We start from the raw sequence: 138,257 nt of genomic DNA, 5'->3' as shown, positions 1-138,257 counted from the left end.
GCGCTTCTCGTACAAACAACGAGTGTTTGTCGAACACTTTATCGTCCTGGACCTGGACGATAAGTTCGACGTGGTAATGGGCATACCGTGGCTTGCACGGCATGATCCGGTGATAGACTGGGAGAAGCGCACGCTCGTGCGCTTCGGCCGCGACAGCGGAACAGAGAGCAATGGCCCTGTTACCGCAGCGCACGCACCAGCAGGTGCGCGCGGCTCACCAGCAGGTGCGCGCGGCTCACCAGTCGAGACAGCGCTTAATGCTGCTGTCCCGGAGTGCCCAAGAAGTGCGCGAGGGCGCGCACAAGTGAGACCACCGTCGGCAATACTGCCGACGTCAGAAGAAAAAGATGTACTGGTTCCGGGAACCAATATCCACGTTCAAGCGTGTAAGGGACAGTCCCTGACCCGAAGAGGTCAGGTCGACAACGACGCGTCGACTCCGGGAGCCGACGCACCCTCGGTCATGAGGGGCTCCGCCAATGAATGGCGTCGAGGTGACGAAGGCGTGTCAACTCCGGGAGTTGACGCTGCAAACAGTACGGACGGTTGCAAACGTACCGCACTGACGCAATTTGCATGCTGCCGTGCAGCCGGGCTGCACGACGAAGCGCCATGCGATCAAACCGGGCTTGATATCGCGCGCCCGCAGACAGGGTCTGCCGGCGAAGGAACACATTTCCGTGCAGCCGGGCTGCACGAAGGAAAATGCGATCAAGCCGGGCTTGATACCGCGCGCCCGCGGACAGGGTCCGCCGGCGAACAACTGTCCACGGTCGGGCCTGGACCAGAAGAACAGCTGTGCGGAGCCGGGCTCCGCACAACAAGAAGACGGTGCATGCGGAGAACGCTGCGCAAGTCTCGGTCCGGGACCGAGACGCCACAAACAGTCTGCTCAGCAGACGTAGGCGGTGACGCCGGATGTCGAGACGCTAAGCGTCTTGACGCGCACCGATACTGGATTCCAGTATCGTGAAATGGAACTCGCTAATCCTCCGACGACGGCGTCGGAGTTGACTTCGCTTCCAGCCATGAGTTGGAAGCGCTTCACGCGCGACTTGCACGATGGACGCATCGAGCAGGTCCGCGTTCTTTCGAACAGCGAAAGAACGGAGAGCGAGAGCGAAGAGCTGAGACGGCTCTTCATGGGAAGTACCACTGAGAGTGAAGACACTCTCAGTGCGAAGACGAAGCGAGAGCGCTTCGAGGAAGAAGGCTGGGACTCGCTGAAGTCGAGTCCCTATTACGAATTACTGAGGGAGTACAAAAACGTACTCCCGGAAGAGATTCCTGCGGAGCTTCCGCAGGATAAGGGCATTCCGCACGAGATTGATCTCGTGCAGGGCACGAAGTATTGCGTTACGCGGCAGTGGCCACTACCGCGAGAGCAAGTAAAAGTAATCGACGACTTCTTTGAAAATAGTCGCAAAGCATGACAGGTGCGGAAATCAAAGTCCCCGCACAGTGCTCCGACGTTCTGTGTCAAAAAGCCACAGGGCGGATGGTCCATCGTTCATGCCTACAACAAGCTGAACGATGCGACGGTACCGGCGCAGACGCCGATACCACGAAAAGATGTCATCATCGATTCGATGGCCGGGAGCACCGTTTACAGTGCTCTCGACTTGCGAGATGGATTCTATCAGATCTTAATGCGTGAGAGCGATATCTCTCTCACGGCAGTGAGCACGCCAAGCGGCATGCTCTGAGAGTGGCTAGTAATGCCGCAGGGGCTTAAGAACGCCCTTGCGACCTTCAACAGGTGCGTGACGCACTTGTTGCGCTCGGTGCGCGACTTCGCGCCGAGCTATTTCTATGATGTATTCGTCCACAACCGAGCTGTGGACGGGAAAACTGACGTAGAGATGCACAGGGTGCATCTCTGGAAGCTACTTGAGCTTATGCGAGAACATAAGCTCTACGCGAACCTAAAGACGTGTATCTTCGGGGCAAGCGAGATATCCGTCCTCGGGTGTCTCGTAGGGAACAATGGTGTTTGCCCTGACCCGGAAAAGGTCAGAGTGATCAATAAATGGCCAACGCCTTCAAGTGTCAAGGAACTGAGGCAGTTCCTTGGCTTGGCCAAGTACTTGTGCAAGTACGTGGAGGATTACCCGGGCAAGATCCGCCCGCTGTCACAGCTTCTTAAGAAGAAACCTGTGTGGAAGTGGACAACCGATTGCCAAAAGGCATTCGATGCAGTCAAGCAGGGCTTGACTGAGGCGCCGATCTTGCCAGTGGCTGACCAAGATCGCCCATTTCACGTAGTGTGCGACGCATCCGACTTCGCGGTCGGATGCGCGTTGATGCAGCACGAACACGAGGGCCGTGAACGTGTCGTCTACTACCAATCGCGTCAGCTGAAGCCAGCTGAGCGCAACTATCGGTGCATGACAAGGAACTCCTTGCCATGAAACACGCACTCGCAAAGTTCTGAGTGTATTTGCTTGGAAGTAGACCGTTTGTGGTCTACACCGACCATGCATCACTGCGCACTGCAGTGAAGTCACCACACATATCACAAAGAATGGCGAGATGGCTCTCATTCTTTGCGGAGTATAACTTCCGGGTCGAATACAAACCCGGAAGATTGAATGTAGTGGCCGACGCGTTATCACGTCGGCCAGACTACGCAGAAGCTGCTGACGTCAATCCCATTGACGTCACGCGATCGAGCAAACCCACATCGTCTCTGTTGGACGATGTGAAGGCCGCGTACGCGCACGACGCGGACACGAAGCTCTTGCTGGCCTATGGCACAGCGCCTTCTGACACGTCTCGTCAGAAGCTGCCCAAGCACCTTCGAGCGCATGCACACCGATTTCGAGTGCACGACGGATTACTGCTTTATAATGCAGTCGACGACAACGCGGATCGCGTTGTCGTGCCGAATGACCATGACGTGCGACTCAGGATCATGTACGAATACCATGATGCCCCGACTGCGGGACATCTCGGACGTGAGAAGACATACGTTCTTCTCACGCGTGACTTCCACTGGCACCACCAGTATAAGTGGGTGCGCAAGTACATCCGTGCTTGCGAGGTATGCCAACGCGTAAAGCCTGCACCATTCGCGCAGGCTCCTTTACAATCACTACCGACTCCGTTGGAGTGTTTGAAGTCCATGTCTTTGGACTTCATCTTTGGTCTTCCCCCGGACAACAGAGGGAACACCGGTGTTGTGGTCTTCGTCGACCGCTTCAGCAAGATGTACCATCTTGCTGCGGTGCCGGCAGAGGTGACCGCGAAACAGATGGCCCGTCTGTTCGTCGACATGGTGTTCAAACACCATGGCATGCCGACCGACATCGTGTCGGACAGAGACCCGCGCTTCACAGCGCACCTGCGGCAAGAAGTGTTTACACTTCTTGGGAGCCAACTTTCAATGTCGACTGCGAACCATCCGCAGACGGACGGCAAAACCGAGCGCGTGAACCGCGTGCTCGTCGACATTTTGAAGAGCTACGCTCACTCGTTCCAATACTGGAGCGAGTGCTTATCGATGGCAGAGTTTGCCATCAACAACTCGGTGCATGCCTCGACCGGGCATACACCGTTCTACGTGAATGCCATGCAGCATCCACGTCTACCGAGTTTACTCGGAGTGATGGCTCCCACTTTAAGTGGGGGAGGATCTACGACTGCAATACAGCAGCCGCAGAAAACCGCTGACACTTGCACAGTGTCAGCTGCAACAACGAACAAACCACATGAGTTTGCGCAGGGTGCAGACTCCTCCAACAACAAGGACAAAGACCACGGGTCTGCGCAGGGCGCACACACGCAAAGAACCACGCAGAGCCCGGGCCTCTAGCGGAGAGCGAGCTGAATGACTTCAGCTCGGATGCAATCAACTTCCTTGCCAAAAGACAAGCCGTGATTCGGTTTGTCCAAGATGCAATAGCAGCTTCTGTTGATCAACAGAAGCTGAACGCAGACAATGTGGGCAGAAGCAACACAAATGAATTCAAAGTTAGTTCATTGGTTTTGTTAGCTACTCAAAACCTGCCTAAACATGCTGTTTCGGATTTCGGAGCAAGCAAGCTTGCTCCGTGCTTCATCGGTCCGTTCACTGTGTTGGCACGGAACGGCAACGCATACGCGCTAGACATACCGTCTAGCATGCGCCTCCATCCGACCTTTTACGTCGGACGGCTGAAGCCATACCTGCAGCACGAGCCATCTAGCTCGGCTGACCCGAAGCCTCGGCGACGATCACCTCTCCTCCAGCGCGTCCGCGCGCAGGAGCAACCCCTTCATCTAGGTCCCCAACTCGACCTGGATATTCGAGGCGGTCTGCGAGCCCGCCGCAACTTGGGGCTTCTGGTTCGCCAGCTCCTGCTTCAGGGCGGCGAACTCAGCGCCCTGCAGACGCTCCACGGCGGTCACCCGGTCGTGGAGAGACGTGTACTGATCAGCCCGGGGCTGATCATACCTGGGGCGTGTTCCCACCCCCGCCACCGCCGATCCGTGACGCCCGCGGCTCAACCCGCTGGATTGTTGAGCGGATTGTTGACCATAGTATCCCGAAAAGGAACCCTCAAGGGGCTCGTTTTCGTATTCGTTGGAGAGGATTTCCTCCCCATCAAGATACATGGGGGCCGCGGAACGTCTTGCTGGAGGATGTTTCAGAAATGGTGAGGGCGTACGAAGAGCGGTACGCGCTGGCGCAGCGGAAGTAGTGCGAGCGCTGCGGTCATCGCTAGCGCCCGAACCCTCACGTGCTAAGAACTTGGCACGGAGCTCTTTGAGACTTTCGGGCACACGGAATGACGTGTACCCGTTCAGGTCGCGGTCGCTCAAGCGGACCGCGCCTGGAAAGCACTTCACGCACTGAAAGCCCTCGGGCACAGCGCACGGCACGTTAGCCTCCTCCGCAGCAACGTGGAGTTGCCCCAACTTTCCACGCTTCGAGTACGTCTCGAAGGCTTCACGCGCTTGCTTAATCGATCACGGTAAACATTCGGCTTCTTGTTGAAGTTTTCAACAAAGCATTCCAACTTTGACAAAGTGCCTGCCATTCGGGCACTTTGCTGCGAGAAGATGTCTTCTTGCTTTGAAACCATCGGAGCTCATGGGAGAGTCCGGTGGAGTAATCGCGCGTTTGATTCGTCTCCGGATCAAAGTGCAGCTCGCAGCCACGGCGTCATCTTTGATGGTGCTGCATACGTATAACGGCACCTCATTCGGAGGTACCGAGTTCCCATACCGGTCCGCGATCTCGGACGCGGACGGCATCCATGGATCGCGCGCTGCGCCTGCAGCGCGCGGAGAGCCTTGAGCTTTGACATCACGCGCTGCAGCAGCAGCGCGCGGAGTACTGAGAGCCCCAGCAGAAGCGAGTAGGGTATCACTCCCAGTTCGCGAACGCTTCGAACTCGAAGCGTCCGATTCGTCCCCTTCACGCGTGCGAATGATCCTAGCGTGGGGGTCGAGCGAATCGCTCGACACTGAGTCTTTGCGCTTTGAGGACGAGTCCTTCTCGTCCTCCATGTCTTCATCATCGTCGTCGAAGTCGACGACGTCGCCATACTTCGCCTTCTGGCGCTCGAAGTAGTCATCGATGGAGAGATGACTCTCCACCGCCTTGGGGTTGTTCTTCTGGGGCGCGCTCATCGTTGAATGAGCGCGGGTTTCTTCTCCAAACGCGGAGAATTGATGAATGGTCAATTCAGAAGATTGACGTGCGGAGACCCCGCGCGTCTAACCTTAAGGGGGGATGGTGTAACGGGATTACACGCACAAGTGACTACAAGCCACTTGTGATTTTAACAGATAAGATATCTGTTAAAAGTTTTAGATACTTCCTCACCTTGTTGTAAGTCACACCAATGGATACATTGAAGTGGGCCACCACAATGAGTGGTCCACACCTACCCAAAGATCATATTGGTAGAAAGCAGCATCTTTCTACCAATTAGAGACGTGCATATTAGCGGGGCTCTGACAGCCAGCCGCTGTCAATCCCTTTCATAGATGATAAACAGTTTTAGCATTTTTAGAAGGAACATCAATTTACAAACAATACAGTTCTCATTTTACCTAATCTAATTCACTTGGAGTCTTATCTGATTTATTGTGAAAAGCACTCAGAATGTCTAATCGGATAGTAAATCGGCTGATTTAGTGCCTTATTTACATACGGGAACCCTTATTTATTTCGACCCGTCCCTTATTTAGAATTTGGTACCCCTAATTATAATCGGTCTTATGCAGCATCTCGTCAAAGCTATTTTAGAGTCAGAATCGATTTGGTCTCTAAATAGGCTGAAATGTCAGCTCCAACCTCGGCATTCCGAGCAAGTTCGCACAAATAAATTCACCGAGCAAGCGGCTATGCAAACACTAGCCAATATATCAGTCAAAATAGGAGGAATCAACAGAACGAGCAGAACCAGCGTCCGTGTCGAGGACGCGGAGTTTCGCTTCGACCCAGAGGGCAGCTTTGATGACCTCTACGCGAGAGCGGAAGAGTGCATCGTAGCCACGCTAGCTGCTTTCGATATTAGAACGCTGCGCCCTGATACTAATCTCTACGCTAAGCCAAGTCAAGGCGCCACTCAGCAGGGCTGGATGGCTTCAACTGAGTCAAATTGGACTGCCGTTGTGGCCACCTTCCAGCGGCGTCGCAAGGACACAGGGCCACTCTGCTTGGAGCTATTCTCATTTGCTGTCTGGGAAAATCAGGCAGGCGATACAACGCGGCGACGAGCAACACGTAATCGTATTCAACAAGCTGCGGAAGATATCGACAAGTTCCTTGCAGAGCGACCCGACGTTCAGGTTGGTGTGATCGCTCGTACGCACTGGGAGATGACCCAAGCGCGTCAGCCAGCAGGGACTACCGTTGCTGTTCCCGAGACTGCAACGTTTCGGCAGATGCAACACCTGGATGCCGTGGGAGCTGCCAACCCTCCCGCGGACCGTGACGAGGCCGTGTTCCAAACCATGCCTGTCCGCATCAACGGCTCGACCGAGCTACAACTTACGTTTAACGTTCAGGGCCTACGCACCATATTCGGCCTGCCAAGCCACAACGCAATGGGCAGCGGAATCTTCTCAGCGTTTGTCCCGCCACCGGAACCCGAGGCAGACATAGAAGGCGTAGACCACCAGGAGGACTAGGAAAACAAGACACACTAACTTTTTCTAATGTTTTTACTCGGTTTTACAGCTTTGCTCCCTCGCTCGGCTCGGGGATGCACGAGCCCTGCGCTCCAGTACTTTCCTGGAGAGCCCCAAATCGAACTTGAGTACACACAACAAAGCTGACGCGCTGAAGCCGCTGATACCAGCTCCAAACCTCTGACGAAGCGCAGTCTGCAACTCTTCCATGTAAAAGCATGGGTGGACCTTCACATAGTCTGCAACGAATCGCTGGACGTGAGGGGGCTGTCTCGTCTTCTTTAATCGCTTACATGCCATCACGTGGCCGTTACGTTTGAACTGCTGATACCATCGAAGTACCGTTCGCGAGCTGATGCCGAATATGTGGCCGACACGCTTGCATGACACACCATACGCGTAATGCAGCACCACAGCTCTCCATCGAAATTCTGCGGCATGCATCGTATCTCCGCTGTCTCTCTCCCTCACCACTCTGTTCTGACAAGATGGCTTTAGAGCTCAGTTCCCAACTCCTGTTTAAGCCGACTTACTCAGATTAGCACCCACATTAACTCCATATTCAGCACAAATTACCACGTATCGTATTTGCTCACAGCCCTGATTTACATAGCTATACGGAGTGACAAAATCACCGGTTTTCACAATACTTGTGGATTCAAGTATAATTATAGACCTAACGCCTCCTCATGGACGTGGCGCAACGTGTATGTTATAGTAGTGAGCCAAAGTAGGCCCACTACAGTCCTTCATACCTGGTATGTCGTTGCGATGCTTGTACTTGTCAAATAATTCTTTATGACGTATTGCGCGCTTTGATGTATATTGCAAAGTGAGTTCATATAGTAGTTAGACAGAACTTCCTAACGTCACTTGGTCACAGAGGGACACACCCTGTGGCAGCGCATTCCAGCTCCTCATCACCAACCGCTCGTGCCGGATTATGTAGTACCGAAGTTGACGCGGCGTAGATTACAGTCGTGCAACTCTAATTCGGCAGGATGTACCGTATCAAAGCTGCGAAGCCACCAATTACAAAAGAAGACCAGAAACAGACGCTTCAGTGGAGCCACTGGAATTTATTACATTAACTCAGTAGAATTCCATGTCGATCTTTGACACAATACATGTACCTGTGTGGCTCCGGATTGCCTTCGTACACAGATCACCCTACCGATAGCCTTCAGACAGCCAGTTCATACATGTAGCAGAGAAGATTCCACTGGTGTGTGTGCAATTCCGCTGTGGAACATGTCGACCTCGGCGTCTTCCTTCTTGTAGTGGTACAGGTCTTCAGGCTCTTTGAACGAGGGTCAACGAGACGTAGGAGGATGGCTGACGTGTCGTGGCTTTGCGGTGAATCTAAAATGAGTTTTTGTATTGATGGCCCTCGCACCACGAATTGAAACGAGATCCAAGAGGCGTGTCATCATCCCTTGGGTTGAATTAGAGGTGCACGACTGTATGCACATGTAGGATGACGCGGTCACCTGGGATGTCGGTCGTCGCTATAGGTTGGCGGCGATGCCGGCGCGTCGTGCTCGGCAGCGGCGAGCTAGCGTAGCGGTTGTCTGGAAAATCCTCCACACGTGATTAACGTGATACCAAGGTCCAATTGTGCAAAAACAGGTGAGCACCACGGGTGCACAACTTTCCCCTCCTTGTGTTCAAGCGACAATACTTTGCCTCCGCACAAAAGTGTACAGGTGTCCTCGCTGAATCTGCAAAGGTGGGACAAAAAAAAACTGCGAGGTTACAATATCTGCACAGGTTGCGCATAGACGCTAATGTACTGCTTTTAATGAAGAATGTTACGGATCGACATAGCTGAGTTTGCGCTAGATACGATGCCAGAATGCATCCAGCAGTTCCTGATAGTGGACGGAGTTACAGCATTCCAAGCCTGTGACGCCCAACTTAAGGCTGTGTGGATTGAGATCTTCTCCTGCGGCAACCCTACTATATACCGGTCAATGCTCTCCTCGACCTTAATGCGCGTGAAGAGACTCTTGATGCACGCAATGATGCCCTGATCTAAGATATAATGTTTATTGTGGGCCTATCATTTTCTACCGTGATCTAGCAACTCGATGTTTCCCGCAGAGAGACATTTTCCCGCAATGATCTTACTAATTCCGTACATCTCACCAAACAGCTGTGGCAAATCTTGTGCACTGGCAGACTCCCGCACACTCTGTGTTCGCGGTAGATACTGTAGCCGATGGCAGTTGCAGATTCAGCGGGGACACCTGTAGCAGAGCGCCGCCGCTACCCGAAGATTCATACGATTCCTTCGAATATGATCCCACATTTTAGAGGATTGTTCCCGATCCGCAAACCTCAGTTCCTATTCCTGCATGTACCGAATGAATTGCTCGATTGCAGCCTACGGTTGCGTCACTGACCGAAGGTAGTAGTAAGCAGCTTCTCCATTTCGTTGATGAAGCATCGTTCCGGTTTAGCGCGCAAACCTGCCAGAGCCGTACTTCAATGCCATCGCATGGCATCTTGATGTTTACTTGTTGGTACAGTACAGCACACTAGGCGTGCAGTAATCGTGATAAAACATCGTGGATTGGCGAACATGCGCCAGTCCAAACAATGGTCGACAACGTACTGTAAGCGATTATTAATACTATGATAGTACCAGCAGTCACTTTTGTACAGAATGGCATAAACAACATAATTTATCAAACGGATGCCAATAGAGTACATGCATGTACGTGTATTCCAATCCTACTACTAGTATACATGTATCATGTAGTGTAACATTAAAAGAGTTGGGGGTGTCGGATATCGCGCTCGAGCAAGACTGACTTGGCTGCGGAGCTCTGCCGAAATGGAACTTACTAGGCCAGATAACGTTTTGCGAGACTGACAACTGGCAGGAAACGTTTCCCGTAGTTTCAGTTTATGCTCAAACTTACAACAAACGAGCCCTAAACTAACACCGTTTGGCCTGTTCCTATCCCTTCCTGTGAAAGAAGATGACATTCACGTATCATCTTAGCAGAGATTTTCCTGGTTTCCTGTAAAATCAGATAATGGTTGCGATCGTCTTAACCAAGTTTTGTGCACTTTGGGTGTACTAACTACTTCGAAGTCGTATTTCGTTAGGGTCAAGTGACGGTGCTCCGCGACGAGCGGGCCAAGAGGCTCTGCTGCTGGGCGGTCCAAGCAGCTCTGGCGATGGTTCTCCGCTGTGAGCGCCAATTCTGGTGCCGGTACTACGAACCCGTAAAACAGGCGAGAGCGCTAGTCAAATCGCGCATCGCAGAAATATATGGGATAAAGTATCGAGATAGTTTACGGTCAGTTTGGCACAGTTTTGGCCGAGCACAAACAGAACTAAGAACGTTTCTGTTTCAGTCAGTTTGCGACAGTTTAGCAAAACGTATACAGGTTTCCCCGCTGAATCTGCAACTGCCATCAGCTATCTACCGCGAACACAGAGTGTGCGGGAGTCTGCAGTGCACAAAATTTGCCACAGCTGTTTGGTGAGATGTACTGAATTAGTAATATCATTACTGGAAAATGTCTCTCTTCGTCTGTAGCGCAAACTCAGCTATGTCGATCCGTAACATTCTTTATTAACAAGCAGTACATTAGCGTCTATGCGCAACCTGTGCAGATATTGTAACATCGCAGTCTTTTTTGGTCCCACCTTTGCAGATACAGCGGGGAAACCTGTACAGGCCTAAAGCTTACCAAGGTCCCATCCTAAAAACGATCCTTCCCGTAACTTACCAACTGGCAAGGTGTCGTGGGTGTACAGTACAACCGACTCTCTTCTGCTCGTGACTGCCTCTAGCCAGCCAGCACAGCCACCGGAGACCCTTTCAGTTTCAATCCTCCTCCAAACTGCACACCATGAACGTGCATTCGCTGTTTTTCATCACCATTACCGCCGCCACGCTCAGTGTTGTCGTTGGCGACTCAATCAGCCACGATAAAGTGCAGCCGTTTGCACAGCCTGAACCCACCACCATATCCGAGAAGGCCGCCGTCAAGTTCAAACCGAGTCTCCAAATCGTCGACGGGTGCCATCCATACCCTGCTGTCAATGCTGCGGGGGAGACGAGTGGGGGTCTGAAGAAAACCGGAGAACCCGATGGAGACTGCAAGGGATCACCTCTAGGCTCGCAAGTGTACGGTCGATCTGTTTGGTTCAAGGATCTTTGGGCCATCATGTATGCCTGGTACTTCCCCAAGGATATGTACTCCTCCGGGGTCTTGATCACTACCACGAAGGGTCACCGACACAAGTGGGTAAGCGCCGTTGTTTGGCTTGACAACCCTGCTGTCGAGACGCCGAAGATTCTCGCCGTGTCGACTTCAGACCCGAATGGCGGATATCGTATTTTGAAGAACGCACCACCAGCGTGTGGTCGCCGGTCGTGCAATCCACCCTTCACTGACTACATCAACGGCAGCAGTGCCATGCTCGCATACGGAGAGGACTACAACTACGATGGTAGCTCGGTAACTACGACTACAGCGAGGAGCAAAGGCGAGCTTCAGGATCTCATCATGTGGGAACAAATGACCGGCGAGGCACGCAACGCTTTGAGCGGAACAAATTTCGGGGATAAGGCCAAGGTTCCTTTCATTGACGCGAACTTCAACGCAAGCCTCGAGGCGGCTCGTCCTTTCCTTTAAGTTTGACCACAGCAAAAGGGAAAATAGCTACAAGTGTTTCTACGTAGCTAGCCCAACATCGCACGACGCCGAAAGTAACCACAAGAGCGAAACATCAGACAAACCGTCAGAGTATCGCGCCAATACATGGTGCCTCGTTACTTTACAGAATACTTCACTGTAACGCGATGCAAGTCACTGACAGAGTACCGTAGAGAGCTTCTGCGATCAAACCAGCTGTAATCATTTCTTTTGATTTTGCTTTGGTGAGTGTTCATGCTTTAATTTGGGAGACTTTCAAAGAGGCTGGATAAATACTTCATGCCTGAAGATATCGTTTACCGTGACTCGTCCCTCATCAATATGAGTTGGTCTGACTTTAAGCAATGACGTAATGCTATCATAGGTGATGATCCAGATTATCAAGTGATATCCAACGTACTGTGACAGGCTACTGACACACGGGTGCCACCGCGAGTGCGCGATTGCCAATCACAGCCTCTATAGGTTTAATGGTTGGGACGGTCGCGACACTCGATACCGTCCCAACACTCAATCAGAGTCTTATATCCTACGCGCCTGTGCAAGCCGGTAGCGGCCTCAAGCCCGTTACACGGTACCTGCAAATGTCTTGTGACTTCATCGCACAATAGCGCTATATGTTCTGTTGTACGCCCACATGATCAAAACTTGAGACAGCGACACAGAAATCTGACAGACACAACGAATCCGGCAGACAAAGTCGTGCGATGTACAGTAAGGCCAATCGAACCAATCGAATCTGATCAGTAAATTTGGTATTTTGTATACCATCAGCTTTTAAGTACTTTGTATGAACTTCCGTGTGGTTTATGACACATTCTGTGTTTTTATGTGGTGTTAAAGTGCTTTTTCAATGGTGACACACGAATCATGTTAGAGCAACCGAAAATGCACAGTTGATACACAGAAAATCAACTAATTTCGGAAGAAAACGTGTCAAATCCAGCCAAATTGGCGACTTCATATCTGTAGATGTGTTTGCTACTCGCGCTTCCTGGTCCACCAGCCCTCTATGATGCACAACGTCTCACAGCTTTTGCCGACGGACCAGGAGTGGAACGTACGCTGGCGAGTTCCGCATGAATAACTACCTATTTGGCGAGACCAAGCTCATTATCGACAACGATAGCGGCACATACGCACCACCAAAAGAGGATCTCCCGCAGCTGAAGGCGCTTATCGAGAACAACGTCCCTGGAATCGTAGTGGAGGAGCTCGATCGTGAACATGAAGACTTGCAGCGAACACGCACGGAAATCCTGGATTCGTGGACGTCAGAAGCTGCGCATTCAGGGGAATTATTATTGGAGCAATTCCACCAGCGTTGATATGGGTACGCTCAGTCATCCGAGTTGTTTCGCAGTTCAAGGCTAATTGTTTACTGCATACTGTCTTGCAGCTTGACGAATAGTTGCCTCAGCTGCGTCGATATCCTTGGAATTACCGCGTCAATTACATATGAGCCAGTCACGCTACTGAAATGACGACCAGCCCATCGGGTGGACGTCTCGGTATCAACTCCTGAGTGTTCTGCCGTGCGCGTTCGAAACGAAGGATCGCCTGGTGGCCGCATTCACCCACCCGCACGTCGTCGTTGCTAGTCTTCTCTCGCTGCGTAACCCCAAAGTTCATGCAGGTTGAGGTAACGTGCTTGCGTTCCAGGCGCATTGGTCTATTCAGACAGACCCTGGAGACTGCTATGGTGACAAGCGCGCGTTGGCTGCTGGGCGGCTGCAACACCGTGGTGGAGGTGAAGTGCCCGCCGGTCCGCTGGGGGTGCTGTTGACCTGGGCTTGAGGGCTTCGCGGCCGTGTCGCCGTCGCGACCGCAGTGGCCGCGTGTTAGTCAGTAGGCAGCACTTGAAATTTCCCGGGCCGATTGATAGAATCGACCGAGCCCAATCGCCCGGCAAATCGACCGAGTTCATACAAATTTCTATATTACGCATTTCAGAACGATTTTATGGCGTTGCGCGCTGTAGAGTAGAATCCGAAGTGAGTTCATTAGCATTTAAGACAAAGCTCCTAGCGCTACTTGCCTTACAAGGAGGGCGCTGCTACATAGCTACATAGGAGTCCAGCATCACCCATTGGTGGTGATTATGCAGTGCCGCGATTGACGCGGCGTCGATTATGTAGATGTAGTGTTGACGCGGTCCTCGTGTGCTGTTGGTCCGGCAGCAGCATTGAGGTCTGGTGTGTCGCCGTCGTCTGCCCCCCAAGACGGCGCGCAACACTCAGTCCACCTTCGGGTCACATCTCTTTGTGCTGTAGCCATGTCCTGGTCGTGCACCCAACTTCAACGGCAACAGGGTCAAGTTGTATCCATCCCATGGAATTGACCATAATTTTGCCGCCAGTCACCGTAGGACCCCCAGTTTTATTTACTGCAACAAGGCAACAACATGCTCTTCAGCATACTTGGTCACGAGAACCGGAACGTCAAGCTGGATTGAGCAAGCGCGTTCCCAGGAATTCTCAATGACTTGCAGCCCGCGCCAAGCCACCAACAACTCGAGCTCACCAGTCGTGGCATTCATTCTGTGGTCAACAATCTGTCCAACCTCCAGCACAATGCCCTGCGGTGACACGTGCTCACGGACCTCTGCGGTCTCATCGAGATCGGGATCGTGGTAGAACTTCCGGCGAGAGCCATGCTCATCATACTCGGTAGGTGGCGGATGAGAATTGAGTAGGGAAGGGCCTTAACCACCTGGAAGGGCCCGACCCAGCGCTCGAGCAACTTGCTGCCCTGCAGACGCTGGTCGACGCGTGACCAGAGAACATAGTCTCCCTCGGTAAAGTTGCACACAGTGCCCTTCGAGCGGGCTATTGCTGCCAAGCGCTGGCGTTCACGGCGGTCTTGGACCACACGGTGCATCCCATGGAGGATGTGCCGAAGTTTGGCAACCGCCTCGCGCAGCTCCGCCTTTTCCATCGGCAAGTTCCTGAGCACCCGTTCCCTAGGGGCCGCCAGGGTATACCAGTGCGGACTGGGCAGGGAGTCCCATAAACTGTAATGGGTCCTCCATTTACATAAGTAGCTAGACATCCTTCTGATATTGCATAAGTAGGCATGGTCGACACACGACCAGTGTGTGCTGACTCGTCATCCTCTGATTGGCTGAAAGGTGGGGAAGCCAGACCCCACTGTCAGCCAATCAGCTGTCGACCTTTATTTGAGTGGTTCACATTAGTCCTAAGGACTCGCGCCTCGGTCTAATAATAAATCATAGTTGAATTTACATCGGACTTAATACTTAGTTCTCAGTCTTACTGAGAACAAGACGCTTCCTCAACAGCTAGGTGTAAGCCAGTGACGAGCATACACCAGGTCCGTAACACCTGGTAGCACTTTGTAGTCCTTCCCATGACTCAGTTCGAGATGAGTGAGAACCAGCCCGCCGGACCTCCAGCCATGACGCTGGAGCATGCAGCCTTCCCGCCATCCCACGTCGATCGAGTGGTAGGCGCTCCACCGTCTTGCGGCGGTGTCAGCAGAAGTGGTCGTCACGTCCCTGCTGAGCTCAGCGACCCCCGACCAGCATCGCCAAGCCATCCAAACGTTCATGGTCCGCGAGCTCGCCGAAGCAAAGCGGCGAGTACCAACTCCCTCGCAACCCTCACGGAACGACGCCGTGAAGATGGAGACCTCTTCATATTCTGGGACGGGCCCAGATCGTCTTGCTCGGAACCGCTGGTTCAGAGAGATTGATATCGCGATCGTCTCGAGGTTAATCGAGGCACCGTCGGTCAAGGTGAACTTCCTACTATCCCGCCACTCCGGCAAGACCAAGTTATGGGCCATCGGCAAGCTCGTCGTCGACCGACACGCACTCCCGACTCTGGAGACACTCCAAAGTTACCTTCGTCTCGCATTTGAACCACCACAAGACGAGTCACGTGTTCGGACGACGTTCTCCGCCCTCAAGCAAGGCAATATTTCCATGCGCGACTATGTCCAGAAGACACGCCACCTCGCTTCGTGCATCGTCACGAAGCCTATCGACATGGCGTCCCAAGTCCATGTCTTCGTATCTGGTATGCGCGAAGGCATGACGCGATACTGACTTACGCAGGCTGAACCCGCGACCCCGGAAGAAGCTTTCGCCATCGCATTACGCGAGGACTACGTGGTGCAATCGTCGTATGCAAGGCCAACCCCAACAGAGACTCGTCAGCCGGGTCCTGAACCCATGGAGATCGACGCCGTTGAGGCGTCGCAGCGTCAGCAATGGCCGTCCTCGAGGCGAGGACTGTAACGGGGTTACACGCACAAGTGGCTACAAGCCACTTGTCATTTTAGCAGATAAAATATCTGTTAAAAGTTTTAGATACTTCCTCACCTTGGTGTAAGTCACACCAATGGATACATTGAAGTGGGCCACCACAATGAGTGGTCCACACCTACCCAAAGATCCTATTGGTAGAAAGCAGCATCTTTCTGCCAATTTAGAGACGTGCATATTAGCGGGGCTCTGCCAGCCAGCCGCTTGCAACCCCTTTCATAGATGATAAACAGTTTTAGCAGATTTAGGAGGAAGATCAATTTACAAACAATACAGTTCTAAATTTACGTAATCTAAGTCACTTGGAGTCTTTATTTTATTTATATTATACTTGTGTACTCAAGTGTAATCAACTCAACTTATTACTTTGTACTTACACTTCCTCATACACGTAGCGCAACGTGTAAGCTAAAGTAGTGAGTCAAGTTAGACTCACGACATCTGGTAGCACTTTGTAGTCCGTCTAACGACCGACTGCTTGACGTTCGTAAGAGGTGTACGAACGCGGAGCCGAGAACCACATGAGCACGGAGGTGCCCATGGAGAGCTCCAACACGCCTGCAACGCATGTTGCACGCGCCGACTGCCCCCACCTGTCTGACCCAGAGTGGGGAGCCCTCCAACGACTGTCAACAGTCATTGGAGAAGCGGCGATAGCTACGATGCTGCGTACGATATCGTCGACGGAGCAACATGGTGTTGCTCTACGATTCATCACGAAGGAGCAGCGTGATGCTGCTTCCTCAGTGACGGCGTCGTCAGGGACGACACCGCGTGCTCAATCATTGAAATTGAGCGTAAGCAATTACGTGAGAAGAGAGGGCGAGCCTCTCCTCCGGTGGTTGTCGAGCACGACACAGCCATAGCGGCTCGACGCATCGTCGACCCGCTGTCGAAGGTCGCGTTCGCCATGTACTGTCTTGGCGGACGCGTAAGGAGTTGGGCGTATGGGCGCCGACTCTCCGATCCTACGTGCTTTAGCATGTATGGGACATTCAATGAAGAACTCAGGCAGGCGTTTGAGCCCCCGTACTTGGTCTCGAATATCGTGTCCAATCCGATAGACGACGTGGCCAAGGACGTCGCGTTCATGAAGGGATTAAGAGATGGCACTGTGAAGACCTACCTCTTTCGAGAGTACATGAGTACTCGCAACCACTCTTACACTGCAGGAACCGTTTAGCCTACGACAGGCTAAACTGCATGCGAACCTACCGAGGCCGCAACCACACCCGGTAGTGAAGACGGGAGGTCCGAACCGATGGACCTCTCGAATGCAACGGCTGCTGACTACCAACAGCAAGGGGGCAATGGGCGATGCTTCCGTTGTGGAATGATTTGTCGCTTTGCCAGGGAGTGCACGGCTCCCGTGCACTACAATGGTGGCTGTCGTGGCGATGCCAGGCATCGCCGCGGACCAAAAAAAAAAAACGTGAGCATCCAGTTGGCGCGGGGCGCCGTACTGGTAATGCAGTCACGCGTGCCGCCATTGCACACGAGACACGGAGGAGCTCATCCCCCAGTGAGAATAGCTCTCGCTGCAAGAAACAAGATGACAGGCCGAACCTAGTCATCCTGAAGGTTTACTCGAAGGAAGCGAGTGACTCTCTTCGAGCTTTGGTAGATTCAGGCGCGTCGAACAATTTTGTTCGACTACAGAGCCTGCCGAGACCTAACTTCGAGGAGGTAAATGTACCTCGAAGTCTTCTGGAAGTGCGACTGGCAACAGGTGCCCCGAGAAGCGCGTCGTGAACGTGCGCTTCTCGTACAAACAACGAGTGTTTCTCGAACCCTTTATCGTCCTGGACCTGGACGATAAGTTCGACATTGTTATGGGCAAACCACGGCATGATTCGGTAATAGACTGGACGAAGCGTACGCTCGTGCGCTTCGGTCGCGGGACAGAGAGCGATGGCCCTGTTACCGCAGCGCACGCACCAGCAGGTGCGCACGACTCGCCAGTCGAGACAGCGCTTAACGTCCGGGCCCGAGATGCTACAAGAACATTCTGCCGAGCAGACAGAAGCGGTGACGCCGGGCATCGAGGCACGGAACGTCCTGACGCGGCCCTATACTGGGTTCCAGTATCGGGAGATGGAACTCGCTAATCCTCCGACGACGGCGTCGGAGTTGACTTCGCTTCCAGCCATGAGCTGGAAGCGCTTCACACGCGACTTGCACGATGGACGCATCGAGCAGGTCTGCGTTCGTTCGAACAGCGAAAGAACGAAGAGCGAGAGCGAAGAGCTGAGACAGCTCTTCATGGGAAGTACCACTGAGAGTGAAGACACTCTCAGTGCGAAGACGAAGCGAGAGCGCTTCGAGGAAGAAGGCTGGGACTCGCTGAAGTCGAGTCCCTATTACGAATTACTGAGGGAGTACAAAGACGTACTCCCGGAAGAGATTCCTGCGAAGCTTCCGCAGGATAAGGGCATTCCGCACGAGATTGATCTCGTGCAGGGCACGAAGTATTGCGTTACGCGGCAGTGGCCACTACCGCGAGAGCAAGTAAAAGTAATCGACGACTTCTTTGAAAATAGTCGCAAAGCACGACAGGTGCGGAAATCAAAGTCCCCGCACAGTGCTCCGACGTTCTGTGTCAAAAAGCCACAGGGCGGATGGTCCATCGTTCATGCCTACAACAAGCTGAACGATGCGACGGTACCGGCGCAGACGCCGATACCACGAAAAGATGTTATCATCGATTCGATGGCCGGGAACTCTGCTTACAGCGCTCTCAATCTACACGACGGATTCTATCAGATCCTAATGCGTGAGAGTTATATTCCTCTAACAGCGGTGCGCACCCGGCGGCATCCTTTGGGAGTGCCTGGAGAAGCCACAGGGGCTTAAGAACGCTCGTGCGACCTCGAAAAGGTGCGCGACGCGCTTGTTGGGCTCGGTCCACGACTTCGTGCAGAGCTACGTCGATGAAGTAATCATCTACAGCCGGGTTGTGGACGGGAAGTCCGACGTTGAGATGCACAGAGTGCATCTCCGGAAACTAATTGCGCTTATGCGAAAGCATAACCTCTACGCGAACCTGAAGAAGTGTATCTTCGGGGCGAGCGAGATACCCGTCCTCAGGTGTCTCGTAGGGAAAAATGGTGTTCACCCTGACCCGGAAAAGGCCAGAGTGACTAATGAATGGCCAACGCCTTCAAGTGTCAAGGAACTGAGGCAGTTCCTTGGCTTGGCCACGTACCTGTGCAAGTACGTGGAGGATTACGCTGGCAAGATCCGCCCGCTGTCACAGCTTCTTAAGAAGGAAGCTGTGTGGGATTGGACAACCGATTGCCAAAAGGCATTCGATGCAGTCAAGCGGGGCTTGACTGAGGCGCCGATCTTGGCAGTGGCTGACCAAGTTAGACCATTTCACGTCGTGTGTTTTGCATCCGACTTCGCGGTCGGATGTGCGTTGATGCAGCACGATCACGAGGGCCGTGATCGTGTGGTCTACTACCAATCGCGTCAGCTGAAGCCAGCTGAGCGCAACTATCCGGTGCATGACAAGGAACTCCTTGCCATGAAGTACGCACTCGCAAAGTTCCGAGTGTATTTGCTTGGGAGTAGACCGTTTGTGGTCTACACCGACCATGCATCACTGCGCACCGCAGTGAAGTCACCACACATATCACAAAGAATGGCGAGATGGCTCTCATTCTTTGCGGAGTATAACCTCCGGGTCGAATACAAACCCGGAAGATTGAATGTAGTGGCCGACGCGTTATCACGTCGGCCAGACTACGCAGAAGCTGCTGACGTCAATGCCATTGACGTCACGCGATCGAGCAAACCCACATCGTCTCTGTTGGACGATGTGAAGGCCGCGTACGCGCACGACGCGGACACGAAACTCTTGCTGGCCTATGGCACAGCGCCTTCTGACAAGTCCCGTCAGAAGCTGCCCAAGCACCTTCGTGCGCGTGCACACCGCTATCGGGGCACGACGGACTGCTTCTTTATAATGCAGTCGACGACAACGCGGATCGCGTTGTCGTGCCAAATGACCATGACGTGCGACTCAGGATCATGTACGAATACCATGATGCCCCGACTGCGGGACATCTCGGACGTGAGAAGACATACGTTCTTCTCACGCGTGACTTCTACTGGCACCACCAGTATAAGTGGGTGCGCAAGTACATCCGTGCTTGCGAGGTATGCCAACGCGTAAAGCCTACGCCATTCGCGCAGGCTCCTTTACAATCACTACCGACTCCGTCGGAGTGTTGGAAGTCCATGTCTTTGGACTTCATCTTTGGTCTTCCCCCCGGACAGCGGAGGGAACACCGGTGTTGTGGTCTTCGTCGACCGCTTCAGCAAGATGTACCATCTTGCTGCGGTGCCGGCAGAAGTGACCGCGAAGCAGACGGCCCGTCTGTTCGTCAACATGGTGTTTAAACACCATGGCATGCCATCCGACATCGTGTCGGACAGAGACCCGCGCTTCACAGCGCACCTGTGGCAAGAAGTGTTTACACTTCTTGGGAGCCAGCTTTCAATGTCGACTGCGGATCATCCGCAGACGGACGGTCAAACCGAGCGCGTAAATCGCGTGCTCGTCGACATTTTGAAGAGCTACGCTTACTTGTTCCAATATTGGAGCGAATTCTTATTGATGGCAGAGTTTGCCATCAACAATTTAGTACATGCCTCGACCGGGCATACACCGTTCTACGTGAATGCCATGCGGCGTCCACGTCTATCGAGTTTACTCGGAGTGATGGCTCCCACTTTAAGTGGGGGGGGATCTACGACTGCAATACAGCAGCCGCAGAAAACTGCTGACACTTGCACAGTGTCAGCTGCAACAACGAACAAAACGCATGAGTCTGCGCAGGGCGCAGACTCCTCCAACAACAAGGACAAAGACCACGGGTCTGCGCAGGGCGCAGGCACAGCGAAGAACCACGCAGAGGCCGGGCCTCTAGCAGAGAGCGAGCTGAATGACTTCAGCTCGGATGCAATCAATTTCATCACCAAAAGACAAGCCGTAATCCGGTTTGTCCAGGATGCAATAGCAGCTTCTGTTGATCAACAGAAGCTGAACGCAGACAATGTGGGCAGAGGCAACACAAATGAATTCAAAGTTAGTTCATTGGTTTTGTTAGCTACGCAAAACCTGCCTAAACATGCAGTTTCGGACTTCGGAGCAAGCAAGCGTGCTCCGCGCTTCATCGGGCCGTTCACTGGGTTGGCACGGCACGCCAACGCTTACACGCTAGACATACCGTCTAGCATGCGCCTCCATCCGACCTTTAACGTCGGACGGCTGAAGCCATACCTGCAGCACGAGCCATCTAGCTCGGCTGACCCGAAGCCTCGGCAGGAGCCGAGGCAGAAGCGGAAGCCTTGGCCTCGGCGACGAGCAGCCTCTCCTCCAGCGCGTCCGCGCGCAGGAGCAACCCCTTCATCTAGGTCCCCAACTCGACCTGGATATTCGAGGCGGTCTGCGAGCCCGCCGCAACTTGGGGCTTCTGGTTCGCCAGCTCCTGCTTCAGGGCGGCGAACTCAGCGCCCTGCAGACGCTCCACGGCGGTCACCCGGTCGTGGAGAGACGTGTACTGATCAGCCCGGGGCTGATCATACCTGGGGCGTGTTCCCACCCCCGCCACCGCCGATCCGTGACGCCCGCGGCTCAACCCGCTGGATTGTTGAGCGGATTGTTGACCATAGTATCCCGAAAAGGAACCCTCAAGGGGCTCGTTTTCGTATTCGTTGGAGAGGATTTCCTCCCCATCCAGATACATGGAAGCCGCGGTACGTCTTGCTGGAGGACGTTCCGGAAATGGTGAGGGCGTACGAGGAGCAGTACGCGCTGGCGCAGCGGAAGTAACACGAGCGCTGCGATCATCGCTAGCGCCCGAACCCTCACATGCTAAGAACTTAGCACGGAGCTATTTGAGACTCTCGGGCACACGAAACGACGTGTACCCGTTCAGGTCACGGTCGCTCAAGCGGACCGCGCCTGGGAAGTACTTCGTGCACTGACAGCCCTCGGGCACAGCGCACGGCACATTCGCCTCCTCCGCAGCAACGTGGAGTTGCTCCAACTTTCCACGCTTCGAGTTCGTCTCGAAGCGATCACGCGCTGCTTAATCCGATCACGGTAAGCACTCGGTTTCTTGTAAGCACTCGGTTTCTTGTTGAAGTTTTCAACAAAAGCGTTCCAACTTTGACAAAGTGCCTGCCACTCGGGCACTTTGATGCGAGAAGATGTCTTCTTGCTTTGAAACCATCGGAGCTCACGGAAGAGTCCGGTGTAGTAATCACGCCTTTGATGCGTTTCCGCATCAAAGTGCAGCTCAGCTACCACGGCGTCATCTTTGATGGTGCTGCATACGTACAGCGGCACCTCATTCGGAGGTACCGAGTTCCCATACCGGTCCGCGATCTCGGACGCGGACGGCATGCATGGATCGTGCGCTGCAGGCGCAGCGCGCGGAGAGCCTTGAGCTTTGGAATCACGCGCTGCAGCTGCAGCGCGCGGAGTACTAAGAGCCCCAGCGGAAGCGAGTGGGGTATCACTCTCAGTTCGTGAACGCTTCGAACTCGAAGCGTCCGATTCGTCCCCTTCACGTGGGCGAATGTTCTTGGCATGAGGGTCGAGCGATTCGCTCGACACTGAGTCTTTACGCTTTGAGGGCGAGTCCTCCTCGCCCTCCATGTCTTCATCGTCGTCGTCGAAGTCGACGACGTCGCCATACTTCGCCTTCTGACGCTCGAAGTAGTCATCGATGGAGAGATGACTCCCCACCGACTTCGAGGTCTTCTTTTGAGGCGCGCTCATCGTTGAATGAGCGCGGGTTTCTTATCCAAACGCGGAGAATTGACGAACGGTCAATTCAGAAGATTGACGTGCGGAGACCCCGCGCGTCTAACCTTAAGGGGGGATGGTGTAACGGCGTTACACGTACAAGTGGCAACAAGCCACTTGTGAATTTAACAGATAGGATATCTGTTAAAAGTTTTAGATACTTCCTCACCTTGGTGTAAGTCACACCAATGGATACATTGAAGTGGGCCACCACAGTGAGTGGGCCACACCTACCCAAAGATCCTATTGGTAGAAAGCAGCATCTTTCTGCCAATTTAGAGACGTGCATATTAGCGGGTCTCTGCCAGCCAGCCGCTTGCAACTCCTTTCATAGATGATAAACAGTTTTAGCAGATTTAGGAGGAAGATCAATTTACAAACAATACAGTTCTCATTTTACCTTAAACTAGCTACTTGGAGTCTTATCTAAAGTTAAATTATATTTGTGTATTCAAATATAATTAACCTAAGTAATTACTAAGTACTTACGCTTCCTCATACACGTAGCGCGACGTGTAAGCTAAAGTAGTGAGTCAAGTTAGACCCACTACAGAAGCGGTCCATCACGATCAGCCCCATCCCCCGCTTGTTCGACTCAAAAAAATCCAGCAAATTCCTCACTACAGCAGCTGGACCAGACTGCATAACGGCCTTGTGTACATCGCTTTTATGTTGCTTCTTGCCGCAGTAGACTTCAAAGCTGTCGATATTCAGTTTAAATAAGACATAATTGTAAGTTTAAACTCCATAGTGCAATATTAAAAACTCACAAAACCAAAAACAATCTTACCATATGCAGTACGCGGTGACCGCACTACACAGAATGAAGAGCTTCGTGCCCCACTTGTGGGGCTTGTCCTTCAAGTACACCCGCATTTTGTCGAACGAAGATCGACTCGGCAACACTGCTTCATCTGACGATGGAGCGACGTAGCCTCTGGCAAAGGTGCGCTGAAGTACTTCTACGACCTTGCTGAGCTTCCAAGCGTGATCTGTGTGAGCCCAGGGGTCGATATTTGGGATGAAATGGAGATTTCGAGATATATCGATAAACCGATCACTCACCAGCACCGAACCGAAAGACCCACGGGAGATAGCGCCTGAATCGGTGGTCTCTCAATGGTTAGAAAGCTTCTCGCGGTTTGGCGCAATCGCTCTTGCAATCAGCAACCCAATGAACTGACTCAGCTCGTGCGGCATGATGGGTGCCATGGCTTCCTTTTCCTTTTGTATGTCGCGCCGTGACTTCTTTGGCAATTTGTAGTTGAGCCGTCGCTTAGCTCGATAGCGGCGGTAGGCTTCGTCCACCCGAAGAGGGAGCATCTCGCGATGATTCTCGTTGGAGCAGGCTGTAATGTGCTACCACAGCACTACCGGCATGAAGTAGAAGAATAAAGCCACTGGCAAGTCGCCCCTTCGCAGTACTTCAGCGGTAACCCCGAGAAAGCTTGACGAAGGCCGGGGCAGCTTCCGGTATCATAGACAGGCTCATACGGCGTCATGAGATAGTCGTATGTGTCAGGCTCGACGACATCGTCCCACCCCATCGCAGCCATGTCTCGCAAGACGTCGTTTTTCAGATTGCCCGCTAACACTTCGTCCTCCCCGCCAATTCGAGACAGAAAGTCCTCCGCAAAGTGAATGTCTGCTGCAACGTCTTGCTCGGTCTGCTCTGGGTCGTCGACGACGTCATCAGGAACGCAAACATCATCGGCATCTTCGCCCGGTCCATACTCCGCATCATCTTTTTCTGTTTTATCGCCAGATTCCATCGAACCAAACTGGGACGCGGTCTCCCCGTCAGCCACAACATTTAACGCGTCACCGCTGTCAGCCAGTACCACCGTACCGAGTGAACTGGCTTCCGCTTCGTCGTCATCGCCATAATCTACAACAGGAAAATAATAAAATCAGCATGCAGCGTAATATTCATCGTAATATGCAGCATAACATTCATCATACAATGCAGATCTAGCGACAGCATAAAATGAAGCTTTTAAGACAGCTTACCACGTTCGCGATCACTGGATTCGTACGCAGCGTCGACCGACTCGTTGCCGGGTTCACTGTGTCGTCGGACGACACGTTGTCAGAAACAGATACTTACGAATCTTGGACGTAAAGCGGCGCAGGTAGAAGATACGCTGCGCGTAGAGGTCGTGGTGGCGTACCGACCAGCCTTTGTTATCAAATACACTTTAGTGTACCAACGTAGACCAGATATTTTATGTCCTGTCTATCGGAACCGAACGATTGAATGCAGGGAGGAATCAAATACAGAGTCTACAGTATTGGATGTTAGCCTCTGCTACAGCCCGGAACATATCGTCAAAATCATCGTCCAGGCTGAAAGCACCTACCGCCTTACCGGTATCTAGACATCCTCCACTGAGAACTTCGTCCAATTTAGCCGCTGGCAGCTCAGGACAGAAGGCTTGGTAGTCTTCTCGATATCATTGTAGGCAACAAAATGGTCGAAGACCTCTATGACGCGGGGAAGGATGAAACAGTGTGCGTCTTCGCCTTACGATGGCGTCCTTTTGAACGTCGGCGCTCAGCGCCGCGCTGCGTGTGAGCCATCGGATGGCAAAAATGAGCTCCGAAACATACCGTTCGAGGCCTGTATGTGATAACAAAGGGTGCACCGAGGTCCTTCCCGTGCGGGCTCTGATTGGCTATATCACTGCTGAATGCCATAACAAGTAGAAGGTGATAACAAAGGTTAGGCGGTAGTCGCCATCGGACAAGAACTCCGAGCAGGCGAGCGCAGCGCAGGTCGCTTTTCTCTCGCCCGACCTGAGCTTTCACTTGGTTGAGTTGTCGGAGCAATCGCAGTGCGATCTGGATCAGCTAGCGGTACGCCAACTTTGGTAGCAGAGGTTTGTGTTGCAGTTACCTGACTTGTGGCTGATCGGATTGCAGCAGCTTACGTTGAAGCAGGAACTTGAGTTCCTGCTGGAACTTGAGCTTCAGCATCCGGGGCGAGTCGTTCTCGAGCTTCGACTCTTGCAATATCGGCGGCGTAGTTCAGACGCACGATTTCAGCCGCGGCAGCAAGCGGCACGTCGCTAGGAGCATTACGGCGCGTAGCACCTTAAGCGAGACTTGAGGCAGGAGCTCGAGAACCATTCCAAATCACTACGCAAGCGCACAACATAGACTAGAATAATAACAATAACAATATATACCCATTGAAACATGCCGTTTGCGTAGTATTCCAGAACAGTCTCCTCGCCCCGCAAGAATTTAATGCCCTCCGTCCCGCTTGAGCTATCGCCAGGCCGGATATAGATGTACAGGTTGTCGAGACTGCGCCGCAGCGGTCACTTGCGTGTCCATCCCTTGCTCTTGATCTCACGCCACACCGACTTGAACGGGGGATCGCGGCCTCTGACTTCATAGTCGCGAACAACCTTCCCGATTGCCTTCACCATTTCCAGCACCGACGACTTGATCTCCGACCACGGAAATTCTCGAATGAGGGAGATTTTGAAAAGGCGGGAGAGTCGTCGATCTGTGATCCACGCATTCGGTAGAGCCGCTGAAAAGTAATACAGATCAGTTGCAGTTTCCGAGAAGCCTGTCACAGTTAATATTAACCCTTTCGCGAGCATAAGGGATAAACTATAGTATACAAACTTAAGACTGAACGAGCCAGCCAGTCGATCTGGGGCTGATACCGGGCCAACCATGGGATACCTAGGATGCAGTCAAACGCGTAATTCATCTCGATCACGAGAAAGTCATCATTGCTGTGAAAACCGTCGAACGTGTACGTCAACGAGACCTCGCGCCGCGCGACGCGGCGAGCCTTGCCGTCAGCAAGCTTGATTTCCACCTCGCCCGGACCATTCCGGACGCGAACACAATCGGGGAGTACCGACAGGCACGACGCGCGGAAGAAGTTGTTCGTCGCACCTGAATCCAGGTGCGCGCGGAGAGATCGCCGGGGGCGCCGGCGACAAGCTGACTGACGGTGACAAGTCTCGAGTCGCCGCTGGCAGTGGTGGCATTGAAGTGTGCATGGAGCACGGGGGGGGGGGGGGGGGGGGGAGGCTAGGAGGTCGGTCTGCCACCGGTGGACCCGGACCTCCGTTCCAACGAGTAGGGCACCCCGCCCCTACTGATCCCGGCCGTTTTTTGGTTGCGCGGCCGGGGTTGCCTCGCCGGACGTGGAATGCTCCACGTAAGTAATGTCCAGGCCACCGGCACCGGAAGCAAACCATCGGACGGTCGTCTCGGCTGCTTCGTCCTTGTAGTGGGTCTAACTTGACCCACTACTTTTGCTTACACGTCGCGCTACGTGTATGAGGAAGCGTAAGTACTTAGTAATAACTTGAGTTAATTATACTTGAGTACACAAGTATAATATAAATAAAATAAAGACTCCAAGTGACTTAGATTACGTAAAATGAGAACTGTATTGTCTGTAAATTGATGTTCCTCCTAAATCTGCTAAAACTGTTTATCATCTATGAAAGGAGTTGCAAGCGGCTGGCTGGCAGAGACCCGCTAATATGCACGTCTCTAAATTGGCAGAAAGATGCTGCTTTCTACCAATAGGATCTTTGGGTAGGTGTGGCCCACTCACTGTGGTGGCCCACTTCAATGTATCCATTGGTGTGACTTACACCAAGGTGAGGAAGTATCTAAAACTTTTAACAGATATCCTATCTGTTAAATTCACAAGTGGCTTGTTGCCACTTGTACGTGTAACGCCGTTACACCATCCCCCCTTAAGGTTAGACGCGCGGGGTCTCCGCACGTCAATCTTCTGAATTGACCGTTCGTCAATTCTCCGCGTTTGGATAAGAAACCCGCGCTCATTCAACGATGAGCGCGCCTCAAAAGAAGACCTCGAAGTCGGTGGGGAGTCATCTCTCCATCGATGACTACTTCGAGCGTCAGAAGGCGAAGTATGGCGACGTCGTCGACTTCGACGACGACGATGAAGATATGGAGGGCGAGAAGGACTCGTCCTCAAAGCGCAAAGACTTAGTGTCGAGCGAATCGCTCGACCCTCATGCCAAGAACATTCGCCCACGTGAAGGGGACGAATCGGACGCTTCGAGTTCGAAGCGTTCACGAACTGAGAGTGATACCCCACTCGCTTCCGCTGGGGCTCTTAGTACTCCGCGCGCTGCAGCTGCAGCGCGTGATTCCAAAGCTCAAGGCTCTCCGCGCGCTGCGCCTGCAGCGCACGATCCATGCATGCCGTCCGCGTCCGAGATCGCGGACCGGTATGGGAACTCGGTACCTCCGAATGAGGTGCCGCTGTACGTATGCAGCACCATCAAAGATGACGCCGTGGTAGCTGAGCTGCACTTTGATGCGGAAACGCATCAAAGGCGTGATTACTACACCGGACTCTTCCGTGAGTTCCGATGGTTTCAAAGCAAGAAGACATCTTCTCGCATCAAAGTGCCCGAGTGGCAGGCACTTTGTCAAAGTTGGAACGCTTTTGTTGAAAACTTCAACAAGAAACCGAGTGCTTACAAGAAACCGAGTGCTTACCGTGATCGGATTAAGCAAGCGCGTGATCGCTTCGAGACGAACTCGAAGCGTGGAAAGTTGGAGCAACTCCACGTTGCTGCGGAGGAGGCGAATGTGCCGTGCGCTGTGCCCGAGGGCTGTCAGTGCACGAAGTACTTCCCAGGCGCGGTCCGCTTGAGCGACCGTGACCTGAACGGGTACACGTCGTTTCGTGTGCCCGAGAGTCTCAAATAGCTCCGTGCTAAGTTCTTAGCATGTGAGGGTTCGGGCGCTAGCGATGATCGCAGCGCTCGTGTTACTTCCGCTGCGCCAGCGCGTACTGCTCCTCGTACGCCCTCACCATTTCCGGAACGTCCTCCAGCAAGACGTACCGCGGCTTCCATGTATCTGGATGGGGAGGAAATCCTCTCCAACGAATACGAAAACGAGCCCCTTGAGGGTTCGTTTTCGGGATACTATGGTCAACAATCCGCTCAACAATCCAGCGGGTTGAGCCGCGGGCGTCACGGGTCGGCGGTGGTGGGGGTGGGAACACGCCCCGGGTATGACCAACCCCGGGCTGATCAGTTCGCGCCTCTCCACGACCGGGTGACCGCCGTGGGGTGTCTGCAGGGCGCTGAGTTCGCCGCCCTGAAGCAGGAGCTGGCGAACCAGAAGGCTCAAGTCGCGGCGGTCTCGCAGACCGCCTCGAATATCCAGGTCGAGTTGGGGACCCAGATGAAGGGGTTGCTCCAGCGCGTCCGCGTGCTGGAGGAGAGGCTGCTCGTCGCCGAGGCCAAGGCTTCCGCTTCTGCCTCGGCTCCTGCCGAGGCTTCGGGTCAGCCGAGCTAGATGGCTCGTGCTGCAGGTATGGCTTCAGCCGTCCGACGTTAAAGGTCGGATGGAGGCGCATGCTAGACGGTATGTCTAGCGTGTAAGCGTTGGCGTGCCGTGCCAACCCAGTGAACGGCCCGATGAAGCGCGGAGCACGCTTGCTTGCTCCGAAGTCCGAAACTGCATGTTTAGGCAGGTTTTGCGTAGCTAACAAAACCAATGAACTAACTTTGAATTCATTTGTGTTGCCTCTGCCCACATTGTCTGCGTTCAGCTTCTGTTGATCAACAGAAGCTGCTATTGCATCCTGGACAAACCGGATTACGGCTTGTCTTTTGGTGATGAAATTGATTGCATCCGAGCTGAAGTCATTCAGCTCGCTCTCTGCTAGAGGCCCGGCCTCTGCGTGGTTCTTCGCTGTGCCTGCGCCCTGCGCAGACCCGTGGTCTTTGTCCTTGTTGTTGGAGGAGTCTGCGCCCTGCGCAGACTCATGCGTTTTGTTCGTTGTTGCAGCTGACACTGTGCAAGTGTCAGCAGTTTTCTGCGGCTGCTGTATTGCAGTCGTAGATCCCCCCCACTTAAAGTGGGAGCCATCACTCCGAGTAAACTCGATAGACGTGGACGCCGCATGGCATTCACGTAGAACGGTGTATGCCCGGTCGAGGCATGTACTAAATTGTTGATGGCAAACTCTGCCATCAATAAGAATTCGCTCCAATATTGGAACAAGTAAGCGTAGCTCTTCAAAATGTCGACGAGCACGCGATTTACGCGCTCGGTTTGACCGTCCGTCTGCGGATGATCCGCAGTCGACATTGAAAGCTGGCTCCCAAGAAGTGTAAACACTTCTTGCCACAGGTGCGCTGTGAAGCGCGGGTCTCTGTCCGACACGATGTCGGATGGCATGCCATGGTGTTTAAACACCATGTTGACGAACAGACGGGCCGTCTGCTTCGCGGTCACTTCTGCCGGCACCGCAGCAAGATGGTACATCTTGCTGAAGCGGTCGACGAAGACCACAACACCGGTGTTCCCTCCGCTGTCCGGGGGAAGACCAAAGATGAAGTCCAAAGACATGGACTTCCAACACTCCGACGGAGTCGGTAGTGATTGTAAAGGAGCCTGCGCGAATGGCGTAGGCTTTACGCGTTGGCATACCTCGCAAGCACGGATGTACTTGCGCACCCACTTATACTGGTGGTGCCAGTAGAAGTCACGCGTGAGAAGAACGTATGTCTTCTCACGTCCGAGATGTCCCGCAGTCGGGGCATCATGGTATTCGTACATGATCCTGAGTCGCACGTCATGGTCATTTGGCACGACAACGCGATCCGCGTTGTCGTCGACTGCATTATAAAGAAGCAGTCCGTCGTGCCCCGATAGCGGTGTGCACGCGCACGAAGGTGCTTGGGCAGCTTCTGACGGGACTTGTCAGAAGGCGCTGTGCCATAGGCCAGCAAGAGTTTCGTGTCCGCGTCGTGCGCGTACGCGGCCTTCACATCGTCCAACAGAGACGATGTGGGTTTGCTCGATCGCGTGACGTCAATGGCATTGATATCTGCAGCTTCTGCGTAGTCCGGCCGACGTGATAACGCGTCGGCCACTACATTCAATCTTCCGGGTTTGTATTCGACCCGGAAGTTATACTCCGCAAAGAATGAGAGCCATCTCGCCATTCTTTGTGATATGTGTGGCGACTTCACTGCGGTGCGCAGTGATGCATGGTCGGTGTAGACCACAAACGGTCTACTCCCAAGCAAATACACTCGGAATTTTGCGAGTGCATACTTCATGGCAAGGAGTTCCTTGTCATGCACCGGATAGTTGCGCTCAGCTGGCTTCAGCTGACGCGATTGGTAGTAGACCACACGATCACGGCCCTCGTGATCGTGCTGCATCAACGCACATCCGACCGCGAAGTCGGATGCAAAACACACGACGTGAAATGGTCTAACTTGGTCAGCCACTGCCAAGATCGGCGCCTCAGTCAAGCCCCGCTTGACTGCATCGAATGCCTTTTGGCAATCGGTTGTCCAATCCCACACAGCTTCCTTCTTAAGAAGCTGTGACAGCGGGCGGATCTTGCCAGCGTAATCCTCCACGTACTTGCACAGGTACGTGGCTGGCTTCAAGGAACTGCCTCAGTTCCTTGACACTTGAAGGCGTTGGCCATTCATTAGTCACTCTGGCCTTTTCCGGGTCAGGGTGAACACCATTTTTCCCTACGAGACACCTGAGGACGGGTATCTCGCTCGCCCCGAAGATACACTTCTTCAGGTTCGCGTAGAGGTTATGCTTTCGCATAAGCGCAATTAGTTTCCGGAGATGCACTCTGTGCATCTCAACGTCGGACTTCCCGTCCACAACCCGGCTGTAGATGATTACTTCATCGACGTAGCTCTGCACGAAGTCGTGGACCGAGCCCAACAAGCGCGTCGCGCACCTTTTCGAGGTCGCACGAGCGTTCTTAAGCCCCTGTGGCTTCTCCAGGCACTCCCAAAGGATGCCGCCGGGTGCGCACCGCTGTTAGAGGAATATAACTCTCACGCATTAGGATCTGATAGAATCCGTCGTGTAGATTGAGAGCGCTGTAAGCAGAGTTCCCGGCCATCGAATCGATGATAACATCTTTTCGTGGTATCGGCGTCTGCGCCGGTACCGTCGCATCGTTCAGCTTGTTGTAGGCATGAACGATGGACCATCCGCCCTGTGGCTTTTTGACACAGAACGTCGGAGCACTGTGCGGGGACTTTGATTTCCGCACCTGTCATGCTTTGCGACTATTTTCAAAGAAGTCGTCGATTACTTTTACTTGCTCTCGCGGTAGTGGCCACTGCCGCGTAACGCAATACTTCGTGCCCTGCACGAGATGAATCTCGTGCGGAATGCCCTTATCCTGCGGAAGCTCCGCAGGAATCTCTTCCGGGAGTACGTCTTTGTACTCCCTCAGTAATTCGTAATAGGGACTCGACTTCAGCGAGTCCCAGCCTTCTTCCTCGAAGCGCTCTCGCTTCGTCTTCGCACTGAGAGTGTCTTCACTCTCAGTGGTACTTCCCATGAAGAGCTGTCTCAGCTCTTCGCTCTCGCTCGCCGTTCTTTCGCTGTCCGAAAGAACGCAGACTTGCTCGATGCGTCCATCGTGTAAGTCGCGCGTGAAGCGCTTCCAGCTCATGGCCGGAAGCGAAGTCAACTCCGACGCCGTCGTCGGAGTACTAGCGAGTTCCATGTCACGATACTGGAATCCAGTATCGGTGCGCGTCAAGACGCTTAGCGTCTTGACATTCGGCGTCACCGCCGCAGTCTGCCCAGCAGACTGCTCTTGTTGAGTCTCGGTCCCGGACCGAGACTTGTGCAACGTTCTCCGCTTGCGTCGTCTTCTTGTTGTGCGGAGCCCGGCTCCGCACAGTTGTCCTTCTGGTCCAGGCCCGGTCGTGGACAGTTATTCGCCGGCGGACCCTGTCCGCGGGCGCGCGGTATCAAGCCCGGCTTGACCGCATTTTCCTTCGTGCAGCACGGCTGCACGGTAATGTGTCCTTTCGCCGGCAGACTCTGTCTGCGGGCGCGCGATATCAAGCCCGGCTTGATCGCATATGGCGCTTCGTCGTGCAGCCCGGCTGCACGACAGCATGCAAATTGCGTCAGTGCGGTACGTTTGCAACCGTCCGCACTGTTTGCAGCGTCAACTCCCGGAGTTGACACGCCTTCGTCACCTCGACGCCATTCATTGGCGGAGCCCCTCATGACCGAGGGTGCGTCAGCTCCCGGAGCCGACGCGTCGTCGTCGACCTGACCTCTTCGGGACAGGGACTGTCCCTTACACACTTGAATGTGAGTGCTGGCTCCCGGAACCAGCACATCTTTTTCTTCCGACGTCGGCAGCCTTGCCGACGTTGGTCTCACTTGTGCGCGCCATCGCGCACTTCCTGGGCACTCCGGGACAGCAGCATTAAGCGCTGTCTCGACTGGTGAGCCGCGTGCACCTGCTGGTGCGTGCGCTACGGTAACAGGGCCATCGCGCTCTGTTCCGCAGTCGCGGCCGAAGCGCACGAGCGTGCGCTTCTTCCAGTCTATCACCGGATCATGCCGTGCAAGCCACGGCATGCCCATTACCACGTCGAACTTATCGTCCAGGTCCAGGACGATAAAGTGTTCGACAAACACTCGTTGTCAGTACGAGAAGCGCACGTTCACGACGCGCTTCTCAGTCTTCACGATGGCACCTGTTGCCAGTCGTACCTCCAGAAGACTTCGAGGTACATTTACCTCCTCGAAGTCAAGTCTCGGTAGGCTTCGTAGTCGAACAAAGTTGCTCGACGCGCCTGAATCTACCAAAGCTCGAAGAGAGTTACTCGCTCTCTTCGAGTAAACCTTCAAGATGACTAGGTTCGGCCTGTCATCTTGTTTCTTGCAGCGAGGGTTAGTCTTATTGGGGGCTGCAGTCCTCAGTGTCGCGTGCCCGATGTCGGCACGCGTGACTGCATTACCAGTAGGGCGCCCCGCGCCTACTGGATGTTCGCGTTTTTTGTTGGTTCGTGGCGATGCTAGGCATCGCCACGACGGACACATCCATTTGGCATGGGAGCTGTACACTCCCGTGCAAAGTGACCGATTCTTCCGCAACGGAAGCATCGCACGTTACCTCCCTGCTACTGGTAACCAGCAGTTGTTGCGTTCGAGAGGTCCATTGGTTCCGGACCTCCCCTCCTCATTACCGGGCGCGGTTGCGGCCTCGGCACGTTTGCATGGAGTTTAGCCTGCCGCAGGCTAAATTCTTCTTGCATGGCACGGTGATTGCAACTTCGAGAGTACTCGGGTACTCTCGGAAGAGATAGGTCTTCACGGGCCCATCTCCAAGTCCTTTCATGAACGTGACGACCTTGATCGCCTCGTCAATTGGATTAGTCACGATATTTGATACCAAGTATCGTGTGCGCTGCGCGTCAGCATGAACGTCATGCTTACCCTGTTGAAGGTCGAGGAATTCCGCCCTCGACCGGAACTCATTTTGCGGGGGCTCAAACGCTTGTCTGAGCTCCTCTTTGAACACTTCGTACGTGCTGAAGCACGTAGGATCGGAGAGTCGGCGTCCATACGCCCAACTCCTTGCGCGTCCGCCAAGGCAGGACATGGCGAACGCGACCTTCAACAGCGGGTCGACGATGCGTCGAGCCGCTATGGCTGTGTCGAGCTCGACAAGCCATCGGAGGAGAGGCTCGCCCTCTCTTCCCACGTAATTGCTTACGCTCAACTTTAATGGTTGAGCACGCGGTGTCGTCCCTGACGACGCCGTCACTGAGGAAGCAGCATCACGCTGCTCCTTCATGATGAACCCCAGAGCAACACCATGTTGCTCCGTCGGCGATAGCGTACGCAGCATCGTAGCTATCGCCGCTTCTCCAATGACTGTTGACAGTCGTTGGAGTGCTTCCCACTCTGGGTCAGACAGGTGGGGGCAGTCAACGCGTGCAACATGCGTTGCAGGCGTGTTGGAGCTCTCCACGGGCACCTCCGTGCTCATGTGGTTCTCGGCTCCGCGTTCGTACACCTCTTACGAACGTCAAGCAGTCAGTCGTTAGACGGACTACAAAGTGCTACCAGGTGTAGTGGGTCTAACTTGACTCACTACTTTAGCTTACACGTCGCGCTACGTGTATGAGGAAGCGTAAGTACTTAGTAATTACTTGAGTTACTTATATTTGAATACACAAATATAATTTAAATCAGATAAGACTCCAAGTAGCTAGTTTAAGGTAAAATGAGAACTGTATTGTTTGTAAATTGATCTTCCTCCTAAATCTGCTAAAACTGTTTATCATCTATGAAAGGGGTTGGCAGCGGCTGGCTGTCAGAGCCCCGCTAATGTGCATGTCTCTGATTGGTAGAAAGATGCTGCTTTCTACCAATAGGATCTTTGGGTAGGTGTGGACCACTCATTGTGGTGGCCCACTTCAATGTATCCATTGGTGTGACTCACACCAAGGTGAGGAAGTATCTAAAACTTTTAACAGATAGGATATCTGTTAAATTCACAAGTGGCTTGTAGCCACTTGTACGTGTAACCCCGTTACAGCTTCTATACATCAGTGGCCTTAGTCATTCAGCTGTTTCTCATGTGACTACCACACCTTCATAGGGAGGGGGGGGGGGCGTCCACGACCAGTTGCGCATACAGCGCTGCTCCCTCCAGCACCCACTCCGCTTCAAGAGGTACTACAAGTCGCTTGTTCTCGGCCTTATCGATCTGGCTATTGTGAACGACTACATAGTCCACAAGGCCTACCCCAAGAACAAGTCGTCCCGCCCGCTCACGAATGTGAAGTATATGAAGAAGCTGCACCTGCAACTGTGCAAGCTCGACGCTACAGACATGCACGAGGACAACACGTTCGGCACCCAGCGTCGCCCCGAGACCCCCTCGTACGAACCCATTTCGGCGAGAGGAAGCCAGACGACGCCCCACACAGCTCGCCAAGTTGATGAATGGCGCAACGCTGATACACAAGCAGAAAACGACAGGGTGCTTGTAAGGTGTGTTCTATTCTGCGCGCGTGTACACAGCGATCTTCGATGACTACGTACTTCTGCAGCGACTACAATGACGCAGGTCTGATAGACCTCTGCATGTGAGCCCGCCGTAAAGTGCGTGAAGTGGCTACGACTTGTTGTGATATTTGATGCAAGGAATGCTCGAATGGAAAGCTGATCCCTGTTGAGAATGCGAATCATTCGGGTGAGACGGAAGCCAAGATCCCCTACACCAGGCACTCCGTCGTCTCCTGGCGCGCCAAGCACACTTCGGACAACACGCTGCAATGCGATGCGTCGCATCACAGCCATCATTCTTCGGTGCTCCTGCTGCATTTCTGTTCTCAGCCGAAGGACCTCATTCATGGTGTTTAAGAGCTGGCGCTGCACTCCAAATAACTGTGAGTGTAATGCTGTGAACTCCGTTCGAGCATTGTCTGCGCTCATCCTGGTGGGAATGTTTCTGTGTTCTACATGTGTGCTGCTATCAGAATATGGGCCGTCTTCTGTGAGCTCAATAAGCTGGAGTTGTGCACCCTCCCCCACGACCTGAATGGGAACCCGTTTGACGAGATTTACCGTAGGGTTTCCGCCAGCATCCACATACCCTGTAATCACGCGTTGTTTCAGAGCCGTAGGGACTAATGCATAGTCAAACGAGCCGTCGGGCACCAGCGACGCCCACAACAAGACTATACTCAGTTCGTGTGCTACGCATTCTCCCATTTTCTGCTTGATGACGCTGCCGATTCGGTTGACGAGCAAGTTATCGGTGACAAATCTCATGCCATCTTCGATAACGTAAAAGCACGGGTCCAGTGGACCTGTTAGCACGCTGGCCGTTGCGGCGACCGGATAAGGCTGCGTGTTATCAATATAAACGTCGACGACACTCTTCTGGGCACGCCACCTCCCGCGACGATTTATAAAATCTGAGGCATAAAGCACGAGATAGCTTTTTTGGCGAATACGAGAGTGGAAGATCTGATAAACACTGGCTTAGCGTCCTCGCCAGGGTATGACTCACCAAACGCACGAAAATTCATCCACCGGCTAACATCTTCAGGAGTGATGGTTAGCAGCGTCTCTGTCGTAAACACGGTCTCCGCAGTGTAGGCACGAGCATCGTTAAAGCTCATGAACTCCGTCAAAATCGCTCTGTAGCGCTTCGGTCTCATTTTTCTCCGTCTTGCACTCCACACCGCAAAGCCAGTTTTGCAACAAGGGGAAAAATGACCACGTCTTTTTTGTATGGAGCTGGTAGCATATCCATGCGACAATACAAACGCCTAGAGCAACAGAAATTGCAAACGATACCTCAAAGTTAGCAGGGGTTCCACCATCTTTGAGGGCGATACCACAGCCTAGAGCCGTTATCCACCAATAGGATCGCTCGCTCAGCGGAAATACTACCTTGGTTGCAAAAGGCCAATTACATTCGAGTATTTGCGGCGACCAGCACAGTACAACCATGGGCAAGTGGATGACCATAGACAACACGCGAGAGCTTATTCGTAAGCATGCAGCCACACCAGCCATGACGCAGGCCCAGCTAGCCAAGTGGGCTAAAAAGGAGTTCCGTCTGCGTGATCCTCCTGCTCAAAACACAATTTCTGACATACTTCGAAACGCAGGCACCATCATGAAGGAGGCGTACGGCCAAGGCAAGCGCCGCAAACCCCTCAAGGTGAAGGCGCCTGCGCTCGAAAGAAGGCTAGAAGGCTGGATCGAGAAAGCCGAGCAGCGTGGTATGTGTATAAATCGAAAGGTCATCACTCGGAAAGCTAAAAAGCTGCGCTTTGCGGTGTGTGTGTGGGGGGGCGCGACAGGCCTAGCAGTCCCCCTTCGCGGTATTGCAGCACCCGATGCTGAGGACGAAGTCGTACAAACCGAGGACTGCGACGAAGATGTAGTTGATGTCATGCTGCGTAGCATCGATTCAATTGTAGGTCGCTAACCTCACAACAATTTATATAGTGCACAAAACGTACTGAACAGATGGTGTCGGAAGTGGCGGTATATTCTGTACGGGTCTTCAGGCTCTTTGAACGAGGGTCAACGAGACGTAGGAGGATGGCTGACGTGTCATGGCTTTGCGGTGAATCTAAAATGAGCTTTTGTATTGATGGCTCTCGCACCACGATTTGAAACGAGATCCAAGAGGCGTGTCATCATCCCTTGGGTTGAATTAGAGGTGCACGACTGTATGCACGTGTAGGATGACGCGGTCACCTGGGATGCCGGTCGTCGCTACAGGTTGGTGGCGATGCCGGCGCGTCGTGCTCGGCAGCGGCGAGCCAGCGTAGCGGTTGTCTGGAAAATCCTCCACACGTGATTAACGTGATACCAAGGTCCAATTGTGCACAAACAGGTGAGCACCACGGGTGCACAACTTTCCCCTCCTTGTATTCAAGCGACAATACTTTGCCTCCGCACAAAAGTGTACAGGTGTCCCCGCTGAATCTGCAAAGGTGGGACAAAAAAAAACTGGGAGGTTACAATATCTGCACAGGTTGCGCATAGACGCTAATGTACTGCTTTTTAATGAAGAATGTTACGGATCGACATAGCTGAGTTTGCGCTAGATATGATGCCAGAATGCATCCAGCAGTTCCTGATAGTGGCCGGAGTTACAGCATTCCAAGCCTGTGACGCCCAACTTAAGACTGTGTAGATTGAGATCTTCTCCTGCGGCAACCCTACTATATACCGATCAATGCTATCCTCGACCTTAATGCGCGTGAAGTGACTCTTGATGCACGCAATGATGTCCTGATCTAAGATATACTAGTAATGTTCATTGTGGGCCTTTCATTTTCTACCGTGATCTAGCAACTCGATGTTTCCCGCAGAGAGACATTTTCCCGCCATGATCTTACTAATTCAGTACATCTCACCAGACAGCTGTGGCAAATCTTGTGCACTGGCAGACTCCCGCACACTCTGTAGCAGAGCGCCGCCGCTACCCGAAGATTCATGCGATTCCTTCGAATATGATCCCACGTTTTAGAGGATTGTTCCCGATCCGCAAACCTCAGTTCCTATTCCTGCATGTACCAAATGAATTGCTCGATTGCAGCTTACGGTTGCGTCACTGACCGAAGGCTGTAGTAAGCAGCTTCTCCATTTCGTTGATGAAGCATCGTTCTGGTTTAGCGCGCAAACCTGCCAGAGCCGTACTTCAATGCCATCGCATGGCATCTTGATGTTTACTTGTTGGTACAGTACAGCACACTAGGCGTGCAGCAATCGTGATAAAACATCGTGGATTGGCGAACATGCGCCAGTCCAAACAATCGTCGACAACGTACTGTAAGCGATTATTAATACTATGATAGTACCAGTAGTCACTTTTATACAGAATGACATAAATAACATAATTTATCAAACGGATGCCAATAGAGTACATGCATGTACATGTATTCCAATCCTACTACTAGTATACATGTATCATGTAGTGTAACATTAAAAGAGTTGGGGGTGTCGGATACCGCGCTCGAGCAAGACTGACTTGGCTGCGGAGCTCGGCCGAAATGGAGCTTACTAGGCCAGATAACGTTTTGCGAGACTGACAACTGGCAGGAAACGTTTCCCGTAGTTTCAGTTTATGCTCAAACTTACCACTCCGTCTCAAAATTGATGTCCCATCCCACTCTTATTTTAGTCTCAAATGATGTCCTCAAACTGTATTTGATTTAACTATGGTGAGTAGTCTGCTCCCTGTAAGCTGCGACACAATTACGGCTGTTTTGGGGGAGCACTGAAGGCTCAGAGCCAGTCTTCCCTCCCGCTGAAGCTTCGTTTTGGCCATGTGAGGAGGCTTGAACGTGTTGCCTCCTGTATCCTGAATGCACAAGTCCATCGACCCCTGCAGGCTTAAGAACGCGGCATTAATTGTCGATGGCGGCAGCATGCTGTAACGGCAGCAATGAGCTCATCAAAGCTGCGAGGTGCTCGCAGACGTTGGCGGGCTTGTATGGCTGTGAATCAACCTAGTAGGAGAATTGGCGGAGCTGGACGCTTGGTTTGAGGAGGAAGGGCGACATCTGCGATCTGCCGCCCTGTCCCAGCTCTTAAATCACCTCCGTGGCCATTCATTTCGTCACTATGCTGTCAAAACTAACCGTGCTGAGTAAATAAGCGCACGGTTCATACCGTGAGAACGCGCCGCGTCGTATTTGCCAAACCGCGCTGCAAAAGACGAAATATTGACAAAACGCGCATGTGTTCTACAACAAGGGGACATCAATTTTGAGACGGGGGTAGTACAACAAACAAGCCCTAAACTAACACCGTTTGGCCTGTTCTCATCCCTTCCTGTGAAAAAAGATGAAATTCACGAATCATCTTAGCAGAGATTTCTCCTGGTTTCCCGTAAAATCAGATAATGGTTGCGATCGTCTTAGCCAAGTTTTGTGCACTTTGGGTGTACTAACTACATCGAAGTAGTATTTCGTTAGGGTCAAGTGACGGTGCTCCGCGACGAGCGGGCCAAAAGGCTCTGGTGCTGGGCGGTCCAAGCAGCTCTGGCGACGGTTCTCCGCTGTGAGCGCCAGTTCTGGTGCCGGTACTACGAACACGTAAAACAGGCGAGAGCGCTAGTCAAATCGCGCATCGCAGAAATATATGGGATAAAGTATCGAGATAGTTTACGGTGAGTTTGGCACAGTTTTGGCCGAGCACAAACAGAACTAAGAACGTTTCTGTTTCAGTCAGTTTGCGACAGTTTAGCAAAACGTATACAGGTTTCCCCGCTGAATCTGAAACTGCCATCAGCTATCTACCGCGAACACAGAGTGTGCGGGAGTCTGCAGTGCACAAAATTTGCCACAGCTGTTTGGTGAGATGTACTGAATTAGTAATATCATTGCTGGAAAATGTCTCTCTTCGTCTGTAGCGCAAACTCAGCTATGTTGATCAGTAACATTCTATATTAACAAGCAGTACATTAGCGTCTATGCGCAACCTGTGCAGATATTGTAACATCGCAGTCTTTTTTGGTCCCATCTTTGCAGATACAGCGGGGAAACCTGTACAGGCCTAAAGCTTACCAAGGTCCCATCCTAAAAACGATCCTTCCCGTAACTTACCAACTGGCAAGGTGTCGTGGGTGTACAGTACAACCGACTCTCTTCTGCTCGTGACTGCCTCTAGCCAGCCAGCACAGCCACCGGAGACCCTTTCAGTTTCAATCCTCCTCCAAACTGCACACCATGAACGTGCATTCGCTGTTTTTCATCACCATTACCGCCGCCACGCTCAGTGTTGTCGTTGGCGACCCTATCGACCACGATAAGGTGCAGCCGTTTGCACAGCCTGAACCCACCACCATATCCGAGAAGGCCGCCGTCAAGTTCAAACCGAGTCTTCAAATCGTCGTCGGGTGCCATCCATACCCTGCTGTCAATGCTGCGGGGGAGACGAGTGGGGGTCTGAAGGGAACAGGAAAACTCGATGGAGACTGCAAGGGGTCGCCTCTAGGCTCGCAAGTGTACGGTCGAGCTGTTTGGTTCAAGGATCTTTGGGCCATCATGTATGTCTGGTACTTTCCCAAGGACATATACGACGACGGGTCCTGGTTCACGAAGGGTCATCGACACAAGTGGGCAAGTACCGTTGTGTGGCTTGACAACCCTGCTGTCGAGACGCCGAAAATTCTCGCCGTGTCGACTTCAGACCGGAATGGGGGATATCGTATTTTGAAGAACGCTCCTCCAGCGTGCGGTCGCTGGTCGTGCGATCCACCCTTCACTGACTACATCAACAGCAGCAGTGCCATGCTCGCATACGGAGATGACTACTACTACGGTGGTAGCTCGGTAACTACGACTACAGTGAGGAGCAAAGGCGAGCTTCAGGATCTCATTATGTGGGAACAAATGACCGGCGAGGCACGCAACGCTTTGAGCGGAACAGATTTCGGGGATAAGGCCAAGGTTCCTTTCATTGACGCGAACTTCAACGCAAGCCTCGAGGCGGCTCGTCCTTTCCTTTAAGTTTGACCACAGCAAAAGGGAAAATAGCTACAAGTGTTTCTACGTAGCTAGCCCAACATCGCACGACGCCGAAAATAACCGCAAGAGCGAAACATCAGACAAACCGTCAGAGTATCGCGCCAATACATGGTACCTCGTTACTTTACAGAATACTTCACTGTAACGCGATGCAAGTCACTAACAGAGTACCGTAGAAAGCTTCTGCGGTCAAACCAGCTGTAATCATTTCTTTTGATTTTGCTTTAGTGAGTGTTCATGCTTTAATTTGGGAGACTTTCAAAGAGGCTGGATAAATACTTCATGCCTGAAGATATCGTTTACCGTGACTCGTCCCTCATCAATATGAGTTGGTCTGACTTTAAGCAATGATGTAATGCTATCTTAGGTGATGATCCAGATTATCAAGTGATATCCAACGTACTGTGACGTGGTGCATTTGTTGGTGGTGCCGCCACCGCCAGCGCGATTATGGGCACGTGGAACTACATGCTTAAGATTAAGCTGGTAGATCTACACCCAGTATTTCGTGAGCTTGACTTGATGGCTAACCCTCAAATTCGCCTACGATTCCGTGTGAATCACGGTGCTGCTGCGATTGCTGTTGATGGCTATAAGAATATGTCGCTAACGTCGACTACCCTATCGAGAGGTGATAGCTGTCCTATCATGATTGCTAGTGCTGCTACTGGTAATCCGATGGCTGGTGTGCTTGCCTCTTTTGCCGGCTTCAGCGTTGCTTGGGGTGCGGTCGTTAATACTCTCGAACCTACGATCGATGGAACTTACATGCCATTCACTACGGCTCGTATGTATGTACCTTTCGTCCATCTCGAGAATTCTCAATCTATTATCTCTAAGCCGGCAAATAAAGTTCGATACAACGACTGTTACGCTAAGCTATTCTACGAGCGAGCCGGTATTGGCAAGTCTGCTACTCAACTAAACGCTTCTTTTGATCTACAACTATCGGCAAGTGTTAAGAACGCTGAATATGTTGTCCTTCTACCTTTCGCTGAACAGACTAACAACTTCGCTACAACCACCGTTTAACAGTTTCAGAGTCCGTTCGATACAGCTCCATGGACACTGCACCCTGGTTCGAGTATTATAAACTTTAACGTTCGTATCGGTTCGACTCAGGCTTTTGATGTTAGCCATGACTTATTTCCACACTTTACCAACGAGATTGCTAGGATTTCAGCGATTAACGGTAATTTAACCCCTGGGTTGATAAATGGTCTGCTTGACTATCAGACGTGGTCGATCACTAACCGCATGCTTATCGCTGATATAAATATTCGTACCGTTTAACCATCGTTGATAATTTGATATACGTAGCTTCCAACGTTTAATTAGTGTTTGTGTGGTACTACCCACATACACAATCGATTCGTCCTGGTTGGTGATCTTATAGATATATCCTTTTTTTATTATACTATAAGACTTTATAAATTAGGATCACTCGAAATTATCGCATCGAACAAAAACAAAAAACTTTTTTTTCTTAGATCAGTTCCTTGAGTAGCTTGGGACACTTCTCAATTACATATTGATTCTTTCGTAGCCAATCGAGATATCCTGGATCCATTCGACTAATCTGTTTTAGACTAACGGAAATTCCCGATTAATACCCTCTACCCAAATAGTACCCTCTCAGAGTAACCCGGTAGTAACCCTACAGTAACTCACGTACCCTACCCTGCTCTGATGACCAGACATCTTGTTACACCTCACTTCACTGACAGCAACACTGTCATTAACTCAGTCTCTGCTGCTGGGTTTGCAGACAGCTACCAGGACTGGCACGTTGCGAAGCACGACGTGTATGGTGAGCAATTCTGTACAAGCTGGGAAGCCGCTGACGAGGACCACGAGGATATGGACGACTTTAACCTGGACGAGCTGCACGACGCTCTTGATGATGCTGCACTGATCGACGAGTAAGCTAAGGTAGCGATGCAACCTTTTGGTAATACAGAGTAACCTTTCGAGATTTTGTGAGGGGTATTAAATAGTGCCCGGGGTATTATTCCGTAATTTCCGTTATTTCCTTTGTGCTTCCCCCAAGTCATCATATACGAGTTATCGTCTTTTTGGAATCTTGAATGAAGGAATACCTTCATATCCTCACTGACGTTGAGACTGGGTTGGTTGTGAATCCAACGACAGTATCCAGGATCAGTCTTGGATACATCCTCAATGGCCTCGCCTCTGTATTTTCCGAAAGTTAGTTTGATCGACATGTTATATGTATGGGTATCTATATACACAGACTCTTCTTTTTTGAAAAAAAAACATTAAGTCAGAAATTCAGAATTTAGCAACCCATCGAATTAACCCTTTCACTACCAGGCTTTTCCTTGTAGGTCCGATGGGTATCTACAACTCAGCCAATGATTTGGTTTCTGTCCCAATAAATCCACCTATCAACAGACGGCATGTGTCCACGTCAAATCTCACATTTGGTCGTGGCACCATTCACGGTACTCCGCCAAATACAATTTTTAAACGGAGCATGATGGTCGGAAGCGAGCAAGAGCAACCAAACAATACCTTCTTTGAGAACCCTCGCAGCAACCACTGGTAGCACACCAACTTTCCCGTCGAGTTCTTCCTTGAATTGGGTGTAATAGCATGCATACTATCGTCTGCTCCGACGATCTCTTGTATGGGTTTATTAGGTGCTGTTTAACGACGACGCTCCTTCTCAAGCCGTGCACGCTGTACAGCCGTCAACTGCTCGGCCACGCGCCGCTCGAAGTCGCGTAGTCTCACCCGTGTTGTTGATGCACCTGCAACCTTTTGGAACAGAGAGAATGGATTGGTCAGTGCTAGATCCAAAGCCCATGTCAATATACTCATCGAGAGCCTCTTCTCCTTGCCTCGAATCGGATTGGTGCTCCTCAGCTGGTCGACTCTGTCGACGCCATTCATGAATATATTGTAAGCAACTATCATGGCGGGCACTTGAAAAGTATTGCGGTGCATTATTTGTACTCCGGTCCAGCGCCGAAGTGGTGCAAGCCCTCGACACAGCTGTATTGCCTCCGGTGAATCGCCCCAAAGTACCCGCTGCGATGGCGTTCCAGCTAAATCGTTCGTATAGAATATCACAGTCAGCTTATCGCGAAAGACGATGTAGCCAGCGTTGGCTGCTATCGTCATCGGGGCAATGTACGGGGTATGCAGGTGCTCAGGTAGATTTTTTTGCGCGCGATTGTGCTTCTCTTGAAGCTTCTCCCAGCCCACCGACACGTCAAAGGCTGTAACCAGCTCCACGACCCCCGTTCTGCAACATCAATTCTGGCCTTTGCGGCTTCTAATTCTATTGCATTCCACTTGCCCTGCAATGATATGCGCACTGTGCTCAACATGCCCATTTCTCCGTCCGTAAATACCATGAGGGTTTTGGCCAAATTATGGCGCGTGTAAACATTATGACAAACTAGCAGCCGATGCCGCTTTGAGGCTGCAAATGGCTTCGTCAGGTGACCACACATCGCCACCCACAAAGCACTCGCGTCTTAGCGTTTGATCGGAATATCCGCCCGCTCAATCGTCCTAAATAGTGGCGTTCTTAGTGCAGGAAACACAGCCACATACCGTTCAGCAGGCGTCGTCCTCGTCCGATTTCCGGAACCATTATCCCACACAGAGTAGGCATAGAGGCTTTCCCACCCCACCACCGCGTAAAACCGCAATCCGTACTAGTCGGGCTTCGACGGCATGTACGTCTTCGCCGCCGAGCGTGCATTCGTGCGCACGGTGTTCTCGTCCAGACTCTCGGCGCCCACTGGCACTGCGATCGCTGCCAACTTAGCCTGGATTAGGGCCATCAGACGACGGCTGTGCCATAAGGGGTCCTCCTCACGCCGCTCCACAGACACGCTGCCTGGCGCGTGCACCTGGAACCGTGCCCGAATACTCTCAAAGCGGTTCCTCCCCACAGTCGCCGCGAAGTCCTTGATTTCTGTAAACGGGTTGAAGCTCATAGCAATCTCTAAACCAATGTATGCATCCAGCTCGTACACAGTGGCCTCAGCCTTCCCCTTCATTTTGAGCATTTTGTTAGTCCATGTGAGCAAAGAGTCTCGAAACTCACACGTAAAAAAGAGAGAGAGAAAGGGCCGAGTTCATGGCGCCCCTTGTAGGCAGCTTTTACTTCCTTGTCTCGGATGATGTGCAGGCCGCTCTCCTGAATGATGCCATCGACGTAGGCATTGCCTGTTCTGCGTTTTGTTGGCGGCGTCAGGCCAGCCCCTGGTGCTGCTTCGTTGTCTGGCTCCGTCGCCACATCCTTCTCGTCGACTGTAGTGGGGGAGCCAGTGTCGCCATCCAACTCCTCCCCATCGGAAGCCTTGAAATCCCAGTCCGCAGCGTCGTCGTCGACGTTTTGCAGGTCGGCGATGTCCATCTTGGCTGCTGGAAGAATGCAAAAATAGCAGTAAGACTGAAAATGAATGGCTAGTGACCCGAGACTGGAACTTTGCGAAACTCAAACTATTGTGGCGTTTACGGTACTACGGTAAAGATGTGCAATTAGAGATCCGCTGCGGACCTACTAGTCGTGGTGATCTCCAACCCCAATCCCTACCAGCGGTATTTTATCCAATTGACGCTGCATGGGGCCTCTGATAGCGGTCCGCTGCGGACATATAAGCGGTCGGGGCTACGCTGGTAGTGAAAGTGTTAAAGAAGTCTTCGATATCATCGAAACTTTGAATCTGCCTCATCATTCGAGATGGATGTAGAGCGAAAGCAATGAGTTCTTCAGCTATTATCGATTTGAATAACTTCTTATGAGTAAATTTAGAAACTTGTTCAATAAGCAGTTCGCGATTCATTTGTACGAAGTGTGGCTTCTCGTCGAATCTTGGAAGTGCCGCATAGAAAATTTCCTCGAATAATTCATCATTATCATCATCTATGATCTCATCAATACCGAATTGTGCAACGTATGCATTTCGCCAAGCATCAACACACGAAGCGATGTGACATTCATCCGTCGCTGCGCTTCTGATATGCGTCTTTCACCCTCAAAATATAAGATTTCTTGCGCAATTTCATCGAAGGTATCATGATCTAATATTTCGAAGAGGTCTTCATTTCCGTGGATGATGGAATCAGCAATTAAGTAAATTATATTTTCATCCTGGAGATACTTTAAAAAGTTAATAACAAACTCAGTATCATAAACGTCTTCACCAACTTCCATTTCTTGTATCACATAGTTGGTAAGGAAATCGATAGAGTCGTCGATGAAATCAATGAAATTGTAGTAGCAAAAGCTGTAGTTGGATTGAACCGCGTATGCGTTCATTGTTATGGTCGGTTGGTTGGACGGGTGATCGTATATATGTGGTTATTATACTTTATATATTCTTCTATTAGGATCAATCGACTTTCTATTGTAAATTTCATCTTCGCATCAGAGTGCTTAGATCCTACTTTTAGTTGTTATTAATGTGGTGAATGTTCCTTTGCACGAAAGCGTATCGAGATGTGGTTTAGTTAAAATCATTCCTTTCGTTATTTATGGGGAGATGGGGCTTTTGGGTAATTGAGTTTTTTTTTTACCTAAAACCTACCAATGTATCACTACTGTACTCATATCAACTCTGGTGGAATCGCTCCAATAGTAATTCCCCCGAATGCGCGGCTTCTTACGCCCACGAATCCAGGATTTCCACAGCGTGTTCGCTGCAAGTCTTAATTTTGGCGATCGAGCACCTCCACAGCGATTCCAGGGAAATTATTCTCGATAAGCGCCTTAGCTACGGGAGATCCTCCTTAGTGGTGCGTATATGCCGCTATCGTTGTCAATAATGAGCTTGGGCTCGCCGAATAGGTAGTTATTGACGCGGAACCCGCAATTGTAAGTTCCACTCCTGGTCCATCGCCAAAACCTGTGAGCCGTTGTGCATCTGAATAAGGATTTGATCTTCCATCCCGAAAGTAAAATAGAGACAATTCCCCGTCTGTCAGCGGAGAAAGCTAGAGCAACCGAAAATGAAACGGTATCTAGGGGATGGATGTCACGGACCTCAAATCCCCAAGGGGAAGAAATTTGCCAGCTGAGGCAATACGGTGGCTGCGAAGATTTAGCCTTATAGAATAGCTGTGAGAAGGGAGATCTATCCAATGGATCTGGAAGCGCGAGCAGCAAGCGCATCTACAGATATGAAGCCGCCAAATTGGCTGGAGCTGGTGGATTTGCTTTCACCCTCCCTGTAAGAATCTATCCTCCTACCGATGAACTCCTAAACAGTATTGTGGTTTGCAGATATTTTGTCGCTCGGATTTAGGGCTTAGATCGATCTCTGAGATAAAATAATTCGAAGACATAAACATGCGACATGGTAGTAAATCGACCTCCAGGTGTACTGTAGGTAAGTCGCACCACCTCTTCCTACTAAGGCCCTGGTTTCTCCGTCTGTGTCTGGGTCTCGGAATAAATTAAACGATTCTGATTGGCTGGCTGTTTATCCCCAGACAAGCCATTAATTCCCACCTCCAAGGGGGTGGGAATTGTTTGAGGATTTTATTCCGAGATAGGCATCAATTCGGAGAGGCAGACTATCGTGTGGTTGCCATGGAAGACAAGGCAACGACGCTACAGCGCTTGTGGCGCGTACTCGGGGCCCCGGGAGGAGCGCGCTTCGTCTCAGCCGGAGCTTCTTCGCGGGCGGGATCTTCTCCGCCGCTAGCAGCACTCACGGTGGCGGGTTGCGCAGGGGGTGGGGAAGTCATCAGGCGGAGCGTCGCATCCGGGGCGGGCGACAACAGCATCTCCATGACGCTTGTTTGCGTGCCGGCGCGACGCAAATTTCCAACTTTCCAACTGCGAGGAGGCATCCTCCCTGGGGTTGTGTACTAGTGCGAGGAGACTCAAGCTAGAAAAACGATTTTGACAGGGTATTTGTAGCAGCAACATAATCCCCAGCACCAGCAATCTGGGGACAGCGTCTGGGAATTGCATCTTCATTTATCCCCAGACCCAGACCCAGACGGAGAAACCAGGGCCTAAATATAACGGGCGCATCGTTGGTTCTCAGGACACCGAGGTAACGTCGCCGGCCACTGCTACTCCGATACGGCTCTGTTGGACGTGTTTAACGGCTCGTTAGCTTCGTCTGTGAGTGCACTAGCGGCTCCTGTATCGCTGGGCTTTCCGCTTTTCTGTCGCGCAAGCTGCAATCCGCCATGTAAGACCGCATGTCGATACTACGCTACCATACTGAAACCTAGTGTTTCGCCGGTCTAATACTAATCGGTTGAACGTGTTTGATAGCTCGTTAGCTTCGTCTGTGAGTGCACTAGCGGCTCCTGCTTCTTACAATGAGCCCACCACGTGGTGGTGATTTGCCATTCGACAAGCAACTTCGAGGCTCGGTGACGGTCAGGACTGGCCAGCGCTCGTCAGGCCCGCGTAAAGGAATCGTGAAGTCGTTCAAGTTTGTGGCCGATGCAGGCTACACAGTGGCCCGGGCTCAAATGTTTCGCTTCCGCTCAGGTCAGGAGTTTGATGCTGAAGTTGACGTGATCGAAGACAGGAAGGTATTCATGAAAGCCACTAAGAACGCCCGCCAGCAAGATTTCAAGGAGGTCTCCGTATCCAACTTCTGGGAGCTGCTAAAGCATCGTTGGGCCTACATCTCCGAAGCTAATATTCTAACGATGTCATCGAGTGAACTTCCAACTTATGAGCAGTTCACTTTCGATTTTTTGTTTATCTTGCCCCAGCTCGACGAGTGGCGGAAGGCATTCGGCGAGCGACAGCGTGAGTGCACGAGCGGCTCCTGCAACACTGGGCTTTCCGCTTCTCTGTGGCGCGAGCAGCTCCCCGCCATGTAAGACCACATGTTGATACTACGCTACCATTTTACTTTAGGAAAAGCGTTTCGTATGAACTGCTGTAGCTCCTCTAAATAAAATGTAGGGTGGGCTTTCACGTACTTTCGAACACGGGTTACCACGTCGTTCGGCCAACGCGACGAGCGGTTAGTTCGATCTCCTTCATCAACCACACCATCGGTAAAAAAAAACTTGTACCAACGTTGCAGTGTTCGCACGTTAGGCCCAAATATATCGCTAACATACTGCATACATATTCCATACACATGCATAAGAAAAACGGCTCGCCAACGGTAGTCGAGAGAGTACATGCTGCACTTGTGCAAGGTGAAGGTTTTTGGAAACTGCGGTGCTTCGACAGATCAGCAGCGCGGTCTGCCGACCACTCGTCAAGTGTCCAGATGTAAGTGTCCAATTGCATATTTTGTATATATAAAGCGCGGCATTATAATCCGTACACAGCCATCGCGATTTAAATTAAATCGGCCCGAATTTCGTTTTTGGATCGGCAATTCGACCACAGATAGCGTAAATCGAGATCGATATCGAGGCTGGCGATTATAACTTGGAGGATTTAATGGCCATCTGTTTTTATATCGGGCGCCAGATATTATAACTCGGGCAAAACACTAAATGAAAACGACAAACGCATTGCAGAGCATAATACTTTTTATCATTTAATCCTGAGACTTGGCAACAGATGTACCGTAAACTGCATACATTGCAGTTCGCTTTGGACAGGGGCGATGCGGTATAGTGCCCCATCCCTGTACTAGTACCCCCTTTCAATAATACCCTCACCTTAGCAGGGGGTACTGACGGAGTGCCCCATGGGGCACTATAATTGAAAAATTTACTGCTATTTAATTCAGTATCTTTGGGTAGCGGCGCTCTGCTACACTTTTGTGCGGAGGCAAAGTATTGTCGCTTGAACACAAGAAGAGAGCTGGTTGATTACGGTGGAAAGTTGTACACCCGTGATACACGCCTGTTTTTGCACAATTGGACCTCATAATCGCTATGATTCCGTTTACAATGTGTGGAGTATTTTCCAGACAACCGCTACGCTAGCTCGCCGCCAACCTACAGCGACGACCGACATCCCAGGCGACTGTGTCATCCTACATATGCATACAGTCGTGCACCTCTAATTCGGCCAAACGGATGGCGCCTCTTGGATCTCGTTTCAAATCGTGGTGCGAAGGCCATCAATACAAACGCTCACTTTAATTTCACCGCAAAGCCATGGCACGTCCTCCTACGTCTCGTTGACCCTCGTTCAACGAACCTAAAGACCAGTATCGCGACAAGAAGGAAGACGCCGAGGTCGACATGTTCTACAGCGGAATTGCATACACACCTGTGGAATCTTCTGTGCTACACGTATGAACTGGCTGTCTGAAGGCTGGGGTGATGTGTCTACGAAAGTACAGGTGTCCCCGCTGAATCTGCAACTGCCATCGGCTATCTACCGCGAACACAGAGTGTGCGGAAGTCTGCCAGTGCACAAGAATTGCCACAGCTGAATGGTGAGATGTACTGAATTAGTAAGATCATGGCGGGAAAATGTCTCTCTGCGGGAAACATCGAGTTGCTAGATCACGGTAGAAAATGAAAGGCCCACAATGAACATTATACCTTAGATCAGGGCATCATTGCGTGCATCAAGAGTCTCTTCACGCGCATTAAGGTCGAGGATAGCATTGATCGGTATATAGTAGGGTTGCCGCAGTAGAAGATCCCAATCTACACAGCCTTAAGTTGGGCGTCACAGGCTTGGAATGCTGTAGCTCCGGCCACTATCAGGAACTGCTGGATGCATTCTGGCATCGTATCTAGCGCAAACTCAGCCGTAACATTCTTCATTAAAAAGCAGTACATTAGCGTCTATGCGCAACCTGTGCAGATATTGTAACCTTGCAGTTTTTTTTGGTCCCACCTTTGCAGATTCAGCGGGGACACCTGTACATGTATTGTGTCAAATACCGACATTGGTTTCTACTGAGTTAATGTAATAAATTCCAGTGGTTCCACTGATGCGGCTGTTGCTGTAATTGGTGGCTTCGCAGCTTTGATATGGTCCACACTGCCGAATTAGAGGTGCATGACTGTAATCCACGCCGCGTCTACATCGGTACAACATAATCCAGCACGAGCGGTTGGTGCTGAGGAGCTGGAATACGCCGCTACAGGGTATGCCACTCTGTGAGCAAGTGCTGTTCTCCGTATTTTATCCTGAGTCCTTAGGCGGTTGCCACTCAGGTGCCATTATTCTCCAATCGAAATACCTGCTGAATATGATTCAAACGATTCGGTTCAACAGGCGCTTGGGAGAACTGTGATGTTGAATTCCCTGTGCTCTAATCAAATTATGCTGGTGTGTTGACCCATCCAGTTTTTGTTAAGTAAAAAAAACCAATTATTTCAAATAGCTTGTACTCGAGTACATGCCTGTGACAGGTAATTTATCTGATCACTCGAGCCACGGCCGCGGATTTTTTCCGTGATCAAGCAACATGCAGTCCTCTTGGAGGTGAGCGGTGGTCGCCTCCGTTCACTATTCGAGCAGCTAGCGGATTCCGAGGAAAGAGGTGCAGGTGGGCCAGCTCATCGGTCCGAGAACTTCGGCCAAGTGTTCTCGGGCTCCTTCAGGGGCGACAAGGTGGCGGTGAAGAAGTTGCTGCCCGAGACCCACGAGAACGGCGACCACGTCGACAGCTTCGTGGCCGAAATCAAGATCACCGTGACGCTCAACCACCCGCACCTTGTGCGCTTCGTGGGTGTCACGTGGACATCCGCGTCGGACCTGTGCGTGGTGCAGGAGTTCATGAAAGGCGGCGACCTGCGCTTGCAGCTGGACAGGTACGAAGCGGGGCGTCACGCCGTCGACTTCAACCGGCAGAAGACACAGATCGTAATGCACATTTGCAGTGTGCTGGCCGGCATGCACTCGCTGTCACCGCCGGTGATCCACAGCAACCTCAAGTCGAGGGACGTGCCACTGAATGGAACGATGGAGGCCAAGGTGACCAACTTCGGCACGTCACACAAGCGGACGTACAGGACGCCCACAGAGAGCAAGAACGCGACTCTGTGGATGGTCCCCGAAGTCATTCGCGGTGAACCGACGCCGACATGTTCTCGTTCAGTGTGGTGCTGCTAGATATGGTCTCGACCCCGTACACCCAGGCGCGGCAACAAATCTGCGACCCGAGCTGGTGCTCGCTGCAGGAGGCCGCCATCCTGCAGAAAGTGACCAAGGGAAGTCTCCGCGTCTTCTCTGAATCGGGCCCCATGGCGCTGGCAGAGCTCGGGCGCACGTGCGTATTTGTAATTCCCGTCAAGCACCCAACCGCGTCTGAAGCGCTGTACAGGCTCCAGACCATTCTGGCGCAGGAGCTGGCGTAAGTGCAAGCTCGTGGCTTGAGCCGCGATCTTTTTCGTGTCTTCCTCGACAGACTTGCGTGTATATTTGAATCCCCCATTTCGTTCGAGGAGGAACGAGCAAGGCACTAACTATCAACTGGTTGTCAATGACTTGTGTCGAGATTCCGTAACCAAACCGTCATACAGTGAAGTAGCACGTTGTGATTGGATAAAACTAGGTATTTTCAAAGATCACTTGCACACAGGCGCCAACAAGCTCAACAACGGTAAGTGGAACTTCATCAACGCCATTATGATCATCTAGCACTTACTACCTCCGTTCGGAAATAGATAACCATTTCCAATCATATTTCAGCCTACTCAACATAATACCCCTTCTAAACCGCTCGGGTTTGAATTCTGAATCTCCCGCGCTTTTCCCCCGCTCACTGGCCCCCGCACATTGGCTTCTGGATTCAATTCGAAAGGTGGCGGATGAGGGAGATTACGGATAGTGAACGGCAGGCCGTCTGGGTAACCCTACTGCTTCCCAGCGTAGGAGGCGTGCTTACACGTGGGGCGATCGTCCGGGTTGCAATGTACTTCCATATGGGCCGCGAAGTTGTCGAGCGCATTGGAAGCGTGGAATCAACTCGATGGGAGGTCGAGTAGTAGCTGTGGTCAAGTCAAGAAAGAGTGTAAGATGGACCGCCGCCTCGCTGCCCCTGCCAACCGCCCGGACGACTCTCGTCCCCCCACCTCGCCGACGCCACGCGCTGACGCTGCTGCGCCGACGCCTGGAACGCCTGATTTGACGGATCCGACGGAGACGATGGAGCTGATCCTGAGGCTGCCGCTGGAGTTCTCCTGGGTGGACGAGGAGCGCCCGCCTTTCGTGCCCGGACCGATTTCCCCCGTGTCTCGCATGTACATGCGCTACGTGCCCCACGCTCGACTTGGCGCGCGTCGTGTGCTGGAAGCGATGCGGGATACGACGATGATGGAGGGCTCGGTTGCTGACGATGAGCGTGAGGCGAAGGCTGAGATCGACGCTTGGACGGAGGACTCGCGCTTCCCGCTGCCAGCGCCCATGGAACATATCATGAAGGTTAATGGTGGAAATGATGACCGGCTCGGACATTTGCACAAGGACAAACTGATGCGAACGGACAGTCTTCCAACGTCATTGCCATGCGATGCAACATCTCTCGCCAATGCGAGCGCCTCCCTGCTATCCATCGCAGCAAGTGGGATCCTCGTAGCACCCGAAGCCAAATCAAGTGCCCCTCAAGTATGTAGTGAAACCTTAGATCCATTTTTGTGTATGTAGTGCGGCGGAACAAGAACGCCTGCGCTGTGCCTTGCTTAGTGTCAACTCTTGATCTCCAGTCCTCCCACAATTTAAACGCCTGCGCCTCTCTGGACTGTGCATGCTTAGTGTCAACTCTAGATCTTCAGCCCTCCCACAATTTTATAATCAGGAAAATGAACGAGGCGGAGCGCTGCGCAAAAAAAAAAAAATGGTTATCTATTTCCGAACGGACGTAGAATCTATCAGCTACACTGTTGCTTCTTGCGTTTTATGTGACGAAAGGGGACTGAACGTGCATCTGGATTGGCGTCGTGAATAGCCTCCTGGATACGACGCAGTGTGGTAACATCACGTTCGAGACTCTGTGTTTCGGGTGGGCAGATGGTTTCAGCGCCATGTTTGCCATCCCTAGGTGATAGAGGTGATCTACCTCCTCCTGGTTTGGAGGACGATGCATTGCTACCGCCTCCGGTTTTCACGCCATTGTTGATGTAGCGCACGAGCACCGATCGCTCCGAATACATTTTCTGGTCCGAGGCGGCAGAATCGGAGGCATGCAGCGTTCGAAACGGAGGAAAATCGGCAGCTGAATTACCTAGCCACCACAATCGCCACACGCCCAGCGGAAACTTGAAGCCGTTGGGCATACGGTGGAATCAGCCGTCAGAAGGCCAGTAATAGGTAGTGCTGCTTGAGTGTTGGGGCGAAGCCTCTTCATGGCCAGAGGCTTGAGAGCGCACAATCCAGCTTCCTCCTGTAGTGTACAAATTGTAGAATGAAGCGTGTCACGAGTACTACTTTCATGACCGACACGTCGGTCTTTCAGTAGCTTACCAAACGCATCTAACAGCACATCAAGCAGCTGATGTAGAACGGCGCAAATTTTGACATGCTACTGAAAGCGCCCGATGTGAGGAGAAATGCTGGTCTGCCGCATCCATGAACTACCCTCAGTAAGAAGATAACCTCGTAGCCTTGCCAATACCTCCTGATACGTAAGACGACCACAGGCATAAAAACAGAAAGGTTAATGCTGTCGTCCGCCTCCACGAAATTGTTAGGGGGCCCTGTGTCTCGTGAATCTAAGCAAGGATCACTCTGATGTAGATGCGGTATGCTTCCATTGTATTGGGAGCGGTGCAAGCGCTACGCACTTGTTCTGCGTTCAGCGCACCAGGCAACGGGGTGGTAAAGCGTGCCAAGGCTACGCGCTCGCCTCGGGTGCGCTCGGGGAGCGAAAGGCTCGCGTTGGGGCTTGACATGCGTGCAGGTTGAGCTGGAGCGAGGCAGGCTTCTTGGGGTCCGGGGAAATGTTGGAGTGAAAACACACCCTCCTGGGGAATTTTTAAACCAATCAAATGCACCCAAAGCTGTAACAAATTCAGGTTACCAGTTCCGCAACAAAAGCGTTGGCAGGAACGCGACCTGTCTCGTGAATAGAAAGTAGTGGCCGTCAAAATCGCATTGATGGAAATAGTAAGGCATTTTGGTTACGCTGACACAGATTCTGCTATAGTGGTGTTACTAGAGTTGGAGAATGTCTGGTGTTAGGGGCTGACTCACCCGGCGGAGGGAGTCAGACCATAGTGGATGCAAGACGAAGAGATGGGTCCCCGAACAAGTCACCGCGGCTTCAACTTGTCCCCCGAAGCCGTCGACGTGGCTGCCGCGGGCGTACGTTGGTGGCGTTGCCGGCGACGACGGTCGACGTCGCTGGTTTGTTGTTGTCTCTGCTGCTGCTGGGCGGGTGGAATTCCTGATTGATCCCTTCCTACTTCTGAGCTGGCACTCTCCGCTGCGACTGAGCGGGTCCCAGCCAAAGATAAAGAGTGGAAAGAGAGACCGCTGTCGTAGCGCTGGGCTCGCATGCCTATCGAGGTGCTTAGGCGCTGCGGTGCACGAGATGGAGTAGCAGCGGTGAGCACGACAGCGAGCAGCGGCGGCGGAACGTAGAGCATTTCGTGGATGCGGGCGGCACTCATTTGATGCTCGGCAGCGTCACAGTGACTAATCCAGCCAGGCTGTGACTACTTCACTGCGCGTGCTGCGGATCGGTCTACCATTCCTCGGAGCACAATGGCATACATGTAGTACTCATTTGGGGACGATATCGTCCACATCGAGGTGCCCGCATAGTCAGCCCTTGTCGGCGGTGGTGCCATTCATTTCAACATATACGCAAGCTAGACTCAATCGGATAGAATCGCCGTGTTTGGGTCGTTCGACTACAGCTCCAGATTCGTCGCAACCAGTATCAGCACTGAACCGCAGGAGGTTTGAAAAGGAAGACCACCGAGAAGGGTCGACAGCGTCGGAGACTTGAGTCCTCTGAACGAGGTATATTTGAGAATGAGAAGTTTCTTGGCGCAGGGGCTTCGTACTACATGCACTGGGGCATCCCCGTTGGAAGCGTGAGGCTACGGTTGATGTTTAAGCTAGCTACAACTTTTCCCTGTCTTTCTACTAGACAGATATTGTAGCATTCGCACTAACGCATATCATCCCATAGTGCGTTCATCTTTCCAAACTAGGCAATCACCGGGGTCACGCAATTTCCCCTTCCTCAGCCATCTCCTCCTGGGCATCGTCATCATCACCAGCAGTCGTGGCACCAAAAAAAAATCTGGGGGTCGTACGGTGGCTGGCGGCAAAATTATGATCAATTCCATAAGATGGGTACAACTTGAGTTGAAGTTGGGTGCACGACCAGGACATGGCTACAGCACAAAGAGATGTGACCCGAAGGTGGACTGAGTGTTGCGCGCCGTCTTGGGGGGCAGACGACGGCGACACACCAGACCTCAATGCTGCTGCCGGACCAACAGCACACGAGGACCGCGTCAACACTACATCCACATAATCGACGCCGCGTCAATCGCGACACTGCATAATCACCACCAATGGGTGATGCTGGACTCCTATGTAGCTATGTAGCAGCGCCCTCCTCGTAAGGCAAGTAGCGCTAGGAGCTTTGTCTTAAATGCTAATGAACTCACTTCGGATTCTACTCTACAGCGCGCAACGCCATAAAATCGTTCAAAAATGCGTAATATAGAAATTTGTATGCACTCGGTCGATTTGCCGGGCGATTGGGCTCGGTCGATTCTATCAATCGGCCCGGGAAATTTCAAGTGCTGCCTACTGACTAACACGCGGCCACTGCGGTCGCGACGGCGACACGGCCGCGAAGCCCTCAAGCCCAGGTCAACAGCACCCCCAGCGGACCGGCGGGCACTTCACCTCCACCACGGTGTTGCAGCCGCACAGCAGCCAACGCGCGCTTGTCACCATATCAGTCTCCAGGGTCTGTCTGAATAGACCAATGCGCCTGGAACGCAAGCGCGTTACCTCAACGTGCATGAACTTTGGGGTTACGCAGCGAGAGAAGACTAGCAACGACGACGTGCGGGTGGGTGAATGCGGCCACCAGGCGATCCTTCGTTTCGAACGCGCACGGCAGAACACTCAGGAGTTAATACCGAGATGTCCACCCGATGGGCTGGTCGTCATTTCAGTAGCGTGACTGGCTCATATGTAACTGACGCGGTAATTCCAAGGATATCGACGCAGCTGAGGCAACGATTCGTCAAGCTGCAAGACAGTATGCAGTAAACAATTAGCCGTGAACTGCGAAACAACTCGGATGACTGAGCGTACCCATATGGAATCGCTCCAATAATAATTCTCCTGAATGCGCAGCTTCTTACGTCCACGAATCCAGGATTTCCGTGCATGTTCGCTGCAAGTCTTCATGTTCACGATCGAGCTCCTCCACTACGATTCCAGGGACGTTGTTCTCGATAAGCGCCTTCAGCAGCGGGAGATCCTCCTTTGGTGGTGCGTATGTGCCGCTATCGTTGTCGATAATGAGCTTGGTCTCGCCAAATACAAATAGGTAGTTATTCATGCGGAACTCGCCAGTGTACGTTCCACTCCTGGTCCGTCGGCAAAAGCTGTGAGACGTTGTGCATCATAGAGGGCTGGTGGACCAGGAAGCGCGAGTAGCAAACACATCTACAGATATGAAGCCGCCAATTTGGCTGGATTTGACAAGTTTTCTTCCGAAATTAGTTGATTTTCTGTGTATCAACTGTGCATTTTCGGATGATTCGTTTGTCACCACTGAAAAAGCACTTTAACACCACATAAAAAACACAGAATGTGTCATAAACCACACGGAAGTTCATACAAAGTACCTAAAAGCTGATGGTATACAAAATACCAAATTTACTGATCAGATTCGATTGGTTCGATTGGCCTTACTGTACATCGCACGACTTTGTCTGCAGGATTCGTTGTGTCTGTCAGATCTCTGTGTCGCTGTCTCAAGTTTTGATCCTGTGGGCGTACAACAGAACATATAGCGCTATTGTGCGATGAAGTCACAAGACATTTGCAGGTACCGTGTAACGGGCTTGAGACCGCTACCGGCTTGCACAGGCGCGTAGGAAATAAGACTCTGATTGGGTGTTGGGACGGTCGCGACACTCGCGACCGTCCCAACCATTAAAATCTTTTGGGGCTGTGATTGACCACCGCGCACACGTGGTGGCACCCGTGTGACAGTAGCCTGAGAGGTCTGGTTTGAAATCGTTGTAGAAGCTGCTGCGGCTCCTACAGAAGGCCAAGTAGAAGAGCAATCAATATTAGCAGAGGGAGGATTTGATAGCAGTCGTCTCACAAAGCCATCGTTAGGGGTCGTTGCACCACCTCGAGGTGCTGAGGCTGCGAAGGAAGAGGAGAATGCAACATTGTTAGAATATCCATCACCACCGGCCGAAGCGGTTGCAGAACTGTACAACACCGATTGAGCAGCATCAGGATACAAGAATGATTCAGCTCCATGTTTCTCGACGTACTGAGGAGAGTATCCAGTTTGAGCACGTACATTGTTCCAGAAGAGTGTGTAGTCAGCCATAGGGACTATGGTCTTACCGTTGAATTCCAGACTGAGGCTGTCGATAACGTTCCAGTTGCCGCATATCAGTGTAGTACAGACACGATTCGCAGCAGTCGTTTGAGTCGTGGCACCATTCTTCATCGAGACCTTGTATGGAAGCATAATATAAGCATCACGTAGACTCGCAAAGCCCTCGGAACCATTAAGCTGAGCCGTGGCATCAATCGTGATGACACCATTCTGGTACGAACCCTGATTCAAGTCGTTAACGAAAGGCTCACGCTTGCTCGAAGATACCTTGATCTCCGGATCGCTCTTGAGCAAGCTCTGGTACAGGTACTGATCGGGTAGATGAGTTTCACTCATCGTTGAATCTATATGGATCCTAATATCGTTTCGGAAAAATTAAATATTATGTCGCACCTTGTCAAGCCGATCACCTCAGACCATGATCTCATCGAACTCGCTGAGAAAATAAACGTTCAACTCGAAAATATATTTGAATCAAGTGAGATAAAGACCCGTCTTCCAAATAAAGGTTCATTTCTCATTCTGCTTCGACCACCTAAGTTTGAGGTAGGCCACTGGACAGCCGTCCATAATGGTGAATATTTTGATAGTATGGGAGAGGGTTCACCAAAGAAGCACGGCATCGATCGATACAATACCAAGCAATACCAAGAAACCTATGGTGATTACTGTGGTCCATTCTGCATCCTATGCTTATATTCGAAGCAATATCGTAAGCCAGATGTATTCAAAAAGATGAAAGATCTGAATTTGACAATTCTGGAATAATTTAATTCGACGTATATAGCAATCACGTATCGTGAATTAACAATCTTCAGTGATATTCCTGTGCGGAAACTAACCAGAGCTTTCAAGACTGGTAAGCTCAGTCTGACATCAAGTGAACTAAAGGGGAGTGGCTCACTTATCCATCTCCACCCTGCTTCGTACGAAAAGGCACTCAATGCTCGTAAGACGGGACGCGGTTAGACTTGACGTCACTAAGCATGACATTAACAAGGGGTATAAGAAGGCTCAAGGTGGTTCAATTTGGTCCAAGGTGTGGGGAGGGATTAAATCAGCTTCCAAGTTTACGAAGGACTCCGGTCTATTAACCAAGGCTGTTGATGCAGCGGTTCCTGCTTTAGCAACGTATGCTGGTCAGCCAACGGGCTGCTATTGCAGCCAGAGCTGCAATCAAGTCTCTAACCGATATCGGTATTTACGACTCTGATAGTGATAAGGAAGGAGGACGTGTATCGATGGCAGATGTGAAGAAGGCGGCTACATGCTCTCGCATAGACTAAGCGCAAGGGAATCATCACCGACACGGTCGATGCTGGAGAGAAGTTGTTATAATCGAAGGCAACGAAGCTTGAACATGAGGATCTAATCAGGTCTGTCCGAAAAGTGGTTCGCCGTCGTTATGGTGTTGGAGTTGCAAAGGAATGGCTGGTCAAGGGCTCCCCGGAAACGAAGGAAGGAATGGCAAAGCTGCCCGCTATGCGTAAGAAGGGTAAGTCTGGGGGTTCATTTACATTGTAAAAATACTATTAATGACTTTTATTTTTTTGGTCGAATAAGAAGCATGATCGATACTGAAGTATCCCTGAAGATGATTTTCTTATCATTTTGATTGTAAATGATCATGGTAATACGGCTCGAGGACCATTATGGCAGTTCATCCAGGCATACTGACTCGGATTGTACGAAATAACCTTACCAATGGCAGCATCATCTCAATCAAAAGTGCTGACAATATCGCCAGAGGCCACATACTCGTTTTTGACCAAGTCGCAACGCACGATGTAGGAACTGGTTGGGTGAATCTGTGGAATGATGTTCGACAACTGAGCACTTGCAACAGTAGCAGGTGCAGATTGGTAGATACCTACATTAAAACCAACTACTTTTCCGAACTCCGCATTATCGATGATAAGTCGAGGAACACGGGTCGTAGTAGGCAAGCAAGTACCGCCAGAAGAGTATAAACCATAGGTAGGTCTGGTCCATGTCCCTCCCGTAGAAGGCAAAGTTGTAGGTGTTGGAGAGAAATCAAGCTGACAGGCGTAATACACACTGTTGGCACTCATTTGATATATAATATATTGTTTCCGGACAGATCGATGAGATACGCTCCAGCATTGACAAGAGCAGTCTGGATACTTCGGTTGATGTCATGATAGGAGTAGATACCGCCAGGGAGGGATACACTGATTGTCGATGTAGTTGCGGCGGTAGGTACTTCTACTTTGAACGACGTGTTCTGAAACTGCATTGAATCAATGTTGTACTGGCCGTTGTACATCGAAATGGACTTAACGGCACAGACTCCATCACGGAAGTTAGCGGCTGATCCAGGAAATGGGTATTTCCATGTTGAGTTGGTTCCATCCTAAACCAGGTTGGTACTATCAAGTTTGATAAAGCTCGACATATTATATGTTTGTGATCATATTTTGTGTGATAAATTGGAATTACTGTTTGATTTGAATAGGTCTATCGAGTTATACCTGATCTGACCCTTAACCAAATCAATGAAAAGCATTTGACCCTTCCGCTCCGTAGCTTTGTTGTAGTAATAGACGATCAAGCGATCATCTACTCCCTTGATATTGAAGTCCTTAACAGCCATCTGTAAATCCTGCTTCAAATTAGCCTTTAGGATCGCTACGAACGCTGAATTCAGGAGAATCATCTTATCAGTAGCAAAATAGCTGTGGCTTAGAAAGATGATACTCAATTTGAAGTGGCGTCCTCTTGTGAAGTAATGGCTGAACAAATTCTTTTGTAGTAGCTTATCATTGCTGTTGTCATCAATGATGATCAGCTCAGGCTTATTAGAACATAGTGGAGTGTGGTGTACTTGATCAACACTCGGAGGGGAATCAGGATCAGCAAATGTGATATAGCCATCCAGCTTGTCACGAAGACACTCATAGAGCTCCTGATGGGGATTACGTGAAATAATCGTTAGGTGAGCAAATACATGAGGAGAATTCTTGAGAATGAACATATATAGATTGTTCTTCCCACTGCACGATGGCCCCAGAACCACTATTCGAAACAGCGCCTTGATGCCAAGAGCTGTAATATCGCCCATCGAGTCGGTCTTGATTTTTTTTTGGGATTGAAGCACCGAAACCTGGTATACTGCTCATGATTATCGTTTAATTTACATAGCTTTAGATAAAATGAGTTCTGTTTTTTCTTATCCTAATCCGATCTTCTCGTCTCCAATTTATAACCCTGCATTCTATCTCCAATTGGATGCAAGCGGTTATCTAACATATGATTAGGCTCAGACGCTTTACCTGAATAAGTATGACTATCGACTAACCTACATCACCGGCATCACCCAGAGAGTTGCATCACCTGGTATAGCACTGGTTCCAGGTCCAGGTGGTGATATTAGCGGGATAGGTACTCTGAGTTGTAGTAACCTGACCGTAAATGGTTCAACAATGTCAACTCCTCCAACTTATGTGTTGGGAATCAGCGAGGGGTCAGCGGCTGGTTCGAAAGCTCTCGTACTGAACTCAACCAAGGACATATCGGGCATTAACTCCCTATCGGCATCGTCGCTCACTGGTACGCTTCAAACTGGGGCTCAGCCAAATATCACGAGTCTTGGTACGCTAACAGGCTTTAGTTGCTCTGGAACCATTTCAGGAACACTATCTCGGCAGCACAGCCAAATAGCACGAGTCTTGGCACTCTAACAGGCTTTAGTTGCTCTGGAACGGTTTCAGGGGGCTTTAAGCACGGCATCTCAACCAAATATCCCGAGTCTGGGCACTCTGACATCTCTGTCATTGGCTGAATCGATATCTGGAGCTACTACTATCAGTGCTTCTGGAATAGTATCTCTCACAAACACAACGTATAGCTCATCAGCTACTTCGGGAGCTCTAGTTGTTTCAGGAGGGGTGGGTATATCTAAAAATCTCACGATCGGCTCGATTTCGATGAGCGCTCCTGCCTGGCAGAGCCAGGGTAACCAATTCTGTAGTTTGGCCAGTACGTTTACGGATAGCTCATCAACAGCTAATTCGATTGTACCATATGCTGTTATCAACTCTCATGCCGCATGCACTATTGCCGCTACGAGTACTAAGGCATCACATACGTTCGGGGTCACTCTATATATCGCTGGAGCTCCTACTGCCAAAACGAATGCTACGATACTGAATCCTTATGCGCTAATGATATCCGGCGGCCGATGCTTGACAGGAGATTGGACGTTTGCTACAGCTTCGACCGCAGCTCTAATCGTGTCAGGAGGGATGCTTGTGATTCGCAACACAGTGATCGCATCATCGGGACTATCACTTAACTCATGGCTAACAACAGGACCACAGCTGTATATCGCTTCAGCTACATATACTAATAATTCGACAGCTGCTAGTGGAACAGCAGCATCAGCGTGTCTGAACAGCTTGTCTGCTTGTACTATCGGAACCATTAATAGCGCAGTGACAACGACAAGAGCGGCTACATTGTATCGCTGGTCCTCCAAGAGCTGGAACAAACATGCCTCTGACCAATTCTCATGCTCTCTGGATCCCCAGTGGTTCAAGTTATATGAGTGGAGCTATCACCGCTACATCACAAGCCACGGGAACCCTTATCGTTGGTGGAGGAATTGGTTGTGGCGGAGATTGCTGGGGGAACCTCTTTCAGGCTGTTAGGGGAGTTTAGTGAATACACCCGCGGCAAGTCAGTCAGCTTGGCAAACCATTACAGGAGACGACGTTAATTGGCTCGAAGGTACTTATTCTATCTGTTCAGATTATTATGGGTCGAATGCAACGCCAGTAAGAGGCTATATCCAAATGTCGAATGGAAGTAGTGGACCATCAACAAATGCTATGTTTATCAGAACGATGAGCAACTGCGATTTGCGATTTGGAACGTCTGATAGCACACGAATGACCATTTTAGGAGGAACAAACGCTGGAAGGGTACACTACGACGCCTCAATACGGGCTCTACGTTGGAATGGCAGTTTCAACAACCCTCGATACTGGAGCGATTGGGGTAGCCTATTTCAAGCAATCCGGAGGTCTAGTCTTTACAGTAGGAACTATAAGCAGTGTCCCGATAGCTATCGTTTGTACTGGTTCGATGCTTAGCTCAACGGCGTCTTATACTTACTCTGATAGACGTTTAAAGCATTGTTTTGAACCCGTAGAGGATGAAGTGTGTGATGCTCTACTCCAAATCGAGCCATGCCTGTTCAAATACAAATCGGATCCTGAGGACAGTCCTATGTACCTCGGATATTGTGCCCAAGATATGCTGAAGGCAGGTCTCTCACATTGTATCAACTACGTCTCGAATCCAGATCTACCTGTCGAGGATGATACGGTTGATCTTGAAGGTCTGCAAAGGTGTGTAGACTACTCCAAAATGAGTTGTCTTCTTCTTAAATTGTTATTAAAACAGCAAGCTGAAATCGACGAACTCAAACAAAAGATCTCTGAACTACTATAACAATGGACTGCGGACCGAGCAAGGATTTACAAACAAATCTCACGAATGATGAACCGAGTCAGATTGTTGGTTCTACCCTTCTACAAGCCGGCAAAATCGTTTATTCTTGGTTGTAGTGTGTTCCACCCTACCAAGAGCCCTGGTGGTGAGTCTGCCATCCTTGAAGTTAGTATCAGCTACAACAAAATCAGCGTTTATCACGGATATCGAAACAAGCTCGTTAGAAATGGGATTGCTTAAATCGCAAATGTTTTACAGCTTTCTTTTTTTTGTCGCGGCTGGTAAGGCCAGACTCGATCACCTTCCGTTCGGGTAGATGCATCCACCTTCTAGGTTGACTTGTCGAGGTCAGTAGCCCACACAGCGGCTTGGGTCTTCTGGGGTCGATCATGAATGATGAGGTTCTTCATGATAGCTTTCAGCTCAGCGACGTTGAGATCGTGGTTGTCGCCATAGCCACCTCTAGAACTGGAGATGATGCGGGGGTTGAAAAAGAACATAATTATAATAGACGAGTGGTAATTTTACATTTTGGACCGCATTTACGTCTATTGGGCTGCACAATCACGAGGGTCGTATTATCCAGATCAGGGATTCGAATGTGCTTGCTACCAAGCTGCTTGTAGGTATATGCTGACGGTGTCGCTAATCCTTGGATCTCAATGAGAGTGTAGGTACGTCCTCGGCGTACAACACCTTCCAATGGTGCTACTCCAGCACCCTTTAGACCACGTCCCTTTAGTTTTCCTTTGATACCACTGCCAGTCGCTTTCTCCGCTTCAGTCTATTGCTTAGCGTTCATGGGATAAACGCTTCGTGTTGCCTTCAAAGCAGCAGTAGCTGCCTTCAACGCCGACCTCACTGCTTTTGAGTTATTCCCTTTAACAGTCTCTTTAGCATCTTTGTATCGTTTTTGTGCCTCTCCATATGCCTGGAAAGCGACCTCAGAATCATCGTGGAGGCTTTGCAATGTATCATTATAATCGTATTCGTCAATACTTTGTGTCCTGATATCGTGGGCAGACTTCAAAGTCGCATCATTTAATATTTTTTTAGGTTGGTGTCGTAGTTTTTGTGCTCTCGCTTGTCGAGCTCCTTTTCGTTAACCTGTTTCGCCGCTTCATTGTCATTGGTTGGAAACGGATACTCTTTTTCCTTAAAATATCGATCTAAGTCTTCAAATACTTGGAGAAGCGCGGTAAATGTATCCATCCACATAATTATTTTTATTACTCCCTTTTGGGCTACCCCTGATACCAATTTATCCTTGTTATGGCCATTCCGGATACTTATAGGATGGTTAATAGAAGTGGGCAAACCAAAGTATTAATCTGGATGGCGTATAACTTCGTTTTTTCTGCTAACAAACGGAGCGAGGCGGAATGGAATCGTGATGCGCTGATTGGATGTTAAACCCTCCTCAGCTTGACTTTCCTTCTTTGCAGCCAGCTGTGTGTAGTAGTCCATTAGGATCACTTGGCATCATTGTTCGCATTCGTTAGGTTTGGATTCATGTCTTCATCGATATCACTCATCACACCATGCTGGGCTTCACCATCGCCAGATGCGAAGTCATCTTTTGACTCGATCTCTTTATCAATTTTACCTACTAAAGTCAGATGTAGTCCCATGTCCTTCATCGTATTAATAAAACTCTGGAATGTGATTACCCAATTAACGTTCCGAGTAGAGGCAGGCATAAGTCGATCACTCTTTTTGCTAAAAACAGCAATTAAATTATCCTTGACCCACACACATCCATATTATCTTTACGTAATGTTTTATTGGCTCTAAAGTGAATTGGAATAATTTCCGTATGAAATCGATGTGATTCAAGCAAATCTTTGTTTCTAAGAATGGTCCGAGACATGTTGAGTATGCTATCGGTCTGATCGACATTCGAAGATATCAATGTACCAAAAGCGAAACTATCATCCAGTCGTTGCCTGACGTTTTCAAACTCATCACTTTTTAAAGGATCATATCTTTTGCGCTTTAATCCAATTTGTTGCCACATCTGATATGGAGATGGTTTATCCTCCTCCTCCTCACTCTTTTCTTTACGATTCCTTCTCTCGTTTATATTAGTTAAAAACCGAACATCGTTAGTTATAACAACTCCAATGTGATCGTAAGTCTCACTCCAACTGACGCTTGGTACTAAGACTGTTCGCTTGGTTTTAGCAGTATAAATTTTTGCCTCATTACCGATCCAATACTTTAATAGCTGACGCCCTTCGAAGCAAGAGGATGGATACCTAAATCAGCTAAAATGGGATACACTTTAAAGATAGCTGCGACTACTTGCTTAGTATTCATTTGATCTTCGTTGCCGTCTTCTTCACTAAAAACGTCTTTGCTAGAGAGATTTTCAGTAATAGGACTATCTGGTCCAGACCGTCTTTCTATCGTTCTTACACTATTGTCAATTCCTACATTAGAGGTAGTAGGTTTAACACTGACGCCAGTATCATTCACTTCCGGCTTAACAGTGGTCCCAATATTTGTCATAGAAGGTTTAGCACAGCTGCTGCATCAGTCGTATCGGGCTCAACAGTAATTCCAGCATCAACCATAACAGGCTTAACATTAACTTCCAACGGATCAGTATTGGCTCCTGTTGTTGATACCTAAGAGTTTGGTTGAGAGTTTTCATCATTCCACACCTACCCAAAGATCCTATTGGTAGAAAGCAGCATCTTTCTACCAATTAGAGACGTGCATATTAGCGGGGCTCTAGCCGCTGTCAATCCCTTTCATAGATGATAAACAGTTTTAGCAGATTTAGGAGGAAGATCAATTTACAAGCAAATTCTCATTTTACATTCAACTAGCTACTTGGAGTCTTGTCTAAGTTAACTTATATTTGTGTACTCAAATATAATTAACTCAAGTAATTACTAAGTACTTACGCTTCCTCATACACGTAGCGCGACGTGTAAGCTAAAGTAGTGAGTCAAGTTAGACCCACTACACCTGGTAGCACTTTGTAGTCCGTCTAACGACTGACTGCTTGACGTTCGTAAGAGGTGTACGAACGCGGAGCCGAGAACCACATGAGCACGGAGGTGCCCATGGAGAGCTCCAACACGCCTGCAACGCATGTTGCACGCGCTGACTGCCCCCACCTGTCTGACCCAGAGTGGGAAGCCCTCCAACGACTGTCAACAGTCATTGGAGAAGCGGCGATAGCTACAATGCTGCGTACGTTATCGCCGACGGAGCAACATGGTGTTGCTCTGGGGTTCATCATGAAGGAGCAGCGTGACGGTGCTTCCTCAGTGACGGCGTCGTCAGGGACGACACCGCGTGCTCAACCATTAAAGTTGAGCGTAAGCAATTACGTGGGAAGAGAGGGCGAGCCTCTCCTCCGATGGCTTGTCGAGCTCGACACAGCCATAGCGGCTCGACGCATCGTCGACCCGCTGTTGAAGGTCGCGTTCGCCATGTCCTGCCTTGGCGGACGCGCAAGGAGTTGGGCGTATGGACGCCGACTCTCCGATCCTACGTGCTTCAGCACGTACGAAGTGTTCAAAGAGGAGCTCAGACAAGCGTTTGAGCCCCCGCAAAATGAGTTCCGGTCGAGGGCGGAATTCCTCGACCTTCAACAGGGTAAGCATGACGTTCATGCTGACGCGCAGCGCACACGATACTTGGTATCAAATATCGTGACTAATCCAATTGACGAGGCGATCAAGGTCGTCACGTTCATGAAAGGACTTGGAGATGGGCCCGTGAAGACCTATCTCTTCCGAGAGTACCCGAGTACTCTCGAAGTTGCAATCACCGTGCCATGCAAGAAGAATTTAGCCTGCGGCAGGCTAAACTCCATGCAAACGTGCCGAGGCCGCAACCGCGCCCGGTAATGAGGAGGGGAGGTCCGGAACCAATGGACCTCTCGAACGCAACAACTGCTGGTTACCAGTAGCAGGGAGGTAACGTGCGATGCTTCCGTTGCGGAAGGATCGGTCACTTTGCACGGGAGTGTACAGCTCCCATGCCCCCTGGAGGTGGCCGTCGTGGCGATGCTAGGCATCGCCGCGGACCAACAAAAAACGCGAACATCCAGTAGGCGCGGAGCGCCCTACTGGTAATGCAGTCGCGCGTGCCGACATCGGGCACGCGACACGGACGACTGCAGCCCCCAGTGAGACTACCTCTCACTACAAGAAACAAGATGACAGGCCGAACCTAGTCATCTTGAAGGTTTACTCGAAGAGAGCGAGTGACTCTATTCGAGCTTTGGTAGATTCAGGCGCGTCGAACAACTTTGTTCGACTACGAAGCCTGTCGAGACTTGACTTCGAGGAGGTAAATGTACCTCGAAGTCTTCTGGAGGCACGACTGGCAACAGGTGCCATCGTGACGACCGAGAAGCGCGTCGTGAACGTGCGCTTCTCGTACAAACAACGAGTGTTTGTCGAACGCTTTATCGTCCTGGACCTGGACGATAAGTTCGACGTAGTCATGGGCATGCCGTGGCTTGCACGGCATGATCCGGTAATAGACTGGAAGAAGCGCACGCTCGTGCGCTTCGGCCGCGACAGCGGAACAGAGAGCGATGGCCCTGTTATCGCAGCGCACGCACCAGCAGGTGCGCGCGGCTCACCAGTCGAGACAGCGCTTTATGCTGCTGTCCCGGAGTGCCCAAGGAGTGCGCGAGGGCGCGCACAAGTGAAACCCGCGTCGGCAATGCTGCCGACGTCGGAAGAAAAAGATGTGCTGGTTCCGGGAACCAACACCCACGTTCAAGCGTGTAAGGGACAGTCCCTGACCCGAAGAGGTCAGGTCGACAACGGCGCGTCGGCTCCGGGAGCCGACGCACCCTTGGTCATGAGGGGCTCCGCCAATGAATGGCGTCGAGGTGACGAAGGCGTGTCAACTCCGGGAGTTGACGCTGCAAACAGTGCGGACGGTTGCAAACGTACCGCACTGACGCAATTTGCATGCTGTCGTGCAGCCGGGCTGCACGACGAAGCGCCATGCGATCAAGCCGGGCTTGATATCGCGCGCCCGCAGACAGGGTCCGCCAGCGAACGACTGTCCACGGCCGGGCCTGGACAAGGAGAACGACTGTGCGGAGCCGAGCTCCGCACAACAAGAAGACGGCGCAAGCGGAGAACGCTGCGCAAGTCTCGGTCCGGGACCGAGACGCAACAAGAACAGTCTGCTGGGCAGACTGGGGCGGTGACGCCGAACGTCGAGACGCTAAACGTCTTGACGCGCACCGATACTGGATTCCAGTATCGTGACATGGAACTCGCTAGTCCTCCGACGACGGCGTCGGAGTTGACTTCGCTTCCTGCCATGAACTGGAAGCACTTCACGCGCGACTTGCATGATGGACGCATCGAGCAAGTCTGCGTTCGTTCGGACAGCGAAAGAACGGAGAGCGAGAACGAAGAGCTGAGGCAGCTCTTCATGGGAAGTACCACTGAGAGTGGAGACACTCTCAGTGCGAAGACGAAGCGAGAACGCTTCGAGGAACAAGGCTGGGACTCGCTGAAGTCGAGTCCCTATTACGAATTGTTGAGGGAGTACAAAGACGTACTCCCGGAAGAGATTCCTGCGGAGCTCCCGCAGGATAAAGGTATTCAGCACGAGATTGATCTCGTGCCGGGCACGAAGTACTGTATCACGCGGCAGTGGCCACTGCCGCGAGAGCAAGTAAAAGTAATCGACGACTTCTTTGAAAGTCGTCGCAAAGCAGGACAAGTGCGGGAATCAAAGTCCCCGCACAGTGCTCCGACGTTCTGTGTCAAAAAGCCACAGGGCGAATGGCGCATCGCTCATATGCCTACAACAAGCTGAACGATGCGACGATACCGGCGCAGACGCTGATACCGCGAAAAGATGTTGTCATCGATCCGATGGCCGGGAGCACCGTTTACAGTGCTCTCGACTTACGAGACGGATTCTATCAGATCCTAATGCGTGAGAGCGACATCTCTCTCACGGCGGTGAGCACGCCAAGCGGCATGCTCTGGGAATGGCTAGTAATGCCACAGGGGCTTAAGAATGCCCCTGCGACTTTCAACAGGTGCGTGACGCACTTGTTGCGCTCGGTGCGCGACTTCGCACCGAGCTACTTCGATGATGTATTCATCCACAGCCGGGCTGTGGACGGGAAGACCGACGTAGAGATGCACAGCGTGCATACCCGGGAGCTACTTGAACTTATGCGAAAGCATAAGCTCTACGCGAACCTGAAGAAGTGTACCTTCGGGGCGAGCGAGATACCCGTCCTCGGGTGTCTCGTAGGAAAGAATGGCGTTCGCCCTGACCCAGAAAAGGTCAGAGTGATAAATGAATGGCCAACGCCTTCAAGTGTCAAGGAACTGAGGCAGTTCCTTGGCGTGGCCATACTTGTGCAAGTACGTGGAGGATTATGCGGGCAAGATCCGCCCGCTGTCACAACTTCTTAAGAAAGAAGCTGTGTGGAATTGGACACCCGATTGCCAAAAGGCATTCGATGCAGTCAAGCGGGGCTTGACTTAGGCGCCGATCTTGGCAGTGGCTGACCAAGATCGCCCATTTCACGTAGTGTGTGACGCATCCGATTTCGCGATCGGATGCGCGTTGATGCAGCACGATCACGAGGGCCGTGATCGTGTCGTCTACTACCAATCGCGTCAGCTGAAGCCAGCTGAGCGCAACTATCCGGTGCATGACAAGGAACGCCTTGCCATGAAGTATGCACTCGCAAAGTTCCGAGTGTATTTGCTTGGGAGTAGACCATTTGTGGTCTACACCGACCATGCTTCACTGCGTACCGCAGTGAAGTCGCCACACATTTAATAAAGAATGGCGAGATGGCTCTCATTCTTTGCGGAGTATAACTTCCGGGTCGAATACAAACCCGGAAGATTGAACGTGGTGGCCGACGCTTTATCACGTAGGCCGGACTATGCAGAAGCTGTTGACGTCAATGCCATTGACGCCATGCGATCGAGCAAACCCACATCGTCTCTGTTGGATGATGTGAAGGCCCCGTTCGCGCACGACGCGGACGCGAAGGTCTTGCTGGCCTATGGCACAGCGCCTTCTGACTAGTCCCGTCAGAAGCTGCCCAAGCACCTTCGAGCGCGTGCACACCGCTTTCGTGTGCACGACGGACTACTGCTTTACAATGCAGTCGGCGACAACGCGGATTGCGTTGTCGTGCCGAATGACCATGACCTGCGACTCAGGATCATGTACGAATATCATGATGCCCCGACTGCGGGATATCTCGGACGTGAGAAGACATACGTCCTTCTCACGCGCGACTTCTACTGGCACCACCAGTATAAGTGGGTGCGCAAGTACATCCGTGCTTGCGAGGTATGCCAACGCGTAAAGCCTGCGCCATTCGCACAGGCTCCGTTACAATCACTACCGACTCCGTCGGAGTGTTGGAAGTCCATGTCTTTGGACTTCATCTTTGGTCTTCCCCCGGATAGCGGAGGGAACGCCGGTGTTGTGGTCTTCGTCGACCGCTTCAGCAAGATGGTACATCTTGCTGCGGTGCCGGCAGAAGTGACCGCGAAGCAGACGGCCCGTCGGTTCGTCGATATGGTGTTCAAACACCATGGCATGCTGACCGACATCGTGTCGGACAGAGACCCGCGCTTCACAGCGCACCTGTGGCAAGAAGTGTTTACACTTCTTGGGAGCCAGCTTTCAATGTCGACAGCGGATCATCTGCAGACGGACGGTCAAACCGAGCGCGTGAATCGCGTGCTCGTCGATATATTGAAGAACTACGCTCGCTCGTTCCAATACTGGAGCGAGTGCTTATCGATGGCAGAGTTTGCCATCAACAACTCAATGCATGCCTCGACAGGGCATACACCGTTCTACGTGAATGCCATGCGACATCCACGTCTACCGAGTTTACTCGGAGTGATGGCTCCGGGGGAGGATCTACGACGGCAATACAGCAGCCGCAGAAAACCGCTGACACTTGCACAATGTCAGCTGCAACAATGGACAAACCACATGAGTCTGAGCAGGGCGCAGACTCCCCCAACAATATGGCCAACGACCACGGGTCTGCGCAGGGCGCAGACACCGCAAAGAACCACGCAGAGACCGGGCCTCTAGCGGAGAGCGAGCTGAATGGCTTCAGCTCGGATGCAATCAGTTTCATCACCAAAAGACAAGCCGTGATTCGGTTTGTCCAAGACACAATAGCAGCTTCTGTTGATCAACAGAAGCTGAACGCAGACAATGCGGGCAGAGGCAACACAAATGAATTTAAAGTTGGTTCATTAGTTTTGTTAGCTACACAAAACCTGCCTAGACGTGCAGTTTCGGATTTCGGAGCAAGCAAGTTTGCTCCGCGCTTCATCGGGCCGTTCACTGTGTTGGCACGGCACAGCAACGCATACACGCTAGACATACCGTCTAGCATGCGCCTCCATCCGACCTTTTACGTCGGACGGCTGAAGCCATACCTGCAGCACGAGCCATCTAGCTCGGCTGACCCGAAGCCTCGGCAGGAGCCGAGGCAGAAGCGGAAGCCTTGGCCTCGGCGACGAGCAGCCTCTCCTCCAGCGCGCGGACGCGCTAGAGTAACCCCTTCATCTGGGTCCCCAGCTCGACCTGGATATTCGAGGCGGTCTGCGAGACCGCCGCGACTTGGGCCTCCTGGTTCGCCAGCTCCTGCTTCAGGGCGGCGAACTCAGCGCCCTGCAGACGCTCCACGGCGGTCACCCGGTCGTGGAGAGGCACATACGGATCAGTCCGGGGTTGATCATACCCGGGGCGTGTTCCCACCCCCGCCGCCGCCGATCCGTGACGCCCGCGGCTCAACCCGCTGGATTGTTGAGCGGATTGTCGATCATAGTATCCCGAAAACGAACCCTCAAGGGGATCGTTTTCGTATTCGTTGGAGAGGATTTCCTCCCCATCAAGATACATGGGAGCCGCGGAACGTCTTGCTGGAGGACGTTCCGGAAATGGTAAGGGCGTAAGAGGAGCAGTACGCGCTGGCGCAGCGGAAGTAGTGCGAGCGCTGCGATCATCGCCAGCGCCCGAACCCTCACGTGCTAAGAACTTAGCACGGAGCTCTTTGAGACTCTCGGGCACACGGAACGACGTGTACCCGTTCAGGTCGCGGTCGCTCCAGCGGACCGCGCCTGGAAAGCACTTCGTGCACTGAAAGCCCTCGGGCACAGCGCACGGCACATTTGCCTCCTCAGCAGCAACATGAAGTTGCTCCAGCTTTCCACGCTTCGAGTACGTCTCGAAGCGATCACGCGCTTGCTTAATCGATCACGGTAAACATTCGGCTTCTTGTTGAAGTTTTCAACAAAGCATTCCAACTTTGACAAAGTGCCTGCCATTCGGGCACTTTGCTGCGAGAAGATGTCTTCTTGCTTTGGAACCATCGGAGCTCATGGAAGAGTCCGGTGGAGTAATCGCGCCTTTGATGCGTCTCCGCATCAAAGTGCAGCTCGCAGCCACGGCGTCATCTTTGATGGTGCTGCATACGTATAACGGCACCTCATTCGGAGGTACCGAGTTCCCATACCGGTCCGTGATCTCGGACGCGGGCGGCATCCACGGATCGCGCGCTGCAGGCGCAGCGCGCGGAGAGCCTTGAGCTTTGGAATCACGCGCTGCAGCAGCAGCGCGCGGAGTACTGAGAGCACCAGCAGAAGCGAGTGGGGTATCGCTCTCAGTTCGCGAACGCTTCGAGCTCGAAGCGTCCGATTCGTCCCCTTCACGCGGGCGAACGATCTTGGCGTGAGGGTCGAGCGATTCGCTCGACACTGAGTCTTTACGCTTTGAGGGCGAGTCCTCCTCGCCCTCGATGTCTTCATCGTCGTCGTCGAAGTCGACGACGTCGCCGTACTTCGCCTTCTGGCGTTCGAAGTTTTCGTCGATGGAGAGATGACTCCCCACCGACTTTGCGGACTTCTTCTGAGGCGCGCTCATCGTTGAATGAGCGCGGATTTCTTCTCCAAACGTGGAGAATTGACGAATGGTCAATTCCAAAAGATTGACGTGCGGGGACCCCGCGCGTCTAACCTTAAGGGGGGGATGGTGTAACGGGGTTACACGCACAAGTGGCCGCAAGCCACTTGTGAATTTAACAGATAGGTTATCTGTTAAAAGTTTTGGATACTTCCTCACCTTTGTGTAAGCTACACCAATGGATACATTGAAGTGGACCACCACAATCAGTGGTCCACACATACCCAAAGATCCTATTGGTAGAAAGCAGCATCTTTCTACCAATCAGAGTCATGCATATTAGCGGGGCTCTGACAGCCAGCCGCTGTCAACCCTTTCATAGATGATAAACAGTTTTTAGCAGATTTTAGAGGAAGATCAATTTACAAGCAATACAGTTCTCATTTTACCTAATCTAAGTCACTTGGAATCCCTTCTTATTTAAGTTATATTTGTGTATTCAAATATAAGTAATCTAAATAATTACTAAGTACTTACGCTTCCTCATACACGCTACGCAACGTGTAGGCTAAAGTAGTGAGTCAAGTTAGACCCACTACAGGAACAGTGGTGATACCATTCGTGATATCAGTAGCCCATGATGCGCCTTCGTACATCAGACGCTTGGCCTTTGTTTGTCTGACTCGGCGCAAAGCTTGTTCGAGCAACTCCTGCCGGTTTTGCTCTCGTTAAGCAAGGGATAAAAACGAAGGGAACATCGTCTTACTATATCATGTTCGTCATAAAAAATATTAGCATCGATAAATACTCAGCTCACCAATACCTTGACATAACTGTGTCATGCCTGAATGGTTGATACGTTTGGCAGATACGGTTCCGCTCATTGAGGAGATTGAAGTATCGATCCTTGATGCAATGAAACGACACGCTAAATATCGTTTGCAACTGGTTGCGGTACTGCCGATTCGAAACTATCTTTCGGAAATTGGCTACTGTATTCAAATCGCTGAGTTCATTCTTGATTCGACTAACCTCTTGGATTATCCACAGCTTTCTTCGGAGCTGCACAAGCTCACGTTGGTTCTCTAAACAATTGGGACACATCCTATATAACTTCCTTTCTATATATCAAGTCATAAATTTCAGGAATCGTTTGAAAAATAGAACTAATAATATACATGAGTCAGTGCTTACAGAGGATATCTCTATTAATTAATATTTCAAGCTCAACTTGACTCAGGTTTTTGATTTCTAGTAGTACTCTTCGAGTGCTGACCGCTTTCCCTTATTCGCTAAGCGAAGATTATCCTGGATTACCCATGATGGCTCATCGTATCCGACCCACTTGATCAGGTACTTGAATTCACCTGTTTTGAGCTTTTTGTGATCAAGTAGCTTCTCTACCTCATACACCTGATTCTTACCTGGTGATGTATTTGTAGCCTTTGATTGGAATACTTTGATATCATTGGGTGACTTATACAGGGTATGCCCATTTTTGGAGTGAATTTGCACGCGATAACCGCCAATACCGATGATTTCATAAATGGTCTTACTCCAGCGAGCCTTCGAGCGAATCAATCACACTTGTGCTCCTTATAGTGATCGAGTAGCTCGGCCTTGATCAAATCAGGGAAAGGATTCTCAGCACTGAAAGCAATGTATCCAGAGTCAGTATCCATCTCCTGGTATTGCAAGTCAGAGCGATCAAAGTAGAAATCAATACAATCACAGTAGAATGGGCGCATACGCAGTATAGCGAGCTGATACATAGGAATTGATAAATGGATGGGGTTTCTGAGTTTAATGCGTCGCTTGGACTTGGTCATCTCAACGGTACCATCATTTAGCTCAGCGTTAGAGTTGAAAGTGAAGTGTTCAGTTGCGTTGTAGATGGACTTCTCGTCTGATAAGAACTCAACTTCCTTATGCTTGCCCATATACATTCCACTACGACCAAATGCTGCATTTCCAACCAGTTTAATCATATCAGCAATCATAGCCTTAGAGCTATCCACATCACATTCTCTTCGTGCATTGGATACCGCTTTCATGAATGGTTCAAATGCTTTGTGAGAATTAACCTTGATGAAACTGTATGCCTTAGTTATCGTCATCCCATGGTCGAAATACCATTTCAGCAGAGGCGTATAGATGAGGATTTGCGTACCAAAGTAGCTCCCAATCTGCGTTCGACTCTTTTTAGCCATAACCTTACCACGAGACTGGTTGTAGTCAAACATATGCTTACCGATAATTTCCTCGGTAGGCTCAATCTCAACATTCTTGAAAGTTGGAGTCATATCACTAAAGTAGTCTTTGAGGTATTCTGGAGTTTCGATATCACATTCGAGAAAATCAAGCACCTTGTTTGATCTATTATCGTCGATAATACCATCATACGCTTCAGTAGTAGTAGTCAAGCGTCCGCATGACATCTCATTACCAAGACACCAAAGGTAGAGGGCATTAGCGTCGTATCCAATAACTTCTTACAGATCTTACCTCCACGGATCATTGTCTCGTTGCGCTTAGCAAATCGATTGGAGACAAAGGATGGACCGCCTGCGATGTTAGCTCTCCCTCTCGAGTATATCTCTCATTCTGCTTCATCGATCGAAAATACCAGACGATCAGCATTAAAATCAAGCAACTTCTTGTGTCGGAACGCCTTGATGTTCATATCCTTGCGAGCACAGTTGCATGAAACGCAACTCATGATGATATTACCATCTGCATGACCAACCTTATTGTTTATGCGATCAGCTGACACATTCTCCTCGTTAAGCGATATGTAGCATTATGCACAGATGTACTTCTGCTTCTTGAGTAGCTCATCACGATGTTGCATAGTCATCGAGTATTCACGCCCAGCCTCCTCCTCTTGCTTAATATATGCTAAGTATCTCTTTTCAGAGCAATTGAATGGCTTGCCTGGTTTGTTATCGGGGAAAACCAACTCCTGGGCCGTGTACATGACCTTCTCACTCAATCCGGGTAGATATACTCCATCACAGAACATGTTGAGATCATATCCCTTGAATAGTTCTCGTTGCTTCTGGATAGCCTTGATGAACGGGACGACATCGAGGTTGTTGTACCCGACCAGGTAATCCTTGATGGCTTTCATTCCATAATGTTTCCAAACGAATTGAGCGCGCCTGTACTCATCATCACTGATGTGCGAGCATCAAAGACTACTATAAAATCCTTCTTTTGGTGGGAGCTTAGCATCGCTTCGGGCTTGATAGCTTGTCATGTATTCATATGTGAATACACCCTTCGTTAGCTCACAGGTGCATCTGAACTTATATTCACACTTGCAACCATAGCTTGTTCCTGCCGGGACATAGTTAATCATATCAAGCATCTTGAAACTGTTGGTGGATATAGCCATGTACCCTCCGTTCTTGATAAATGTTTGATATTATCGGTTCCAATGACTCCGAACAGCCCGTTTCTAATTAAGGTTGGTATCATGACTTCCGGTATTGTATCCAACAACTGGTGTCTGATCAAGAATTTGGTTTAGTTTTTCAAGATCTCTTTCGTTCTTCTCCTTCAGATACGTATTGAGTTCTGGGTCTTCCTTTCGTTTCTTTTTTACATTCTCGTAAGTAATATCTTCCATGACACCAGGGTATGCCTCGTCAAGTACCTTCATCCGTATGACAATGCCATTGTAGATAGACGCATATTTCTTCTTGTGATATCAACTACTCTGGCGTTGATGTAGATAATCACTTATTCAACAAGATCCTCATTGATGAAGCATCGCACCTCATGAGTTAAGCTATCTGAGATACTAACCGAGACTGGATTATACTTGGTTGTGAATTCAGTATTAGTTCCATGTTGTTGCTGCATCGGTTCCAGCAGAGCCTCAAAATCATAAACAATAAAGTAATCGAGATAGTGGTCCTTGCTTTTGATTGAGTACTTCGATAGAAGCTTTTTAATTCTGTTCTCAGGTGGACTGTATATAGTTGGAACTTTAACAAATGACTCGAGATTGACCTGATCACATTTATTCTTGGTGTAAGCTAGCATACGATCAGAAGTATCAAACACCATCGAACACTTGGAGCAATTATATCTTGATTGAACTCTGTCAACGCTAGTAATGTCGAAGGCGCGTTTGTCGTGCGAAAGGATGTTAACCGTATTTTCATACTTACCATCGGTGCGTCGGGCGCATTCAACAGCATTAGCATTCACACCAAGACCATAGACGTTGATATTTAGCTTGAAACATTCCTCAAGCTGATCAAATTCATGTATATCAATCGGTTTAAAGCTCTTGTAGAGACTTGGTGAGAATTTGAGCTTTTCGTAGCTGCAATAACGCTGGAATGTTTCCTTTACATCAGATACGACCTTCCGCCGATTTTACTCCTATTGAAGATGGTAAGCGATGCAGAAGAATACGCACTTGTTGTTAGTCCTCGAAAAGTTGATAGTATATCTATTCTTCTTGTTGAACTCAGGAACGAGAGCGTCGCTATCTCCAAGAGCATGATCACGACAGTCGATGAAAATCTCGAAAGCTGTAATCTCCTTGAGCTTGACTCCTGACTTAGGATAATTGAGCGTATCAACTAACACCTTCATTCTGATATCGGATATCACCTTTCTGGCGTCGGCTCTACTATTCACAGTGAAGGGTTTGTCATAAACAGCGGTGTTAGAGATGTTCGGGTAGAAGTAGAACTCAACATCATTAACCGGGTCGTATAGTTTATATCCCGATGCGAGATTCACCTTGTTAGCCTTCTTTGAGTCTTTAACACGTTTTCGAGCTTATCATAAAATTCCCCTGCGGGAATGTTCTCATATAGATGAGTCACCGAGTAAGTTCCTTGGTAGAAGTTGTACTTGGGGTCGTGGTGGTACTCCGGTGAGAAGTACTTAGTGATGCGCTCCATTTTGAGCTTATAGGGCTTGCCAATAGGTCGCTGGTTCTTTGGCTCGGAAACATCCAAGATGAAAACCATTTTACCAGTCCGCCCTCCTACCTTCCGTCGGTAGCTCGTACCCCATTCGATTGGCTTAAGTCCAAGTCGCTTCAGTTCCTTGAGGTCGTATTCCAACATATTCTCTATATATCCCTCGCTATATTATCTCCGTGTAAAACCCTTTCTATATTTGGAAGCCTTGTATCAGGATGACTTTATGTCATAGTTGTCAAACTCAATTTAAAAAAAAACATTATTATATAATTTGCTTTTTTTTTGGCTTGAGCCTTCGCTTTCCGCTATCGCTAACAGATTTGCTGCCGATACTCATCATCGTATTCCATCTGGTGAGCTAATCTCTTTTCACGATTCCTGAGGTAATACTTGCGCTGCGCGCGCGATCGCCTCCATATTACATTGGTACTGTTCGGGTGAGTATGCCATGGTATCTATATACTATAGAAGCCTTGCTATCAGAATCAAAAAATATATACTCAGTTATCGTTTTGATTGCCACTCACAATGCTTTGGGACTCGTTTTTTTTTTTAAATAGATTTCGCGTTATAAGTGATAACGGAACCACATTCACAAGTAAGTGTGTCCTTACCTTCTTCTTCGCATATTCTCCGTTTCGCGTTTTCATCTCGTCTTTATGTTCCTTGGTTTCGTATGGGTATCTTCGATACTTTTCGTGTATTTCAAACCACACTTACAATCTAATTGCTTGTTAAAGAACTCTTCAGGATTTTTCTCCCAAGCTAAGTGTCGGCTAGTCTTCTCATGCTTGTCAGAGCTTCTACGTTGGATAACCATTCCACATTCACACTTGATTTCTTCTGTCATGAATGGACTGTTCATATAATTGTAAAAATCGGCTCCTTCTCCAAAATACTTCATTATGGTTGGTTGGTTGGATCGGTTGATCTTATATATATGGTTATTATACTTAATATATTCTTCTATCAGGATCAATCGCCTTTCTATTGTAAATTTCATGCCTCGCATCGGAGTGCTTATCTCCCACTTTTAGTTGTTATTAAATGTCGTGAATGTTCCTTTGGACGAAAGGGTATCGAGAGGTGGTTTAATTAAAATCATTCCTTTCGTTATTTATGAGGAGATGGGGCGTTTGGGTACGTTTTTGGATAATTGATTTTTTTTTACCTAAAACCTACCAATGTGTCACTACTGAGTACGCTCAGTCATCCGAGTTGGTTCGCAGTTTGAGACTAATAGTTTATCACATAGTATCTTGCAGCTGGACGAATAGCTGCCTCAGCCACGCCGATATCACTGGAATTACCTCGCTGGCTACACATGAGCCAGTCACGCCGCTGAATTGACGACCAAACCATCGGGTGGACGTCTCAGTATGCGGCGGAGTTAGTCCGTTTCGCAACGTAAACAAGGTCCATCGCGAAGAGTCTCCGCCGAGAACAGGCAAGAGGTCTCACTTCGAGAAAACCCCACTAACAAGTAAGCCAAACAAATATTACCTTTGCTACCATCTATCCGGCTTGTCGCCTATCGAAGTCCTTCAAGCCGTCCTACCATCGCTTCATCCTGCTACATTGTGTCACAGCACATTGGGTGCTTATTCTACAGCGTCGCTTGTTCTGGAGAAGAGGTCACCATATTTGCAACATTGTAGCCTTCATCGAAGAAAAGTATGATGGAAGAAGTAGACGTCGATGACTACGCTAATGCTGGCGAAGAGGAGCAGCTCCAAGCCGGCGAGATCGTGCAAGTGCGAGCGGTCCTGGGAAGTCTAGGAAGTCTCGAGAAGGCAAGCAACGATCTACAACGAGACTAAGGTCTCATGCTGGAATCCGTGACGAGGTTCGCCAACCGCACTGAGCGTCGGCAGCAAGATAACTTCAAGGAGATCCGAGTGCGTCAGGAGCTGCTACAGCAAGTGATCGAGCAGCTTCAAGATTATGCACACCAAAACGAAACTCGCGAAAGTACACAAGAGGCAGTTACCACGCAGCTTCAGTCGGAAGTGGCGGCCTTGCAAAAACAGGTGCAACGACAAGTGTCTAAAACACCCAGTGCTGAGGAGCCTGCTTGTTGTCCTGGCGTCGCAAGCATGGACGAGAACCCCGGTGCAGACTGGGATGTGTTTGGGCCTATGCCTTCAATCACGCCAGTCTTTGACAGCAAAGAGCTGGATGCGCGGGTGACAAAATGCCACAAACAAAGTGAAACTCCAATTTACGGTGGTGAAACCAGTCATGCTATATCTATGTCCTTGATATGATCAAGTGGTACGTGGCGTACGGCTTGTATTTTAGTCAGGACCAGGTCGATTTCAGCGTAGGAGAACTCATGATGGGCCGTGCTAAAGGAAACACAAAGTCATGGCTTCGCCAGTTATATCAAGGCGATCAGCGCTGGAGCCACATAATCTGCAAGATAAAACAACGGTTTGTGACCAAATCTCGTCAGGAAGACTTGATCGCTCAGTTCTTTGACTGTGTACAAGGTAACCGTCCACTGGACACGCACAATGATGAATTTCGCTGTCTAGCACGAATAACAGGCGTATCTGAGTACATAAAAATACTTCAGTAAAGCAAAGGTCTGTCGTCGGCACAGCTACTGCATCTCCTCAAGACAAAGTCTTTCGGGACTCTCGACGATCTAATTGAACCATCTCGTACGCTAAACCAGCGCGACAGCGCTCGATCGAACGAAAACAACAGCAAGAGTAGCAAACCCTTCGTGTCAAAGCAGAATAAGATGATAGAAGTTGCTAAGTGCACGTCGTCACGCTGGACTGATAAGGGTCCAGAAAGTCGGTGACGAGTCGGTACTGCACCAAGGTGGGCGATTATTCCAGCAGTACTGCGTAGATCAACGAGCCAAGTGCGAGCAAGAGCAACTGCGTTGGGTGGCGTCCCATCAAGCTGAACTTCGCGCCGATCAGTACAGCGGGGTTTACGACGCGCTTCTAAGTGAAAACACAGCGGTTCTGCGCCAGGGCGAAGCCCTTTTGACGGAGTACAACCGCGAAACTGGGGCATTACAGCACCCAGCTGAACGACAGCGTCGCTCGGAGCACTTCCTGGACCAAATCGGCAAGCGCATCGTTCTACCGGTTACGCATTCAGGGAGTCCGCGGGCCATGTACAAGTCTTACCAATATTCCATGGCTATCGTGCGAGAGTACGTGAAACCGGACGTCTCCGTTACTATGACGTGCAATCCTACGTGGGAGGAGATTCAAGAAAAGATACCGGAGCCAAACCAAAGCGCACAAGACCGCCCGGACATTGTAGCCCGCGTTTGGCAGCAGCAACTCGCGGCTATGCTGAAAGCCTTGGATGAAGGCGTTTTGGGACGTGTTCTGGCGAGGATCCATGTAGTGGAGTTCCAGAAACGGAGCCTCCCACACGCACATATTCTTATCATTCTCGCAGACGAAGACAAACCGCGTACACGACAAATCATCGACAAGTTGTGCTCTTCGGAGCTCCCGGACGCCGAGATCAATCCCCAGCTATACGAGACAATCCTCACATGCATGATGCATGGTCCATGTGGCGTGGCGAACCCCTCCATCCCCTGCATGATGGACGGAAAGTACACGAAGGTGTGGTGAAGTGGTATTCGAAGAATTTAGAAATGTGATAATTAGAGATCCGGACCACATCACAAAACCGGAAGACTGACATAGCTGGATCCAGATCCAAGGGGCGACAGCAGATTATTACAAGGCGTGGATCTGGGCTATGGAGCACGCAAAGAAGTACATGAAGTGTGTGGATATGATATTCAAGGGCTCCTGAAGGCAGAGCGGGACATGGGAAGGCTAGATCCAAGGGTTGGATGAATTTGGGTCCAGGCCCAGTCTGGATGCAGAATCAGGTGGATCTAGTCTGATTCCTGGATCCAACCTGAATCTGGGGTTATGCGGTGGATCTACAGTTGGGGCCTGGCGGAAGTAATCCAGGGACATGCAAGGAAGGTAGACATGCCATGTAGAGTCGGTAGACAGTGATGGGAGGATAGGATCCATAGGGATGATAGGACTTTGGGATTGGACCGAACTTAACGGTAATCAGACATGAAATTGCCTTGGACATCGCAAGACCTCCCTCCCTCGCCTGGATCCGGGAACTACATTGGCCCGACACGGCGTAGAGAGGTTAGCGGTAGGCGAACTAGTGTTGGTAAATGATTCTGGATAATGTGTTGGCCAGATCCAACCTCCTAGAGATCCATCCTAAGCCTAGATCCAAGATCCACCGGATTTATCTACATGGCCGTCGGATCCACACAGCTCTCACAACCCAAGATCCCGTCATAGGAGACGGCATGTACGACAACGGAAGACCTGCGAAGTCAAGAAAAGCCGCCACAAGCACACCCAAGGCAACCCTTCGGCCAGATTCAGGCCGCTAGATCCAAGTACACGGGTATTGGATCTGGAGCATATACTGTGAGCAGAGTGAGGATTTCCGCACTGCTCCACCCGGATCCCCGCGTCTCGCCCAGACATTCCTTCTCCACCGCTTGGACTCTTCGGAAGACACCAGAGGAGCAAGATCCAGCCCCACCGACGGGTACACAAGGTGGGAAGTTCAGCACAGATCACGGATCATCGGGGGACTCCCTCCGTTAGTCGGTGTCCGGCGCTGTTGGGAATTTGGATCTAGCGATCTCCCAGATTTCGCGGATCCCGCTACACCACAATGGTGCGCGTGCCCGGATCTTCTGGTGACTGGGGATTTCACCGTGAGTCTCAAGAAGATGTTCAAGTGAAGAAGGAACAAGGGGACCGGGCGGCATCGGAGTTTGGATCTACGACAACACCGCTGAATGAAGCTAGATTCACGGATCGACAGAGGGCTGGGAGGACCTCTGTCGACGGAAACGAGGAAGTTCCAGATCTGGACTTGGAAGATAAACCTCAATTTCCTCCCCAGGTCGCTTCGGGGACCCAGGTGGATCTAGACCCATGTCTAGATCCACCAACACAAAACAAAAAAATCAAGGCAAGTATGGATCGGTATATATTTGCTGATTCACCGATTAAATCCAGCCATACCCCTACAAGTCGCCGCTCTCCGCGCCGGTAGACCAAGAACAGATGAAGAAGTCGGCGGCGCGATCGAAGATGCGAACCCCGGATCTGGACGATGAGGATCCAATTGATCCTGGGTCCAGGTACGGTCAAGATCCAAAAGGCACTGAATCCAGGTACGGTCAAGATCCAAAAGGCACTGGATCCTGGTACGGTCAAGATCCAAAGAGCCCTGAATCAGGGTGGTCTGAACTCACACTCGAGTATGCGTTCCACGAGGCCGAGCTACGCGACCTCATCGTCCAAGATCCAGGCATGCGGATCCTGGATCTGAAGCAGATAGGGGATCCACTTGGCCCGGTTACTGTTCCCGCGGCAACAGGCAACAAGTTGGCTGCGGTGAAGGATCTTATGCATCTAGTGCGGGAGGCCAGACTCAGATCTAGCCAGTTCAACCCCCAGGATATCTTCGAGCTGGATCTGGAGGTGATACAGTCCTCGGTCCAAGGGATCTTCAACAAGCTGAAGGTCTGGTTGGGCGAGATCCCGGCGATCCCGGCTCCGACGGCTTTGGATCCAGTATCACCCTTACATGAGCCGGGATCCACAGGATGCCGGACTGCGTCACCTTATGTTCCGTAGCCGAAGATGGATCCGACAGTTCGTCCGAGCCGCAACGCATGTCGCTTGGACTATCATGTGCCTCGTTGATACAAGCCAGAGCCCAGATCCAACGTGAAGGAAGCCCACAGCTTAGATCCAAGAGACAGCCAGCAGCTTCTGGATCTGGATCTGGATCCGGACTTGGATCTGGATCCGACTAGGCAACTGGCAAGCTGGAGTCTTTCTTCCAAGCCGCCATGAGCCGCTTCTTGAAGGAACAGCAAACTCAGTCGCAGATCCATACGCCGGCGGAGATCCAAAATCCTGGATCCCAAGATGTCAGATGTCGAGATGGAGTCGACCAAGTCGCAGGATCCCGACCACTCGGAGTGTGAGTGGACGAACTGGAATTCCCGACACCGACGTGCGCCGCAGTGGCCACAACCACCGCTGGATCCACGGGATCCACCTTGATCCAGCGAGTCAGGATCTCAGTGATCTCGGATCTGAAGGAATTCTCCGGTAAGGATCCAGACGAGGATCGAGCAAGGGCCTGGGTGGGCAAAGTGAAGTCATCGTTTCTCCGCGAGCAAGCATCCGATGAAGAGAAATGCCTGACCTTCGCGAATCTGCTGTCTGGAACCGCCAGGAACAGGTACTGCCAATCACCCAGATCCACTCGTAAGAAGTGGTCGGTTCTGCTGCGTTGCTTTCAGATCCAATACTGTGGCTTTAGGATCTCCGTCGCGCGCCAGTATTACCATGCGCGCAGACGGTCAGATGAGTCCCCGCTGGAGTATTTGCACCGACTCAATGTCGCTTGATTGCGACACAGATTCCACCGTCGCACCGGCAAAAACTCGTACACCCTCCGAATTCGACTTCGATATCAAAGATATTATGCCACATTACTACAACCACGTCTTCGCCTTGATGATCACGCGAAACCGAACTTACCCACCGCTACCCAAGGCTGTGAGCTCACCTCATATTCTCAGTACCGCCATCAGCAGCGGCTGGTTGTAAAATTGAGAGATGACAGTTGGTTGACGTTGAAGTTGAAGATGTTAAGAAGCAAGGAGACCACAAGGACATACTAGGAGACCCACGAAGTACAAGACATTCTAATCAACGGCAACATACACTCCGTTAACAACTTCCCTGCTACAACAACAACTACCACGTGACACTGTGATCCAAATATCAAGCGAGTGTTACTTCTTTGCTGCCTCCTTCCAGAGCTCCTACGATTTGCCTGAACTTGGTTTGCCCATTGCGCGCGTCCTAGCGATCGTTGGGGGGGGGGGGCACAGGCTTGTTTAAAAGAAGGATTTCGTGCCTTTTCGGCAGATGCGCTTAGATTAAAGCAGGGCCATTGGGCTATTACTGAGGTAGTTACGACAAGCGCGAAATGGAGCCTCTTAGACCTTACTGATTTCATTGTTTTTATGTGAGGTAGCTGTTCTGAAATATATCCGGCACGGATACCAGCACTTACTCGACGATGGATACTCGTTGGCAAGCATGAGCCAGAAAGCAAACAATATACCCCCAAACTGATACTTAATATGACGAGGATAAAATCCTTCGCTGAGAGCAGTTCCACTGGTAGAAGTAGACGTGGACTAAAAGCTATATTTCACATCAGAATACAACAACATCCTGGCACTATCCTGAGAAAACGGGGGGGGGGTATATATGCGAACGGGGTAAAATTTTGGGAACCCGGAGTCAAATATGGCTGCGGGATCGCCTTGCAGCGTAGGACAATGATATAAGGATAGCCCATGAGGGCTCAGAGTAACGTAGTGAACATCGATGTGGCATACGACGATTTTGTAGTGCCGAGGCCGGTATGACGCCCTTGGCCTTCCTAAATGCTCGGTAATCGATGGGTGAAGAATACATGCTGAGCACGTTCCAGTTAATGTCCTCTGGAAACCAATTTCACTCAGGATATAGCGTACTACTGAGGAATTCGCGTGCTTGGAGTTTGTTTTGCCCTTCGCTTCTCCCCTCCCGTTGCGAAATCAGGGAGAGCATATTTACAACCACTCATTGTCGCACGTGAAAATCAGCAGTTTTGCATCACTTTAAACTCTACCGGTGGAAGTGAAACGGCAGACTCTCTTTAGGGTCTGATCGGGTGTTTGGGTCGTTCGATTTTGCCGACCACAACGCCAGACCCGACCAGGATATTCGTCATACGAATTGACGTGTTACAATGTAGTTTTGTGCCTGTAATGAGTTAAAGACAAGGGTATATGCAATGTCACAGAGTCCCTAGTTCGTAGCATTATATAACATTGTTTCAGGCGACCGCGACGCCAGCGGCGATGGTGATGGCGCCGACGACACTGACTGACACCGACAGCTCGACCGACACAGCAACCGCGACATAAGGACCACGTCAATGTTGCCACTCCATAAACTACTGCGTGGGTGCCGCCACAGCGGCGACACTGCATAATCAAGCGCCATTGGTTGGTACTGCGGAGCTGGGGGGGGGGGGGGGGGGGGGGGTGCCATACAGGTCACGCCCTCCTCCCAAGGCAGGCAAGAGGTGGAGAGAATCGATAAATGACTTCGTAAATGAACTCACTTCGCAATCCAGTTTGCACAGCGCAAACGTAATAAGCATCCTGAACGTTCACCACCTCTAGCCCCTACCACAAATCTCTGAACAATAAGCTTTTGGTAACTAGTGTAAGCCATGTACACTACTGCCCCTTGGCTCTCGTCATCACAATATTCACCCTGTTCAAATGAAAAGTCAGGAGCTGATTCCGTGTCGCTCCCTCTGTCTACTACTACTTCACGATCTGAATCCGATGGGTTTGAAAGAAACTAAGCCTCTTGCCATCGATAATCGACAATAGTGGCACCTCAGTGGGATCCAAAATAAATTATCCATAGTGCTTCTGACGAACTCGGCAGACTCGACATTTAGTTGCTCTTCTGATAGTCCTTTGTGAATCACATCGCCATCTAAGTAACGTTAGAACTTAGATCTCACTTGCTGCCGCACTTCGTAGGTAGGAGCAATAAGATTGCCGGCGGATTGACTCACTATCAAAACGATTTTCCTCGCAACCGTGCAGTCAACGACTTCAGCACACACAGCAGAAGTCTGCACACGAATGGGAGTATTCACAAGGTTATAGCCGCTGACAATGGGTCGAATCTCCAAGCCAGCCTTACGTCCTGTGCTGTGGTACACACGGCACCTCATTACAATATTTCGAGTTGAAGGATTGGTTCGTAGCCTCCGTGAAGAGCTACACTGAAGGCTCGCACTTCTATTAAGCTCACAAACATTCAAGCCTTTAGTGTAGGTGGGCAAAGGCTGACTTTACTGTACGCGTTAGCTTTGCTCTGTTCGGCGAAATGCAGAATGATCTCGTCTGGGCAGGGCAGGGGCGGAGCCCACTGGGCTGTGGATTCGATTGGTCCTATTGTACGCAGCTAGTGTGACAGGTCGCACCATATTTCTCATAGATCGGCGCGAAGACCGACGTGAATTATTGTCGTCTAACCTCCCTGTCGTTTCTGACATAACGGCTCTGAGGCCACGCACACGCATCAAGTCTACAACTCGTGTAAGTCGTTGATGTTGAACTGGCTGTTGGTGTCTGAGTCAATTAGTGGGTGCTAAGCGAAACACTACTTGTCTTGGTATGCATGCAGGTTGTCCGTCGCAAGCCACTCGTTGATGTCGTTGCTGCGGTTCCCCTACCAGCTCGAAGTGTGTGGTTACGTATGCTCTACTAGGTCTACACGAAATATAGTGCGCCATCAGGCGCGACGCCGAGTTGTTGCCTTGGTTGCGCGATAAAATGGAATTGCCGTCACTGGACTTCTCTTGACGACCAGAACCATGATCTCTAAAAACGACGACCCGTTAGTGTGTACGACCTCCAACACGATCCGACCCGTATCTACTACAACTAACAGAGTATCCTGTGTGTTTTTCCGTCAGTCCGTCCGTTCTCTGTCTTCGGGCCTTAGCCTACCGTAGAGCATCGTCCTACCGCCCTGCATTAACGCATTAGTAACCTGCCCTATGGCATCCCATCATCTTCTGGACTGGCTTATTTTTGCGTTATATTTATAACGCACTCTGATTTGCCTCAGCATTCACATTTCCTTTTTTGAATTGCGCGCGCGGCGGAGTGAGGAAGCGCTCGGACGTCGGGCACCGCTGCGAGCCCCACAGGACGCGAGCGCCGCACAGGGACTGAGGTACGCTGAGCTACATAGTTTCCTAACTGTAATAGAAGTGTCGGTTTCGGGAGTTCCGCCAGTTGGGATAACTGGTACCTTCAGGGCAGTCGAGGTATTATAGTGTGGGATTAAGGGCGGCTTGGTGCCTACTTCGGTGGGGCCACGGGGGAGTTGCAGTGGGTTCCACGACACGGCCATGTAGTGGAGACTCCCCCGTTGGTGCACAGATGCCAGGCAGGCCGTCCCGAATCTGCAACACTGTTCTCTAGCTTGCATCCCGGGTTTAATTACCTTGGAGAATGGCATTTGGGTACTGCAGTTCTCCACTATACTGACCGTTACCTTCTCTAAAGTGGGTAGCAATACCCATTTTAAGATGATAAGAAAGACCGCAGCTGGCACCCGCCGCCGACGTAGGATTGCGCGTGCCCTTGCAGCAGCGACCGCGCTTGGGAGCCGCGACCCTGAGGTGCCCACGTCCGCCCACCAGCGGCGTGGGAAATCTCATACCAATCCGGGGTAAATGGGGAAGATCTCGGCGAAGCTGGGTGACCTGCCTCATCTCCGGGCCAGTGGTCGTGTATGGGACCAGCGCTTTAGGTGGACGCACCTATTTGCGCTTCTGTGTCCGCGGCGGGGCGCGTGTATAGGACCCAGGAAATGGCGACGGTGTTCTTAGACTTTATGTCTAACGCGTCATGTGACTCTGTTGCGTGTACGCAGGCCAAAATGGCTCGAACGAAAAGGAAATGGACGCGCGAGGAGATCGAGCAGGCCTTGCGGGACAACGAGCGTATCAAAGCAACCCCGGCTGCCCCAGAGGAGCCTGCCGCTAAAACGCGCCGCCAAGCGCGTCGGAGGGCTAAACGATACAACTTGAACAAGGAATTTCAAGCGCTTGACGTGACAGCCACAGCCACAGCGATCACGACAGTCGAGAGTCACGTTGCGGCCGGAAACGCGTCTGCTGTGCCTCCGCCAGTCCGCAGAGAACAGCCTCCGGTCCCGGCAGCGGTGCCTGTTGTTCCTACACTTGCAGCGGAGGATGTCACCACAATGGGTCCAGCGCCTCCCCTTACCTCGGCGCAGGCAGCGCGTAGGCGGTGTGCAGCAATGTCGGCTTCTCGAAAAGAACGCACTCGAGCACGCGACAGAGAGAGAGCTCGGCTTCGAAGTGCTAACATGACGGGATCCCAGCGCGAGCGTCAACGAAGCAGAGATGCAGAACGCCAACAGGCACATCGAGCGTCAGTCCCCGAAGCTGAACGGATCACAGCACGTGAACAAAATCGTTTACTACAGGCCGATAGAAGAGCTAATCAAACCGAGCAACAACGGGAGATCGCGCAGGAGACCAACCGTATTCAACATGCACAACGCCGTCAGCAAGAAGCTCCTGATGAACGTGGGGAATGGCAGGAACGTGAACGTGTTCGTCAGGAAGAACGCCGAGCTGCGCTAAGTCAGGAAATGGTCGAAGCGGAGCGGGTCGCCCGTCGGGAGCATCAAGCCACGGTTCGCGATGCTCTGGGCGAAGATGAGAGAGCGGAACGGCGTCAGCAAGAGCGTATACGACGCAGTACGCTTCGCAGAGGTCATGCACTCGCAAACCAAGAGGATTTCAGAGTCTCCATGCTTAGCGGCGATAACGTCGTCGATGGGCGCCACAGACTGCCTCCGACTACGGTCTGCCCTCATTGCAACGCGTGGAAATGGCCTGCGGAGTCCAAGAAAGGCTGCTGTTTAGAGAGAGCGGTGTAACTACCCCCACTACCTGCTGCACCCACCGCGACTGCACCAGTTGTACACAGACCCCGAGTTTCGGCGCCGCATCCGTGCCTACAACCACGTGTTTGCCTTCACATCGATTGGGGTTTCCTGTAGCAACCGGTACAAATTCAGGGACGTGAACCAAGACGAGAGCGTTGCGGGACAACGAGGCGTATACACGTATCGCATTCAGGGAGCCATGGGGCACTACTTGGGCTCTCTGCTTCCGCGTATCGATACGTTCACAAACGTGTGCATGCCTCCCAAGTTTGCCCAGATCTACATCGTCGATCCAGACATGCAACAGCGAGCGGAGCGTCGCCGAGGCATCTTCGCTGACCTCGATTCTGGAACGCTGCTGGAGATCGAGCAGATGATGGAGGAGTGCAATGCGTTCGCGCAACAATATCTCAACTTCGCGGAGAAGCTGCGCGCCGCCACCAGGCGGCGGGAAAGGAGGAGGTTGATATGGTGTTCCGGCTACACGAAAAGAGGTCGAACCCGCGAACCCACAACCTACCAACGGTCTCGGAAGTTCGGGCGACCCTTATCGAGGATGGCGACTTGGACAGTCCGCGCGACATCCTTCTGTGTGCAAAAGATCACTCTCTGTTGCGCCTTTTCGAGACACACTCTGTGTATGACCCGTTACAGTACCCACTACTTCTTCCGCATGGAGAACTGGGTTGGACCTACACAGACGTGTATGCGAACAACGTGGTGCGCAGAAAGAAGCGTGAAATGTCCCTCCGCGAGCACGTAGCCTACCGGTTATTCCAGAAAGTCGGTGACGAGTCGGTACTGCACCAAGGTGGGCGATTATTCCAGCAGTACTGCGTAGATCAACAATCCAAGTGCGATCAAGAGCAACTGCGTTGGGTGGCGTCCCATCAAGCTGATCTACGGGCTGATCAGTACAGCGGGGTTCGATACGCGCTTCTAAGTGAAAACACGGCGGTCCTGCGCGAGGGAGAAGCTCTGCTGACGGAGTACAACCGAAAAACGGGGGCATTACAGCACCCAGCTGAACGACAGCGTCGCTCGGGACACTTCCTGGAACAAATCGGTAAGCGCATCGTTCTACCAGTTACGCATTCAGGGAGTCCGCGGGCCATGTACAAGTCTTACCAATATTCCATGGATATAGTGCGAGAGTACGTGAAACCGGACGTCTTCGTCACTATGACGTGGAACCCTACGTAGGAGGAGATCCAGGAAAAGATACCGGAGCCAAACCAAAGCGCTCAAGACCGCCCGGACATCGTAGCTCGCTTTTGGCAGCAGAAACTCGCGGCAATGCTGAAAGACTGGGATGAAGGGGTATTGGGACGTGTTTTGGCGCGGATATACGTAGTGGAGTTCCAGAAGCGGGGCCTCCCACACGCACACATTCTTATCATTCTCACAGACGAAGACAAACCGTGTACAAGACAAATCATCGACAAGTTGTGTTTCGCGGAGCTTCCGGACGCCGAGATCAATCCCCAGCTATACGAGGCCATCCTCACATGCATGATGCATGGTCCATGTGGCGCGGCAAACCCCTCCACCCCCTGCATGAAGGACGGAAGTGCACGAAGGGATACCCGAAGCCGTTGGTAGAGGTTATCCAAGGAAACGTGAACGGGTTTCCTGTCTGCAGACGTCGCCGCCGGCCACCAGGAGTACTCAAGTTCAAGGGAAGGGAGTACGACAACGCCACCATTAACCAGTGGGTGGTCCCGTACAACCCCTACCTTTCGCAGAAGTACAACTGCCATATCAACGTGGAGGTCGGTACAGCCCTCACGGCGGTCAAATACCTGTACAAGTACGTCTACGAGGGGTCCGACAAGACTGTAATCACTGTGGAAACGGTGGGGGGAGAGTCGCGCGGAGTAAGGATGGATCCCGACGAGATTCTTCGGTACCTGAACGTAAGGTATATATTTCCGATAGAGACATGTATGCGGCTTCTCGGCTTCTCCGTTCAAGGCAAGACGCACTCCATCGTACAGCTGACGATCCACCTGGAGAACGAGCAATTTGTGACCTCCCGTTCGAGCGACAACCCGGATCGAGTTCTCACGCGTGGTTGCCGTACGATGTTGACCCGCTTCGTCGAACTGTGCACGAGTGAGGCCCCGGAGAACCAAGTTGCAAAGACCATGGTGTACCAAGACATTCCGAAGCTATTCCGATGGGATGACAAGGCAAAGAAATGGGTTCGTCGCAAACAATACCAAGCGGCGCTTGGGCGGATGGTTCATGTGACCCCTCGGGACATGGAGAAGTTCTACATGCGTGTACTGCTATGTCACAGCAAGGGACCACAGTCTTTTGCCAAGCTTCGGACAGTGGATGGTGTTACATATGCGTCGTACCGCCAGGCCGCACTCAAACTGGGCTACCTTGAAGACGACGCAGAGTGGATTGCCTGTATGGAAGAAGCCGCTGCCTTCAAGATGCCGTACCAACTCCGCCAGCTCTTCGCGACGAGCATTGTTTATTCTCAAGTTTCGGAGGTTCGCGTACTGTGGAATCGATTCTACGAGGTTCTTTCTGAAGACTTTGCGTACACATACCGGGGCTTGGAAGGACAGGAGAAGGAAGACATGATCAGGTTCCACACGCTCAAGGACCTTAACGATCTTCTCCAGATCAGTGGCTAGGTAGTGGCGGACTTTGGCCTCCCTCAGCTGGATGAATACCCGCGGCTGGTGCTGGATTCGCTGCTGCGGAACAACCTCATTCGACGGGAACTGGAGGGGTACCAGCACTCTACCCTTCAAGCCATTGTGGACCAAGAAAACCAGCTGAACGACGGCCAACGAGCTATTTACGACGAAATCATCCAGGCGGCCGAATCACCCGTTTAAGGCAACAAGCTGTTCTTTATTGACGGTCCGGGAGGTACATGAAAGTCAACTCTGCTGCGGCATATCCTGGCGAAGGTGCGACTGCCCGTAAAGATCACGATTGCAGTGCCATCGAGTGGAATTGCTTCGCTGTTGCTCATGGGTGGGCGCACAGCGCATTCAACGTTCAAGATACCCCTCAAGCTAAACGACAAGTCGACGTGTCCGATTTATAAACAATCGCGCCTCAAGATGTTGATCGAAAGGGCCAGTTTGGTTATCTGGGACGAAGCTTCGATGACTCACAGGCACGCCTTCGAAGCCGTCGACAGGTCTTTGCGTGACATCATGGGTAGCGACCAAAAGCCTTTTGGAGGAAAAGTATTTGTACTTTCCGGTGACTTCTGCCATATTTCGCCGGTGGTAGTGCGCGGCACACCAGCGGAGCCCATCGACGCGTGTCTGAAGTCATCTACGCTCTGGCGACACTTCAGGCAGCTGCATCTCACGGAAAACATGCGTGTACAATCGGCAAGTAACGACAGTACCGCCGCAGAGCTCGCGGCTTTTTCGGAGTTTCTCCTACAAGTCGGAGAGGGTAGGCACGAGATCAACAGATCCCTGGGCAGGGACTTTGTGAAAATTCCGGGCGATATGCTGATCGACAACATCTACGAAGAATGAGACGACATTGAAGACGAAGAAATCACACCTGGAGCTGTTCCACGGGGTTTGAAGAACATTAATTATAAGATGTACGCCGACATCAACGATTTCGAGGTTGCGACGGATGAGTACTTCGCCAACAGGACCATCTTGACGACTACCAACGCCGTGGTGCACCGCATCAACCAAGCCGTCTCGGAACGACTCTCCGGGGAGGCACACGAGTATCTCTCGGTGGATTCAGTGGATGACGACAACGAAGGAAACTTCTTCGAGCCGGAGGTGTTGCATTCGGTGACTATCAACGATATTCCTCCGCACAAGCTTACATTGACGGAGGACGCCCCAGTTATGATGATGAGAAACCTGAACCCCGACTTGGGCCTCTGCAACGGAACGCGACTACGGGTTGTCCAGCTCAAGCCCCACGTTATTCATGCTACCATCATGACTGGCGAACGGATTGGTCAAAACGTTCTAATTCCAAGGATCGTCTTCGTCAGCGATGGGGACGCGCGCGAGTTCCCCTTCCGCTTGCGACGTAAGCAGTTTCCAGTTGTACCAGCTTTCGCCATGACCATCAGCAAAACCCAAGGCCAAACTGTCCAGAACCTGGGTTTGTATCTGGCGACACCCTGCTTCTCCCACGGACAGCTCTAGGTGGCGCTGTCGCGGGTTACATCCAGGTCCAAGTTCAAGGCTTTGATCGAGTATCCAGAGCTGGAGGAGGACGACGGTACATACACTGACAACATTGTGTACAGGCAGATATTCGAAGATGCTTAGGCGGAGTAGTCCTTCAGCAGTACACACTTCATAATTACATAAATCTATGTCTTTTTTCAAGTGCGTTTCAGTTTAGCAGTATATCCCTTTGACGAAACCATCGCCCGCCGGAGCGAAGCGGAGGCGGGCATACCCATACCCCAACGTCAAGCGTTTTCTAAGCAAACCAACCAGCCCACACTACTGTGACCAAACCGACACCCACCGCCGCTTCGCGGCGGTGCTAGGCCATTACGACCCCAAATAGAATCTAACCGGTAAACTTCATCACAGAAGGGAAAGGATATGCATTAATGTGGACAGGCGCTAAAACGATAGCATCAGTGCCGACGAAAGGCGGGCTGTGCATTCATTTGGCGCCAAGTCTGAAATCCATGCAATCGGCGTTGCAAACGCCCCGGTCACTGCGTTTAACCGGCAGTAAACCACACATGGAGTCAGGTTGAGCGACGTCGGGGGTGCTCCCACGTTTCCACAGTTGGTAAACCTATGCACCCGATGTATTACGGCGAGGGCGAGTCCGTGCTTGGGATTTCGGCACATTGACTAAAGGACGATTCTGTAGGATGTTAATTAAGACTGGTTGTCGAAGCTCAAATGCTTGTTCTCAACTTTCTGATGGCTTTTCCCCCGCCACGAAAACTCACTTACGCATTTAGTATCTGAAATGAACCATAGATCGGGACTGCAACTCGGAACCGGCCTCTGGAGATGGTTGCTTCTTCTCGGGATTGGCAGCTCGACGACCTCACCTCAGATTTCGCACTGACCAAGCAACGACTACGCATCAACCTGCCCGACAGCAACGGTGAAGACCATTTCGGCATTGAGTATCGCGAGGTGCGCGACGTGTCTCTGTCGCCAGCAACACCAAGTCCGATGATACGGATCACCGTTTCCAGAAGGTGACGTCGCTGCAGGCCCGAGTTCAGAGCGACATGCCCCAATGGAACGCCGACAAGCAGCGCTTCGTGTCGAAATACTACACCACGTTCGACCAGAAGTACCGCCCCGTGCTCGACACCGTCAACATGGCCGCAGTTGAAGGTGCACTCAAGTACGTGGAGGCCGAGTGCATCAACAAGCCCGTGATCACGGACTGCAAGCGCAAGAACAACATCAAGTACGTCGTGTTCTACCAGACGACGGTGGTGCAACCCGCCGCGGCCATGACCTACTACACCAACGCCACGAACCAGTACAATTTCGCGATCGAGCACTGTCCGTTCATGCCCATGGACGGCGGCCAGTGCGACCCCAACGCCGACGGCAGCTTCCCGGATGTGTGCATCCAGTACATCGGCGCCAACGGTCAACCGGACCTGGGCTTCTGCGTCGGTGGCACGCTGCAGGACAACGAAACGATTGAGCCGTACCCGCACAACAACTGGTTCTCCTTCCCCAATAGCAGCCCGCATAGCCGCTCGAGCGGTAAAACCGACGCTTGTCGTGTTCAATACCCCGGCGGAATGTGTACTCTCGGCGTTGAACCTGATGCAGAGACTTGCACGTTTGCGTACGAGGTGCCTACATCCCGCTGGATGACGTCGTGGGTATCACGTCGATGGTCAACGCGAATACGGGGAAGACTTACGCTGACTACGCGGAGTTCTGCAAGGCCAGGTGCGTCGAATTCAACGTCGGGGTGTCTGGCAGTGAAGTCAAGAGGATCGACGGCCTCAAGTTCTGGGCCAACCCGGGCGACAGCAACGCCAACGCCAAGCGTACGGAGAAGCTCGTGACCGCTTGCAGCCAGTTGCTTACGGCAAACTTAACTACAACCGATGGCGGTGTGATGAAGCCCCTGCCGACAGTGGAGTAGCTCACGGCCAGCAACCCTCCGTGCTACGAAAACAGCAAGGTCTGCGCCGAAGCGAAGTTCGGTTGCAGGCGGTCGTACACCGCGCAGATCTGTGAGGTCTGCGCGTCAGGCAATTTGGCTGATGTGCCAGGCAAGGCGGGCTGCGTGAACCGCTGAGCGTTAAATGAAATCCAGACCGATGATCGAGTGGGGTCTATTCACCAGCGCTAAAGTGCTGTGAACTAGCAGAAAATGAGTCTGGAAAATAATATACGTCTGCTTTAGTTGTGAGCCAGGGTAATTTGTTCCTGGGATTCCCACAGGCGTGGCGTACAACAGAACATGTAGCGCTGTTGTGCGATGAAGCCACAAAACATTTGCAGGTACATTGGCTCAGTCTTGATAATGTAGATCATCAACTATGATAACATTACGTTATTGTTTAAAATCAGACCAACTCATATTGATGAGAGAGGTGTCACGGTAAGCGATAACTTCAGGCATTAGGCTACCTATCCAGCATCTTTGAAAGTGTCCCAATGAACACTAGCTAAAGCAATATCAAAGACATGGTTACAGGGTACAAGAGGCTGGTTTGATCGCAGAAGCTTTCTACAGTACTCTGTCAGTGACTTGCATCGCGTTACAGTGAAGTATTCTGTAAGGTGACGAGACTACATGCATTGACGCGATCCTTTGGCGGTTTGTCTGATGTTTCGCTTTAATTTTGCGGTTACTTTCGGCGTCGGGCTAGCTACGTAGACACACTTCTAGTTATTCTTCTTTTTGTTGTGGTCAAAGTTAAAGGAACGGACGAGCCGCCTCAAGGCTTGCGTTGAAATTCGAGTCGATGAAAGGGACCTTGGCCTTTTCCCCGAAATCTGTTCCACTCAAAGCGTTGCGTGCCTCGTCAGTCATTTGTTCCCACATGATGAGATCCTGAAGCTCGCCTTTGCTCCTCACTGTAGTCGTAGTTACCGAGCTACCATCGTAGTAGTAGTCCAATCCATATGCGAGCATGACACTGCTGCTATTGATGTAGTCAGTGAAGGGTGGATCGCACGACCGGCGACCGCACGCTGGTGGAGCGTTCTTCAGAATACGATATCCCCCATCTGGGTCTGAAGTCGACACGGCGAGAATCTTCGGCGTCTCGAGCGCAGGGTTGTCAAGCCACACAACAGCGCTTACCCACTTGTGTCGATGACCCTTCATGGACCAGAACCCGTAGTACATGTCCTTGGGGAAGTACCAGGCATACATGATGGCCCAAAGATCCTTGAACCAAACAGCTCGACCGTACACTTGCGAGCCTAGAGGCGACCCCTTGCAGTCTCCATCGAGTTTTCCTGTTTCCTTCAGACCCCCACTCGTCTCCCCCGCGGCATTGACAGCAGGGTATGGATGGCACCCGTCGACGATTTGGAGACTCGGTTTGAACTTGACGGCGGCCTTCTCGGATATGGTGGTGGGCTCAGGCTGAGCAAATGGCTGCACTTTATCGTGGCCGATCGAGTCGGCTACGACAACGCTGAGCGTAGCGGCGGTAATGGTGATGAAAAGCAGCGACTGCAGGTTCATGGTGTGCAGTTCGCAGGAGGATTGAAACTGAATGGTCTCCGATGGCACGGTCGCCAGCACAGCCGCCACGAGCAGAAGAGAGTCGGTTGTACTGTACATCCGCGACAGTTTGCCAGTTGGTAAGATACGGGAAGGATGGGACCTTGGTAAGTTCCATTTCGGGCAAGCTCCATAGCGAAGTCATCCGACACCGCCAACGAAGCATCCTAGAAGCCCGGGGAGGGGGGTTCCCGGGCTCTTGGAGGGAGCCCAAACGTCAGGAGCCCAGACTCCTTCGTTAAATGGGTTAAGTGAAAGGGGCCCGTCAAAACTGTGAGAACGTGGCGTTAAGGACTCCCCTCCTCAGGTGTTACCATATATTTCCTGATTGGCTACAATGAAGGCTCTTCAAGCTCAAGCCCAAAGGACATAGACACGAATGCCATGCCATTAAAGACAGGGGGGGAGGAATTAACAGCACTGGGGTGGTCTCGATGCGATGGCAGTTGCCTGACCACATGCTTGAGGCTTTGGGATCTTCAGAATGGCGATCTTCGAGCGCAATCAAGCGAAATTCTAAAGAGAAAGTCATTACAATTAACCAATCACTGGAGGATGCGAAGAGCCCGTCCAGCTGTTGGTCCTCGTATTCGTACTTAGTCGACGGGAGCCGGTTCGGGCAACGTTTGGGCTCAGCTAGGAATATTGTGAAAACCGGTGATTTTGTCACTCCGTATAGCTCTGTAAATCAGGGCTGTGAGCAAAAACGATACGTAGTAATTTGTACTCGATAGGAAGTTAATGTGGGTACTAATCTGAGTAAGTCGGCTTAAATAGGAGTTGGGAACTGGGCTCTAAAGCCATCTTGTCGGAACAGAGTGGTGAGGGAGAGAGACAGCGGAGACACGATGTATGCTGCAGAATTTCGATGGAGAGCTGTGGTGCTGCACTACGCGTATGGTGTGCCATGTAAGCGTGTCGGCCATATATTTGGCATCAGCTCGCGACGGTACTTCGATGGTATCAGCAGTTCAAACGTGACGGCTAGGTCATCAAAGCTGCCCTCTCCGTCGAAGCGAAACTCCGCGTCCTCGACACGGACGTTGGTTCTGCTCGTCCTGTTGATTCCTCCTATTTTGACTGATATCTTGGCTAGTGTTTGCATAGCCGCTTGCTCGGTGGATTTATTTGTGCGGACTTCCTCGGAATGCCGAGGTTGGAGCTGACATTTCAGCCTATTTAGAGACCAAATCGGTTCCGACTCTAAAATAGCTTTGACGCGATGCAGCATAAGACCGATTATAATTAGGGGTACACAATTCTAAATAAGGGATGGGTCGAAATAAATAAGGGTTCCCGTCTCTAAATAAGGCACTAAATCAGCCGATTTACTATCCGATTAGACATTCTGAGTGCTTTTCACAATAAGTATTGTGCTTTTCATTTAATTTGCCGTCCGATTTTGATGCAAAATCGGACTTCGGTACTCCGATTTTCGATTGTAAAATCTCACCCTCTGCCAGTTAAAAGTGCCCTTGGTTAGGGGTCCAGTGTTGTGTGTGGCCTACACCAAGTACCAGTGGAGGCAAGCACCCGGACACCAGTACCGTACTGGCAGTACGTCATGGCCAAGGCCGAGGTCAAGGCGCTCGACCGCAACTGGGGAGACCACGGCGAGACACGCTCGTCGCGCAACGCGCACCGCCTGCCGCACCGCCAGGCGTTGCTGCCGTTGGTCAAGCTGCAGGCGGCGGCTGCCTGGGCGTGGGCTCGCTGGCCATCCCTTCCGCCTTCTACCGCGCGGGGCTCGTCATGGGCTTTGCCATGATCGTGCTGGACATGCTGCTATCCTACATGACGGTCATGTGTGTCTGCGAGACCGTGGCGCGTGAGAGAGAGGCCTAGCTCCTGCTGGACGAGACGTCGGCGCTCAAGTCCTTCTCCTACTCGTTCTCGTCAGCCAACTTCACGCCGGTGCCATCCACTTCCGCCTCCAGACGCAGCGCCGCCGTCGAGTACGATTACTTCCCCGAGGTCACGCAGCTCTGCGACAGGCTCCTCCCCCCGTGGGCTCCAAGATGTACCAGGTTTCGCTGCTCGGCCTCATGTACTTGAAATCTCATGGAAAGCATCGCGCGTGAAAGTCCCCTCGGTGATTCCCCAGCCAAAAAAACCGTTGGCGTCTACAGCCGCCAACAACGATACACGATTTCCACGGCTAAAGGGAAGCACAGCGTGAGCTGGTGTGTTCCGAGCAGACAACCCTTACCGCCGTAGCATTGAACTAACAAACCGAATAAACGACGATCAGATTGAATGCGCTTTGACCAAACCATGATACAATTTGCCATCTTGGACGTCTCAACAAAACTCTGATACACCTCGTACAGTAGAGATGGTAGGAATGTCGATGTTGTAGACATAATACATAAGGACCACACCTCTCCACTTGATGTCGGTTGAATACATGGGGTCCTGTGCGCGAGACCGATTCTAGGCTGGTTTCTCTTTCGTTTTTGAAATGAACTCATGAATGGCAGAGAAATCCCCGCCAATCCGGACTTCAGCTGTGAAAAATGCATAGGTTTTCAGCCCAAGTATGCTCTCGTTTCAAAACGAAGTCTGCTTTTTGCATGCGATTTGAGAGGCGAGTTTTACGGAACCGAGCTCTTATCCTCTGTCTACATACAACTATTCCAAATCCTTAGCTGCAGCCACCTAACCCTTCAAATTACAGATAGCACTTTTGCTCCGTTTAGCCAAAAGAAGTGCAAGGCACAATACGATCCTATGAAAAGGAGTTGGCTACAGTTTTGACTCCAACATTTATTTTTTGGGGTCCCGGCATCGTAAGGGTAATCGGAACCAACTTGCCGAGGTACCCAACTCGCCACCTGTATAGAATGTGAGCCAAAACAGTTTCAACAAGCGAATTTCTTCAACAATCGAGTTATTTTTGCGTTTTGTGAACTGCTTTCGGCGTCTATCCGCGCGTAAGCTGTGAATCTGCTCCTGTCTCCTCGAAGCAGCTCCTACCCGCACATAGTACTGCTCAACCTGAAGTCATTCTCAAATCTACCAGATAGATGGCATGGCAGTTACTCGGCTAAGCAAGACCAAGATTGGCAAGGTCCAGCGCAAGCAAGAGCCGTTGATGAGGAACTACAAGCAGTGGACGGATGTGGATCTGAAGAGATCTGTGTGTGCTGTCAGAAACGGCTAAAAAAAAGCAGCGAAACGGGTGTATGGAGTTGCTGTTCGTACACTGACTCGCTATTAGATGGAGCTGAAGTTGGTATCATGCCTGGACGCAAGTCCGCATTGTCAGACGGCGAAGAAGCAGGCATAGTCGACGGACTGATCGACCTCGATAGGCGCGGATTTCCTGCTACACGCCTACGCCTCAAAGGAATTATCCTTGATATGATCAGCGATGGTCGCGAGCACCAATTCAGTGCGGCAGGTCCCTCTGACAAATGGTTTGCCGGTTTTCTCAAGCGGCACTAAGATCGAATTTCTGTTCGAAAGGGTCGAATTCTAGACACAGCACTGGGAGAAGGCCAACGAAGCAAACGCAGAAGAGCCCATTAGCGGAGACATTACCCGACGTTATTCCGAGCTGGTCGTTGCCAACGTCATTGTCTACGCTGAGCGTTACCGAGCAAGTAGAACAGGCATCTAGATCCACACCAGAGTCCTCCGACCTCAGCTTTTGAATACAATGTGTATAGATTTTGATCGAAAATCCATATGGTAATGGGGTGGCAAGAAGGCTCCCAAACCATTTGGGGCCTCTGAAAATATGTGAACATTTGAAGTCGCTGAATTCGCGTGTAGTCTCAGCTCGGAGCTATCTGGGAGATAGCTGAAGCGCACAGCTTTCGATCGGTATGCTCACCATATTTTTTGAGTCAATATTTGTTGAAATGTGAATCATTTAGAAAAAAAGTCGGCCAAGTTGGTTCCGATTACCCTTATATGCATGCGTCGATGTGTTTCAATATAAAGTGTAAATATCTGCGGCTAAAAATCATCAAGTAGCCAAGAGCCGACGAACTACCGTCGCGAGCAGGTTCGCAACCTCGTCATCCCACTGGCGAGTAAGACGGCCGAGGATTTGGGCGGCAGTGGTCGGCATCTTTCTGCTGCAATGTTTAGAAATGAGGCCCAATCAGGCTCGTCTTGTGCCATGAGTGTTTCATCAGCAACTGGCTGGTATTTTGCGAAAGCTATGTGCTTTTCAGATAAGGCTTTCTAGTAACAGATATTTACAGGAAATATGGATTAACCACCACCGTATTATACCTTTCTGTGTTTTGCCTATGCAAGTCACCTGCACACAAAATGAACGAGTTAGATGTTTTAATTGCCGCATCTTATAATATTGATGGCAATTTATCCACAAACGGGAGCTGTTTGCGCCCTGCAGTGTTGTCTGGTAAAATAACACCAGTATCCACGATACACTCCAATAATTTACGTATACCCCATTTTTTTACCCTGCGGTCTAATATGATTGGTCCGGTGCGACTCAACAGGCGTTTGGTGGTGTTGAATAACCTGTCCTCTTATTCTGGGAGGTCAGCTTTAACTGGCTCAACAGCCTAACCAATATTCTGTCATTTGCCCCGCAGGGATTTAATTCGAGAAAATGTCGCTTGAGCTCACAGGTCACAAATTATAGCTAAAGCAACACAAACGTACGTGTAGACGTGGTGGCTGATGGTTTCCTGAATGGTACCCGTCGTCACACTTCGAAATTGTCAACCAACTGCTCGGAGCTAAACTCTCAAGGCACCACTCCTAATTGCTTTCGAAGAGGGCCACGCAACGCCTTGCCGCACGCCTCGTGATCATGCAACCTGTTCTGGGTGGTACCAGTCCAGCGGTACACTCCCTTATTTGTTATGATCGACACCACTGGCAGCCACGAGCGTCGTGTCACGTGCTCTCATTGAAGGACAGAAAGACCTATTGAGTCAACCCTGAAATACGTTAGTACCAGAAGTAGACCCTAGGCGTAGAAGCCCATTGTGGAATCGGAAGCTCACTGATGAGGCCCCGTGGCGGGGGCCGAAATCGATATGAGCAGCCTCTTACGAAACAATAAAACTGCATTTCCCACCTGTCGACGCCGGGGCTCAGAACACGACCCTCCAACATCCAGGTGTTCTCTTACTAATCACACTGTTTGAGATGCAATGTATGATGTGTAGAACACGCGTTGAAGAATTGGGTAGGAGAGGATGGTGGACCGCTTGGGACCGTCCGATCATGTGGCTTCAGTGTATGCACAAATGCGCTTTCTGCTCTCACTTGGTGAAGGTCAGACACGATTGCTCTTGCTACGCTTCGAGGTACTCTTTGTGCTCTAATTTCGTTTCATTTAAACTTGAGATACATTACACTCACTTAGCTTGCCTGACGATCTGAAAATACCCGACTTCCGGGTGCTTACAAGTCATCTGGGGGTGTGCTGGCTACGTCGAATTGTGCCAGCAAAAGTGTACCAACTATAGTGCGCTGTTGATGCCAGAGGTCCGGCGGTCGTCCTCCTGATCCGCGTATGTGTCCATCCAGTGATCAAAGTCCGCTTGGAGGGACGCGATCACTGTCGTCCAATGCGAAGCCAGTCGTGCCATGTTGTCTGCCGTTACTTGGGTGCTCTTCTTGGAGTTCATATCACGGTTTGCTGGTTTGTCCGCTGTCTTGTTAAAGCGGCGTAAATGATGCGACCAGGAGGTAACCGTTAGGCGGTCCTCAATCGCTGCTCTAGCTTACTTCTGTTGCTACTCTTTAAGTCCAGACAAGTCACAGGAGGGCGCGTTAAACTATACCGTCGACAGGCGCGCTCGATAACGCGCTGCCCAGAACAAAGGACCGCACCGGCCCGAGAACCGCCGTGTACACGACCGAGTAGACCCGATAACACCAAGCAAGCCCGGGGAACGCCGGACCGACAATACCGCACGCCCAACGGATACGTCCGAGCAGGGTGTCACCCCTACAACGCAGGTGTTTGCCGATACGATCTATAAGTTCCTTCTCCGAAGATGCGCTACTCAAAGGACCTAGAAATAGCCCGACATAACCCCGGATTGAACGTGACGGGTTTGTGCGAGAACAAACTTACAGTTTCTGTGAGGGCGCTACTCCATAATTTCACATCAGATATTTAGGAATCATCACCAGCAAAACAGGATTTATGTAACGGGGTTACACGCACAAGTGGCTGCAAGCCACTTGTGAATTTAACAGATAGGTTATCTGTTAAAAGTTTTGGATACTTCCTCACCTTGGTGTAAGACACACCAATGGATACATTGAAGTGGACCACCACAAAGATGGTCCACACATACAAAGATCCTATTGGTAGAAAGCATCTTTCTACCAATCAGAGACATGCATATGAGCGGGGCTCTGACAGCCAGCCGCTGTCAACCCTTTCATAGATGATAAACAGTTTTAGCATATTTTAGAGGAAGATCAATTTACAAGCAATACAGTTCTCGTTTCCTAATCTAAGTCACTTGGAATCCTATCTTACTTAACTTTGTGTATTCAAATATAATTAACCTAAGTAATTACTAAGTACTTACGCTTCCTCATACACGTTGCGCAACGTGTAAGCTAAATAGTGAGTCAAGTTAGACCCACTACACCTGGTAGCACTTTGTAGTCCGTCCAACGACCGACTGCTTGACGTTCGTACGCGTGTACGAACGCGGAGCCAGAACCACATGAGCACGGAGGTGCCCATGGAGAACTCCAACACGCCTGCAACGCATGTTGCACGCGCGACTGCCCCACCTGTCAGATCCAGAGTGGGAGGCCCTCAACGACTGTCAACAGTCATTGGGAGGCGGCGATAGCTACGATCTGCGTACGCTATCGCCGACAGAGCAACATGGTGTTTCTGGGCTTCATCATGAAGGAAGGCGCGATGCTGCTTCCTCAGTGACGGCGTCGTCAGGGACAGCACGCGTGCTCAACCATTAAAGTTGAGGCGTAAGCAATACGTGGGAAGAGAGGGCGAGCCTCTCCTCCGATGGCTTGTCGACGACACAGCCATAGCGGCTCACGCATCGTCGACCCGCTGTCGAAGGTCGCGTTCGCCATGTCCTGCCTTGGCGGACGCGCAAGGAGTTGGGCGTATGGACGCACTCCCGATCCTACGTGCTTCAGCACGTACGAAGTATCAAAGAGGAGCTCAGACAAGCGTTTGACCCCGCAAAACGAGTTCCGGTCGAGCGCAGAGTTCCTCGACCTTCAGCAGGGTAAGCATGACGTCATGCTTATGCGCAGCGCGCACGATATTGGTCTCAAATATCGTGACAATCCAATTGACGAGGCGCAAGGTCGTCACGTTCATGAAGGACTTAGAGATGGGCCGTGAAGACCTATCTCTTCCGAGAGTACCGAGTACTCTCGAAGCTGCAATCACTTTTGCCATGCAAGAAGCGTTTTGCCTGCGGCAGACTAAACTCCATACGAACGTGCCGAGGCCGCAACCGCGCCCGGTAGTTAGGACGGGAGGTCCGGAACCAATGGACCTCTCGAATGCAACGGCTGCTGGTCACCAGCAGCACGGAAGTAATGTGCGATGCTTCCGTTGCGGAAGGATCGGTCACTTTACCAGAGAGTGCACGGGCCGTGCACTCAGTATTCCGTCGTGGGATGCCGGGATCGCCGCGAACAAAAAAAAACGTGAACATCCAGTAGGCGCGGGGGCCTACTGGTAATGCAGTCGCGCGTGCCGACATCGGGCACGCGACGCTGAGACTGCAGCCCCAATGAGACCGCTCTCACTGCAGAAAAAGATGACAGGCCGAACCTGGTCATCTTGAAGGTTTCTCGAAGAAGGCGAGCGACTCTCTTCGGCTTTTAGATTCAGGCGCGTCGAACAACTTTGTTCGACTACGAAGCCTGCCAAGACTGACTTCGAGGAGGTAGATGCACCTCGAAGTCTTTTGGAGGTACGACTGGCAACAGGTGCCATCGTAAAGACCGAGTGTAGTGGGCCTACTTTGGCTCACTACTTTAGCTTACACGTCGCGCTACGTGTATGAGGAAGCGTAGGAGTTTATTAATAATTTGAATTAATTATACTTGAGTCCACAAGTATAATATAAATAAAATAAAACACGAAGTAGCTAATTTAAGGTAAAATGAGAACTGTATTGTTTGTAAATTGATCTTCCTCTAAAATATGCTAAAAACTGTTTATCATCTATGAAAGGGTTGGCAGCGGCTGGCTGTCAGAGCCCCGCTCATATGAATGTCTCTGATTGGTAGAAAAATGCTGCTTTCTACCAATAGGATCTTTTGGGTATGTGTGGACCACTCTTTGTGGTGGTCCACTTCAATGTATCCATTGGTGTGTCTTACACCAAGGTGAGGAAGTATCCAAAACTTTTAACAGATAACCTATCTGTTAAATTCACAAGTGGCTACAAGCCACTTGTGCGTATCCCGTTACACCATCCCCTTAGTTAGAGCGCGGGTCCCCGCACGTCAATCTTTGGATTGACCATTCGTCAATTCTCCGCGTTTGGAGAAAAATCCGCGCTCATTACGATGAGCGCGCCTCAGAAGAAGTCCACAAAGTCGGTGGGGAGTCATCTCTCCATCGACGATCTTCGAACGCCAGAAGGCGAAGTACGGCGACGTCGTCGACTTCGACGACGACGATGAGATATGGAGGGCGAGGAGGACTCGCCCTCAAAGCGTAAAGACTCAGTGTCAGGCGAATCGCTCGACCCTCACGCCAAGAACGTTCGCCCGCGTGAAGGGGACGAATCGGACGCTTCGAGTTCGAAGCGTTCGCGTACTGAGACGATACCCCATCGCTTCCGCTGGGGCTCTAGTACTCCGCGCGCTGCTGCTGCAGCACGTGATGTCAAAGGTCAAGCTCTCGCGCGCTGCAGGAGCAGCGCGCATCGGATGCCGTCCGCATCCGAGATTGCGGACCGGTATGAACTCGGTACCTCCGAATGAGGTACCGCTGTACGTATCAGCGCCATCAAAGATGACGCTGTGGCGCCGAGCTGCACTTTGATGCGAAAACGCATCAAAGGCGCGATTACTACATCGGACTCTTTCATGAGCTCCGATGGTTTCAAAGCAAGACCTCTTCTCGCAGCAAAGTGCCCGAATGGCGGCACTTTGTCAAAGTTGGAACGCCTTTGTTGATAACTTCAACAAGAGGCCGAGTGCTTACCGTGATCGGATTAAGCAAGCGCGTGATCGCTTCGAGACATACTCGAAGCGTGGAAACTGGAGCAACTTCATGTTGCTGCTGAGGAGCGATATGCGCTGTGCCCGAGGGCTTTCAGTGCACGAAGAGCTTCCCAGGCGCGGTCCGCTTGAGCGACCGCGACCTGAACGGTACGTCGTTCCGTGTGCCCGAGAGTCTCAAGAGCTCCGTGCTAAATTCTTAGCACGTGAGGGTTCGGCGCTGGCGATGATCGCAGCGTCGGCCTTCGCTCGCCGTGCCAGCGCGTACTGCTCCTCGTACGCCCTCACCATTTCCGGAACGTCCTCCAGCAAGACGTTCCGCGGCCCCATGTATCGCGATGGGGAGGAAATCCTCTCCACGAATACGAAAACGAGCCCTTGAGGGCTCGTTTTCGATACTATGTCAGCAATCCGCTCAACAATCCAGCGGGTTGAGCCGCGGGCGTTACGGATCGGCGGTGGCGAGGGTGGGAACACGCCCGGTACGATCAGCCCCGGGCTGATCAGTATGCGCCTCTCCATGACCGGGTGACCGCCGTGGAGCGTCTGCAGGGCGCTGAGTTCGCCGCCCTGAAACAGGAGCTGGCGAACCAGAAGGCCCAAGTCGCGGTGGTCTCGCAGACCGCCTCGAACATCCAGGTCGAGCTGGGGGCCCAGATGAAGGGTTGCTCCAGCGCGTCCGCGCGCTGGAGGAGAGCGCTGTCGCCGAGGCCAAGTCCTCCGCTTCTGCCTCAGCTCCTGCCGAAGCTTCGGGTCAGCCGAGCTAGATGGCTCGTGCTGCAGGTATGGCTTTCAGCCGTCCGACGTAGAAGGTCGGATGGAGGCGCATGCTAGACGGTATGTCTGGCGTGAAATTTGCCGTGCCGTGCCAACACAGTGAACGGCCGATGAAGCGCGAGCAAGCAAGCTTGCTCCGAAATCGAAACTGCATGTCAAGGCAGGTTTTGTGTAGCTAACAAAACTAATGAACCAACTTTAAATGCATTTGTGTTGCCTCTGCCCGCATTGTCTGCGTTCAGCTTCTGTTGATCAACAGAAGCTGCTATTGTGTCTTGGACAAACCGAATTACGGCTTGTCTTTTGGTGATGAAACTGATTGCATCCGAGCTGAAGTCATTCAGCTCGCTCTCCGCTAAGAGGTCCGGTCTCCGCGGGGTTCCTCGCGATGTCTGCGCCCTGCTCAGACCCGTAGTCCTTGTTCCTTGCAGTACCTGCGGCCGGTGCAGGCCGTTGGCGTCAGTCTCGCTCTTTGCCGAAGGGACGCTGCATCGCTTCTTGTTATTACAGCTGACACTATGCAAGTGTCAGCGGTTTCTCGACTCTGTATTGCAGTCGTAGATCCTCCCACTTAAAGTGGAATTCCATCACTCCGAGCAAACTCGGTAGGCGTGGATGTCGCATGGCATGCACGTAGAACGGTGTATGCCCGGTCGAGGCATGCACTGAGTCGTTGATGGCAAACTCTGCCATCGATAAGCACTCGCTCCAGTAGTGGAACGAGTGAGCGTAGCTCTTCAACATATCGACGAGCACGCGATTGACGCGCTCGGTTTGACCGTCCGTCTGCGGATGATCCGCAGTCGACATGGAAAGCTGGCTCCCAAGAAGTGTAAATACTTCTTGCCACAGATGCGCTGTGAAGCGCGGGTCTCTGTCCGACACGATATCGGACGGCATGCCATGGTGTTTGAACACCATGTCGACGAGCAGACGGGCTGTCTGCTTCGCGGTCACCTCTGCTGGCACCGCAGCAAGATGTACCATCTTGCTGAAGCGGTCTACAAAGACCACAACACCGGTGTTCCTCCGCTATCCGGGGGAAGACCAAAGATGAAGTCCAAAGACATGTGATTGTAGGAGCCTGCGCGAATGGCGCAGGTTTACGCGTTGGCATACCTCGCAAGCACGGATGTACTTGCGCACCCACTTATACTGGTGGTGCCAGTAGAAGTCGCGCGTGAGAAGGACGTAAGTCTTCTCACGTCCGAGATGTCCCGCAGTCGGGGCATCATGATACTCGTACATGATCCTGAGTCGCAGGTCATGGTCATTTGGCACGACAACGCGATCCGCGTTGTCGTCGACTGCATTGTAAAGCAGCAGTCCGTCGTGCACACGAAAGCGGTGTGCACGCGCTCGAAGGTGCTGGGCAGCTTCTGACGGACTTGTCAGAAGGCGCTGTGCCATAGGCCAGTAAGAGCTTCGCGTCCGCGTCGTGCGCGTCCGCGGCCTTCACATCATCCAACAGAGGTGATGTGGGTTTGCTCGATCGCATGGCGTCAATGGCATTGACGTCAACAGCTTCTGCATAGTCCGGGCGACGTGATAACGCGTCGGCCACTACATTCAATCTTCCGGGTTTGTATTCGACCCGGAAGTTATACTCCGCAAAGAATGAGAGCCATCTCGCCATTCTTTGTGATATGTGTGGCGACTTCACTGCGGTGCGCAGTGATGCATGGTCGGTGTAGACCACAAATGGTCTACTCCCAAGCAAATACACTCGGAACTTTGCGAGTGCATACTTCATGGCAAGGAGTTCCTTGTCATGCACCGGATAGTTGCGCTCAGCTGGCTTCAGCTGACGCGATTGGTAGTAGACGACACGAGCACGGCCCTCGTGATCGTGCTGCATCAACGCGCATCCGATCGCGAAATCGGATGTGTCACACACTACGTGAAATGGGCGATCTTGGTCAGCCACTGCCAAGATCGGCGCCTCAGGCAAGCCCCGCTTGACTGCATCGAATGTCTTTTGGCAATCGGTTGTCCACTTCCACACAGCTTCTTTCTTAAGAAGTTGTGATAGCGGGCGGATCTTGCCCGCATAGTCCTCCACGTACTTGCACAAGTATTGCCGCGAACTGCCTCAGTTCCTTGACACTTGAAGGCGTTGGCCATTCATTAATCACTCTGACCTTTTCCGGGTCAGGGCGAACACCATTTTTTTTTGCCTACGAGACACCCGAGGACGGGTATCTCGCTCGCCCCGAAGATAAACTTCTTCAGGTTCGAGTAGAGCTTATGCTTTCGCATAAGCTCGCGAAGCCTCCGGAGATACACCCGGTGCATGTCGGTCTTCCCGTCCACAGCCCGGCTGTGGATGAACACATCGAAGTAGCTCGGTGCGAAGTCGCGCACGAGCGCAACAAGTGCGTCACGCACCTGTTGAAAGTCGCAGGGGCATTCCTCAGCCCCTGTGGCATTACTAGCCATGCCCAGAGCATGCCGCTTGGCGTGCTCACTGCCGTGAGAGGGATATCCCTCACGCATTAGGATTTGGTAGAATCCATCTCGCAAGTCGAGAGCACTGTAAACGGTGCTCCCGGCCATCGAATCGATGATAACATCTTTTCGTGGTATCGGCGTTCGGTACCGTCGCATCGTTCAGCTTGTTATACGCATGAACGATGCGCCATCCGCCCTGTGGCTTTTTGACACAGAACGTCGGAGCACTGTGCGGGGACTTCGATTCCCTCACTTGTCCTGCTTTGCGATGACTTTCAAAGAAGTCGTCGATTGCTTTTACTTGCTCTCGCGGCAGTGGCCACTGCCGCGTGACACAGTATTTCGTGCCCGGCACGAGATCAATCTCGTGCTGAATGCCCTTATCCTGCGGAAGCTCCGCAGGAATGTCTTCCGGGAGTACGTCTTTGTACTCCCTCAGCAGTTCGTAATAGGGAGTCGACTTCAGCGAGTCCCAACCTTGTGCCTTGCTCCTCGACGCGCTCTCGCTTCGTCTTCGCACTGAGAGTGTCTTCACTCTCAGTGGTACTTCCCATGAAGAGCTGAGACGGTTCTTCACTCTCGCTCTCCGTTCTTTCGCTGTTCGAAAGAACGCAGACCTGCTCGATGCGCCCATCGTGCACGTCGCGCGTGAAGCGCTTCCAGCTCATGACAGGAAGCGGAGTCAACTCCGACGCCCTCGTCGGAGGATTAGCGAGTTCCTTTTCCTGATACTGGAATCCGGTATCGGTATGCGTCGAGACGTTCAGCGTCTCAACGCCCGGTGTCACGCGTCTCGGTCCCGGACCGAGACTTGCGCAGCGTGCTCCGCTTGCGCCGTCTTCTTGTTGTGCGGGCCCGCCTGCACTGTTGTTCTTCTGGTCCAGGCCCGGCCATGGACGGTTGTTCGCCGGCGGACCCTGTCCGCGGGCGCGCGGTATCAAGCCCGGCTTGACCGCATGTTTCTTCGTGCAGCCCGGCTGCACGGTAATGTGTCCCTTCGCCGGCAGACCCTGTATGCGGGCGTGCGATATCAAGCCCGGCTTGATCGCATGGCGCTTCGTCGTGCAGCCCGGCTGCACGACAGCATGCAAATTGCGTCAGTGCGGTACGTTTGCAACCGTCCGCACTGTTTGCAGCGTCAACTCCCGGAGTTGACACGCCTTCGTCACCTCGACGCCATTCATTGGCGGAGTCCCTCATGACCGAGGGTGCGTCGGCTCCCGGAGCCGACGCGTTGTTGTCGACCTGACCTCTTCGGGTCAGGGACTGTCCCTTACACGCTTGAACGTGGGTGTTGGTTCCCGGAACCAACACATCTTTTTCTTCCGACGTCGGCAGCATTGCCGACGTGGGTTTCACTTGTGCGCGCCCTCGCGCACTTCCTGGGCACTCCGGGACAGCAGCATAAAGCGCTGTCTCGACTGGTGGGCCGCGCGCACCTGCAGGTGCGTGCGCTGCGGTAACAGGGCCATCGCTCTCTGTTCCGCTGTCGCGTCCGAAGCGCACGAGCGTGCGCTTCTTCCAGTCTATCACCGGATCATGCCGTGCAAGCCGCGGCATGCCCATTACTACGTCGAACTTATCGTCCAGGTCCAGGACGATAAAGCGTTCGACAAACACTCGTTGTTTGTACGAGAAGCGCACGTTCACAACGCGCTTCTCGGTCTTCACGATGGCACCTGTTGCCAGTCGTATCTCCAGAAGACTTCGAGGTGCATCTACCTCCTCGAAGTCAAGACTCGGTAAACTCCGCAGTCGAACAAAGTTGTTCGACGCGCCCGAATCTACCAGAGCGCGAAGAGAGTCGCTCGCTCTCTTCGAGTAAACCTTCAAGATGACCAGGTTCGGCCTGTCATCTTGTTTCGTGCAGTGAGAGCTGGTCTCATTGGGGGCTGCAGTCCTCAGCGTCGCGTGCCCGATGTCGGCACGCGCGACTGCATTACCAGTAGGGCACCCCGCGCCTACTGGATGTTCACGTTTTTTGTTTGTTCGCGGCGATACCCGGCATCGCCACGACGGCCACCATTGTAGTGCACGGCTCCCGTGCACTCTCTGGCAAAGTGACCGATCCTTCCGCAACGGAAGCATCGCACATTACTTCCGTGCTGCTGGTGACCAGCAGCCGTTGCATTCGAGAGGTCCATTGGTTCCGGACCTCCCGTGCTCACTACCGGGCGCGGTTGCGACCTCGGCACGTTCGTATGGAGTTTAGTCTGCCGCAGGCAAAACGCTTCTTGCATGGCAAAAGTGATTGCAGCTTCGAGAGTACTCGGGTACTCTCGGAAGAGATAGGTCTTCACGGGCCCATCTCTAAGTCCCTTCATGAACGTGACGACCTTAGTCGCCTCGTCAATTGGATTGGTCACGATATTTGAGACCAAGTATCGTGCGCGCTGCGCGTAAGCATGAACGTCATGCTTACCCTGCTGAAGGTCGAGGAACTCTGCGCTCGACCGGAACTCGTTTTGCGGGGATTCAAACGCTTGTCTGAGCTCCTCTTTGGATACTTCGTACGTGCTGAAGCACGTAGGATCGGAGAGTCGGCGTCCATACGCCCAACTCCTTGCGCGTCCGCCAAGGCAGGACATGGCGAACGCGACCTTCGACAGCGGGTCGACGATGCGTCGAGCCGCTATGGCTGTGTCGAGCTCGACAAGCCATCGGAGGAGAGGCTCGCCCTCTCTTCCCACGTAATTGCTTACGCTCAACTTTAATGGTTGAGCACGCGGTGTCGTCCCTGACGACGCCGTCACTGAGGAAGCAGCATCGCGCTGCTCCTTCATGATGAAGCCCAGAGCAACACCATGTTGCTCTGTCGGTGATAGCGTACGCAGCATCGTAGCTATCGCCGCCTCCCCAATGACTGTTGACAGTCGTTGGAGGGCCTCCCACTCTGGATCTGACAGGTGGGGGCAGTCCGCGCGTGCAACATGCGTTGCAGGCGTGTTGGAGCTCTCCATGGGCACCTCCGTGCTCATGTGGTTCTCGGCTCCGCGTTCGTACACCGCGTACGAACGTCAAGCAGTCGGTCGTTGGACGGACTACAAAGTGCTACCAGGTGTAGTGGGTCTAACTTGACTCACTACTTTAGCTTACACGTTGCGCAACGTGTATGAGGAAGCGTAAGTACTTAGTAATTACTTAGGTTAATTATATTTGAATACACAAATATAAGTTAAGTAAGATAGGATTCCAAGTGACTTAGATTAGGTAAAACGAGAACTGTATTGCTTGTAAATTGATCTTCCTCTAAAATATGCTGAAAACTGTTTATCATCTATGAAAGGGTTGACAGCGGCTGGCTGTCAGAGCCCCGCTCATATGCATGTCTCTGATTGGTAGAAAGATGCTGCTTTCTACCAATAGGATCTTTTGGGTATGTGTGGACCACTCTTTGTGGTGGTCCACTTCAATGTATCCATTGGTGTGTCTTACACCAAGGTGAGGAAGTATCCAAAACTTTTAACAGATAACCTATCTGTTAAATTCACAAGTGGCTTGCAGCCACTTGTGCGGGTAACCCCGTTACACCGAGAAGCGCGTTGTGAACGTGCGCTTCTCGTACAAACAACGAGTGTTTGTCGAACGCTTTATCGTCCTGGACCTGGACGATAAGTTCGACGTAGTAATGGGCATGCCGTGGCTTGCACGGCATGATCCGGTGATAGACTGGAAGAAGCGCACGCTCGTGCGCTTCGGACGCGACAGCGGAACAGAGAGCGATGGCCCTGTTACCGCAGCGCACGCACCTGCAGGTGCGCGCGGCCCACCAGTCGAGACAGCGCTTTATGCTGCTGTCCCGGAGTGCCCAGGAAGTGCGCGAGGGCGCGCACAAGTGAAACCCACGTCGGCAATGCTGCCGACGTCGGAAGAAAAAGATGTGTTGGTTCCGGGAACCAACACCCACGTTCAAGCGTGTAAGGGACAGTCCCTGACCCGAAGAGGTCAGGTCGACAACGACGCGTCGGCTCCGGGAGCCGACGCACCCTCGGTCATGAGGGACTCCGCCAATGAATGGCGTCGAGGTGACGAAGGCGTGTCAACTCCGGGAGTTGACGCTGCAAACAGTGCGGACGGTTGCAAACGTACCGCACTGACGCAATTTGCATGCTGTCGTGCAGCCGGGCTGCACGACGAAGCGCCATGCGATCAAGCCGGGCTTGATATCGCACGCCCGCATACAGGGTCTGCCGGCGAAGGGACACATTACCGTGCAGCCGGGCTGCACGAAGAAACATGCGGTCAAGCCGGGCTTGATACCGCGCGCCCGCGGACAGGGTCCGCCGGCGAACAACCGTCCATGGCCGGGCCTGGACCAGAAGAACAACAGTGCAGAGCCGGGCTCCGCACAACAAGAAGACGGCGCAAGCGGAGCACGCTGCGCAAGTCTCGGTCCGGGACCGAGACGCGTGACACCGGGCGTTGAGACGCTGAACGTCTCGACGCATACCGATACCGGATTCCAGTATCAGGAAAAGGAACTCGCTAATCCTCCGACGAGGGCGTCGGAGTTGACTCCGCTTCCTGTCATGAGCTGGAAGCGCTTCACGCGCGACGTGCACGATGGGCGCATCGAGCAGGTCTGCGTTCTTTCGAACAGCGAAAGAACGGAGAGCGAGAGTGAAGAACCGTCTCAGCTCTTCATGGGAAGTACCACTGAGAGTGAAGACACTCTCAGTGCGAAGACGAAGCGAGAGCGCGTCGAGGAGCAAGGCACAAGGTTGGGACTCGCTGAAGTCGACTCCCTATTACGAACTGCTGAGGGAGTACAAAGACGTACTCCCGGAAGACATTCCTGCGGAGCTTCCGCAGGATAAGGGCATTCAGCACGAGATTGATCTCGTGCCGGGCACGAAATACTGTGTCACGCGGCAGTGGCCACTGCCGCGAGAGCAAGTAAAAGCAATCGACGACTTCTTTGAAAGTCATCGCAAAGCAGGACAAGTGAGGGAATCGAAGTCCCCGCACAGTGCTCCGACGTTCTGTGTCAAAAAGCCACAGGGCGGATGGCGCATCGTTCATGCGTATAACAAGCTGAACGATGCGACGGTACCGGCGCAGACGCCGATACCACGAAAAGATGTTATCATCGATTCGATGGCCGGGAGCACCGTTTACAGTGCTCTCGACTTGCGAGATGGATTCTACCAAATCCTAATGCGTGAGGGATATCCCTCTCACGGCAGTGAGCACGCCAAGCGGCATGCTCTGGGAATGGCTAGTAATGCCACAGGGGCTGAGGAATGCCCCTGCGACTTTCAACAGGTGCGTGACGCACTTGTTGCGCTCGGTGCGCGACTTCGCACCGAGCTACTTCGACGATGTGTTCATCCACAGCCGGGCTGTGGACGGGAAGACCGACATGCACCGGGTGTATCTCCGGAAGCTACTTGAGCTTATGCGAAAGCATAAGCTCTACGCGAACCTGAAGAAGTGTATCTTCGGGGCGAGCGAGATACCCGTCCTCGGGTGTCTCGTAGGAAAAAAAAACGGTGTTCGCCCTGACCCGGAAAAGGTCAGAGTGATTAATGAATGGCCAACGCCTTCAAGTGTCAAGGAACTGAGGCAGTTCCTTGGCTTGGCCACGTACTTGTGCAAGTACGTGGAGGACTATGCGGGCAAGATCCGCCCGCTATCACAACTTCTTAAGAAAGAAGCTGTGTGGAAGTGGACAACCGATTGCCAAAAGACATTCGATGCAGTCAAGCGGGGCTTGCCTGAGGCGCCGATCTTGGCAGTGGCTGACCAAGATCGCCCATTTCACGTAGTGTGTGACACATCCGATTTCGCGATCGGATGCGCGTTGATGCAGCACGATCACGAGGGCCGTGCTCGTGTCGTCTACTACCAATCGCGTCAGCTGAAGCCAGCTGAGCGCAACTATCCGGTGCATGACAAGGAACTCCTTGCCATGAAGTATGCACTCGCAAAGTTCCGAGTGTATTTGCTTGGGAGTAGACCATTTGTGGTCTACACCGACCATGCATCACTGCGCACCGCAGTGAAGTCGCCACACATATCACAAAGAATGGCGAGATGGCTCTCATTCTTTGCGGAGTATAACTTCCGGGTCGAATACAAACCCGGAAGATTGAATGTAGTGGCCGACGCGTTATCACGTCGCCCGGACTATGCAGAAGCTGTTGACGTCAATGCCATTGACGCCATGCGATCGAGCAAACCCACATCACCTCTGTTGGATGATGTGAAGGCCGCGGACGCGCACGACGCGGACGCGAAGCTCTTGCTGGCCTATGGCACAGCGCCTTCTGACAAGTCCCGTCAGAAGCTGCCCAAGCACCTTCGAGCGCGTGCACACCGCTTTCGTGTGCACGACGGACTGCTGCTTTACAATGCAGTCGACGACAACGCGGATCGCGTTGTCGTGCCAAATGACCATGACCTGCGACTCAGGATCATGTACGAGTATCATGATGCCCCGACTGCGGGACATCTCGGACGTGAGAAGACTTACGTCCTTCTCACGCGCGACTTCTACTGGCACCACCAGTATAAGTGGGTGCGCAAGTACATCCGTGCTTGCGAGGTATGCCAACGCGTAAAGCCTGCGCCATTCGCGCAGGCTCCACTGCAATCACTACCGACTCCGTCGGAGTGTTGGAAGTCCATGTCTTTGGACTTCATCTTTGGTCTTCCCCCGGACAGCGGAGGGAACACCGGTGTTGTGGTCTTTGTAGACCGCTTCAGCAAGATGGTACATCTTGCTGCGGTGCCAGCAGAGGTGACCGCGAAGCAGACGGCCCGTCTGTTCGTCGACATGGTGTTCAAACACCATGGCATGCCGTCCGATATCGTGTCGGACAGAGACCCGCGCTTCACAGCGCATCTGTGGCAAGAAGTATTTACACTTCTTGGGAGCCAGCTTTCCATGTCGACTGCGGATCATCCGCAGACGGACGGTCAAACCGAGCGCGTCAATCGCGTGCTCGTCGATATGTTGAAGAGCTACGCTCACTCGTTCCAGTACTGGTGCGAGTGCTTATCAATGGCAGAGTTTGCCATCAACGACTCAGTGCATGCCTCGACCGGGCATACACCGTTCTACGTGCATGCCATGCGACATCCACGCCTACCGAGTTTACTCGGAGTGATGGCTCCACTTTAAGTGGGGGAGGATCTACGACTGCAATACAGCAGTCGCAGAAAACCGCTGACACTTGCACAGTGTCAGCTGCAACAATGGACAAACCACATGAGTCTGCGCAGGGCGCATACTCCCCCAACAACAAGGCCAAAGACCACGGGTCTGTGCAGGGCGCAGACACCGCAAAGAACCACGCAGAGGCCGGGCCTCTAGTGGAGAGCGAGCTGAATGACTTCAGCTCGGATGCAATCAGTTTCATCACCAAAAGACAAGCCGTAATTCGGTTTGTCCAAGACACAATAGCAGCTTCTGTTGATCAACAGAAGCTGAACGCAGACAATGCGGGCAGAGGCAACACAAATGCATTTAAAGTTGGTTCATTAGTTTTGTTAGCTACACAAAACCTGCCTAGACATGCAGTTTCGGATTTCGGAGCAAGCAAGCTTGCTCCGCGCTTCATCGGGCCGTTCACTGTGTTGGCACGGCACGGCAACATTTACACGCTAGACATACCGTCTAGCATGCGCCTCCATCCGACCTTCTACGTCGGACGGCTGAAGCCATACCTGCAGCACGAGCCATCTAGCTCGGCTGACCCGAAGCTTCGGCAGGAGCCGAGGCAGAAGCGGAGGACTTGGCCTCGGCGACGAGCAGCCTCTCCTCCAGCGCGCGGACGCGCTGGAGCAACCCCTTCATCTGGGCCCCCAGCTCGACCTGGATGTTCGAGGCGGTCTGCGAGACCGCCGCGACTTGGGCCTTCTGGTTCGCCAGCTCCTGTTTCAGGGCGGCGAACTCAGCGCCCTGCAGACGCTCCACGGCGGTCACCCGGTCATGGAGAGGCGCATACTGATCAGCCCGGGGCTGATCGTACCCGGGGCGTGTTCCCACCCTCGCCACCGCCGATCCGTAACGCCCGCGGCTCAACCCGCTGGATTGTTGAGCGGATTGCTGACCATAGTATCCCGAAAACGAGCCCTCAAGGGGCTCGTTTTCGTATTCGTTGGAGAGGATTTCCTCCCCATCGCGATACATGGGCGCCGCGGAACGTCTTGCTGGAGGATGTTCCGGAAATGGTGAGGGCGTACGAGGAGCAGTACGCGCTGGTGCAGCGGAAGTAGTACGAGCGCTGCGATCATCGCTAGCGCCCGAACCCTCACGTTCTAAGAACTTAGCACGGAGCTCTTTGAGACTCTCGGGCACACGGAACGACGTGTACCTGTTCAGGTCGCGGTCGCTCAAGCGGACCGCGCCTGGGAAGCTCTTCGTGCACTGAAAGCCCTCGGGCACAGCGCACGGCACATTTGCCTCCTCAGCAGCAACATGAAGTTGCTCCAGCTTTCCACGCTTCGAGTATGTCTCGAAGCGATCACGCGCTTGCTTAATCCGATCACGGTAAGCACTCGGCCTCTTGTTGAAGTTATCAACAAAGGCGTTCCAACTTTGACAAAGTGCCTGCCATTCGGGCACTTTGCTGCGAGAAGAGGTCTTCTTGCTTTGAAACCATCGGAGCTCATGAAAGAGTCCGATGTAGTAATCGCGCCTTTGATGCGTTTTCGCATCAAAGTGCAGCTCGGCAGCCACAGCGTCATCTTTGATGGCGCTGCATACGTACAGCGGTACCTCATTCGGAGGTACCGAGTTCCCATACCGGTCCGCAATCTCGGATGCGGACGGCATCCACGGATCGCGCGCTGCTCCTGCAGCGCGCGGAGAGCCTTGACCTTTGACATCACGTGCTGCAGCAGCAGCGCGCGGAGTACTGAGAGCCCCAGCGGAAGCGAGTGGGGTATCGCTCTCAGTACGCGAACGCTTCGAACTCGAAGCGTCCGATTCGTCCCCTTCACGCGGGCGAACGTTCTTGGCGTGAGGGTCGAGCGATTCGCTCGACACTGAGTCTTTACGCTTTGAAGGCGAGTCCTCCTCGCCCTCCATGTCTTCATCGTCGTCGTCGAAGTCGACGACGTCGCCGTACTTCGCCTTCTGACGCTCGAAGTAGTCGTCGATGGAGAGATGACTCCCCACCGACTTCGAGGTCTTCTTCTGTGGCGCGCTCATCGTCAAATGAGCGCGGATTTCTTCTCCAAACGCGGAGAATTGACGAATGGTCAATTCCAAAAGATTGACGTGCGGGGACCCCGCGCGTCTAACCTTAAGGGGGGATGGTGTAACGGGGTTACACGCACAAATGGCTTGTAGCCACTTGTGAATTTAACAGATAGGTTATCTGTTAAAAGTTTTAGATACTTCCTCGCCTTGGTGTAAGTCACACCAATGGATACATTGAAGTGGACCACCACAAAGAGTGGTTCACACATACCCAAAAGATCCTATTGGTAGAAAGCAGCATCTTTCTACCAATCAGAGACATTCATATGAGCGGGGCTCTGACAGCCAGCCGCTGTCAACCCTTTCATAGATGATAAACAGTTTTTAGCATATTTTAGAGGAAGATCAATTTACAAAGAATACAGTTCTCATTTTACCGAATCTAAGTCACTTGGAATCCTATCTTACTTAACTTATATTTGTGTATTCAAATATAATTAATCTAAGTAAGTACTAAGTACTTACGCTTCCTCATACACGTTGCGCAACGTGTAAGCTAAAGTAGTGAGTCAAGTTAGACCCAATACAATTTATCACCAGAGATTTAGGAAGGAACACTCACCAGCGATTTGGGTTAAAATCACCAGTGATCTGTGGAATATCACCAGGCACACAGCCGGAACCATTAACATTAGGTAGTGGCTCAACAGTACCTCTACGTACGCTCCATAAATAACCGGTCGGGCTGTCCCTAAATCTAGTACGCGTCTTCCATGGTTCATTCCACGCGCTTAATCAGCACAGCCGGGATGGAGCATCTTTCTTGCGAAGCCAAATTGCAGGTACGAAGGGCGATTGAATAGCTGCCCGAGTGTAGGCTACGTGGCGTAATATAAACAGACCGCAGTAGAAACAGGGATGGTCACAATAAATCCAACGGCGCCGCGCATGCGTGCAGTTGTGGAATGTCGAACCAAATGTTGCTACCTCATTACACGATTTTTCTCTCTGCTCTATCAACATGTATCTGGCAAATGAAAACATCCAGCACGGTGTCAACTTGACCATTTAGGCCACGATGAGGATGGTCAGCATTTGATATCGTACAATATGGGCAGAAGAATCACAAGATGCAAAGAAAGCAGCGTGCAACGCATATGCAGGTACACAGTTTTATCTTGCGATACCAGCCGTTTGGCTAGTGTGTTTATTGGAATTGAACGCACTATGCTAGAGACGCCTGGAGATTCGCCAAAAGCAACCAAGCTCACAGTCCCAATCATCCTGTTTCTTGGCGAGCGACTAGGCGAGGATTCTGCGTTGACATCCATCCGTGGAACTGTTCGGTTGGATGGTTAAGAAAGTAGACTCAAACGATTTTGAAGGGTCGTCACCGCTTTTCTCTCAAGTCCAGGTACTCAAGGCGACCTCCATTCTCGCTGCTGGTGTTCTGCCAGTCCAACTTGCACAAATTTGTCATCGCCCGGCTCGCCTAACGGTGATGTCCCAAGTCTAGAATCTGATGTTTTACGTGGAGGAACCAAGGCAAAAAAACCATACAAATGTATTCCTGTTCGGCGCATGCCGTGGTTGGATATACCAGAGGACGGGTGGCTAGTAGAAGGTAGAACATGGACGTGTGCTTGCCGCTTCAATGCGAAATTCGCCATTTGTATTCACGTAATTTATAGCACACGTGGACTTGAACTTCCCTGCCCTGGTATGCCAGACCCGAGCCAACCGTCGTGTGCAACCAACGTCCACGTGGTAGCGGTACCACGAAAGGCCACACAAGGCCCTCACAAACCGGGCTCTGCGTCACCAAATACGAGTAGCACCCTGACTACTGTACATCAATCGAGCACTGATACTGCCCTCAGTAATGCTGATGACCCTATATGAGGCCCACGACTTCAACCACACTCACATGGAGCTACTCATCATTTTATGTCGTATAACGGTTAAGTTGCTCAAGGGCTTCAACAAAACCCCACTTCCCGTGCACATCCAAACAACAGCGAGGTCAATCGACTTCTTACTGACGCGGCAGACGAATACGGTCTTGCCTCCTACGTGTATTTGAGCCAGCCGCAGGAACATTCGTTAGTATAAGCCATCATGGTAGTTCCCCTCTCACGTTCACAACTACAGGAATCGCTTCAGCGCATGTGATCGTCAGTGAGCTTCCCATGCACACACCAAGACAATCTCCACACTGGTCTGCTCTTACAATGCAGTGCTGTGGCGAGGCGAGTGAGCGCCTTTTGCCGCCCAGGTGCATAGCACGTAGCCATGGGTCTGCCCTTCCGGAGAAATACTCCTCCTTCCGGATTTCCCAATGGGGTCTGACCTCGGAAGAAGCACTAGATGCCGCAAAGAACGAGGTGGGCGTGTGATCTTGTGAATCCCTCTAGGCGTCGTTTACCTTCGGTGGGACGGAATTCACCGGTTGAGTTGTTTTCACTATGAAGAGGCCTTGAGTGTAGAGCGCTTACGTTACTTCAAACACGACTGGGGGCGAAATCACAGGTAACCCTTCCCAGATAACCAAAAATTCAGAGAGTTAGTATGCAAATATACAGCCGCTACTTGTTCTTTTGGATCCTTGAGCGGGGGGGTCCGTACACCAGTCTACTTGAGTTTCTTCCGAATCACTGGTCAAAACCGGAAGCACCCTTTACTCACGCGCGCCAGCTTCCACAAGGAGATAATTAACTCCAAGCAGAAGACTTTGAGAAAGCTCAACTCCAAAAGGCGGACAACCTTCAGTAAAACAATATATGGTCCTATCACACAGTAGTCAATCGATTGGATCCAGGGGTGACTACACGCAACATCCTAGAAACGCAGTTAATATGAAATATGGGGCCTCCAGAAGGAGAACCAACAATTGGAATATGAAATAGGACAGGTCACTTCAGGCGCGCGTCGTCCGATTCACCGCCTAACTTGGTCTTAGCCTTTGGGAGAGTTCCACGGCGGTAATCGTGGTCACGACGCGTCCAGACGCAGACCTCACAGCTTAGGGCCGCCGGCGGGGTTGGTTCCTCCGGGCAAGGCTTGTTCCTCTCACCGCTTGACAGCATCACTTCGCCCCTAAGGATTCTGCAGTACTTGCGCTCTTCTTGGCAAATTGAACTCTCTGATTAGCTAGTCTGTTAGGCGCGTGTACCTACAATCTCTCTGGAAGCAGTCATTTTATCTTAAATTCACTATGGTCGGGCGTGGCGTAATCACGTCGGACGTCGAGCAGATCATGGATCGGGCAGGAATCTGGTCGGTGCATAACATATCATGGTCGGTCGTCTTGGTAGGTCGTTAACATCTTGGCTGAACTATACTTGAAACTTGGAAGGACTTTCTGGGTACATCTCCGGACTTTCTGGGTACAACTCAGGCCGCCACTGGTCGCATGTAGTCGCTCCGTCGGGAGGTCTGTATTCGGAACTTGGCGTCCGGAGTTTCTTCGTCCGGTATCGGGAAACTAGGGATTCTGGAGATGACTTGGGTTCAGTATGCTTCACTTCCATGCGTCCTCGGGCGACATCCTTCCGCACTCCACCTCCACCGGCTTGGGCTCTCAGCTTGTGCGTGTCCCTGCTCTCCGCCATGGTTGACGATTTCACCGTCGCATGTCTTTTTTCCGGACCCATCGCAGGCAGGGGTACCGGATAGGCGCTTGGGCAATTTCTGTGGAACCGCTTCGTGCCATACTTCTCACGCGTGACACCACCGGTACAAGTGGGTACGCAAATACGTTCGTGCTTGCGAGGTGTACCAATGCCTAAAGCCTACACTGCTCGCGCAGGCTCCTTTGCAATCACTACCGACTCCGTCGGAGTGTTGGAAGTCCTTGTCTTTGGACTTCATCTTTGGTCTTCCCCCGGACATCGGAGGGAATACCGGTGTTGTGATGTTCGTCGACCGCTTCAGCAAGATGGTACATCTTGCTGCGGTGCCGGCAGAAGTGACCGCGAAGCAGACGGCCCGTCTGTTCGTCGACATGGTGTTCAAACACCATGGCATGCCGACCGACATCGTGTCGGACAGAGACCCGCGCTTCACAGCGCATCTGTGGTAAGAAGTGTTTACACTTCTTTGGAGCCAGCTTTCCATGTCGACTACGGACCATCCGCAGACGGACGGTCAAACCGAGCGCGTCAATCGCGTGCTCGTCGAAATGTTGAAGCGCATACGCTTAGTCGCTCCAATACTGGAGCGAGTGCTTATCGATGGCAGAGTTTGCCATCAACGACTCAGTGCATGCCTCGACCGGGCATACACCGTTCTACGTGAATGCCATGCGGCATCCACGTCTAACGTGTTTACTCAGAATGATGGCTCCCACTTTAGGTGGGGGAGGATCTACGATTGCAGCTCAGCAGCCGCAGAAAACCGCTGACACTTGCATAGTGTCAGCTGTAATAACAAGAAGCGATGCAGCGTCCCCTTCGAAGCACACGAGCGAGACTGACGCCAACGGGCCTGCACCGGCCGCAGGTACTGCAAGGAACAAGGACTACGGGTCTGAGCAGGGCGCAGACATCGCGAGGAACCCCGCGGAGACCGGACCTCTAGCGGAGAGCGAGCTGAATGACTTCTGCTCGGACTCGATTGACTGTATTCATCCCACACAAGCCGTAATTTGGTTTTTCCTGGCCGCGAAAGCAGCGTCTTTTCATCAACAAAAATGGATTCAGATAATGTTGGTATGGGCAACACTAATCATTTCAACATTAATTAATTCAAAGTGGGTTCATTGGTGTTACTAGCTACTCAAAACCTGCCTAAACATGCCATTTCCGATTTCGGAGCTAGTAATTTTGCTCCGCGCTTCACCAGGCCATTCACGGTGATGACACGCCACGGAAACGCCTTCACGCTAGATATACCGGCAACCTCCGCTCTCAGGAGCTACGCCATGACAGAGGGCCGGTCGCGCAGTGACACGAGACGAAGGTCAACACGATGTTGACCATACTCGGGGTGTGTTCCGTCCGTCTTCAACACCACTGCAGGACGCACGTGGAGAAATGAGCTGGATCGTTAAGCGAATTGTTGATCACCAGAAGACGATCCGAGGTCTGAATCGTATTCGCCTTCGTTGGAGAGGATTTCGTCCTGTGGTGTAGCAGAACGCACAAATTAGTCCTTGCAACAGACACAACAATCGCCGAGCTAGTAGGCGCTTACCAGTCTCCCCTAGGTTGTCCCCAGCAGTTCGGCCCTTCGGGGACAGCGGTGGCGGTCCTCGTCGAAACCAGGCAACGAAGCCAGTCGGTCCCCCGGAAGTCGGCTGAGCTCACTGACTCCCGTTACTCAAACCCGTGCCGTCCACCAAAGGATGGGCAACGACGCACGAGCGCTTTAACGGGCCACCGAAAGCGAAGGCTTCTCGGCTAGAAGTGTCACGGCACCCGGACTATCCAGCGTATCGGCTCACAGACTCGGCAACACTTGTCCTTGGCGCCCCCATCGAGTTCCTTGCCCATCCCGGGCTGACTTGACTCTTGGCGCAACCTGTCAATACCCTACAAGCTATGCTTGTCAGGTGCTGACGGCAGACATAATCCAGCCCGCGCAGGGAGTTACCGGATGTGTACGCTTGTATTGGACTTGGACAAATCTGCTCTGTTCGTTTGTTATCTCTAGCCGCTAGGGCTCTATCTACTTTTCCCTATGTCCTATACCAATACCTGATGAACTGAAGGGGTTTCGGATCTCAACGATCCCCTCACTGAGTCCCTATGTAACTATCTTGAGATCCCGCTGACTACTTGACTCAGTGAGAATTACCGTGACCATTCTTATGATCTATTGAAGTCCTCCCGATCCTGGAATAGATCATGTGCCTGCTGCAGCGCGGGGCTGCAAGACGGCTTACACGGCCAGTGTCTGCTAGTACCTTGGAGATGTATGCCGGTGGCAATTGCTGGTTGTGTGCTTCGCAGATTGTAGCTACGCTGGCTCTTAAACATTGTATTGACTGACTGTTATATTGTATGTAATTAACTATGCGGTACGGTGACTTGCGGGGATTTCGCGCTCTCAGCCACTTCTGCTTTCGTTGCCTTACGAACGACCGAGAGCACTGAGATCCCCACCACTGTACCTGTCGCGGTCTTAGCCCGGCCAACACATGTTTCACCTACTTCCTACTGCTACGTCGTTGCCTGGCATGGCACCTACACTACGTAGTGATCGCCAGCTTCGTGACACAGTGACGCAACCTGCATCCTCTCAACTCTCACTTTGCAACGCCGGACTCTCACCGATTTCGGGACTCAACGGGAACTACCGTGACCGCTTCCACTCTGCGACACTTGACCGCTCTCAATATGATACACCTGTCCAGTACCGTGGTTGCTCTAACTCTGAGACACCTGAACCGCTCTGACTTTGAGACGCCATCCCTCGCCCAGCCTAATGTCACCGGAAGTCGGTGTCGGGTCACACACCGGTCACCGACTTTTGGTGTGGCACAACACCATACTCCCCAAAACGACACATGAGAATGGCGGAATGTCCTAATGGAAGCCGTTCGGGAAATGGTGAGGGAATACGAAGCCCAACACGCAATACCACTCAGAAGGTAGTGCGGGCGTTGTAGTTATCAATAGCGCACGACAACTCGTGTAACGGGGTTACACGCACAAGTGGCTTGTAACCACTTGCGATTTTAACAGACAAAATATCTGTTAAAAGTTTTAGATACTTCCTCACCTTGGTACAAGTCACACCAATGGATACATTGAAGTGGGCCACCACAATGAGTGGTCCACACCTACCCAAAGATCCTATTGGTAGAAAGCAGCATCTTTCTACCAATCAGAGACATTCATATTGGCGGGGCTCTGACAGCCAGCCGCTGTCAACCCCTTTCATAGATGATAAACAGTTTTTTAGCAGATTTTAGAGGAAGATCAATTTACAAACAATACAGTTCTCATTTTACCTTAAATAAGCTACTTCGTGTTTTATTTGATTTATATTATACTTGTGGACTCAAGTATAATTAATTCAAATTATTAATAAACTCCTACGCTTCCTCATACACGTAGCGCGACGTGTAAGCAAAGTAGTGAGTCAAGTTAGACCCACTACACCTGGTAGCACCTTGTAGTCCGTCCAACGACCGACTGCTTGACGTTCGTACGAGGTGTACGAACGCGGATCCGAGAACCACATGAGCACGGAGGTGTCCACGGAAGCTCCAACACGCCTGCAATGCATGTTGCACGCGCGGACTGCCCCCACCTGTCAGAACCAGAGTGGGAGGCCCTTCAACGACTGTCAACAGTCATTGGGGAGGCGGCGATAGCTACGATGCTGCGTACGCAATCGCCGACGGAGCAACATGGTGTTGCTCTGGGCTTCATCATGAAGGAGCCGAGATATTCTCAACAATGGTTAAAGCAACTCGATTGATGAACTTGGTGCCATGCGCGCTGAAGATAAGATACCGCGATCTGATAGAAAGCGGAGGGGTGACAATGATATCGATGATACACGACTAAAGCATCCAAAATATTTAGATAAATCGACTTCTACAACGTTAGGTGATGATGATTCTAAGAACGAGCAGACATGGATTATTATTCAGAATAAGGAATTACTCTAGGCTAAAACACTTCACAAGAGCATTATACCGGTGTTCAAGGATGATTAAATCGATAGTAAAGGCTATCTAAGGATCGGAAATAAATATATAGCCTACTTACTTTACATTGGTAAGGATTCTAACAGACATCGGCCAGCTGAACAGGAAAACGTTAGTTGGATACTTACCCTTGACAAGTTATTATCAATGCTCAAGGAGAAAGGGGTGAGTTTAGTATCAAATACTGGCTACTGAGAAATTTGCAAACCCTTATGAGCTCGCTGAAGATCTGATCGAAGAACGACCAGGATTGAAAACTAGTAAAGACGAAGTTAGCGATAAAACGCTTCCAATACCTGATCTTGAAGCTAAATTGATCCCCACTCTTATTATAGGATGCTTGCTGAAAATGGTGTTAAAATTGATGTAACATTGAGCACAACCATCTATACAAAAAGAAAGACGTTATGATTACTTATTTTATTATTTGGGTATGCCAGCATTGCTAAACCACTAACATTTCTAAGTGGGATTGATATAGTAAAGGGTAGGAATTTGCACGACCTATTGAGAAAGATTCGATGGGTGGACACTTTTCAGTCTCTTCTAATTGAATTAGAGGACCGCGGAAAATATATTCAAGATACCGGAGATGGGAATAAAAAAAAAGGTCAATAGAGAGTCTGCGCAACCGGATTTCCCATTGCCAGTCCCACAACCATGTGGAGGCTGGGAATAGGAAAAGCAAAAGCAAACTCGATCGTAGCATTTTTAACCAATCGATTCCTACTGCTCTGCCTTGCAAATCTGATCGATGTGGAAAGTGGCACAGCGCGATGGACGCCGAGTTGCTGGCACTGTACACGGCGGCTCTAGATGGCGATTTGACCGACGAAGAGATAGTGCTGCTGTTACGACGTCGTCAGGGACGACACTGCATGCTCAATACTTAAAATTGAGCGTAAGCAATTATGTGGGAAGAGAGGGTGAGCCTCTCCTCCGATGGCTTGCCGAACTCGACACAGCCATAGCGGCTCGACGTATCGTCGACCCGTTGTCGAAGGTCGCATTCGCCATGTCATGTCTTGGCGGACGAACGAGGTGTTGGGCGTACGGACGCCGACTCACCGATCCTACGTGCTTCAGCACGTACGAAGTATCCAAAGAGGAGCTCAGACAAGCGTTTGAATCCCCGCAAAACGAGTTCCGGTCGAGGGCGGAGTTCCTCGACCTACAGCAGGGTAAGCATGACGTCCATGCTTACGCACAGCGTGCACGATACTTGGTCTCAAATATCGTGACCAATCCAATTGACGAGGCGACTAAGGTCGTCACGTTCATGAAGGGACTTAGAGATGGGCCCGTGAAGACCTATCTCTTCCGAGAGTACCCGAGTACTCTCGAAGCTGCAATCACTTTTGCCATGCAAGAAGCGTTTTGCCTGCGGCAGACTAAACTCCATACGAACGTGCCGAGGCCGCAACCGCGCCCGGTAGTTAGGACGGGAGGTCCGGAATCAATGGACCTCTCGAACCCAACGACTGCTGGTTACCAGAAGCAGGGAGGTAACATACGATGCTTCCGTTGCGGAAGGATCGGTCCCTTTCCACGGGAGTGCACGGCCGTGCACTGCAATGGTGGCCGTCGTGGTGATGCCGGGCATCGCCGCGAACAAACAAAAAACGTGAACATCCAGTAGGCGCGGGGCGCCCTACTGGTAATGCAGTCACGCGTGCCGACATCGCGCACGCGACACTGAGGACTGCAGCCCCCAATGAGACTAGCTCTCGCTGCAAGAAATATATGACAGGTCGTACCTAGTCATCCTGAACGTTTACTCGAAGAGAGCGAGTGACTCTCTTCGAGCTTTGGTAGATTCAGGCGCGTCGAACAACTTTGTTCGACTACGAAGCCTGCCGAGACTTGACTTCGAGGAGGTAGATGCACCTCGAAGTCTTTTGGAGGTACAACTGGCAACAGGTGCCATCGTAAAGACCGAGAAGCGCGTTGTGAACGTGCGCTTCTCGTACAAACAACGAGTGTTTGTCGAACGCTTTATCGTCCTGGACCTGGACGATAAGTTCGACGTAGTAATGGGCATGCCGTGGCTTGCACGGCATGATCCGGTGATAGACTGGAAGAAGCGCACGCTCGTGCGCTTCGGACGCGACAGCGGAACAGAGAGCGATGGCCCTGTTACCGCAGCGCACGCACCTGCAGGTGCGCGCGGCCCACCAGTCGAGACAGCGCTTTATGCTGCTGTCCCGGAGTGCCCAGGAAGTGCGCGAGGGCGCGCACAAGTGAAACCCACGTCGGCAATGCTGCCGACGTCGGAAGAAAAAGATGTGTTGGTTCCGGGAACCAACACCCACGTTCAAGCGTGTAAGGGACAGTCCCTGACCCGAAGCGGTCAGGTCGACAACGACGCGTCGGCTCCGGGAGCCGACGCACCCTCGGTCATGAGGGACTCCGCCAATGAATGGCGTCGAGGTGACGAAGGCGTGTCAACTCCGAGAGTTGACGCTGCAAACAGTGCGGACGGTTGCAAACGTACCACACTGACGCAATTTGCATGCTGTCGGGCAGCTGTGCTCCACGACGAAGCGCCACGCGATCAAGCTGGGCTTGATATAGCGCGCCCGCATACAGGGCCTGCCGGCGAAAGAACACATTACCGTGCAGCCGGGCTGCACGAAGAAACATGCGGTCAAGCCGGGCTTGATACCGCGCGCCCGCGGACAGGGTCCGCCGGCGAACAACCGTCCATGGCCGGGCCTGGACCAGAAGAACAACAGTGCAGAGCCGGGCTCCGCACAACAAGAAGACGGCGCAAGCGGAGCACGCTGCGCAAGTCTCGGTCCGGGACCGAGACGCGTGACACCGGGCGTTGAGACGCTGAACGTCTCGACGCATACCGATACCGGATTCCAGTATCAGGAAAAGGAACTCGCTAATCCTCCGACGAGGGCGTCGGAGTTGACTCCGCTTCCTGTCATGAGCTGGAAGCGCTTCACGCGCGACGTCCACGATGGGCGCATCGAGCAGGTCTGCGTTCTTTCGAACAGCGAAAGAACGGAGAGCGAGAGCGAAGAGCTGTCTCAGCTCTTCATGGGAAGTACCACTGAGAGTGAAGACACTCTCAGTGCGAAGACGAAGCGAGAGCGCGTCGAGGAGCAAGGCACAAGGTTGGGACTCGCTGAAGTCGACTCCCTATTACGAACTGCTGAGGGAGTACAAAGACGTACTCCCGGAAGACATTCCTGCGGAGCTTCCGCAGGATAAGGGCATTCAGCACGAGATTGATCTCGTGCCGGGCACGAAATACTGTGTCACGCGGCAGTGGCCACTGCCGCGAGAGCAAGTGAAGGCGATCGACGACTTCTTTGAAAGTCGTCGCAAAGCAGGACAAGTGCGGGAATCGAAGTCCCCGCACAGTGCTCCGATGTTCCGTGTCAAAACGCCACAGGGCGGATGGCGCATCGTTCATGCGTATAACAAGCTGAACGATGCGACGGTACCGGCGCAGACGCCGATACCGCGAAAAGATGTTATCATCGATTCGATGGCCGGGAGCACCGTTTACAGTGCTCTCGACTTGCGAGATGGATTCTACCAAATCCTAATGCGTGAGAGGGATATCCCTCTCACGGCAGTGAGCACGCCAAGCGGCATGCTCTGGGAATGGCTAGTAATGCCACAGGGGCTGAGGAATGCCCCTACGACTTTCAACAGGTGCGTGACGCACTTGTTGCGCTCGGTGCGCGACTTCGCACCGAGCTACTTCGACGATGTGTTCATCCACAGCCGGGCTGTGGACGGGAAGGCCGACATGCACCGGGTGTATCTCCGGAAGCCACTTGAACTTATGCGAAATCATAAGCTCTACGCGAACCTGAAGAAGTGTATCTTCGGGGCGAGCGAGATACCCGTCCTCGGGTGTCTCGTAGGGAAAAAAACGGTGTTCGCCCTGACCCGGAAAAGGTCAGGGTGATTAATGAATGGCCAACGCATTCAAGTGTCAAGGAACTGAGGCAGTTCCTTGGCTTGGCCACGTACTTGTGCAAGTATGTGGAGGATTACGCGGGCAAGATCCACCCGCTGTCACAACTTCTTAAGAAAGAAGCTGTGTGGAAGTGGACAACCGATTGCCAAAAGACATTCGATGCAGTCAAGCGGGGCTTGACTGAGGCGCCGATCTTGGCAGTGGCTGACCAAGATCGCCCATTTCACGTAGTGTGTGACATATCCGATTTCGCGATCGGATGTGCGTTGATGCAGCACAATCACGAGGGCCGTGATCGTGGCGTCTACTACCAATCGCGTCAGCTGAAAGCAGCTGAGCGTAATTATCCGGTACATGACAAGGAACTCCTTGCCATGAAATATGCACTCGCAAAGTTCCGAGTGTATTTGCTTGGAAGTAGATCATTTGTGGTCTACACCGACCATGCATCACTGCGCATTGCAGTGAAGTCACCACACATATCACAAAGAATGGCGAGATGGCTCTCATTCTTTGCGGAGTATAACTTCCGGGTCGAATACAAACCCGGAAGATTGAATTTAGTGGCCGACGCGTTATCACGTCGGCCGGACTACGCAGAAGCTGCTGACGTCAATGCCATTGACGCCATGCGAACGAGCACACCCATGTCGTCTCTGTTGGACGACGTGAAGGCCGCGTTCGCGCACGACGCGGACGCGTAGCTCTTGCTGGCCTATGGCACAGCACCTTCTGACAAGGCTCGTCAGAAGTTGCCCAAGCACCTTCGTGCGCGTGCACGACGGACTGCTGCTTTACAATGCAGTCGACGACAACGCGGATCGCGTTGTCGTGCCAAATGACCATGACCTGCGCCTCACGATCATGTACGAGTATCACGATGCCCCGTCTGCGGGACATCTCGGACGTGAGAAGACATACGTCCCACTCATGCGCGACTTCTACTGGCACCACCAGTACAAGTGGGTGCGCAAGTACGTCCGTGCTTGCGAGGTGTGCCAACGCGTGAAGTCTGCGCCGTTTGCGCAGGCTCCATTGCAATCACTACCGACTCCGTCGGAGTGTTGGATGCCCATGTCTTTGGACTTCATCTTTGGTCTTCCCCCGGACATCGGAGGGAATACCGGTGTTGTGATGTTCGTCGACCGCTTCAGCAAGATGGTACATCTTGCTGCGGTGCCGGCAGAAGTGACCGCGAAGCAGACGGCCCGTCTGTTCGTCGACATGGTGTTCAAACACCATGGCATGCCGACCGACATCGTGTCGGACAGAGACCCGCGCTTCACAGCGCACATGTGGCAAGAAGTGTTTACACTTCTTGGAGCCAGCTTTCCATGTCGACTACGGACCATCCGCAGACGGACGGTCAAACCGAGCGCGTGAATCGCGTGCTCGTCGAAATGTTGAAGCGCATACGCTTAGTCGCTCCAATACTGGAGCGAGTGCTTATCGATGGCAGAGTTTGCCATCAACGACTCAGTGCATGCCTCGACCGGGTATTCACCGTTCTACGTGCATGCCATGTGGCATCCACGTCTAACGAGTTTACTCAGAGTGATGGCTCCCACTTTAGGTGGGGGAGGATCTACGACTGCAATACAGCAGCCGCAGAAAACCGCTGGCACTTGCACAGTGTCAGCTGCAACAATGGACAAACCACATGAGTCTGCGCAGGGCGCATACTCCCCCAACAACAAGGCCAAAGACAACGGGTCTGCGCAGGGCGCATACTCCCCCAACAACAAGGCCAAAGACAACGGGTCTGCGCAGGGCGCAGACACCGCGAAGAACCACGCAGAGGCCGGGCCTCTAGCGGAGAGCGAGCTGAATGACTTCAGCTCGGATGCAATCAACTTCGTTAACAAAAGGCAAGCCGTAATTCGGTTTGTCCAAGATGCAATAGCAGCTTCTGTTGATCAACAGAAGCTGAACACAGACAATGTAGGCAGAGGCAACAGAAATGAATTCAATGTTAGTTCATTGGTGTTAAAGTGAAAGAACGCTTTTGTTTTGTTTGCCAATTGTCTTTATTAACCACGTTACCGCTATCCTAATGCTATCTAACAGACGTGCTCAGTCCGAAGCAAAAGCGGAAGTGAAGACACCGTCCTCGCTTCCGATCCGCTGCTTCCGTTCCTCATCGCACAAATCCTGCCTCTGTATCAAAAGAGAGGAGGCAGTCTCCCTAACCCTAATGGCTCCATACCAGCCATTAGCGTAGTACCGTAGACTACATCGACACTTGCCTTCGTATACTTAAACTAAATATACCTAATCTTATTATGTCTGGCCCGGTGCTTGCGTACCCATCCCGGGAAGCCCAGTCGGTTTCCGAACCGCACCTAGCATTCCGCGGGACTGGCACAGCACCGGCGCCAGGCCGTCGAGCCCCAGGCTCAACACTCCCACTAAGTGTCGTGAGTAGTCTTAAGATTTTTCACCCCTATCGGCTCCCTGAGCTTAGCAAACTGCGTTGCCGGTAGTGCCGTTGTCAGAATATCTGCTGCCATGTCATCAGTAAGGCAGTAATGGATATTCAACCTTCCCTCTTCTACTAGTTCTCTAGTGAACAAATAGCGAATTTGTCGCCTTATGGTTTCCTGCGTTTTTGACCGTGCTAATAGCAGATTTACTATCAAACCACACCTGTACCGGTTGGTCTTGCGGAAATCCCATTTCCCTCAGTAGGTACCATAGCCATTCGCTTTCTTTTGCTCCTTCGCTTAGTGCAACGAGTTCTGCCTCTGCAGTTGAGAGAGAAACTGATGCCTGTTTGCTGCAACACCATGAGATACTGGTTCCAGCCATAGTAGTCACATACCCAGTTACGGACTTACGTTCTTTGGGTTGACACGCGAAGCTTGCGTCTGTGTACACTTCATACGTCACCATTCTCGAATTTTCATCAAGAAGGAGACCGCACGTCGACGTCCCTTTCAAGTATTTGAGCACTCTCCTCGCGCCTCCCAGTGGGTCTGATTGTAACACGAAAGCAATTTACTCAATTCTCTCACTGCATTTGCAATGTCTGGCCTTGTTCCTCTTACCAGATATTGCCGTGATCCGACTAGCCCTCTAAAGTCAAACTTTAGGGCCGCTATTTCCTGAGCTGACATCTTCGTTTCAGCAACGAGCTCTACTCCTCTGAGCTGCGGTGTAGTCACTGCTGTACAATGCCCCATATTGAACTTTTTCAATAGTTCATCAATGTACTTGTGCTGTGAGATTGTCATGGTTCTGTTCTTTCTGTTCCTTATAACCTCCATCTTCAATATATAGTGGATGGCTCCTAGGTCTTTCATCTTAAATCTCCCCGAAAGATCCTGTTTGAGTTTGTTGATCAGTTCCATATCCTTCGACATGATCGTAAGATCGTCCACATATACCACTACAATGATCCAACTCTCTCCCACTTTTTGGACATAGATGCAGTATTCTTTATTGCATCGGACAAAAACCAAGGTTGGTCAAGAACCTGTGGAGTTCCTTGTACCAAATCTTAGGTGCTTGCTTCAACCCATATATGCTTTTCGTGAGCTCACAGACCAAATCCGCATGTCCTGCTAACATGTACCTCGGTGGTTGGTGCATATACACTTGCTGTTCACCCTCCATTGACCCATTGAGAAAGGCTGTACTCACATCCATCTGGTGAATATGGCAATCCAGGATTGTTCCAATTGCCAGTACAAGACGAAGCGATTCGAATCGTGCCACTGGCGCATAGACATCGTCACAGATGACACCATACTCCTGATGATTTCCTTGTGCCACTAATCTAGCCTTAAACCGCTCAATGGTGCCGTCCGCATTATACTGAACTGCTAATACCCAATGACATGGTAACGGCTTCTTGCCAGGAGGCAGCCGAGTTAACTTCCATGTTCCATTATCGAGTAGTGACAGGTACTCCAAATCCAGTGCCTTTCTCCATTGTGTCCTGTGTTCTCCGGTTAGTGCCTCCCGGAGACTTTTGGGAACTGAGATCCTATTCGCAATAGTATCTACTGCAATTGCCTTATCGAGGTGGGTTTGAAAGCACTTGTAGTCCGAGTACAACACAGGAATGATCCGTGTGCCGTCCTGTTGGGTTGGGCGTTGCGCGTTTATAGCTTTGATCCTGCTGGATCTGCGCTTAGCTCCCACAGGTACTGACGCTTTTCTCTTCTTTCATTTGGCTCCCACTGCTCCTGATGACCCCCTCGGTTGTTCAATCACAGGAACAAACACATTGGTCACATCGTTGTAGGATAATGTATCTAGTACATCGATCTCCTTTACCTCCTCCTTGCTGAGCTGATCCGGTTTTATCCCAAGTGACCGAGTAATTATGCTCAAGCAGTTCTCTGTATCGAATGTTACCGACCTGGACTCTAGGAACTTGCTGTTGTAAACATCAAACAGTCGGTATCCTTTAGTATCCTCAGATACTCCTAGGAATCTGCACTTGATTGTCCGTGCGGATAGTTTTTTATCCTTTCGTACAACCTCTGGTACATATGCGAAACACTCGCATCCTCATACCTGGAGTGTCTTTGGGTCTGGACCCACTCCTTTAACCAATTCATAGGGACTTTTGTTCTTTAGACGGCTCATTGGCGTGCAGTTCTGCACATACGTCATGTATTTCGGTGCTTCCGGCCACCATTTAGCCGGCATTTCAGCGTCACGTAGCGCACACCTTACTTTACTCATCTTTGTCTGATGGTCTCACTCAGCCGCTCCATTTTCCTCTGGGCTGTACACATTCGAGGTCTCAAACGTTATTCCTTTACCAGTGCAGAATGTTTTCAGAGCTGCGTTCACGAACTCCTTACCTCCGTCGGATCTTATACGACAAATCGTGAATTTTCCCTCTCTTTCCAACTGCAGTAGCAGCTCTTTGACCTTTAGCTGAACCTCTGTTTTCTTGCGGAGGACAAACGTCCATTGCCACGACGTGTGGTCGTCAATGATACTGAGAAAATATCTGATCGATCCTAGGACTCCGTATACTCCTAACGTCTTCATGGGACCATTTGTATCCATGTGTATGGTGCTGATAGGTTTATCGTCCCTAGATCCCACCATCTTTCTGTAACTCATTCTGCGCATTTTCATTTCGGTGCATGTATGACAGAAGAACGGCACTTTCGTCAGTGCTGCTTTACTAAAGCTCGGTAGTCCTGGTATCAGATTTCCACTCATTACCTCTATTAGTTTGTATCTATTGAGGTGTCCCAATTTTACATGCCACTCTCTAAAAGCAGCCTTTATTTGTCTGTACCCTGGTTCTTTTAATGGTGCAATCGGTTTTGCCTTTACTGCAGAGCAGTTAAATTGCCTGCCTCTCAGCGTGCGCGCCTGCACATAGTAGGCCCCGTTTACTGCAATGGCTACAAATGCCAACTTATGCTTCCAAAGTACAAACTTGTACTCCCCGTCTATGCTTTCCACTATTGGGTAGCCTGTTTGTTTTAGCCAATATTCACTAAGTATATTTGCCTTTGCATTAGGCACTAAAGCCATATTACTGAACTTAAAAGGACGAATTCCGTCCGGACTACTCAAATAGAGCTGTATGGAGCCAACATGTGTATTGCTAAGTTTAGTCGCTTCTCCAAATGTAAACCTAAAATCTTGGCTCGGCCGTTTGCTCAAAAACAGCGTTGCATCGGCGGTTAGTCCATAACCGCAGCCTGAATCTAAAACCCAATCATTACCGGTGATGTTAATTACATTTCGTTCTACCAAGTCAGGGTACAAATCTCTTACCGCCTCTTCAATGGCTTTCGCCGCCACTGCGATGCTGCCGGAAGCCTCCGAGACCTTTCCAGCAAGTGCCGGAACGATCGTAGGCTAAAAGTCCGCCACGTCGTCGTCGTCACTCATCGGCGTATCCAAAACGACCGGTGACCCAGGTGTCAGCGGTGGCTAAGCCATCAGCGCATCAACATCTGCCTTGCCTTGCTCCGGCGTCAGCGTATCGCTGTGTCGTGGCTCTTGTACATCGCTTGTCACTTGAGCGACCGCAACCTTCTTGGCCCTCTTGATTTGCCGAATCATCACAGCATCGACCGGAATTTCGACGCGCGCCGCCTTGGCCTTTTTCTTGGCGGCCGCTTTTGACCCCTTCACGTGAGCGACCGGCACTGGCTTCTGCAGCGTGGGGCTCTTGAAGATGTTGGTGCGATACACGCCCAAGCTTCTGTCCTTTTTCATCGCAGGGCAGTCACATTTCATGTGG

At 51.6% G+C, this 138,257-nt stretch overlaps 14 protein-coding genes across 14 annotated transcripts; 9 read left to right on the top strand and 5 right to left on the bottom strand.

Annotated features, from left to right (window-relative positions):
• Positions 1 to 6,879: 6,879 nt before the first annotated feature.
• IUM83_01094 (uncharacterized protein) lies at positions 6,880 to 7,125 on the top strand (the record flags this gene model as incomplete). The annotated part of the gene is made up of 1 exon (XM_067924923.1): positions 6,880 to 7,125. The coding sequence occupies one exon, from the start codon at positions 6,880 to 6,882 to the stop codon at positions 7,123 to 7,125; it is 246 nt and encodes an 81-aa protein (XP_067797755.1).
• Positions 7,126 to 10,995: 3,870 nt separating this feature from the next.
• IUM83_01093 (necrosis inducing-like protein NPP1 type) lies at positions 10,996 to 11,784 on the top strand (the record flags this gene model as incomplete). The annotated part of the gene is made up of 1 exon (XM_067924922.1): positions 10,996 to 11,784. The coding sequence occupies one exon, from the start codon at positions 10,996 to 10,998 to the stop codon at positions 11,782 to 11,784; it is 789 nt and encodes a 262-aa protein (XP_067797751.1).
• A 12,499-nt stretch (positions 11,785 to 24,283) lies between these two features.
• On the bottom strand, positions 24,284 to 25,889 carry IUM83_01092 (uncharacterized protein; the record flags this gene model as incomplete). The annotated part of the gene is made up of 3 exons (XM_067924921.1): positions 24,284 to 24,801; positions 25,021 to 25,092; positions 25,844 to 25,889. 3 exons carry the CDS (start codon positions 25,887 to 25,889, stop codon positions 24,284 to 24,286), a joined length of 636 nt encoding a protein of 211 aa, XP_067797748.1.
• Positions 25,890 to 37,215: 11,326 nt separating this feature from the next.
• Positions 37,216 to 37,701, top strand: IUM83_01091 (Eukaryotic peptide chain release factor GTP-binding subunit; the record flags this gene model as incomplete). The annotated part of the gene is made up of 2 exons (XM_067924920.1): positions 37,216 to 37,492; positions 37,574 to 37,701. The coding sequence occupies 2 exons, from the start codon at positions 37,216 to 37,218 to the stop codon at positions 37,699 to 37,701; spliced, it is 405 nt and encodes a 134-aa protein (XP_067797749.1).
• Positions 37,702 to 40,957: 3,256 nt separating this feature from the next.
• IUM83_01090 (necrosis inducing-like protein NPP1 type) lies at positions 40,958 to 41,740 on the top strand (the record flags this gene model as incomplete). The annotated part of the gene is made up of 1 exon (XM_067924919.1): positions 40,958 to 41,740. One exon carries the CDS (start codon positions 40,958 to 40,960, stop codon positions 41,738 to 41,740), a length of 783 nt encoding a protein of 260 aa, XP_067797752.1.
• Positions 41,741 to 45,447: 3,707 nt separating this feature from the next.
• Positions 45,448 to 46,154, bottom strand: IUM83_01089 (Chromosome transmission fidelity protein 8; the record flags this gene model as incomplete). The annotated part of the gene is made up of 2 exons (XM_067924918.1): positions 45,448 to 45,783; positions 45,903 to 46,154. The coding sequence occupies 2 exons, from the start codon at positions 46,152 to 46,154 to the stop codon at positions 45,448 to 45,450; spliced, it is 588 nt and encodes a 195-aa protein (XP_067797680.1).
• Positions 46,155 to 48,784: 2,630 nt separating this feature from the next.
• IUM83_01088 (TKL protein kinase) lies at positions 48,785 to 53,002 on the top strand (the record flags this gene model as incomplete). The annotated part of the gene is made up of 6 exons (XM_067924917.1): positions 48,785 to 48,804; positions 48,868 to 48,945; positions 49,032 to 49,047; positions 49,118 to 49,520; positions 52,117 to 52,651; positions 52,744 to 53,002. 6 exons carry the CDS (start codon positions 48,785 to 48,787, stop codon positions 53,000 to 53,002), a joined length of 1,311 nt encoding a protein of 436 aa, XP_067797408.1.
• A 4,973-nt stretch (positions 53,003 to 57,975) lies between these two features.
• IUM83_01087 (uncharacterized protein) lies at positions 57,976 to 59,538 on the bottom strand (the record flags this gene model as incomplete). The annotated part of the gene is made up of 2 exons (XM_067924916.1): positions 57,976 to 58,207; positions 59,132 to 59,538. 2 exons carry the CDS (start codon positions 59,536 to 59,538, stop codon positions 57,976 to 57,978), a joined length of 639 nt encoding a protein of 212 aa, XP_067797410.1.
• Positions 59,539 to 77,380: 17,842 nt separating this feature from the next.
• IUM83_01086 (uncharacterized protein) lies at positions 77,381 to 77,710 on the bottom strand (the record flags this gene model as incomplete). Its single annotated transcript, XM_067924915.1, has 1 exon — positions 77,381 to 77,710. The coding sequence occupies one exon, from the start codon at positions 77,708 to 77,710 to the stop codon at positions 77,381 to 77,383; it is 330 nt and encodes a 109-aa protein (XP_067797411.1).
• A 13,651-nt stretch (positions 77,711 to 91,361) lies between these two features.
• Positions 91,362 to 93,813, top strand: IUM83_01085 (helitron helicase-like protein; the record flags this gene model as incomplete). Its single annotated transcript, XM_067924914.1, has 2 exons — positions 91,362 to 91,624; positions 92,805 to 93,813. The coding sequence occupies 2 exons, from the start codon at positions 91,362 to 91,364 to the stop codon at positions 93,811 to 93,813; spliced, it is 1,272 nt and encodes a 423-aa protein (XP_067797409.1).
• A 939-nt stretch (positions 93,814 to 94,752) lies between these two features.
• IUM83_01084 (helitron helicase-like protein) lies at positions 94,753 to 95,325 on the top strand (the record flags this gene model as incomplete). The annotated part of the gene is made up of 1 exon (XM_067924913.1): positions 94,753 to 95,325. The coding sequence occupies one exon, from the start codon at positions 94,753 to 94,755 to the stop codon at positions 95,323 to 95,325; it is 573 nt and encodes a 190-aa protein (XP_067797681.1).
• Positions 95,326 to 96,162: 837 nt separating this feature from the next.
• IUM83_01083 (uncharacterized protein) lies at positions 96,163 to 97,273 on the top strand (the record flags this gene model as incomplete). Its single annotated transcript, XM_067924912.1, has 3 exons — positions 96,163 to 96,291; positions 96,372 to 96,882; positions 96,975 to 97,273. The coding sequence occupies 3 exons, from the start codon at positions 96,163 to 96,165 to the stop codon at positions 97,271 to 97,273; spliced, it is 939 nt and encodes a 312-aa protein (XP_067797682.1).
• A 780-nt stretch (positions 97,274 to 98,053) lies between these two features.
• Positions 98,054 to 98,932, bottom strand: IUM83_01082 (necrosis inducing-like protein NPP1 type; the record flags this gene model as incomplete). Its single annotated transcript, XM_067924911.1, has 1 exon — positions 98,054 to 98,932. The coding sequence occupies one exon, from the start codon at positions 98,930 to 98,932 to the stop codon at positions 98,054 to 98,056; it is 879 nt and encodes a 292-aa protein (XP_067797414.1).
• Positions 98,933 to 100,471: 1,539 nt separating this feature from the next.
• On the top strand, positions 100,472 to 100,717 carry IUM83_01081 (Transmembrane protein; the record flags this gene model as incomplete). Its single annotated transcript, XM_067924910.1, has 1 exon — positions 100,472 to 100,717. The coding sequence occupies one exon, from the start codon at positions 100,472 to 100,474 to the stop codon at positions 100,715 to 100,717; it is 246 nt and encodes an 81-aa protein (XP_067797412.1).
• Positions 100,718 to 138,257: the final 37,540 nt, after the last annotated feature.

The sequence above is a fragment of the Phytophthora cinnamomi genome (assembly GCF_018691715.1).
Source record: "Phytophthora cinnamomi strain GKB4 chromosome Unknown Contig14, whole genome shotgun sequence".
In the NCBI taxonomy this organism is placed as follows: domain Eukaryota; phylum Oomycota; class Peronosporomycetes; order Peronosporales; family Peronosporaceae; genus Phytophthora; species Phytophthora cinnamomi.
Note: the sequence above shows the minus strand (reverse complement) of the source record. Positions and strands in the feature narration are given on the sequence as shown.